This window comes from Urocitellus parryii, chromosome 13 (assembly GCF_045843805.1).
Source record: "Urocitellus parryii isolate mUroPar1 chromosome 13, mUroPar1.hap1, whole genome shotgun sequence".
NCBI lineage: Eukaryota > Metazoa > Chordata > Mammalia > Rodentia > Sciuridae > Urocitellus > Urocitellus parryii.
In genome coordinates this window covers 23,626,608-23,770,786 of record NC_135543.1, presented here as the reverse complement: position 1 = coordinate 23,770,786, position 144,179 = coordinate 23,626,608, and the positions used below count along the sequence as shown (strand labels likewise).

Below are 144,179 nucleotides of genomic sequence, written 5' to 3'. Positions count from 1 at the left end.
ATAATAACATATTTCCTGTTGGGCCAGGATGCCTTCATTTCAAGTTCTCTTACCATTATTTTCATTCCATTCACTCTCAGTACTGTGAAGTAAACCTATTTCCATTTAATACACTAGAAAAACTTAAGATGAAGTCATTTGCCCAAGGCCTCACAGCAAGGAAACAGCTTCAATGGACCAAAAATTCGGAGCCGGCACTCGCAATCCAGGGTTCTTGCTCCTAAACTACACAGTATACCGTTGACACTGTCAATTTTTAATTTTCTTTCTGTCTTAGGAAGATTGTACTATAAATGGTTAAGACAAGAAGTCAGATAAAAGTGGAAAGAAATGCACATGTTTTATTCATTCTTACGAGAATTACTGTCTACTCCTCCATCTTGTTCCAGAAGGGAAGTTGCAAAACACTGTTCCCCGCAGTGAACCTACACCTGCCTCCCTGAAGCTCTCCTTGCAGCCAGCATGCCCCACTGGGATCTACCAGGCCCCTGAAATGTCACAGAAGTCCTGGAATCTCCAGTGCTTGGCCATAGTTACAAATGCAGAAGTACCAAGTGCCTGCTACACGAGTCAGTGCTGGGCCCTCGCACGGTTCCTGCCTTCATGGAGGAGCCAAGATGATTGTGGGAGTAAAGCAATCGCCCAAGAGAAACAGCTGCACAGGCCAAAGACAGGAGCAGAGGAGTAGGAGGAGGATATGAGCCAATGCCAAGACACATAATGAATGGACGTTATTACCGTAAGCGCCTCAGTGCAGAGAGCAGCTTCCCCTGGGCTGAAGTGGTCAGGAAAGACTTAAACACTAGAATTTGACTTTGGTTTTAAAGTCAGGAGTAAATATAAGAGGGTCAGAATATTCCAGGGAGATACAGCATGGGCACAGAAAATTCAAGGTACGTTCAGAAGATGCCAACAGGGCCAACTCCGCTAGCAGTAAAGAGCGAGTTCAACGGATGACTGACAGTCTGTCAATCTGACAGTCTATCTCCTTCTGGCTGGAAGGGAGGCTTCCCACTGGCTTAGATGGGGGCATTTCTATCTCATGTGAGAAAGTCCAGCACTCTGGCAGGTTGTGGTACTAGCCATTTTGAGTCCAAGATACGTGGGTACACAGGGGTTTGAGGTCATCAGGAAGTTGAGACAGGGGTATAGGTGAACCTAGATGGGCAATCAACCATCACAGATGGCTGTTCCTCAAGCACTATTCCATATACTTCGCCCTTAAAACTTGGAAGATTTCAGGAGGAAATCCAGAAGAGCTCCCTCATGAGAGCCAGATCCAAAACTAGGAAACTCAGCGTTGGAACATCCTCCCTGTGCTGTTCGCTCAGATGTGGGTCCTTCAGGATCAGACCAGAATGGCTGCTCAGTCTGCAGACTTCACTCTAGCCACTGCTGGAGACCTGTGTTTATTAAAGCAAAGACATCCCCAAAATAGTAGAGAGGAAGCGAGTAACGACAGATGGCTCAGAAGAGAAAACATGCCAACAGACCTAGAGAACTGGAATTGCTCACATGCCCCGGACACAGCGATACCCCATCACGGGGAGCTGTCGCATGGATTTGGCCAGCCAACACTTTGATACTGAGTAGATCCTTCACTAGTACCAAAATACCTGGTAAAACTGTACAGAACTCTTCCAGCCTACTCTAAGGTCAGTCTGTAGGGTTTTATTTTGAAAATATTGATCAAGCATCTCCTACAGGCTATGTGTGTTCTAGGCACTGGAGTCTTGGCAACAACACTGCTCTTGATCTCAGAATTCAGGCGAGAAAGTAAACAGAAGCTATCTGAGTGCAGGAAGAAAAGAGGGTGATCAACAGAGTAGGTGACAGAGAAGGCTGCCCCGAGAGGGAATCTTAGCAGAAAGCTAAGTGACAAGAAGTCACCAGTGCAAAGACCTGAGAGATCTATGCAGAAGGACGGGGCAAAGACAAGAGGCCTGCAGCAGTCAGCAACCCAGGAGGTGGCTGCCATGGATGGAAGCAGAGTGCAGGGATGGTGGCACCAGCCAGGGTGGGCAGGCACCAGATTACAGAGGGTCTTAGAGGCCCCTCAGGAATTTGGATATTATTCTAAAGCAAAGGAAAGCAGCCAGATGGTTTCAAGTAGAAGAGTGGCAGGATCCAAATGCCACTTCATACAACAGATCTGGCTACTATATGGAGAACAGACTGGAAGGAGACAGGGGGAAAGGCAGGGCCCATTAGACAGTCTCCATTTAGTCAAGGAAGAGACCATGAGCGAGTGTGTTAGAGTGGAGGATCGGTTAAATCATGTGTGACTATGTAACAAAGAATCCCACTGGTGTGCATAATTATAATGCACCAATAAAAAAAATATTGAAGTGAAGATTCAACTTACATTTATACTATGTCTACAACCAGAGATGAAAAATTGTGCTCTACATATGTAATGAGAATTGTATATGCATTCTGCTGTCATAGAAAAAGATTTACATAAGAAAAGTCAATAGGACTTGCTGATAAATGGTGATGGAAGAAATAAGGGTACTACTGCCCAGGAGAGTGGATTAAGGTACTGGATCCTCATACTCATGGAAATGGTGAGAATCGGGAGGAGACATAGGAATAGTTACCAAGTCTGTATAATCACTCCGAAGCAACTTACCTTGAGGTGGCAACTTTGAAACTACTTTCAGATTTAAGTATTTGTGTTCCATAAGGGTCAGGTTGACACTATAACATTAGATGTCACACTAACTGGACCCAGGACCAGAGAGCTGGTCAATTATTTCTGGGTGTCTGAGGCCATTTCCAGAGATTAGTCTTGCCATCGGTGGACTGAAAACAAAGCCACCCTCACCAATTTGGTTCGGCATCTAAACCACCGAGGGCCCAAGTGGAACAAAAAGGAGAACAGACTCACAAGCTGCAGCTTTCATCTCTCCTGCCCAGAGACATGGGGGACTTCTCAGTGAGCTCAGTCTCAATACCAAAACCTATGTCGGGATTCTTCAGATAAACACAACTAAGATAGAAAACTTACATGTAACACATACACATCATGTGCCCACAGACAGAGATTATGAGGTCAGTATGCTAAAACCACAGTAAAGCAAGCAGTGATAGAAAGCAACTCTTTGGGGCACAAACCAGCTACTGAGCCTCCAGGAAACACAGCAGTATGCAGGAGCCCCATCAGCACGTGGTTCCTAACAGGGTCCTCCACCACCCTCCAGAATATCATGTGCTAGAACCAACTTCAGGTTCTGAAGCCAACATCCCTACCCACTTGGCAAGGTGGGTTTGGGCATACCACCTACTAGAGCAGGGCCTCAGCTCCTTTATCATCCATCCTCCAGGGACTCTTGTAGAGAAAATGACAAGTAGGAAAGCAACTTGGAAAGCACAAAATGCATATGTACGAGAAGATGTTATTAAAAACAAATTGCTGGCGTTTCCTGAAGGGGGAATGCAGAAGCCACCACAGAGTTCTTTCAAGGCTACCTGCCCTTTGGCACACAGCCAGGGTTAGGGGATTCGGGTGGAACAGCAGATATACTTAGAAATAAGTTCTCTCTTTGAATACATGTGTCAATGTCTTTCATTTAATTATACAAACCCCTCACCTCCCATGCTGCCAATTTGCCTGATGCAGACACAACTTTAGAAAGTGTCTGATCCCAGACATCAGGACCTGTTCCTAGAGCCCTGGCAGAGGGCGTGTCCTTCTAAGTCACAAGCAGAGTAGTGACTGAAAGAGTCAAAGGGCAGGCAGTCACTTGCAGGGCATGATGAGTAATGGACATCCAAAAAAGGCAAAGCAGTCCCTGGCTTGCCTTCATGAGGAACCCGAGTTAACTCCCTTCAGTAGTTCCTACAGGGATGAGCTGTATAGGGGTCCAGGGAGTGCCAGGCCCACCAGGTGCAGCACCCACACTTCCCTCCTCCACTCCCTTCCTCTCTAATCCCCCCTTCCTTCACTCCATCCTTTTTCTATCTCCTCAACTTGCAACCCACACGTGGCTTCATCCTCAAAGCTGTAGCAGTTGGTCCTTTCCTGGTGCCTTTCTACACCCCAGCACTAGTCATGGAATGGTTTTACTTTAAGAACGGGAATTACAAAGTTTTCTTTAAGTCACGTGAGTTGGAAACCTATTTCTAAGGAACAAATTTCTTTAATTCTACTTACCCATCGAAGATCTAAAGTGTTTTACTCCTTTTACCATTTACTCGAAGTACTTTAATTTTATGTTCCTTCCTAATAAGCAGTCATTTCTAGTCATCCTTCAGGTGGGCAAGTAGTTTCCAAGGTCATAGGGGTCAAGTTCCTATTCAAAGGCACGTCCCATGGCATCCTTACTGGAGACTGTAGTCAGCTCAGAAACCTGCAGAGATATCTTCATTTCCCATAAGATAGCACAGTCCACACCTGGACCAGGGTCCAAATAAACATGTGCTCCTAACCAAGGTAAGTCTCTCTCCAGAGCACATACCCATTGCTGATCATCCTCTTTAGGAGGACTGGGACAGATTTCATATTACAACATTGTGAGATTGGTTTCTAAATGCCATTTCATTTTCCCTGAAGGTGAGTATGGGGTCTCCCAGCAGTTCATCTGGTATGGTGTCCTTGTATCTACCTCTAGATGATCTCAATAAATTAAATCCCCTTAAAATAAATCATTGAGATCAAATACAATAAGTGGAATCCCATCTCACTGGAAGAGTGAGGCTCAATTCTGAGTATTATAAAGCAAAAGCCATTCCACACCACAATCACCCTTGAAAATCTCCTACAGTGAGCATCATCGTGGAATTCCCCCACTTCAAGAGGCTCTGAACTGCTTAAGAAAACAACCCCCTCCTTCCACAGCACTCTCATCCCTAGGGCACATCCTCATTAAGTAGATTGATCATTCACACAAGGAAAGTTTTGGTTTGTCTTGGATGTCTGTTCATATTCACCTCACACAGAGCTGTTTTTACAATATAAATGCATCTGCAAGCCAGATCTGCCAGAGCAGTAGTGCCACTTATTCATTAGGACAGTTTTCTTGGCGATTTCAAGCTCATCCTTCCACACCTGGTCTCAGATTCAGACCAATACTCCACAGCCAAAGATACCACTGGCCCCAAGTTCACCCAAGAAACTTTGTGCAACTTCTCTTGTATAGTCCCACTTTCTTATATTAAGTCTTTGTCTTAAAGAGGTCAGAAAAAGGTTAATAGCAATCTCATTGTAGCACATAAGATCAATAGCATGATTCTTTTCTAAAGAATAACAATTTAAGCAACTACTTTTTCCCCCATGAGACAAGTGTGCACTCTTGAGCATCATTTATCATCCTGGGTAAGGTGGGGGGGAATCATTGGCACAAGTTTCTGTTTCAAGGTTTATGGGCTTTTTTTTAAAGTCATCTAAATCACGTTAGCACTGGGACTATAGTTAACACTTCAGCTTTGGTACTGTCCCCCTAAAGAACCCCAACTAATACAGGCATCAAGGATGACACATGCTGGGTTATAAAGGACATAGCGAACAAGCTTTGAAAGAGCTTCACATCACTATTTCGACACTGTCTTGAGCAGAAGTCAAACGATATAAATCAGAATTGTCTAGTTTTATGGAAACAAGGCCACCTTATTTAATTAAAAAGTTGATGCTAAGTCAGCTTTGTTCAAAATTAAACTAGTCAAGGACTTACTGGTAAGGCTCAAGTCACAGCTCAGCATCAAGGCAGCTCTGAAGAGATCCATGCAAACAGATGCTTCTGGACTTTGGATGTAATCATTTTTATGCTCAAGGAAATTTTAAAAAGGATGCAGTCAACAAGATCATGCTACAGTTCACTTTTTACATTTTGGTTTTTAGATATGTCCATCTTTGCTTTTGCCCCTAAAAAGCCTGGTCATTTATGGGAATCACTCTTGGGCATCAACACCTAGTGCTGTCTTGAGGGGCTACGTGACTCTTCAGTTCTCTCCTGCTGCATCCAGTCAGGCTGTCTCCCCAAAGCCCAGCTCTCCTACAGATGACCTTGAGCCTGTGGAGCTAGAGAGTTTTCCAGGCCAACATAGTTGGACTCCCACTCCAGTGGGTTTTTTTTTTTTTAATGGTTCTAATGTCCAAGAGACCCCTGGAGTTGTTCATCAGCACCTCCCGCTAAACTATCGTTCTCAAGAGGAGCCCAGAACTCCTGATGTCCAGAGGCAAGAGAGGGGCCTGCCAAGGGACTGATGGGAAAGACAGGTACACTGTGGCACAAAGGAGAACATCAAGAGGCAAACCACCCTGATAGTCAAGTAACCTCAGCAACTCTTGCCAGAGGGACGCCACATCTCACCCTTGTCACTTCCAAAAGTTAAGGACACTGATAAGGCAACTCCTCCATACTACCCCTGGACAGTATTTATTACACTGTCACCATCAGTAACAAGGGCCACATCCTATTCTCTTGTTACACCCAGTGCTGTGCTTGATACCAAGAAGATTCTCAAATGCTTGCATTTATCATACAGTGGCCGACCCCCCAAGGCCAAGTGTGGAAGACAGTCATGGGGAGGAGAGGTTCTAGATTCACAATAAGCTGCAAGCACATCTCTCCAGTTTCATACTCGCCATGGGCATCACCAAGTTCACGGCACAAAGAGGAACCAAGTCGAATTCAGCGCCACTCTCCGCCTGTATAAAGTACCACTACTGGAAACTATCAGACTTCCCTGGCTCTGTGCCATGAGCTAGTTTGGCTACTGGCTGCCATTTCCCATGGTGAATTATGAGAAAAGCCGATTTCTTCGTGTGTCCACCTTCCTGTTAGTAGAGAATTCCAGAGATGAGACAAACAGCTCAGTAGGGAAATACTACCACTGGCAAGGAGCAAAAAGCCCAAGGTGAGATTTTAAATTCACATGCCAAACCAAGAGTTTACTTATTGTTGAGGTAAAGGTAGAAAATGGTCTCAATTTGGTTGGAACCTAGTTATATCACTGTATGTGAGCTACTGTTCCAGGGCTTCGGGTGTTATTTACAGCCCCAGACACATTATTCTTTGGCCAGCATTTAGGTAGTTTCTGATTTCTGAGACGGTTCACATTGCAACCTGAGCACAATGCAGACCGGTGCCCTCAGCACCTGTCCGTCCCGCTAAGAGCTCCACACATGCCTCAGCGTCATGTAGCCCAGCAGCCTGCAGAGTGGGTTTTGGTTACACACTGCCAGTCAGATCTCAGAGACATTAACAAAGTGGGTGATCCCTAGAGCCTTTATTAAGGCTGGATTACAGAAAGTGTCAAGAAAATTAGGAAGTGGAAGATACAACCACAGAAAGGAGACCTAGAACCCTCTTAGAAGGTAGAATTTGGGGGTATTTTTATGGGGGTAGTCCAAGAAAGATTAGATTCCGTCTACAAATGTTAGGACCCATTTCCCAGCATTGCTTTTAGGGGGCTATAGCAAGCTCTTTCAAACAGAAATTAGCACCAGAATCCAGAGCAGCTAGTCAGAAACTAGATCAGAAACTAAGAGGATGCAACTTCCATCAATAACCATGGCCTTGCAAGAAGTGCCACCAGGCCCAGGGCAATCTCCCAATCATGTTCTATGTGGTAAAATGTGGTGACCACAGTTTCATTAACTCTGGGTAATCCTTAAGGAAACCACAGCTCTGATGCCTGCACACGGTTCCCAGTGACTGGGCCATCTCAGGAGGTTCCTTAGAAGGGGCCAAAACTACCTGGACCAAGGGTAGGATCCTGCCCAGCGACAAATCAAGCTGCTGCCATCTGTAAAAGCTTTAGAGTTTTGTCATTTGTGACAGAGGCTGTGATCATGGAGCCAATCTAAACTGGAACCAGAGATTCAGAAAAGACTTCATCTGTGGCAGAGCCGAGAAGGAAAAGAGCCAAAGACCAGGGAAACCGAGCTCCTTGATGGCACTCGGGATACATAAAAATGCACCCCCACCACCAAGAAAATCTGGCCCTCAGAGCCACAGAGGAGTGGAGCATCTCTCTAGTCCTTACTGGGATGGCCTGTGGGCCAGGTTGTTCAGGTTAAGCCTGGGTCCCCCAAGTGCCACACCTCTCAATGCCTAAAGCATCCTTAGAACACAGGCTGTGTCTTGAAGTGCCCTGGTACCCAAAATAGCTGAGTACACCAAGTGCCAGGAGGGACAGCCAGATCTAGGCATCCACTAGTAGTATGGATGCAGCCTGCTCTTTAACAGTATAGAGGCCCATAACTGAGCTGCAGAATAGCTAGGTGTGGAGCTCCAGGGCTGAAGATCTGACAAATGGGCCTCAAAGCCAAGACTTTCCAACCCCTTTTGTTCTTTCCGAGCCTGAATGAGAAAAAGCCAATTGTGATCCCAGTGTCTCCATGGATACTGGAGCTTTGCTTGGTCAGAGAAGCCAGCCCAAGGCTGGCCACCAGCTTACAGTGAATCCGCACCCAGAGCTCCCACACCTGCCCTGTGGCTTCCCTCAGGGACAAGACCTTCTCCTGGAGATGTTATCAGCTAGGAGTTTACCCATTATCTCATCAGCAAGTCTGAGGCTTGTGTTAGTCTCACTCCCATTTTACAGCCACTTGAAACCTTGAGGTTAAGCCTAAGGCTACATAGCTGGGAAACTGGGGAACCAGTCCTCAAAACCTGGTCTGACCCACCTAAGGGCTGTGTTCCTAGCTGCCACCATTTTTTCTACCATCCTTTCCACCTTCCCCAAAGTCCAGGGAATTGTGGTAAAACCCATAAAACCAAATTCAGCATAATAGTTTTGAGTGTACAGTTCTGTGGCATGCACACTATTGTGCAACCATGGCCATATCCACATCTAAAACTTTTGTCTTGTACAACAGATTCTGAACCCACTCAACAACTCCCCACCCCCCTTCCCTGCAACACTCTCTCCCCTCTCCCTGAATGACTATTCCAGATACCTCATGGTGTAGAATCACATTTTCTTAAAATGATTATTTTACTTAGCGAATTGCTCAAGATTCATGTCATACATGTATCTCATCTCAAGGCTGAATAGTCTGTATGTAGCTATCACATTTTGTTTATCTGTTCCTCCTGGACACTTGGGTGGCTTCCATTCCCATTCTGTCATGCATAATGCTTCTCTGTACTCTTTACCTTCACATATATTCAGTACCTAACATCCTGCCTGACACAGCAGAAAGTGAGTACTTTCAAAAGCACTTTAAAAAGTTAGGTGGAATGGGCTTTCCATCCAATTTTAAGTCAGTATTAATGCTAGTATGTATGTCATAATCCTGAGGTAATTATGTTCATTTGTTAGTTTACCCGATTTAAGTGGACTGTCAATAAGATTCTATGAGTCTTTGGTTTAAAAAAGAAAGAAGAAAAAAACTAAAGTGTGCCACCTCCAAATGAGAAGTTTCCTAACAGCATCAGAAGCTCTGCATTTACTGATCACTGAGAACATTCAAAGCTCCACTCTGGAGGATAACAGTACGAGTCCACAGAACTGGCATCCATACCTGGAAATCACATACTGCCTGTAACAGCAATCAGGTCAGTAATTCCTACCATATCCAACGAGTTTAGTTTTCTAGTAGCTTTTGACTATTTCTAAAACAGTCTGCCACTAGGCATGGTGGTGTACACCTGCAATCCCAGTGGTTCAGGAGGCTGTGGCAGGAGGATCACAATTTCAAGGCCAACCTCAGCCACTCTGAGGGCCTAAACAACTTGGAGAGACCCAGTCTCCCAGGGAAAAAAAAGAAAAAAAAGTAGCTGAGATGTGGTTTATAGTGGTTAAGTGACCTTGGATGCTTCAGGAGCAGTACCGATGAGCTACACCATCCTCATCCTCTGCCCAAAGCAGCCATGCTGAAGTAGAATGCATTTGAAGGCATAGGATCTGGCACAGTGTCATAAAAAAAAAAAAAAAAAAAAAAAAAAAATCACATTTTAAAAGCACCATCATTCTTATCAAGATTATTCTACAGTCATACATGTGCACGCAGTAAACTGACAAGAGCAAGCAGCTTAATAGCAAAAAAACATTAGTTTCTGGCTGAGGATACATTTGTTTCCCTTACTTTTACAAGGGGTAACCCTCATTAGGGAGTTCAGGCAAGTTGAGAATGTGATTACATTTTATGAGATGAAGTAATACAGTTTGTCTCCTTTCAATATACTACCATCTCAATGCTTACTCCTACAACAAATGAATGATCAGATAGGAGGAACTCAAGGTCAGAAGACCTTTGAAGAGATGGGCTTTCCCTCCAGGCTCACGAGCTAGCTGTAACATCCACTCCGCAGGTGGGAGGTATTCTGTGTTACCCAAGCGATGAACATAAAAGACAATCTGAATCTCCAGATAAGGATGATCATTCAGTACCTCTCCTATGGGAGACAAAATAGACCAACTTGATCTAGTTTCATCCTGGGATTCACTGTGGTCACTTCTGAAAGCTGCCTGCTTTGCTCAATTTCACATGAGGGAAGGATGTCACACACCGCCCCCACCCCCATCATGCAAATAACCATGAGTATAAATGAGATCGGTAACCTTAGTAGGAACCCAAGGGCAGAAATACATGTAAGACCAAAATTACAGGGGCTGGGGATGTGGCTCAAGCGGTAGCGCGCTCGCCTGGCATGCGTGCAGCCCGGGTTCGATCCTCAGCACCACATACAAACAAAGATGTTGTGTCCACCAAAAACTAAAAATTAAATTTAAAAAAAAAAAGAGAACTTTTTAATAAAGACCAAAATTACAGGTAACATGAGGATGTTCACAACAGCCTGCTTTGTCAGCTCCTGCATCCACCAACGCGTGTCATTCCACGTTCACACACTGTTCTAAACTTTTGAGTAGCGTAACAATTACTTCTTGACAGGGCCACTTATTCCATAGACTTGGCAAGTCCCAGAGAAAACAGATGGGCTTTCCACTGGGTATCTAAGCCAAGAGCCTTGCCAAAATCATGGAAGATGTTACACCACAGGAGACTCCCTGGTATAGAAGGGTCATGGCCTGGAAATGGAAGTGGGGGTGCAGGCGAAATTTAAAGCTATGACATGTTGAGTGCCCATAGAACACCTATTTAGGGAACTGAGGAATGCAAGCATAAGATTCAACCATCTTGAATGAAGTCAATTTGGCAAATATGCATTAAACTCAATTACATATATAAAAAAATTGAAAATCCAAGATTACCTGTGATCAAAGGATTTTTGTTGTTCTGGTGGTATTGGGGATTGAACACATGCCGACTACCAATGAGCTACACCCCCAGTCCTTTGTGTTATTGAGGCAGAGTCTCACAAGGTCTCCAAGGCTGGCCTCAAACTTGTTAACATTCCTACCTCCCAAATAGCTGGAATTAAAGGGCATGCCACCATGCCTAGCTTCAAAGCTTTCTACTTGGTTTTGTACAGCATCCTAGTTTTAGCAGAAACTTTAAGTAACTGACATATTATACAATGTCTAATAGTCTATTAATTTGGATGGTGAGTTCACTATTAGTAGTACTGTCCCTATTCCTGCCCCCCCGCCACTCCCACCTAATTATTCTGTGATTTCCTTTTTCCCCCCATTCCCTGATTTTTTACCAGGTGCAGAGCCTTTGGTACTGTTCATTTTGCTTCACAAGTAGTATTCTGTATGTATTCTTTTCCAAAGCACCTTCAATAATGATACCCAAGTTGGGTATCACAGGAAATAACATGCTCTACCAATGTACCATGGCTGTGGGGCTGTGCTGGGGTCTGGGTAGACACTTAGGAAAAGCAGCTGAGTCAGCCTGGAGTGAATGGTCAGCGCACAAAGATAGTTATACAGTACAGTCTACTGGCCCTAGCATCTGCCCCCTCCATTCCCCTGACACCAGCATCCAGCTCACAATACACATGGAATTTTATTGCCTGGCATCCTTCCTTCCTCTCATGGAGAGTTTCTCCAAACTGGGAAGCCCCAACTTCTTAGTGATGAACACATTATCAGTCTTTTAATTTCACACAGAAGGATGCTCCTATTCCCCTCAGAGGTTCCTGTCACAGCGCATTTGAGGTAACACTGGCAAAACTCTCCAGAAAAATTAGCTTTTCAGAATGGGCCTCTTTGTTCCTCCCTAAACAAAGGTGAGGGCAGCTTCATGGCCTAGGCCATTACTAGAATCATTCAAGGGGGTCAGGGAGCCAGGCACAGAGGTGTGCATCTCCACACCCAGCTACTAGAGGCCGAGACAGGAAGATCACTCGAGTCCAGGAGTCCATCCACAACACACAGGGTGATGGAGACAAAGTTTATTCACTGGCTCAAAAATTGTAAGTATTATGAGCCATTACTCTGGAACTCGGGTGGAAAAGTTTGATCATTTTCACAGGTAAATTAGCAAGATAACAGCAAGGCTCATCCATACTTGGATCCAGATAACATGATGACTTTCCTTGTGTCCAACCTCAATGCACAATTGGAGTACATTTCTGAACTGTTAAAAAAATTAAGTTTTTAGTTGTAGATAATACATTTTTATGTGGTGCCAAGGATCAAACTCAGTGCCTCACATATGCAAGTGCTCTATCACTGAACCTGAACCCCAGGCCTCTGAACTACTTTGACAAGCTCCCAAGACTATAAAGAAACTTCTAAGGCTCTTCTCAGATGCCAAGAAAGGGCCCCATCAGCTAGCCATAGCTGGCAACTCAAGCGAGGAGTGTGTGCCCACTTCCCAAACACCTGTCCAGACAATTTGCACCATCTGCCCTTCAGCACATCCTCTCTTCCTCCAATCTTGATGGAATTTTCTCTGCTAATTGGTGGGGAGAGGAACAGTGCTAAGTATAAAGGACCCTCCAGGTTTGGGCTTCTTTCATGCACAAATAGTGTTACGCACAAATAGTGTTCTAGACATACCATCAAGTGACAGATGCCTCATGGAGAGAAGCCAGGTAGCTCTTACAGTGTATGTCTGAGGTCCCTCACTTATACATGGGAATGACAAGCGCCTGAGCTGGAAGGTTAAATGTGTTAACAGTGAGAAGAAATGATCTGGCACAAAAGCTCTTTAGAGCAGCTCTCGTAACAGCAGTTTTTCCAACTGCAGAGCTCAAAGGTATGCAAGCTCAGAATAAAGGAGAAAATACATGCCAAGCTTCCTCATTTGAATTTTTTTTTTAAATCCTGAATATTCTTTCACTATCTTTCCTATCAAAAATTATCATTAAGCGTAAAACAGCTACAAATAATGCCAGTTACTACTGATGTATGGTATTCACGCAGTTTACCTATGAAAAGGTGCTCAACATTCCATGCATAGTCAACAAAAACCTGAAAGTTGGTTCAAATAAAGTTTAAGGCACTGGGTTTGATCCTTGGCACCACATAAAAACAACAATGGCCAGGCTTAGAAGGTGAAAAAACAGACTGACAGGTTCTTTTCTGGAGGCTACAAGGCATATCATGCCAGCAATTCCACCTTTAGAAATTAATCCTGAAGTAGTAACAATGAGATAAGAATGTATAGAAACATTCAGGGGAAAAAAAAAAACCTAGATGTTCATAAAAATTAGGATGGTTGAAAACATTATGATACCATCTTTAATAGCACAATATGGCCTGTAAAGATGTAAAATTGCCTTCATATGCTACAGGGAAAAAAAGCTATAAGATTTAGAGTAAAAAAATATATATATAAAAGGGACCAAGCCATGCATTTTAAGCACACACTGTACAAGTCTAAAACAGCTTTGCCCAAATAAAATGCAAACACAAATGTGAATAACATAGGAAAGGTGGCATATCCTAATGCCCACCTCAAAAATTAGGTGAATTGAGTAAAATATTTTGGCCCAGAAGTTATAAGTGAAACAGATTTTTACATTTGTTTTGTTAGTCTTGGAAAGCTGGTGTGCGTGACTCATCCTCATTTGGACCTGCCTCATCTCAAGTGCTTGACAGCCATGTGTCATTACCGTACTTGACATAACAGGTCCAAAGAATATACAGATAGCCATTTCTGCCAATGGTACAAAGCCTTCGTCTTTCCTGCATTATATGAATTGCTTCAATAACCATTCATATTCAGAAGGAAAAGAGGAACATTGTGAAAAATGCTTTTTAATTTTCCCTTAAAGCTGTAAGGGACCAGAAAGCACAGCTTAAATTTAAAACTTCAAACTGTTCTTATTCCTTCCCCGAGTGAACGGGGTTAGGAATCTTTTCTACCACCACCACCCAGCACTGGCACTGAAGGAGGAAGCCAGACTCAGTACATGTATCAGAGGTACCTCACAAGACTAGGTCATGTAATCCTCCAAAACTATCCCATGATGCGGGTAACCTTGATTTATCTGGAAAACTGGGGTGCCAACTATCTGCTCCCAGGGCCCAGAGCCAAGAGCCTTTAGACACAACATCCAGGGCGGTCCACATCAGTATCAAAGCCACGAAGGCCAGGACTGCCCACACCACGAACACCCTCTCACCCTCATTGATATAGCAGTTGTCCTAGAGCCTTTCCTCAGGTGAATCCCAGGTATCTTATACGATCCAAGGATCACAAAATCTAGGTTTCTAAATCCAACTTTTCTCCAAGCTCCAATATCACTTAATCATTATTTCTACTTAATACAAACCGTTGTCACCCTAAATTCAAGATGTTGAAAAGAAAAATATTATCCTTGTCCCCAGCCTGACATCTTCTTTCTGTCCATAGTCAAGCCAGAAATCAAGGTCAAACTGACTCATCTCCTTCCCTGGTCCTTCAATCTAACACTTAAGTTTAGTCTCAGTAATTCTTAAATATAAAAAGCAAGGACAAGCACACCTTGCACCCAGATCTTGGTTTATAAGTTTCATTCTTCAATAAAAGAATGGACATCTCAGCCAAGGGATCAAAGTGACCCTGTCAGTAATGGGATACATCACTATGCATTGTGAAAGGCACAGTATTTCTGATATGTTCTTGCCAAGAACTCACAACCTCCATGGTTGCATGAGAAAGATAAGGCCAGGTAAAGAGTCACTCTACAAAATAAGTGACAGATACCCATAGAGTGCCAAGGTCAAAGAGAAACTGAGCAACTGCTGCCAACGGAGTCTAGGGAGTTATGAATTAAAGGCCATGTGGGATCCCAAACGGGACCCTATCCCGGGGGGGTGGGGGGGTGGGGTGGGGGGTGGAGTGGGGGGAAGAGGACCTTTTGTGAAAAACCCAGCAACATTATAGTAACATCTGTAGACTAGAAGTGAGTAGAAGTATTATACAAACATTTCCCAATTTCAATAATTGCATGCTGGTTACATGAAGTGTCAACATTAGGGAAATCTGGGAAAATATACTCAAGAGTTTGTGCTATTGGGCTGGGGATGTGGCTCAAGCGGTAGCGTGCTCGCCTGGCATGCATGCGACCCCGGTTCGATCCTCAGCACCACATACCATCAAAGATGTTGTGTCTGCCGAGAAAAAAAAAAAAAAGAGTTTGTGCTATTTTATGACATTTCTATAATCCTAAATATTGCTTCAAAGTAAAAAGTAATGCCAGCTATGTGCAGTGGTATGTGACTATAATCCCAGCTACCCAGAAACGCAATAGGATCACAAGTTCAAGGCCAGCCTGGGCAACTCAGACCCTGTCTCACAATAAAATAGGGCTGGGTATATAGTTCAGTGGTAGAGCACCCCAGGGCTCAATCCCCAGTACAAAAACACATACTATTACCTATCCCTAAACATGCCTAGATCACATTCCTAGTCCCTTGCTTGGGCAACAGGGTAGAGGAGGTGTGGCTGCATAGTCACAAATCAAGACCTCCGGAGACCAAGCTAGAAGCAGGGGATCTTATACTGGTAGCTCTGTATTTAGGTTTATAACTAAAAACTGGAGGGTCCTCAAAATGTGATAATGGCGTATGTTCTACAAGCAGCTCAAGTAGAGCTGAGACGTCACATAAAGGACCACAAAAGAAGGTCAGGACACCAAACTACTCTGGAAGCACAGGTACAGGCAGTTGGATATGCCATGCAAACTTCAGCTTCACAAAAACTTTGGAATTCTGATGATTGCCAGCAGGGCCAAAAAGGACCCACTGAGTTTTTACAGGCCAACTGAGAAAGGGGAGCAAAGGGAGAGAAGTGGAGCTATGGATGAGAAGGAGAAGGCAACACGCAAGGCCGACAGGCTGGGAGGGAAAGCAGGAGTGGGGCACCAGACCTCCATACACACTCTAGCCTCACCCGAGGCCTACAGAGGCCAAAGCCTTTACGCTTCTTAACCAATCCAAACTTCCAGGAGTTATAGGTTAATATGGTTCCCAGAATCAGATACCAAGATGATTCCTGCACAAGAGACTCAGTAGGCAGTTTCCCCGGGAAAGGAGGGGAAAGGAGGGGAGAGGAATGGGGAAGTGGGACAGGGAAAGTAGTAAGGGTGTAATATTGAGAAAGGTCCTAAGTACAGTAACTCTGGTTCAACTCTGCAGAAAAACTCTGGAGCCAGGCATGGAGGCACACACCTATAATCCGAGTAGCTGAAGAGGCTGGGGCAGGAGGATTTTAAGTTCAAAGCCAGCCTCAGCAACTTGGTCAGCCTCTCTCAAAATGGAATGGTACTCAGATTAAGTGTCCCTGGGTTCAATCACCAATACAAACAGAAAAACTCTGTAATGCCCCTATTGCTTATGGACTGTCCCCATTTGCAGGGCTGGAAATTCTCAGGCTTCCTGTGCATACATGCAAGGACAGCTTCAGGAAGCATTGACAAGGTGACATGAGTTTGTTATCAAGCGAGTAACCACCAAGGTTACATTCAGGGAATGTAATAAAGGGAAGATGAGAGGGATACTAATAGCATCCATTACCACCAAGTCCATGTCTCAACACCATCACTTTACAGAAAGCAGAGCACCCAGGAACCAACAGCATACTCCATCATTAGTCCCGCCAACCATGAGGAGGAATACAGCAAACAGGTGCTTCTTGCTGCCTTTTAGACTGATAACTTTGAGAAAACCTGATGCAGAGTTGAGGAAATAAGACACCTGCTCGGAAGCCCAGGAGTTTGATATATCATACATCGTTTTAACTAGATATTCTACTGTCAAAACGAACTTGAAAACAACCATAGGAATTCTGTTTTTCCAAAGAGCTGGTACACCAAGTCAGTGCCCTTTCTGCTCCTGGGCTCAAAGCTACCACACAAGGTGTGTCCACCAGTAACCACCTAGAAGCACACACTCATCACTTGGCTGGGTGTGGTGGTATATACCTGTAATCCCAGTGACTCTGAAGGCTGAGTGGAGGCTGAAGCAAGAGGATTGCAAGCTAGCTCAAGACCAACCTTGAGACCCCGTCTCCAAAATAAGTATATAAAAAAATAAGACTGGGCATGTAGCTCAATGGCAGAGTGCCCCTAGATTCAAACCCCAATACAAAACAAAAACAAACCAGCCTGCTTGGGTCTGGGGATGTTTCTCAGCAGGAGAATGTTGTATTTGTTGTATTCAAAGCCCTAGGTTTAATCCCAACCACAAAATACAGTAAAAATCCACTGTTCAAATACTACCTGGCAGTTAAAAGCAGGAAGATTTGAAGGAACCGATTTCAGTTTAATGACTTCCTAGACACTCTGCTGACTAGAATCAAAGTAGCCTCTTGAAATGTTAGTTGCAACAGTAGCATTTTTTCATCCAGAATAACCCCCTGTAAAGAGCAGTCATACTATCCATCCTGAGGGAGGTTATAGTTCCCGTTTTAAAGTCAGATTTTCTGCCATCATAATCAAATCACATTCACCATGCTAGCATATGCTTGCTAAGACTTCTTTTGGGACCTGTGCTCACCAAGCCCACATGTCTTTCGGCAATTCAGAAGCCAAGCACTAACACTTGCCACTTGCGACAACAGAGCCATTGTCAGCTCCACCTTTCTGTGGGAGCAAGTGAGGCTGACTCATCTTGACATCACCCCAAAAGTGTCTGGAACTGACAATAAAGAGCTTTCTCCATCCTTAATGGAAGTATCTTTGCCTTCATTAATGAAAGTATTTTTGCCAGTGACAAAAATACACCCCCCCACCCCCAGACATAGCATATGATCCTGCAGTTGTAAAGAGTAGATAAAGATCAAGAGTAAACAGGAGGATAGGGAAAAGTCTCAGGAAGGCACTATTAAGCTCTTACCTGGAATGATTTGATACTCCATATTCAAGTAACACCTTCCAACTGTCACTAAAGCAACAAGTATGATCAACATAGGGCTTTAAAGTTTCCATCTCTAGTTTTAAATGCTGTTGACATAATGGATGTGTCCATGTGTAATACATACACTAAGGTGCATGTCCAGGTCCAGTGTTCATCACATTACGAAAGCCCACTAACAGGTTTTTCATCAATACACCAAAATGAATAAGTCATCTCTAAGCAACAAAGGGAATCTGAGCAGCAGGCACAATTTCTCTGTATGATTTGATTCACACGCACACTAACAATCCAGCTTGGTGAGTGGGGGTATCACAGTAAGGAAACACTACTACTGCTTCTCACAGCAAGGCCTCAACATGTTTTAGTGCCCAAAAGGGCAGCAACTGTTCAAGACACAAACCTAGCAGCTACTGCTTGGCCACAGAAAATCTCAACTTCAGATTCAAAAACTGAAGGATAATTAGAAACCCATTAAGAGCATGGTGCGGTCCACCAGCCCTAGGGAGGAACTGCAATACTGGTTTTAATTATGTCAAATCCTTCACACCAATGAAGCTAATTTTTAAAAGTTATCTTGTGACCCTCCAAGTCATTTTATTGGTAACAGCATTTTTGTGTAACTAAGTATTCTGAAAAAACTAAGTCATTTCTTATAAGGTGCACGCAACATACTTATTTCTAAGTAAAAGTCAAGTGTTTACAACTAACTGTTCTTTAAAAGCAGTGTTCTTTAAAAGCAATCCAATATGTTTTTGAAAACTAAGGTCCCCAAAACTAATTTACTTGATGGTATATTAGCTTCATACAATGCATCAATTAAACAGCTAAGAGGACGTTATGATGTACTGCACGTGTAGTTGATCACTTGGTTTACCTAGGAACACGGGTTTATCTTCGTGCACTTTCAGGAAACAGTTTCAGCTGTGAAGTCAGTTTTTCCCTCCATTCCTCCAGGATTTCCAGCCTCCACACCCACTTCCTGACAACTGGCTTCAGGGAAACCAAACTGGAGCTTTGAGGGCTCCTTCCCAAGCCCCAAAGGGTTGGGGTGCTTTATCTAAAGCCAGAATTGCCAGCGTTCACTCCCACTTTCTCCACTCCTCTCCCAGAGGCTGCTTTCATCCATGACCCTTTCTCATCCTTTCAGGCATCAAATCTCCAAAAGCGGTATCCAAGGCAGGTGATACCCTCCGCTATCACCTCGTGAGAATCGACCCATGCTGGCTATATCCCTTTTCCATAGGGAGTTTTAAAAACTCTTGCAATAAAGGGCGGCGAGCCCTGTGTACTGAAGGGCTCCCCCAAGCGCTGGACAGCAAGCCTCAGTCGCCAGGTGAGGTTGCGGAAGTCGTTCTTCCTACCCCGCCCAGACCTGTTGGCCTGGGCCGGCGTCTCAGCCATCACATACTCACCCACACGACGCGCGTCACACCACTCGGCACCGAGGCTTGCGCACACGGCACTGTCAAACCTGTCCCGGCTACAGGAGAAGATGAACAGGAAGCCTAAGCATCTGGGGACTTTAAGCGGGCATGGGGCTGGTGCTTAAAGTCACCCCGGACACCAGGATGAAATCAGGAGCCCAAGCGACCGCTGCACGGCCCTAGGCACCTGGGAGGCGGAGGCCGATTCTCAACTTCAACCACAGCACCTGCGGCCCTAGCCAGGCGTCTCCCCCGGGGCCGCACCTGTTCCCCCTTACGAGCACCTAATCCCGCAGCCCATTCTAAACTTCAGGAATCCTGGAACTCCACACCTCGCCGCTGTTTCAACATTAATGACCTCTTCCCCGCAATAACCAAAGCCCATTCTGTACCCACCCAGAGACGCCGTCTCAAAACGCCCGTCCCCAAATTAAGAAAGGGATCCCGTTTCCTGGGATCTCTGGAGCACCCCCTCTAAGCACTGCTTACACCCCTCCTCCAGCCGCCGCGCCCGTCACACCAGGTTGGTTCCTCTCCCCTCTCAACCCCCAAGTGCAAAAATCCCCCACCGCTACGCGAAGGCAGCACCAGAGCCGCGCGGCGCTGCACAACACTTGGGAGGGGGTCCCCAAGCCAGAGGAGGGGCGGCACGCCCGGCGCCACCGCGGGGACTGACCCTAGTCCCCAGCTACCAGAGACACCTCCCCGATTCCGGAAACTCCTGTGAGCTAAACCGGCGACGAAAGTCGGGGGCTGGTGGCGTGGAAGGGGGCGACACCCCGGGCAGGAGACCGAACCGCGGAGCTACTACTAAAGCAGGCGCTGCCGGGCGGTCGGTCAACGAGGGGCGCTCTCGGAGCAGCCAAACTTTGTCCATCACCGAAGTTCGATGAGCCGAGAACGGAGACGAGGGGGGAGCTAGAAATCGCCTGTCGCCTCCCGGAGCCGCAGGAGAAGGTGGCTCAGAGGCGCGCCGCCCGGGTCCCGGGCAGCTTTTCACCTGTGCCCGCCGGGGCTGCGGCGCAGCGCCGCACTCACCTGGCTGTAGAGCTCGCTGACCGACATGTCCCCACGGGGTGGGCCGGAGCCCGAGACGCCCCAGGTCGTCTGCAGCCCTAGCTCGTGCTCAGGTGGGCAGAGGGTCCCGGCTCCTCACTGCCCCGGCAGCTCTCAGTCCGCGGCCGGCCGGCCTGGCGCCATCTTCCTGGACTAGTCGAGAGTTTCTCTCCCTTTTCTGCTCTCCCAACCTGCCCAGCCGGCTTCCTGGAGGCGCCGCGGCCGGCTCTCTCCGACGCGACCTTTACTCCCGCGGCGGCGGCGTAGCTGCAGCCGGGCAGGAGTTGAGAAGAGGCGGGGGAGGAGGCCGCGCGGAGCCGCTCCCCGCACAGGTATGGGGAGGAGGTGCCCGAGGGAGAGCCGGCCGGCCCGGGAGGCGGGAGGACCGGCGCGTCACAGCGGGCGGACCGTGCGCCGCCGCCGCCGCCGCCTTTTAAGCCCTCCCGAGCCCCAGCCGCCACGGGGTCCTCGGGGCCGGGGGCGGGGCCGACACGGAGCGGCTCCCGGGGAGCCGGCACGCGCCGCCCCCTGCTGGACACCCGGCGTAAGGTGGCACAGGTGTGCGTCTGTCCGCACCTGTCTCACATCTTCCACCCGGGCGGTGTCCCACGAGACTGGGCTAGAATGCAGTGGAACCACCCAAGGAAAAAAAAAAAAAAACGAGAGAGAGAGAGAGAGAAAAATAATTGGAGAGTTAAAAAAAAAAAAAGGAGATCTGTTTATATCTGGAAGGTTCCACACGTTTTTCTGTCAATCTTCTGTAGCTGTATTTAACGTTTTCATTATTAAAATTAAAATACGTTGTAGTTTGCTAAGGGGATTCTGATACACATTGAAAATAATCTCCGCCAACCTGCACTCCCTTCCCTGAAATCCTGATCAGAAAGATGGAGTTCGCAGGTACCAATATTTGCCAGTTTCACCCAGAGCTTCCCACTAAACTCGAGGCCACTCCCCTCAGAACATTTTTGCTTTTCTGGGAAGTCTCACATTTTTTTTTCCCTGTATCCAAACTTTCAGTCTTCCTGTCGCTCTCTCTGTCCCCCCTGTCCACGACACTTGGAAGCCTACAGCAACGTAGGGTCCTTTCCAACATCCAGCAAAAAATAGCAATTTCAGCCAGAAAAGGAAAAGACTTGTCAGGAGTACCAGAGAGGGACAGAAGGGGCTGTCAGAGACATAGCCTTTGACTTCTGAAAGTGGCATTTGTCCTTGAGCCTGGTTCTCAACTACAGGGTGCATCTACACCAGCTGAGGCCATTCTGAAGCCCCACCCCCTAGAAAGTGAGTCTGCACGCATCCCACGTGAGTCCTTCCCACTGGAATGCAAGATCCCATTGTAATTGACGTGTAGTACTTAGCATACGTGCCTTCATAATGAGAATCACAAGGGGAGCTTTGGCCAGGCCCTATCCCCAGGAGTTCTGATTTATGAGTGAAAGATGGGACCTGGATATATGAGTTTTGAAAACTCCTCTAAAAAAAATTCTAAAGAATGATATTTCCAGGGTCAACAAATAGTGGCCAAAACTCAGGCAACTCTCGTTAGATCTGGAATGGAACTATTCACATCACTGGCAAGAGCAGAAAGAACATGATTCAAATATTTTTCTTTCAAAGATCTTTCTGCATAAGTTAGCTTCCCTGGGTTTCAGTAGTTATTAAAGTGTACCCCAACACCCACACCAGCCATCAGCATAACCTAGGATCTTTGTGGAAATACAAATTAGGACTAGGGGTACAGCACAGTGGGAGTGCACTTGACTAGCTTGCAGGAGGCCCTGGGTTAAATTGCAGACCTACTGAATCGGAAACTCTGGCAGTGGGGCCATTACTCCAAGTTCTCGCTGACTTTCCAGGCTATTCTCGCCTCTAATAAGAAAGCCTCCTTTCCTTAATCCCCACTTCTTACTCAGCATCTCACTTCATCAGTAGTCCCCTCTCTCCTGGCTTTTTCTATTTTCCTGCTAAGCTTCTTGAAGTAACAGCTTCACCTACTCAGCTGCCTCCACTCACTCTCTCCCAGTCCTTCCATAATTCACGGGTTCTCAACATTTGCTTCTCATCACAATCACTTTTGCAAAACAGATGTGTGGCTTCCACTCCCAGAAATTCTGATTTAACTTGTCTGGGGTGCTGCCCTGGGTTAAAGAAGAACTCTCAGGTGATTTTAATGGGAGTTAAGGTTAAAAGTTGCTGCTTTCATCCTACCTGGGTCCCACTCAGCCCCATTCTATTGGAGCTGCCTTCTCCCTGTGAGGCCTGAGGTGGCAGTTGACTCCCCCCAGCCCCATCATGGCATCTATCATTTTCCTCCTTTCTCTGTTGTTTTCCCAGCCTCTCTCATCACCCCTTCTCAATGTCCTTTTCCAGTCCTGCTTCCACATCCTAGTTTTTGAATAAAACTTTGCTCCATGTCCCAGAACTTATCTTCTTCCTCATCCATGCTCCCCAGTTCATCCCTAGTCAGTGGTGCTGACTCTCAAATTGAATTCTAACCTTACTCTAGACCCACCTTTTTACCTGCAAGATAAAGCAATGCTAGCAATCCCACTTGGATCTCAGGCCAACCCAAAGTCCAGTTCTCCACGCCCCCATTCCAACTAGCTTCCATCACACCTGGCACAAATTAAAAGCTTGGTTCATGTTGATTGAACTGAATCACCTCCCTGAGGGGAATACAAGCCTTGGCCAGAGTTTTGTGAATTTCTAATCCTATAATCAGATGTGGTCTTTCCCTCCTTTGAATAATAATAATGGCATTTTAAAAGTTACTTTGTTCCAGGAAACATGCCAAGCACTTTACTCCTGTGATCTTGTTGGAGCCTCAGAGCAACCTTATAAAGAGGTTTGGAACATGAACCCTATTTCACAGATGAGCAAAGTAAGGCTCAAAGAGGAGGGATGAGCAATAATCTAGGTTAGAGAGCTAGTGTTCGGGGAGTCTCTAGAGCCTGGGCACTACTTTTATACTAGTGGTTCTTGAACTTTATAGTGCCCATGGAGATTAAGAAAACATTAGGGGGTGCTAATTCAGTTGTTCAGGTGTGTGGTCAGTGAGCTGCATGTTTAATAAGCATCCCAGTTGGGTAGGAACACCTGGGTATAGAAGCCTTACTCGAGCTCCGTGGTTTCTCAAAAAGAAAACATCTGTTGAGAATGCTTGGCAAGTGAGAGTTTCCATCATATGTAAATAAGGAAGAGCCCTAAACTTTCAAAGTGTTCATTTGCACCTCTCAAAGTGTTCTTTTACTGTGCCCTATGTTAGATATGTATTAATGTCCCTTTCTCCTCCTCACCACTAGGCTTGGAGGGTCTTGAAGGCAGAGACTCACCAGACCTGTGTTTATATCACACTTAGAACAACGCCTTGCACAAAGTAGATATTAAAAAATAGTGGCGAATTGAGAAAAGTCTTGAGCCAGGTCTACAGGAAGTACTGCTCATAAGTTGGTAGAAAAGAGAGGGGAAAGAATGAGGTTGCCAAACAGAAAAAATAATATAAGCCAAGAAAGAGGAAGGGGAGGAACTCAACCAAGAAGAGCCCTTCTTATTGTCTGGTATTTGCATAAACATGTTTTCTAAACTGTAAATTAGTATAATGTGATGATTAAAACAATTTTCTTATATTCTGTCCCCTATCAAACAGATTTATACCTTCTCCCTTTCCTCCTCTTTTTAAATAGCATACACGTTCGTGGAAAACTACACAAAGCACAGCTAGGATCCACTATCACTGTCCTAGTTGAGGGACAAGCAAGCACAGAGAGCAGGAGAAGGGTTGAGAGGGACACAGTTTCTAGGTCTTTGCTGCTGAGCACTGGACTGTACTTTTCTCTCCCCGTTTGTTTTTCTACAAAAAAAAGATTCTGGGACTACTTGTCACCCCCACACACCTGGGCTCCCCTATAATAATTCTGTACTGCAGATGAGATCAGATTCTCAGGCACTTTTAAGTCGGTACCTTTATCAATCATGATTGGGTTATGCTGCAGTAACAAACTAACCCAAAGTATTAGTTCCTTCCACAAAAACTATTTCTTGCTCATATTGCTCTTCTGTCATGAGTTGGAGATAGCTCTGCTCTAACTCACCTTTTCTCTGGGAACCTATCTTAAAGGTCACCAGTGTTGTGGCAGGGGGAAGAGGGATATAACAAATATTAGCTCTTAACTTTTCTGCTTGGAGATCCAATTTAGATCTCAATGGACAATACAAGTCACCAGGCTATTAATGAACCCATTGGGGAAGGGATATATGATGCTGTACAGAATAGAGTACTGACCAGAGGAGCAATTCAGGATAGGACAGCAGATATTTTGAACACTAATATAATCTGTTAGACATTTCTCTCATACTCCATATTCTGTCTCCTCCATAAAACTTGTCTTGGATTATGTCAAAATTTCTCTTGAGGTCTAGCCTTCCTTCACCAGGGGGTAAATGAATGAATCCTGGATCTGAATGAAGAGCCATGAAGTTGAAATATAAACTCTTTAAAAGTGAGGAGGGGGACAATTTCATCAGTATGGGAAGACAGAAAAGAAATGGACTTGGGCATGGATCACAGACTAAAAATTATAATTTTGAGTAGAAGTCATTTAGTTCAATGCAAGAATGTTCAGCCTGGGCTGAGGATGTAATGTAGCTCAGTGGTAGAACACTTGCCTCTTATGTCAGAGACCCTGACTTTGAGTCTCTGCACTGCAAAGAAAACAAATAAAAAACCACTCAGCCTCTCAAATGTATGACAACCTAGCCTCTTATTGGACACCACTGAGACTGGAGACTTCACTATCCTGTGAGGCAGCTGGAACTGTCATGGAACTTCTAGTGTCACTGTCACCCTAGGCCATCTCTCCTACAGATTTTGAATGTGGTGTTGAGTCTTATGGTTTGTAACCAAGAAATGGAAATTCGGTTGAAATTATATCATAAGAAACAAAAATAATAGTTGAAATTGTTTCCCATACAGGTGGTCATTAAAAATCACTCTGATAAGCTGCTTCTAAATTGGCTCCAAATACTCCTTACCTCCTAGTTTCTACCCTGATGTGATCTCTTCTCTTTGTTTATATGGACTGGACCTGGTGATTGGCCTCCAACAATAAAATACAGCAAAGTTATGAACTGTCATTTTCATGATTAGACTATAAAAGACTGACTTTTGTCTTGTTGTACCTCTGACTCCTTTCACATGCTTGCTCTGATGAAGACTCCATGCTCAGGGGACCACATGACAAGGAAGTACAGGTGACCTCAGTGCAGCAGTCCTTGAGGAGCTGATTTTTCCCAACAACTATGTGAGTGAGCTTGGAAGCAGATTTGACCCTAACTGACAGTTTGGAAAAGACCACAGCCCCAGCTGACACTTGGATTGCAGCCATGTGATACACCCTGAAGCAGAGGATCCAGCAAGCTTTGTCTAAATTTTAAAAACTATGAGATAGTATATTCATTGACCCACAGAAACTGTATGATATTAAATATGTGCTGTTTTAAACCACTAAGATGGAGGGGACCTCATTATGCCGCAATACCTGCCTAATACTATCACATACAAAAGGCGTTCTGTGATGATTGGCTCACTGGTAAGAACTTCATTTGAGCAATCTCTCTCCTCCACATCGTGGCAATTTGGTTTCCAAATGCTCCTACTTGTTAAATCAGCCATCTTCAAATGGAGGCTTGTGGTCCTCCGGTAAGGGAATCAATTTCCAGATCCTGAATCTCTGCATGCAGCATTCTTCCTAAACACTGATTTGCAAACAACAACATCCAGGCCTGCAGTTAGGAAGGATCATTTTCAGATTTTTGTTCCCACTTTTCCTTCCTTCAGTTTGCAAAAGGGGAGGCTCTGGATGCCTCTGACCTGGCGGGGTGGGGGGAGCAGTGCTTGACTTGGAGAGTCAAAGCTTCCAGGACACCAAACAAAAGAACAGTGAGCAATGTGATGCTGAGAAAGCTAGTGATTCTAAGGAAGGGGCCCTGCATTCTTTTGCAAGTCAGGTGGTTTCCAGTTCTGTGCTATCAGCAAAATTGAAGGAGGACCTAATCCAGTGGTCAGCTGACTGGGTATTAAAAATAATCTTTTGATGGATCACTATGTGATTTTTGGCAACTCAGAAAGAATTCAAAGAATTAAAGGACACTGTTCTAACAAAATTTCCCTTCCCATCTATTTATTTATGCAAACATGATTTCTCAGCACTTATGTCCATGACCAAAATAGGAATAAATTTTCGAAGTTGTGCAATGATAACATTTGTGATGCTAATTTAATTCAGAATAATTTAATAGACAACGGGAAATTTTAAAAATATATTTAGATACATATTTTTGTTATAGATAAGCTTTATAGGTGGCTACTGAATGAGTTTGTAGCACAAAAGTATAGGCTAAAATTCAGGGGGCAAGTGGAATAGAATTTTAAGCTCAAGGAGAAAAAAATGAATAATTTAAAGGACTTGATTGTGTATTTTTAAGAAGCATTGGAGGGTATGCAATTGCTATGACAGTTGGAGTCCCCTGAGTCCATTTAAAACAGTAATATTTTAAGTGCCTAATGCCAGAAATTACGTCTTTTCTAACTACTGAAAGTTGTTTTTTGAAAATCTAGGTATTAACTTAAAAATGTGTGAATATGTAGTTTTTCAAAATTCCTTTTGGAAGTATGAAAGCAAGACAGTGTGAAGGTCACTAGGTAGAGGTCGGTCACCTCCACAGCCCCAGATCAGGATCTTATTAGGAATTCAGGATTTAACATGATGTTCACAACCTTGACACTGTGGAACATTTTGAGCTTGCCAAAATGTTATTCCGCACTTGTCTCTGAGGCTGCCTTGGAGCCACGTGGACTTCTCCTTTGCCTGTTCTGGGTCCACACTCAGCTGGTAAGGGTTTGCCCTCTGACCTCTGTTACTATTTGTCTGACAGACATTCTGACCCAGTGCCCAACCTGTACTTCTTTCTGCAGGAGCATTCTTGCACAGGTTGAGGTGGGTATTGGGGAACATGAAGCCAGACTTGTGAACATGGTGGGAGGTCATTGGGGTTGTCTGATGTGGGAAAAACAAGATAGTAGACTGAGGAGTGGCGAGAGCTGGGGGTCCCCAACAAGGGGGATGGGGCATCATAACTGTTTCTAAATACTGGAAAAATCTGCAATATAAAAGTGATCAAGCTGGTTCTCCTTAATAGAGACCAGACCCAGACCATGGGAAGAAAGTCGCAGGGTGACTGTTAGTGGAAGAATGAGTACAACATGCAAATAAGAACAGTTTCTTGAGAGAAGCGACTCTCATGGAGAAGTAAGCTTGCTGTCCCAGAAGGAATTCAAGCAGAGGCTGAATTGGCACCATCGAGGATGCTATAGATCCTGCTGCTGAGTGGAAAGGCAGACGGTACCACTGCTGGGCGTCACTGGTTGTGGCCTGGTGGCTTAAGACACCAAAGAAAAGTTTAAAGCTATTGTCACAAATACTGGATTGATAACCTCAAGGGAAGAAAACTCCCACTTCCAAGCTTGCTCCCTCTGCAGGTCTGATATCAGTTCCTCACAGCTCAGGGAGACTTGAAGCCACATGCTCCCTTGGGGTGGGGACAGGGTCACATAAAGCTTGCCTCTAATCCCAAATGGAATGAGCAGCTTTCCTCCTGCCAGGCATCCTCCCTGTGCTGCAAAAGGGTCAGTTTGGATTCTTTTCTTGGGGTAAGAAAAATGGAAAAGGGTATACTTTACAGTTTCCCAGAATCTTCAGAATCTCCATTTGTAGAGGCTGTTCACAGGGATTAAGAGCAATAGTATAAATAACTGTACCGTCCCCCAAAAGTGGAAAAAGGGAAGGGAGGGGAAAAATGACGTGACTTGGATCAGAGGGAAATGTAAATGATACAGTCTGTATGCCCACAGTCTACCGTTCCCATGGAAGTCCTCCAGCAAACTATCCCTCTCCTTGTCACTTGCTGTCATGTAAGAAGAGATTGCAGGACTCCTTTCCTGAGGACCATGAATGCTATATTGTATTTCATTCCCAGTATCTTGCGCCCTCTTCTGGACACTTTTCTTAACAGCAAGTTTTATTTTTTTATTTTTGCTTTTTCTCTCGTTTTTTTTTTTTTTTTTTTTTTACTTTTTATTTTTTAAAATCGATGGGTTGATTGAGACTTGATCTTTCTAAGTTGCCCAGACTGGCCTTGAACTTGAAATCCTCCTGCCTCAGCCTCCCAAGTTGCTGGGATCATAGGCTTATGCCACCACGCCTGGCATCTCTCATTTTCAATCTTCCCTAATTCCCTGATCTTTGAAAGTCTTAACAGGAAGGACCAATTTGTTCATTTTACAGATGAGAAAACTGAGGCTCAGAGAAAAGGTGGGATTTTCCCAAACCCCTATGGCTGGTTGGTGGTGCTACAGCTCTTGGCCTGAACATTTATGGAAAGAGCTAAGCAGGTGATAGGGGCTCAAGAAGCCTGTTTGAGGAGCATAGACTTTCACTCACAATCCTTCCCTACGCACCTTACCCACAAAGTTTACCCTTCATCCCATATGACCAAATAATAAATCAAAATGGAATAATTAAACCAGATGCACAGCGCAACCATAATGCATTCATAAACTGAAAAATAATCATGCTAATAAAAAATTACCACCTGTGAACTTACTGAATTGAATCAGAGGCATGGGTGTATTAAACCCATATCAGAGAAACTAGGCCCCAGAGCTGATCAAACACTCTAGACCAATGAATAATGGAACCCCTTCTCCTGAGACACAAAGGGAGGGGCACCTAAGACATGGCACGGGGTGCACACCTGCCCATAATTTGTTTGTGTGAATTATAATTATACATAACAGTAGGCTTCATTGTGTTAAATTCATACCTCCACATGGCATAATTTGGTCTATTTCCTTCCCCCTTACCCCTCTTTCTCTCTCCTCTCCCTCTCTCCTCTCCTCCACTTACTTTCCCCATTGTCTTACCAGACCCCTTATCATGATAGTGTCGCTGGGGCTTCAGCTTAGCTCCATCTCCCTGCTTGATGTGGCCCACTTCAAAACTACCTGCTGTCTGAACCCTCCACTTGAACAGCTCTACACCCTGAACAACTCCAAGCCTTAAATTTCTCCAGCTGGGATCCTACCTCATCGGACTACCTGCAGTGACTCTAGCATCTGTACCCACCCTCTGCCTTTGCCTTCAATTCTGCCTCTTTAAACCCTGTGGCCACTGTATTTAGGGCCAAACATTTTTACTTTTTCCTCGGGCTCCTATATAGCTCAGCATAGCACTTTTGAATACTGTCTTTATTTAAAATTTTGCTTATTTCATTTATCATTGAACTTTTTTACTATTGCATTAAAATATTGTCTTAATTACTGGTTTTTTTTTTTTTTTTTTTTTTGGTGGCCTCTTAAATTCTGGGCCGGAGGTAAATGGCTCATCCGGGCAATATCAGGGGAAAAACATTTCAAGGAAGTGGCCACCAAGTTCAACAACTTTTATTTGAGCTGAGAATAAGTTCAGTATGTTCAAGGAAGGTGTTGTGAGTGAGCTTTGTCATTAACATAAACTGGACATCTTTGTGTCTTTCCATATTTCAGAATTCATTTAATAATAATAGATTCACAAGTTACATCTATTTCATCAGTTTAAATTCACTGGTTATTCATGATTCTCTTGGTGGTCATGAGCAGGATGATCACAACTTCTTTTATTCATTCAATTTTTAATTGCTTACAGGGAATTGAATCTAAGGGTACCTAACCACTAGGCTACATTCCCAGCATTTTAACTTTTATTTTGAGACTGGGTCTCACTAAATTGCTGATTCTGACTTTGAACTTGAAATCTTCCTACCTCAGCCTCCCAAACCACTGGGATTATAGGCTGGGGCCACCACGCCCAGCTTCCATTTAATTTTAATTACTAACACCTCAAGTCACACATCACATTTCACACAATGATGTGTGTGTGTGTGTGTGTGTGTGTATAATTGATTGATTGTATCAGACTGATATACATCAGATTGATATATATGTATTATAAATATAAATATTCTTATATACACACAAAAATGTGTGCCCCATACATGTTTTATGTGTCTTTTTAAAGGGTTAAATTTTTCCAGAACTTTAAACTCATCGAAAAATTTTAAAGTGGATTATTAAAACTCACATTAGGGCTCAAGCAGTAGCGCGCTCGCCTGGCATGTGTGTAGCCCGGGTTTGATCCTCAGCACCACATACAAACAAAGATGTTGTGTCTGCCGAAAACTAAAAAATAAATATTAAAAAATATTCTCTCTCTCTCTCTCTCTCTCTCTCTCTCTCTCTCTCTCTTTAAAAAAATCTTTAAAAAAAATAAAATAAAACTCACATTATTTTAACTGTAAATATTTTATTTGTATTTGTTGGAGGAGTCCCCAAGACTAACTTCAGGTTGAGGATTTGCTAGAAAGACTGAAAGAAATTAGAAAAGCTGTTATATTCATAGTTCTTGTTTATTACAGTGAAAGGATATGAATCACAGTCAGCAAAGGAAAATGGAGCTCAGGGCAGAGTCCAGGCAAGAAGGGGCACAAGATTCCATTGTCCTTCACTGATGAGGTCTCAGGGAGGGTACTCATTTCCCCCAACAATGATGTGTGACAACATATATGAAGTATTGGCAAGCAGGGAAGCTCACCCATGCCTCTAGGTTTTTTCAGTTGATGGTTCCCACTTCTCCCACACCTAGAAATGAAAATGATACAGTGTGGTCCAGGGGCCCAGGTGAACAAAAAAACAGATATACACCAAAAATCACCATGTTGGCATAAACTATCTGGACTAGCCTGAGGCCCTAGGAATTCAAAGACAATCTCATCAGGTCAGGGTTCAGGGGTTCATAGGTCATCTCCCAGAAGCCTCCAGGGCCAATCATTTCTTTGAAATGTGCAGGGTTTGAACACCTCAAGCCAGCTGAATTAACTCTTCCTCTATAACACCAAAAACTAATGTCACATAATTTTACTGGCTTTAATGAAGCAAGCTCATCAATAACATTTTCAAAATCCAACAGGCGTTGGAGCTTGGTAGCAGAGTACTCACCTAGAAGGTATAAGGTCCTGGGTTCCCCAGCCCTGCTGGGGGAATTTTTAATTTTTAATTTTATTTTTTTCAAAACCTACTTCTGGAAAAAAGTTCACCACTAAACAAATACATTCAGAGATACTGTGGAGACATAGTTTTCTTTCAGCCTCAGGGTCTAACATGGGTAGCGTATACAGCGTGGATACACTGGACAAAGGGATGCTTTGTATCCTAAGTGAGACAGAACAGGACTGCATGAGATTTCACTATGCTAATCAGAACAATGTGCAATATAAAACTTATGAATTATTTATTTCTGAAATTATCCACTTAGTGTTTTTGGACCATAGTTGACTATAGGTGACTGAATCCTCAGAGAGTAAAAACGCAGATAGGTGGGGATTATTATATTTCATTCCTCATGGATTTTTGCATTAATTTTGATTTATTAAAATATTATTAATCTTTTCAAAATTTTTTCATTTATATATGATAGCAGAATGCATTACAATTCTTATTACCCATATAGAGCACAAGTTTTCATATCTCTGGTTGTATACAAAGTATATTCACACCAATTTGTGTCTTCATACATGTACTTTGGATATTAATGATCATCACATTCCACCATCATTTCTAACCCCATGCTCCCTTCCTTCCCCTCCAACCCCTCTGCCTTATCTAGAGTTTGTCTATTCCTCCCATGATCCCTCTCCCTACCCCACTATGAATCAGCCTCCTTATATCAAAGAAAACATTTGGCATTTGGTTATTTGAGATTGACTAACTTCACTTAGCATTATCTTCTCTAACTCCATCCATTTAAAATATGATTAATCTTGATGCAGTTTTCTGGTGCCCCTTAAATTTTGCACTGGGGCTAGTGCCCCACTAACCTTATCCTAATCCTGACCTCATGGCCACCAAGGCTATTGGCTCTCATGCTTCTAGCCTAATCAAATAGCACCTGTTTGGAAAGACCTGCTCCAATCACTTTGTTACTGCATCTTCTCCATTCCTCTTTCAATATATCCCTTCACGTTCTGAAATGATTTTGCTTATTTCATCTTACTTCCTGTCTACACTTTCTATCAATTAAAACATAAGCTCTGTGAAAGCAGAAATGGTTTCTGTTCACTGTTGAACTCCCAGACCATGGAAAAGTGTCTTTCTCAAGGTTGGTGCTCCAAAAATGTTAGTTGCATGGACCCACTACCTGGAGTCAGACACTCCTACATGATCATGTACGTGAAGATCAGTCCCAGAGGACAGGTTTCTCCCCCTGTGGTTTATTACCAGTCTGCCCTCTTTGGCTGAGGGTCTGCAGGCTGAAAGAAAAAAGTCCAGAGAAAAGAAAAGAATAAAGCCTCCTCCTTTTTTTGGTTCTGCCAATTTAACAAGAGCTATTTACAGAATGCTGTCAGGTTGCACTTGTGTCAAAGTGTAGCAACTACATTGCACATTCAAACTTTGCACAATTCAAATTAGCATTTAAGTGCCCCAGCTTTGCAGAAACACCATTTATCACTGCTTGGAGCTTATGAGGAGTGACTCCATCTGTCCTGGGAAAACAATGCCTTCATTTTCAGTGGTGATTTGTATTTCCAGGTGTCCATTATTAACATATGAACACCCATAAAAGGAAAACGCATTAAGAAGTTATCAGACAAGGTATCACACATTGCCGTTTTCATTTCAATGCCTGAGATTCTCATTACAGCATCTCCTTCTTGTACTTGCCTGGTTATAAGTTGTCATTCTCTCCAGATTGAGTGTTCATCAGATGTGATCCTTGCCCTTGTCCTATAGTCTCCTGCCCTTAGCCCCAGAATGCTTCATAACTCCGAACATCTTGTTGGCCACTTCTATGGTTTGGTTATGGTTTGAGTGTGCTCCTCCAAAGGTTCATGTGCTGGAAACCTGGTCCCCTGTATGGTGGTATTGAGGTGGTCTTAAGTGGTAGGAGCTAGTAGAAGGCCTAGTTTTTTAAGGGCACTACCCTTGATTGATGCTTGCTCTGGAATTGAATTATTAAGCAAGGCCACTCTGTGTGCTTGGTCTCTTCTGCACATTGGCCAGTTCTCTTTCTGTTTCTCTGCCATGTTATAACACAACCAAGGAGGCCCTCACCAGAGCCCATGGAGATGGAGCGTCCCAATTGTGGACTTTGAGCCTCCCCACTTGTGAGTTAAATAAACCTCTCTTCTTCATAAAATACCTAGCAATAGGTATTCTGTTATAGTGACACAAAACAGATTAATACAACCAGCATGTCTTCATCCTATTCCCTAGCATTTACAAATGCTTTGAGGGCCTCTCCATTTCAAACCAAAATGGTCCTGGCTCCTCCTCTGCCTCTTTCTCTGCTCTGGCCCCCTGGTCTCCTTGCTGTCTCAATGGTGAGATGTCCTTCACTCCTCAGACATCCCAGAGTGAGTAAGGCCTTCACTACCTATCTCATTTAAAATCATTTTCCTTATGCTGTTATCACCATCTAGCATATTATATATTTGGTTGTTTTTTTCCCTTCCTTTTCAAAAATATAAGCTGTTTTATTCTCAAATTTTTAGGGACTTCTCCACTCAGGTCTAGTTCTTCCCAGGATGAGGGGTAGTGTGGGTGACATATTGGTCTGCAAGGGCTGCCATAATAAAAACCTTAAATCAGGTTGCTTAAAACCACAGAAATTTGTTCTTGCAGTTCTAGAGGCCAGAAGCCCCAACATTAAGGCATCAGTGTCAGGGCCCTGGCCCCTTGGGAACATGCAGAAGGCATCCTTTCTTGCCTCTGGCAGCTTCTGGTGTTCTGCCAGCAATGCCTAGGGGTCCTTGGCTTGAAGATGCAGCATTTCAGTGTCTGCCTGTCACCATATGTCTTGTGTCTCTTCTCTTTTATTGGATCTCTCACATTAGATCCAGGGATCTCCCTAATCATTATGGCCTCATCTAACTATTTAGATCTGCAATGATCCTATTTCCAAATTAGGTCATATTCTGAGGTACTGGGGGTTAGGACTTCAACTCTTCTTTTGGGGGAGACAGTTCAACCCACAATGGTAACAGCTGAGTGTGCTCTTGTCCAGTGGCAGTTCTGTTGAACTAAGAACAAAACATGGGGCTGGAGCTGCTATCCTGTTATGGTTTGGATCTGGAATGGCTCCCAAAGGCTCAAGTGTTGAAGGCTTAGTCCGAAGGGCAGCAATGTGCAGAGGTGTGGCTTTTGGGTAACAGTTGAATCGTGAGGATTCTAACCTCATCAGTGGACTAATCCATTGACAGATTCATAATGTCATAGCATTTGGGGGAAGTGATGGAAACATAGGAGGTGGGAATAGGTCACGGGGTTATGCCCTTGGGGACTGTATCTTGTCCCCAGATCCTTCCTTTCTGACCCACTCTCTGCCTTCTGGTTGTACTGAGGTGAGCATTTCTGCTCCACTATGTCCTCTCCACCATGATGCTCTGCCTCATCACAGGTTCATAGCAATGGAGCCAACCAACCATGGACTGAGACCTTGACACTGGGCCAAAAGAAAGCTTTCCTCCTTTTACTAGTTCTTCTTAAGTATTTTGTCACAGCAACAACAACAACAACAACAACAAAAAAGCTAACACATATCCTCTATAAGACCAAGTCTTTCTTCCTTCACTTAGTTACTCAGTAGACTTTTATAGAGCCAGGCATTTGCTCAGCCTGGAGACAAAAAGTGACAGGCAGTTCCCCCTCCCCCCACTCCAGTGCGAGAGCTGTCACAGTGAAGGACTGTTCCTTCCCTCCAGAACCACCTATAAGTAGCCACCTGCTGCTGTCTCCAATAATGTTTGCGTCCCCAGCCTTAGCAGCCTTGGAGTGTGGGGAGGCATATCATTTGGGATTTCATTTTTGTATTCTAGCTAAAAGTTTATGGTTTACTTCTATTTCAACATGTGCTACTCCATAAATTAGGCTGTAAAATTCTCACACACATAAGTTGTCTTTGGATTCAAGTGTTGGCCATTCCTGCTTAAATTGGTCTTGTTTGGGGTTTTGTTTTGCTTTGCTTTGCTTTGGTTTTGGTAATGACGATTGAACCCAGGGGCACTCTTCCACTGAGCTACAGCCTCAACCTTTTTTCTGTTTTTTAAATTTTGAGACGGAGTCTCTTCAGGTTGCCCAGGGTGGGCCACAAATTTGCAATATCCTTGCCTTGGCCTTGAGCACAGGATTACAGACATGCACTACCATACTCGGTTCAAGCTGGTCTTAACATTGACTCCACAAGTGGTCAGAGAAGTCATTGTTCAGCTCCTGGCTCCCTATTCCCCAAACCTCAGGAAACACCCACAGGCAAACCCAGCCCCAGGAGCAATCATGAGTTTTAAGACCAAAGTCAACACGTGGTTCATCTCAGCCTGGCTGCTCATCTTCCCTTGAGCTTCTCCCTAATCCCAGTCACTGGGATCCTGCTTTATTGCTTACAGCCAGGTCTGGGCCAGTCTGGTAACAGTAACAAACCTTCTCTTCCCCCAGTGCCTTCATCTCTACCCATTTCCCTAGGGCCTGTCTAGCTTCCTGGAACCAGGCTTGGCCTTCTCATCACACTCTGACTTTGGCCTGTGATCCCATCTCTAAGCCCAGGATTGGTGACTTCATCCCAGGAGTTGCAGTAGCTTCTCTGTGATGCCTGAACTTCCTTATTTCTTCCTTCAGATTCCTGATGCTGTGATTTGAGCACCTTTCAGGAGGCCTGAGAACCACTGTTGGAAACTTCCCACTTCCTGCTCTCCCCTAGGGGACCTGCTTAACTGTGGGTCAGGGGTTCTTTATCACTGTCCAGTGACCCAATAAGACAGCACTGTGAACTGTCCCTATTGTACCACAAAAACTTGACTTAAATATAAAACTTATTTGTTACCATTGAAGACACACACTTTTGGGGTTATTTTCCCGCAGTACTGGAAATGGAACGTAGGGCCTTGTGCATGCTAGGCAAGTGCTCTACCACTGAGCTACATCCCCAGCCCTAGATACAAATTTTTATGATCAGGATGCTGCTTGCTTTGACTGGGAGGTAAGAAATGGTATGATGCGTTTTCTAGAACATTCCAAGCTGGGAATGTTGATGGGGCAATCAAGCTCTCTCCATATATCCTGGAGATCAAATAAAAGAGTGTGCTAGACTAGGAACTTATTTTTTTTCAGTACTGAGGATTGAACCTAGGGGCACTCTACCACTGAGGTACACCCCTAGCCCTTTTCTTTTTTAAATATAATTTTTTAGTTGTAGGTGGACACAATACCTTTATTTTTATGTGGTGCTGAGGATCGAACCCAGTGCCTTATGCATGCTAGGTGAGTGCTCCACCACTAAGCCACAACCCCAGCCCCCTTTTCTTATCTTTTATATTTTTAATTTTTTCTTATTTTGAGACAAGGTCTCTCAAAGTTGTTCCAACTGGCCTTGAACTTGTGCTCCCCCTCCCTCATCCTCCTAGTAGCTGGGATTACAGGTGTGTACCAACTATCTCAGAAACTCCAACAGATACCTTGAGACATTAAGATTCCATAGCAACAGTCAAGCTATAATCACTACTGACACATCTGAAGATATTTTGGGTCTTTTAATCCCTTCAGATGTATCAAACAAATATTCTGACATTTAAAGTATGATTTGAAACCTACATAAATTTTTTTAAAGAAACACAACGGGGTCAAATTTTGTCTTCCCGTAACCAATCCCTTAGCCATCAATCGGCTCCTATTCTTCTGAAGTTAATTAGCAATATGGACTAGAATATTGCTGGGAGCTTGGCAATAACTGTCAGAAATTGAAATGCATTTTCTCTTTTACTCAGAAATTCTACTTTAGGAGCTTACTTTCCTGGTATGCTCATAAGTATATATAGACAAATGGTGAGCTCATTTCCAGCAGCATAATTTGAAATAACAAAAACGTGGATACCCCCTATATGTCCATCAATAGGAATCACCTGGTAGGATAAAGCCCTAGGACATTGGTCCATGGAGGTATTGGCCAAACCATCAGAGATTAATTTGACAGAACATTTTCTGGTTGGGAGGTGTTATTGTACACATGACCAAGACAGGCTAGTTTGGGGTCAGAAAAGAGAGGGAAAACTGGCTTTAGGGGAAAAAAAAGAGGGCATGAGAGATATCTGTCTAGGGGAGGGGGTTGGGAGAGAGGACACTGCCCACTGGCAGCTGAGAATGGCTTTAGGGTACCACACTGGGAAGAGAGATCAAAAAAATGTCATGAAGGTTGGGTGGATTCTGAAAGCGATCCTCCCAACATTATATCATGGGTGGCTTTGAGGACCCCTCTTGCAGAAGAGAACATTTCTCTGCAAAGTAAAGGAGAAGCCTCCCATCTCGCCAACAGCACAGATGCCTGTATTTAGCACACACTGTTGGGAAGGCCCGTCCAAGCTGACAAACTTCCTTCTTGCCTTTTTACTGCACATAAATTTCTCCAGTTCTTGGCCCCCAGACTTGAAATTTGATTTGCAGCTTTTACCATGAAATGATTTGTTGTCTCGTGTAATTGCCCTAAATCCTCATCTGGCTCTATTTTACCTCCCTGGTTTTGTTTTCTGCAAATCACACTGAGCTGCCTCAGGCCTCTCATGCCTCTTTGTCAGGTGTCAGACCCTGGCTGTTTCCACAGGCAGCAGCAAGACTGTACTTTGGCCCTTTGAGAAAAGAGGCCAGTGACCACAGTTGCTTCCAGAGAGAGAGATGCCCTGGAAACAAGGGTCCTGAAGTAGGAAGCAGAAGGTCTCCTCTTCCAAGGAGAGGTGTATGTCTGCATCCACATCAGGGCGCAATCAGCGGTGTGCTAGTTCACACAGGCGTGCACATTTTCTAACCAGTCAGCCACAGGCAGACATTGCAAGGAACCAGTGATACTTCTCCCCACCTCACTTGGACTGTAGCTGTATAGGTAAAGTTAAAGAACTGAATCCATTACCCCAGGACTTTCCTTCCTTCCTTTCTCTACCTCCTCCTCTTCCATGTGGATTAGAATCATTAAGCATTTATGGAAAGCCTTCCATGGACATGGTATTCGTTTTTAATAGCTAGCTACATTTTAACATGAGGATTCCTAATAAAATGGGATTTTTAATTTTCCCTTTTGCTTTTTTATTAAACTCTTTATTCTTTGCAAGTGATTTAAGATAAATCATGTAGTTCAAAACGCTACAGCCTAAAAATTAAAGTTTCCAAAAACATTGCCTCAAAGTATATCATAGAAAAACCACTGAATTTGTAGCCAAATGACCTACATTCAAATCCTGACCTTCTTTGCTGCCTGACATGAGGCCAGGGACTTAATCATTCTGGCCCTGGATTTCTTCCTTTGTAAATTTTGTCTAAAAATTCCTGCCTACAAGAGAATGGATAAATTGCAGTATATTCATGCCATGAAATACTATCCAGCACTAACAAAGAACTACCAGCATATGCAGCAATAAAGATGAATCATACAGACACCATGAAATCGGACACAGAAGACCAGGCTCTGTATGATTCGATTTATAAGAAGTTCAAGAGCTGGCAAACTAGTCGATGGCATTAGAAACTAGTGAATAGTGGTTATTACTGAGGGGGCAATGACTGGAAGGGCAATAGAGAAATTTCTGGGATAAGGGAATGTTCCATATCCTGATCTGGAGCAAACAAACTCCACTGAGCCATATCTGTTATACATTTTGCTCTGTATCTGCCATTCCTTAATTAAAACAATAAATTCATCCCTTTAAAGTACCCACTTCTATGGGAAAGACCAAGTAAAAATAAAAATGCTCGTAAACACCAAGCACATGTGAACTTTTACTAAGTAATAATAATGACACTAGAAAGATGTTGGATGTTCAAGCAAAAAAGCCTTTATTTATTTATTTGTTTGTTTGTTTATTTATTTGTTTGTTTGTTTGTCTATATCTATCTATTTAGAACTCACTTAACTAGGAATAGAAACTGAGCACTTCTGAGAAGTTACAATTTCCCTGGAAGGATATGACATGTCTTATGGTCTTCAAGATTCCTGAAGTTGTTAGGTACTTAGCATCTGTTCAGTGTTGACCCTGTGCTGTATCATCTAATTGAATCTCCTTACAGTCAAGGTTGGTTTCTCCCCGAGGTCCTCAGGTCTTTGATCTTTCAACTGGCCTCGGATTGACTGGGGCAGTCACCGGGACACTCAGGTTCCAACCCTCTTCGATGCTAAGGCTCCGTGGCCCCCTGTTGCCTGTGCACCATCTTTTTCCTGGAGTCTGTAGTCCACGTGGTTACGTCTGGTAGTGTACACCACAGGCAAGATTGTCCCCAGTGAGAAGGGAGATAAAGGTAATCTGGTCATGAATTGTGTCTCAGATGGGGCATGCAGCTACTGAAATTTTATAAGTTACTTTTCTTTTCACCTGACAGGGCTTAGGAGATTTTCATTTTTGTCATTTGTAAAATGGGTCTTTTCTGACCTTGAGTGTTCTAACCTCTTGCTCCCAAGACAGATTTTCCAACTGAGTCAAGTCCACTTCTTACTATGACCTGCCTGCCACAGACAACTCCGGATGTTCTCTTTCTTCTCTAAATCACCGACAGTCCCCACAACCTATAAATCTAGCTCAAGTTGCACCTTTTTCTAGAGCCTTCTTGAGGACCCCAGTCATCATAAACCCCTCCCTTTTCTAAATCGCTCAAGCAACAGCAGTGGGCTCCAAAGTGTCATTTGGATAGTACCACTGTCCTCCAAGTCTTCACAAGGTCCTCCTCCAATCACTCTAAATGAACATAAAATCTAAACAAAACGATGTTCTGCTATTCGAATGCAGCTTCAGGACACACTTTCCAACCTTCACCTCCCTTAAACCCAGGCTACCATAAATTCAGGAGCCTTTTAGCCCAGTAGTAAGTCTGTTCCATGCATTCAACTCTATTAATCATAACATTTGGTTATATATTGCTCTCAATTATTTCTTGTCTTTAGGTCTGAATCTACAGTGAGTCTGTAAATTCCTCAAGGTTTCAAATTGTGTCGTTTTCCATTTTCTATGCTCCATGGAGTCTAGCAGAAAACTCAGCACAACCAAGATAGCACTACTTACTAAAAACTCTAGAAATGCTCTGCTGAAAAAATACTATGCTTTGTAAATTTAGCAAATTAATTTTATTCATATCATTTGTTGAAGTAAGACTGATAACCATAATGAGTAATTGTTGGAATTCTTCTTATAATTGCATTTGTTATTGATTTCTCCAGCTGTTAAGAGCGATTTATAAAAAGCCAATTGGACTTCAAACTGCACCGTGGTTATTTCCCAAGGTAATATTGTACTTTTTCATTACATCTTAGAAAATTGTACTCAGCACATTTTGTAGGCTGATGAAATAAACTGCTCAAAAATAATGCTGGCATCTGTAGCATGCATATCAATAAACATGTTTTATTTCCAATCACCTCCTCCCCGGTTTAAGATTAATTTATTTCCCATTCTGTTCAAATAGCAACTGCAATTTATTTACAAACTGGAAAATTAGTGTTTCCCATGGTCTTCCTCAAGTTGACAGGTGTGGGGTTGGGATTAGCCTCCTCAATAGCACAGGTTCACAATTCTTTATACAAATTTCTTTAGGCTGGATAAGTTTTAGAATTCTGAATTTTCTGGATTTTTGAAAGGTAATATGATGCCTAAGCCATAGATCTTATAATATTGATCCCAATCAGAGCCGGGGCAGTGCCCAGTAATAAAAAATATTAGTAGTTCTATTGTAAAATCTAGTGAGGTAATTTTAAGTAGCTTTACTCCAATTCAGGTCAAGCTTTGCAGCTAAATGAGGTTTGGCTTTGAACTTTCTGGTTTTAGAGCTTTTTGGATTTGGCAGTTGTCCCCAGAGAGGCCTGTTGGTCCTGGGATTATCTTCTACACTGAACATGGAGTAGAGCTGGCTGCGGGGTCCCACTAGGATGACTCATCTGTCATTCATTTGAGAAATACCCTTCAATGCAGTATGCATTCATCGAGGTGTTCCTGTGTGCTGGGTGCTGTTCTAGGTGCCGTGACAAATTTAAAGGAGAGCACATTAGTGCTACATTAGTCAGCTCGGGCTGGCATAACAAAACACCAGAACTAGGTGACTTAAAAGACATTAATTTTCTCACAGTTCTGGAGGCCAGAAATCCACCATCAAGGTGACAGCAAGGTTGGTTTCTGGGAAGATCTCTCCTCTTGGCCCCTGTGCCTTCCTGCTGTCTTCACAGGGCCTCTTCATGCGTGCAGACAGCAAGCAAGCTCAGAGGTCACTCCCTCTTCAAGGATGCCAGCCCTACCAACCTCGTTAAGCCTCAATTACCTCCCTAAAGGCCCCATCTCCAACACAGCTACATTGAGAGTTAGGGCTTCAACATGTGAATTGCAGGAAGATAACTTAGTCCACAGCCGGCTCTTTTCACCAAATATCTCCTTGTCTAGCAGTGGACATGGGCTGACAGTAACTGGCCTAGCAGAAAAGGCAAAGAGCGAGGTGTGAGCAGGGCATCCGGGGGCACCAGGATGACTGGGGAGACTATCAGTACATGACACTTGAATTCAGCTCCTAGTAAAGGAAAGGCCAGACCTCCTCAGGGAGGCTGTGAGAGGGAGGGCGCTATAGGGATCCAGCTTGATGTGACGGTAGCCATTTTGGTGAAAGCCTTCATCTTGCCCCCCAGATGACCCTGGCATATGTTCCAGACCTAATAGGATAAATAATGCTGTTCAGATAATCAGCCCAGCATTTGCTGCACGCCACTGACACCCAGTCTGTCTCTTAATTGAGGCTTGACATGTTGTGAGCTCTTGAGAAAGGCCAGGTACATTTTATTTGCGTAAAGATCACTTTTGTCTAGCTTAGCACATAAGCCTCTTTTTCCTGTCTTGGGGTACAGGGATCCTCTGGTCTTGCTGCTGCCCAAGACATACTTCTGTCTGTGAGTCCTTAATAAATTGCACTTTGAGCAGTCCTGGATTTGGACCCTTCTTTCTTTGGTCTCATGTCACCTTCTATCTATGGTGGCTGGGACTCATTCACTAGGTTTTCCCCAAACAGGCAGCATGTCCTCAAGTAACACTGAATAAAAACCTAGCCGTTGGAAAATGAGTGCAGAGGTGAGGGACCTGTCTAGGAACCAGTCAGTGTCATCTCGGCTGGATACCATGCTCAGAGACTATATCATAAATGAACTAAAGGTGGCCTCTGTCTATTGGCCCTGAGATTGTTATTTTTTTCACTGCCAGTTGAAACCCATTAGCTCACAAACCTGCTAGCACCAAACTCAAATGTTTACACATTCAATTATTTTAAAAGCAATCCATACAGGCAAATTTTGAGCCATTAGAGACCACCTGCTTTGCATACCTATAGGGCCTCACCCAATAGCTGTTACCTGTGGTTAAACTAGGGTTTTGCAGTTATAAAGCCCCAAACTGCTGTGGTCCTTCTAATCCAGAAACTCCCCACGGCAATGCTGAGTGACATCACCTAGGCATGTAATAGCTCTCTCTAATCCCCATGTCCCCAGGAGCTCCCAGTCCCTCTCCCCTTCGCTTGTAAGCCTCTGGGTTAGCTCCTGCTGTGAGGGACTTCCCCTCTCAAGCCATCTGCCCAGAGGAAGCCCAATTGAACTTGTATGTGCTACTGCCACCTTGTGGTCATGTCTTTTTCCTTGATCAGTCCCAAGTCCTTTAACTCCTACAAAGAGGCAAAAGAGGGAACTTTTTACTCAAAGACCAGAGATGCCAAGTGGCAAACTCTCTAACCCTTCGACCCACGCTCTCCACATCAACCTCGATACCTGTTACCTTGCTTTCACCTGAAAGCCCTAGAACTGATTTCGGCATCTAGAGGTATAACGAAAGCCGACATAGTCAACAGCTTTGGGTGAACAGTAAAGATGGAAATCTTTAAAATTCCTCCTACCCCTGTATGGAAAGAGGATGTAAAGTCTTCTCACTGCCTTCAGGAGCCTTTCACCCCCTCTATCCAATGTTAGTGGCTACCAGAAACTAACAGACATTTCCTGTCCTGGGAGCTGCAGAAACTTCCAACCGTAATTGAGCATCTTCAGCAGTAATGAAATCTATGCCAGTGCTCCCTCTAGTGGTATGAAAGGATTTCAGGAAGAATGTTCTGTTTGAACTGGAAGAGAGGATTCTGTCTGGACTGGGAACATTTGTATCATGGGATCTTGAGGAGGATGGAAAAACGGATTCTCCCAACATATCAGTCTTAGACTGACATTGATTTGCCCAGTGAAATTCTTTTTGACATACAGGGCACTTCTGATTGGGGCATTTTTGAGGCCCCTTTTTAACTTTACGGTCCTTTTGAAGATGACCAGGTCTTACAATTATAACATAATTTATCAGGGGTTTTTAAAACAGTGGAAAGCAAAGCAGTTTGATGAGTTTCAGTCTATACATTCTGACATGCCTTTATCTTTATCTTACAAAATATTATCTATGATAAATAGACTTCATTACTTCTTTTCAATCTTGATTGGCATTTTCGTATATGTGAATTGTTTGGTTAGAATATTAGTGGCCCAAGTTATCAACCTCTCACTCTATTGCTTTAGTTAAGTGATCAACAAAATTTATGAAAGGCTTCCCAGAAGCTTGTCTGATTATTGCAAACGATTTAGAGGGATCTCAGGTGTCAGGAATCTGATGCCTTGCCTTACATACAAGTGTTCTAATTTGAGCAATAGCAATGGCAGGTAACTGAGGTTGTTGTTGCAGAATAGCCCATTGTCCAACTCCGAAAAGGTCATCATAATCAATGTTTACGTTTCTTTGCGTTATCTTCAGCCTGGACATGGATCAAGTCAGAGTACTCTTGTAAAAGCCCAGTATTTTGAGCAGAAGTAACCATCTTAACTAATGCTTTCCAATCACTAGGAGCCAAGGCATATCCTAATCCCAGTCCCTCATTCATATTGAGGGTAAAATTACTACTCACACCACTTTCCAAAACAGTACATTGCAATTCTTTAGATACAGCAAAAGGCAATTGTTCATGCTCTGGCTGGCCAGCGGGATTTAGCATAGTAGAACAAACAGCTAAGATATGAGTTTCTCCTTTCTCTGCTGCTTGCCATAAACATGAAGCCAACTGAGATCTAACCAGTGGTGGGGTTGGTATATAGAGCAGTGGCTGAGAAAACTCCTCTGTAGAGGACACTTACTGGAGGAGACCTTAGAAATAGCATCACAACAAAGATACCAAGCATGGAACACAAGTACGGGAGCTTGTGGCTCCTCATGAAGCTTCTTACCTATATCTTCCAATTCTTTGAATGTAAAAAAACCCCCACTTTTTCTGGGTACCAGGGGAAGCAAAAACCTCTGCCAACAAAACAGTGAGGTCAGCATTACTTATAGTATATCCAGTCTTGCAATGTAAACAGGAGAGCTCAGCCCGATGATGACATTGAGCGTCAGGGAATTTCCAATAACTTACCAATAGGGATCAGTACAAGCTGATGAGAGATGCGCATCACAATCTGCTCCGGGTGGTAAGCTACTCTCTTCCCCTGTCAACATGTTCAGAAGGGTCCCTGTTTCGGAAGACAGAAGCAAGATGCAGAGGCAAAAATGACTGCTTGTCTAAGCTGCCGTCTTTATTTATTATCATGAGGTTACATTAGGTCATTGATACCATTAGTACATTACTGTTCGTTATATCGTAAATCAGGGTACATTAGGTTATAGCATAAGATATTCTTGCTTATAATTAGATATGTGTACTGGCTAAGCTTGTATTAGTTATCTTAATAGTTCCTGGGGAAAATCGCAGAAAGTTCCAGTTGCAGAAACCAAGATGCCTATTATTCCCCAGGACTTTGTTCGCCAGAGAAAACTTATTGTCCTGTACTTTTCACAATCAGAACCCTTACATCTTAGCTTTGGGGTTGGTGGAGAATGGAAATCTGCTAAACTTAGGGATACCTTCCAAGAGCTTTACCTAATTGGACAATGTTAGGTCAGATAAAGAAGCTGAAAGTAAATGGCTATTTAAAGGACTAAGATGTTGACCTGTATTGTTCCCCCTCTCCACCATCAGATGCTCTAACCAGCAGCGTCAGTCTGTAGGATCTTTAATACAAATGCAGCTTCTGCAGAGAACTCAATTCACAAAGAGACTGGGTATTTCTTTGGGTTCTTTTACTTCATTTATAAAATAAAAAACACTGAATAAAATACTTGATAGGGTTTTAAGCTCTAAAGATCTACAATTCATTGATTTTTGCCCCTATTACTTGTCATGGAGAGATGGTAGAATAGAGTGGCTAAAACCATAGACTCTGTTCAAACTAGGTTCAAATACCAGCTCCAACAATTACGAAATTAGGTGTTTTCCAGCACCAAAAACCAATTCCATGATTCCCTGTAAACCAACTGGATGTTCAAGTATTCAACCCAATTCTAAAATTAACTACACAGAGTTAGCGGAGGCACAGGATAAGGGCTCAATCCCACAGAGCTGCTTCCCTTCAGAGGCCAGTTTCAAGTCTTCCTACTGACCAGCTCTAAATGGGAAGGTTCATGGCCTCCTCCTCAGATTCAATAGTTTGATAGAATGCTCAGAGAATTCAGGCACATGCTTATCTTACATAAATTGGTTTATTTTGAAGGTACCATACAACTCAGAAATAGACAAATGGAAGAGATGCATAGGGTGACATATGGGGTTGGGTGTGGCAACACGTACCTTCCATGCCTTCTTGGGGCACTCCTTCCTCCAGGTACCAAGCTGGAAATTCTATGAATGTTACTATTCAAGAGTTTTGTTTGTTGGTTTGTTTTCAATACTGGGGATTGAATCCATGACCCAACAAATGCTAGGCCACCACTCCTCCACTGAGCTACATCTTCAAACCTTTTTACTTTATTTTGAGACAGGGTCTTGCTAAGTTGTGGAAGCTGGCCTTGAATTGACAATCATCCTACCTCAGACTCCCAAGTAGCTGGAATTACAGGTGTAATCCTTGGTTCATTCCAGAGATTTTATAGAGCTCAGTCTCCAGTCCTCTCCCTTTCTTCCTGTCCTTGTGAGGAAGTCAGTGGGTGGAGGTAAAAGTTGCAGTCCTCTGTTCACTTGATCTCTATGCTGACCAGCACAATCCTACTTCAGATCTAAGTCCTTTATTCCAGGTACTATAGAGAGATCCTTCTTCAACCTCTTCTCGTCAGCTCACAGCAGTAGCAAAGATGGGAAAGGAAAGTTGAAATTTCTATTAAAAATGCTCAGCTTACTAGAATTAACCCACAAGAGCCTATACATTTATTGATATTTCCAACCACTTATGCTCCTACAGGGAGCATATGGCAAACATTGGGAGTTTTTAAGTGGATTTCTTTAGCCCACTCTCCTCAAAAGTCATTAACTCCTTTTCATGATTCTGTTGCTCAATTAGTGATAAAGGGAAGAACAAGAGTTTAACAGCTAGTTGGATCAGAACCTAATATTATAATCATTCCAGTTTCTGCTCGACAGAATGATTGGCTCTTTAAAACTTCTAATTTTTGGCAAGTAGCTTTTGCTAATTTTCTTGGTCAGATAGAGAATCATTATCCTCCTGATAAAATTATTCAAGTCGCATTGGTAATGCCATTCATATTTCCAAGGACTGTATGTGCACAACCAATAAATGATGCACTGACAGTATTCACTGATGCTCAAGCTCAGGTAAAGCAGGTTTTTATAGTCATGCTCATACAGTGGTGATACAAATCTCATATGCTTCTGCCCAATGAGCAGAACTATAGGCTCTCATTTGTGCTTTAAGTCATTTTGCAAATGAGCCCATTATTCTGACAGCTTATATGCAGTTGGAGTTACAAGAAATATTGAAACTTCAATTATTGGGTATACGTCATCACAAGAGTTATTCAATTTGTTTCATACCCTACAAAGGACGGAACAAATGCAAAAGCACCCATATTTTATTGGTCACATACAGGCTCACACTAATCTTCCAGGGCCTCTAACATCAGGTAATGGTAAGATTGATAAATTGGTTGCTTTTGTCAACAAATGTCTTTGTATGACTGTGCACAAGCTTCACATTCTTTATAACATCAAAATGTTTCTAGCTTACATAAAAAATTTAATATTACTAGAGAACAAGCTTGTCAAATTGAACATCACTGCCCCCAGTGTGTTATACACACTCCATCTTTACCATCTGGGGTAAATCCCCATGGATTAAAACCAAATCAATTATGGTAAATGGATGTAACTCACATTCCTCAATTTGGTAAACAATGTTATGTGCATGTAATTGTAGATACTTATTCTAGATTTATCTTTGCTACAGCTCGTACAAAAGAAAATACTCAACATGTTATTTATCATTGCTTAGCTGTCTTTGCAGTATTAGGATGTCCTTTACAGATTAAAACTGATAATGCACCAGTTTATGTAAACTCTTCAACAGTTTTGCCAAGAGTTTCATATTAACCATAAAACAGGAATTCCTTATAACCCTCAAGGTCAAGCCACTGTAGAACAAGCTCATTTATCTATCAAGCTACAATTACAAAAATTAAAAGGGGGAGATAGAACTAGGACTCCCCAAGATAACCTCAATCATGCTCTGTTCATTTTAAATTTCTTAAATTGTGACTCAGAAGGTCACACTGTTGCTGAGCGACATATATCTTCCACGGCATCAAGCCCTTTGGGCCGAGTTTGGTGGAAGGACTTACAGACCAGTCAATGGAAAGGACCAGATCCAGTGATTATGTGGGGCAGAGGTCATGCTTGTATTTTCCCAGAAGGTGCTTTTTGTCCTATTTGGGTACCTGAATGTGCCATCAGGCATGGAGGACATAGAAACAAGATTCAAACGATTGAAGATCCATCCAGAGAAGCCTTCCCTCAAAAAGAAGAAATCTCCAAGGAAGAGAAGAAGAATGATGGCCTGAGAAACCAAATGAGGAAGATACCTTCACGGAAGGGCCTGAATTGATGCTGCAGGCTGCACAAATGATTCGACAACAAGGAAAAGTTAAATCTCCAACGGTGATGCTTGCTGCAATATTAGCTCCATTGAGCTGTCAGGGAAAAGGGAGCCAGGGAGAAGCTTACTGAACATATTTTCCAGATCCACCTCTAGTACACCCAGCAGTGTGGACTGGAGAATTCATCCCAGTATTTACTAATGACTCATATATGATGGGAGGATTTACAGACACTCATATTACTCCCAACCATGAGACTGGATTTAATTATTCTGGCTATAATGCTCAATTACCTTTGTGTTGGTCCCACGATAAACATGTTGGCTGTCTAAAAGTGTCACTTGAGGAAAAGATAGCGATTGGGAGACCTAGACCAACTAATCGTACTGTTACTAAAGACTCAAAACCTTAGATCAGTTATTAAAATGGGACTTTCTCATAACAAACTAGTCATCTCAGAATACTTCCAAGGCTCTTCATAATCAAATAAATATTGATGAAAGGATTGAGACCAAGCTAAATCCCTTAGAGGCTATTGTCATAAATACTGGTAATGAACTTTTGGCTTTGAAATTCAAGGAAAGACTTAAATGTCACGTTAGCTGTAAGTATGCATGTGTTACTGCTGCCAAATACAATGCTTCCCAAAGGGATTGGGAGAAGGTTAAAAACCGTTTATTGGGTATTTGGCAAAATAATAATAATGGCTTGGATCTTGTATATATTCAAGATATACAAAAAAAGTAGAATTGATTTTTCGGATCCTACTTCTTTAGCTAATAAAATACTTAAAGAATTAAATGGCTTTGACCCTGGAAACATTCTTAAACATTCTGCATGGTATATCCTTGTATTGTTCTCTTTGCTACTAATTCTCTCTTGTATTGTAATTGTAGGATGGCGAGCCTTCAAAACAAGGATTCAGGGACTCGAAATAGTAACCCATCACCTGCTTTTTCAAAGAAAGAAGGGGGAATATGTGGAGAGCCACTCTGAATGATGCGCGTCTTCTGTCTTGGAGCGAAGAGGCTTTGACAGTCACTACATCACTATATCTCGTAGTGACTTGAACATTGCCCGGGTCCAGGAAGTTTGAGGACGCATCCTTAGATGTAGGCATCGTCCTATAGCCCTTGGGTGGAATTACACTCACATGTCCTTTGTAACTCTGCCCCTTCTTACCTTTTTTAGATGGAACTTTCTAAGAATGAGGGCCCCCCAATAAAAGCCCACTTCTGAACATGCTGGCTCTCTCTCTCGCCAGCCTCTTGTGACTATCCCTTGCTTCCCATTTGGGGTGCTTGAAGCCGAGAGGAGAGCAGAGGAGCCGTCCTGAAGCTTGTTTAAAGGTAAAGTGTGTGTCTGTGTTTTATTTGGTGTCCCTGGAAATTCACACGAGCAACCTTAAGTTCAGCTGCCCCTGCAGGCTGCATTGTCTCAAGGCAGAATGTAGACCCCCAAGCATTGTTAAAGGGTCTGGACCTGGTCTAGCCAGCCTTTCCAAATCCCCTTGCCATGTTCAATTCAGTGTCAATGTCACAGCACAGACATGGGAGGGCCACTCAGAGCATCCGCCTGGCCATATCCCTGAAGGGAGTTTAGCAGCGCCTTGGCTGAAGACATACCTGTGTAATTCCTGGGGCTAGCAGAGGTCCTATTACAGGACATGAATCATTGTCATGCTGAATGAAGTCACCATGGAACTGTAGGTTAGGACTCACTTTAACTCCGTAGCACAATGCCACGGAGCTACAAATAGTTTCACAATCATTCACACACGCACTTAAGAGTTTAAAACATTGCCCCCCCCCTTTAGGAGTCCCTGATATGGGAATCCCTAATACTGATATGGGAATCCCTAATACTGATGGTCCCCTGTGGGTAGCTGTGGGAGGTGATCAAGCTCCCCTTCTGTTCTACAGACAGGCCAGACTAAGGTCTTGGGTCCCAGGACCTTACCTTCATCCTGATGACTGGGGAGGAGTTGGTCTGACTCTCCAGGGAGTCTGAGCGATGGTTGCTACTGTGGAGGCCCTTGTCCCCTCGCCCCTCCACCCATCCCACCTCCCCAGGTGAAGGAGATCCCAGAACTATCTAGTGATGCAGTTTCACCACACACTTCAGCTTAGGCGGCCTGCCATATTGGTAGATCAAAGGGCCAGCATGGTTGTCACTTGCCAGTCACGGAACCAAAAGGTAGTGGGAAGCAGACCAGTTGGGAAGCACCAAACAACACTTGGAGAGTGGAAGAACTTAGGTTTATTACGAGGTGAGCTCAGAGGAGTCTCTCTGCTCTGAAGTCTGAGCCCCCACCCACAGTTTCTTACATTTATAGGCTGTGTGGATTCATTGTAGACCTGCCCTGTCCCTGGGAGTTTAAAAGAATTTCTTCTCATCTAAGTGAAGAAGATCGGTTAAATTTCTAGCCTTCGGTGCCTGAAAGCCCTGCATAGAGGGGTTTACATTTCAAAAAGATGACCTCGGAGCTCTTAGAGAAAGTTATTTACATTCCAAAAGGTTAGAGTAAGGATTCTTGTTTAATGAGGTTTCCCAAAGAAAGGCTCCTAGCAGGAGGGGAAGTGAACTTCTCCCAGGCAGTTGTCTCTCAAGATGAGGTTTTGTAATTTCCTTCTACAACCAGGTCTACTTCTGCCATCTCACAAGAAGATCACAGAGAAATCTACCTCCTCAAGGATCGGGTTTAGAGTATAAAAAAGAAGGTTGGTCTAAGGTGTGGGGGAAAGGAAATTGGAAGTAAGGAAAACCGAAGGAATCAGTGACTGCCACCTGCATATTCAAACCTCATGGCTCTTCATAGGAAGCACGTTTAGAAAATGGCAGGGTAGCAGGCTCTGAGGGGGAAGTTTGGGGCCTTCTGACATCGAAAGATTGTTGGAGGTGTGTGCAGGCCTGAGTAAAAGGTCAGTGGTTCCAGCCAGTGTGAGCTGGATGAAAGTGACCAACTAAAAGCAAGTGAAGTGAGCTTAATCTAGAAGATTTTTTTTTTCAGGTTCTTCCTTTGTTTCACTCTGCCTCAGTTTCCTCAGCTATAAAATGGGTTTGATAATAATAGTCCTCCCCTCAAAAGGTGTCACAAGGATTAAATGAGTAAACACATGTACAGTAGCATTGTGGCTAGTACTTGGTAAGCCCTATCCTGTAGTTCCTATTATCCACGGGGGATATATTCTTAGGCACCCAGAGTATGCCTGAAATCACAAATATTACTGAACCCTCTATATATTATGTTCTTTAACTTACAAATTAGGCACAAAATAACTAATTAACTCATAATAAAAATAGAATGACTATAACAATATTCTGTAAGAAGAGTTATGTGAATATGGTCTTTATAAGTATCTTATTGTACTTTCACTTTTTCTTACTTAAAAGAAGCACTTCGGATGCTGAGGATACAGCTCAGTTGGTAGAGTGCTTGCCTCACATACGCAAGGCCCTGGGTTCAATCAGCACCACACACACACACACCAAAAAAAAAAAAAAAAAAAAAAAAAAGCACTTTGGCTGATATAAAGTAATGACTCTACTTTAATGGAAATAAGATAATAGTTTATTTTGAACCAAATATGAATGAACAAGGCCCAGAAACACAGTTACAAGTTGCCCCCAAAAAAATCTTCCAAAGAAAAAAAAGTGTAATGATCTAAAGGTAGAGAACAAGAGAACCAAGGAAATCATAGATCAATAGATTAGTGAGGGTGTTACATTGGTGGGTTCAACTCAAGTGGGGAAATTCTGACCTTTGGACTGAAATGGCATTTTACTGCATTCTTAGCAAGAAGATTGATCAAGTCAGGGGTCTGTTCTTTGACAAGCTATGGATGGTTAACCAAGTCTAATGTATATCCCAGAAAGTTTACCTAGTAGTCATGAGAATGATAGGTCAGAAACAAAAGGTCAGAAGTAATGGCGTGTGTTCTAAAAGCCCAAAGTAGCCTTTATTTCACCAGCTTTTTAGGGCCTCCTTTGGAGAAGAAGTTATCTATTTGATGCTTATTAACTCCATTATAATATAGTTTCTTTGGGAATAGTAGATTTTATAATTCTTTGACATATTCAAGTTGCAGTATCACTACTGCTACATTTTGGGGTCATTACTACATAAAATAAAATTACTTGAACACATGCACTGTGATACCATGACAGTATGAAAACCAAGACAGCTACGCAGTGACGAATAGGTAGGTAGCACATATAGTATGGATATACTAGCCAATGGGACGATTCATGTCCCAGTCAGGAAGGTGCGGGATGATGTGACCTTTCATCAAGCCACTCAGAACGGTGCACAACTTAAAACTTAAAAATTGTGTATTTCTGGTATCTGGGTAATGAAAGTATTCTAAAACTGGATTGTGGAAATGATTACAAAGCTCTCTAAATTTACCAAAAATCACTTAAAAATCACTTGGTAAATTTTATGCTATGGAATTGCCCCAATTTAATTTTTACAACTAAGTCTAAAAGAATAAATTTGTCTAAAATTTTCACATACGACATTGGTCAGTTTTACGAACAACATTGGCCAATAGTAAAAATGAAGTATTGCTTTATTTAGAAAGGAATATCCTGCTGAAAACCCTGAATTCCCTATGGGAATGATGAAATAAATCATGTGAACATGCAAGAGAAAGCTGAGCGTTTCCAAAATGGTGTTGCCTCCTAACAGATATAATCAAGTAAGTGTGGGTAGCACGGATTAAACAAAGATACCTGGGTTCTATTCTGTCGGGGCAGTGGGATAGGTTGCTGAGACACCAAAGAAAATACCCAGCAGTGGCATGTAAGACATAAGAGTTTCCAAAACTGCTTATAGGAAGGTCTGGTGGCAATGGGCTTAACAAGTAGCACCACTGTCCCCATATGGTGCTTTGCCAGAAAGTTCAAGGGTGGATGGTTTAATGAGCAATCATATCCAGTTGCCACAGAGAGAAGGGTTTTCTAGTTTAGGCTACAAGAGAAGTGACATCATTAGCTTGCTTTGTTCTGTGGTATGACCAGCACCAGGGAATGTGGTGTACATGCAGGAAACCAGCTTTCTACAGATAACTAACTTGCTCTAGTTTTCAGTGTTTATGAGATAGATTTAGTGACCTTCGAGATAATACTTCTCTGAACAGTCAGTCTGGACTCTTTCCCATTGTTCCTTTGACTTGGCTATATTCTTGCGGGGAAAGGGGACATTTCAGGGACATGGTTCTTTACTGTCCTCTGGTTTTTTGTTTTGTTTTCTTTTGATACCAGGGATTGAATGCAGAGGCACTCAACCATGAAGTCACATCCCTAGCCCTATTTTGTATTTTATTTAGAGACAGAGTCTCTCTGAGTTGCTTAGCACCTCGATGTTGGTTAGGCTGACTTTGAAATTGTGTTCCTCCTATCTCACCCTCCTGAGCTGTTGTGATTACAGGCATGAGCCATGTGCCTGGCTGTCCTCCATTTTTTGTCAAGGATGATGCACATTCTTTGAGGCCTTCCCCAGAGTCTTCTAATATTTCAGTGTTTCTCATGCCTTTCCAGGAAAGGGATGTGTTCTGTATTCTTTCCTAATCTGTTTTTCACAAAAACTGGTGTATCACAAAGCACACTTTGACAAATAAGAAATGCTTTGCAGAGTAGGGGTAGAATCCTACATAGAATACTGATCAAAATTACCCAGTGACTTCCTAATTTCTTTGAATTCATTTTGTTAAGGCGAGATTGCAATAAATCACTGAGTTGATCTTGAAGCAGGAGACAGAAACTATTCACCAGTTGGCGTGGATCCACCAGCCAGCCAAAGGGAGATTGCAAGTCTATACCCTTCAACCCCCTCCCAGAGTTTGAGTATACCTATTAGGGTCCAAAACCATATTAAAGCATAAGTGGTTGTTGCTATGATTCAAAACCAAAAACAAACGTCATGAGATCTAAAATCATAAGCAGAAAAGGGAGTGGGACAAAATGTCCCTAGTTGTATACAAGTTAAAGAATGGTTACTAACATCTAGATAATCAATCTCTGACAGAGTACATTGTCTAAGAAAAATGGGAACCAAAGAGAGAACACTTTTACATTGTATAAGAATTACCATTTTGTGTTGCCAAACACACTATGCTAAGCAACTGTTAATGGGTACAGAGGCCGGGCTTTCCATGGGAGAAGCATTTCTTACATGACATGGAGTCTCAGGGCAAAATGGAGTCTGTTTGGTCATTGCCCAAACAGCCTGGCCCATAACAGTTTATCTGAGAATACCTCTTTCACAGCTTGAAAGACATGTAAACTCTTTCCTACAAGGATGGTTTATTTGTTACTTACTCAGACCAAAACTATGTGGTCATATTTGACTTTCTTTCAACTCCTACATTCATGTACATTCAACATGTACATTCATCAGCAAATCTACATGGCTCTAACTTCAAAATATAGCCAGAGCCTGACTCCTCTCATAATGCCCCAGATAACTCCCTGTATTAATTAATTATCTATTTCTGCCTAACAAAACACCCCAAAACTTAGTGGTTTAGAACCACAACAAATGTGTGTTCTCTCTCCCCGTTTCTATGGGTGAGAAATCAGGAGCAGCTTGAATGAGGGGTTTTAGTTCAGAATTTCTCATGAAATTGCAGTCAGGGTGTCAGCTAGGAATGCCTGCCTGGTGCTGGACCCAAAGGATCTTCTTCTAATATCACTCATGCATGTGGCTGTAAGACTTCTAGTGGGTGGCCACAGTGTCTCCTAGTGATCCTCTCTGGAGGGCTTCTTGAGCATCCTAAGCTTACCAGCATAAGTGGTTGGCTGACTTCCCTCAAAAAGAATAATCCACAAGACTAAGACAGAAGCTGCTGCATCTTTTATGACATAGACTTGGAAGTTACATCCTGTCACTTGTGTGATATTCTGTTGTGGGAAGCCATTCTTGCACGTGATTGGACACCTCCCGGATTGGGTTTGAGGCGCTCTGGCTAAACTGTGTCAGAGCTTTCCCCACCCTCTCCTGGTGCGGTAGCCTGTCCATGTGGGGGTGTGACTGACCACTGACCCTGAGGCCAATCACTGACCCTGACCTTGGAGTGCTGCCCTCCTCGACCTTCATTGGATGGAATTTTCCCCTGAATTTCTTGTTTCCCAATAAAAGGCCACTCCCTGGCATGCTCTCTCTCTCTCTCTCTCTCCTGCTAGCCCCGAGTAAGCCTTGCTGCCCTACCGGGTGGTTTGAGGTATGAGCCAGAGAGGTGAGAGGTATCTCGGACCTGGTCACAGAAAAAGGTAATTGAGTCTGTGTGTTTTATTTTGATCTCACTAGTTAACTTTTATGCCATGAACCTCTTTAATGAAACCAGTGCGCTGGTCGCATGGTGGAATTTCTGTAGCATTCACTGGCCAGCCATGACCTAGTACAGTAGGACATGAATACTGAGTCATACATTCAAGTTATTGCCATCACTTCTTAACTGAGATCACTGTTTATTTTCCCTGGTGTTATTCTCAACACAGTAACCTGTTTCATAATGTCATGTGGTTCCTTTGCTGAAAGCCCTCCAACAGCTTTCTAGAACCAGGGAAAAGCCAGCCTTCATGATGGCTCCAGATGATGGAAGCATCACTCTACTCTAGCACAAATAGTATGCCTCAAATGCACTAAGCAGGCTTCAGCCTCAGGACCCTGGTACTGGCTCTTTCCTCTTTCTCCTTTGCCTGAGATGTTTTTCCATGGCTGGTTCATTCACATCTCTTTTTAAAAGTCAGCTGCCAAGATGGGCCTTTTCTGGCCAACACATAAAATAAAGCAGCATGCTAGTCATTTCCTGCTTTATACTACTTAATGCTTATTTCCTGTTTTCTTCCATTAGTCTTCCAGAGTCTTAGGCAAGAAGGTCAACTCTGGGTTGGGGTTCCCAACAAATTAAATCCAGCCACTTGCCCCAAAAACCAAATGGAAAAAGTAACATTGAAAAGCAGGAAAGGAACTTTATAATCAATATGGCCATATTGGGAAGGTGAGTAAGATCAAGCATTTCAGCCCTGTCTTTAGAGATAATGACATGAGCTTTAGATTTTTACATAGAGGAAAAATTGAAGCTGGAGGGTAAGAGGTATGCATAATTAAGCAGCCTTCTCAATCTTTCATCTGGTTGATCATTATCTCAGTTCTGGATATGCAAGGTGGCACCAGAAAAGTACTTATTGCTTGAAGAGGCAATCTTCATTTGCTTCACAGGATATTTACCTATCATACCTGATCCTGAAACAGGGGCAATTCAGTTCCTATGATAAAAGTGCTCCTGCTTAAGGGTAGATGTTCTGCCTGCAAGATTCCACTGTTCCTGGAAAGTGTGGGGTAATGACTGAAAACTTCCAGGTGCTATTCCAGGGTTCTGGAACAGAACATTGTAAAAGTTGAAAGTTGAATGTCCCTAAAAATCTTGAAAGCATCTTACTCTTACCTTGGAATTTTCAACATTGAAGATGGTATATTACCAACTTTGGGTGAATACTCCTTAAATGACTAAAATGTTTACCTGCAAAGTTGAACAGGAATATGACCTGAGGTTTAAGGTTATAAAGGTGACAGATACAAAATGAAGACACAGATATCAAGCATTTTTCCTGCTTCAGTTACCCATTGGGTATCTGTAGGCCCAAGTGAAGAGTCAGTGTTTTTTAGCAAACACCACCTCTCTAATTTCCTATTATAATAGAATATAAGTTCCATAAGAGTGAAGAACTGTTATTGTTGAAGCCTCAATATCTAGAATAGTGCCTGACACATAAAGACACTCAGTAAATATTTGTTGAATGACTGAATATGTGGGTTAATGAAAGTGGTTATTAGGCCAAGTTCTGCCAGCAAAAAATGCCCTGTTGACACTGAATTATGTATATGAAAGAGAAGAGAGAAAAAAGGAAATGGGCATATTGATAGGTAGATGTCAGAAAATGTAACTATTAATAAGTGAATAAGGAAGGATTAAAAGAAAAAAGAGATGATACCAAAAGTTTGGTCATTGTTCCTAGTTCTGAGGCAAAAAGCAAGGACAAAGTTTCTAAGAAAAAGGGAAAGGAAATTTTATTGATTTGCTAACAAATAAGAAGAGCAACAGGCTAAGGTCTCAGAGATGGTTGTCCTGCTCATGAGGGGAAACAAAAGGCTTTTTGAAGGGAAATTCAGGGACTAGGCTCCAGTGTAATTATCAGTAGACATGATGAATGTCCAGATGGTGGCCTTGGGGGAGCCACTGCTCGACTTGTTGGCACCAGTTCCCAGGTCTGACTCCTTCATTTTTGTGGTCCATGAGTTGAAGGACATGATAACTCGGCCTACTACAGGAAGAATATCAAACTTATTCCCTAGCAGTTAGAGAAGAAGGGAAAGAAGAAAAAGAAAACAAATGCTGGGTTCCTGTTCACGTGACTAGAAGGTTCAGGGGTCACTCCAATTAAACTAGGCTAACTGGGCTGAGCAAAATAACTACACAAGAGACACAAATACCTTTTTCTTTGGAGTCGCTGTGATGGCTCCTCTGACCTTAAGCGTCCCCAGAAAGAGAGAGCCAGAGCACGCGCTGACCCCTTTTATTGAGGAGAAGTTATTTAAATGAGGCAAGGGGTCAGGTTTCAGGGGGCTGAATCTATCTTCATGATGTCCACTGTCAGCAGGTTGACTGACACCTGGGTAGGCCACACCCAAGGGCACAGTAAGAGAAGGGGACACACACAAGGCACTTCCATGGAAGATCCTATCCTAAACAAGGCAAGGGGTTATATTACATGGGGTTGCAGTAAGACACTCCCACACATGAGACACTGACCCTCAAACCCAAGAAGGGTGGGGAAAGCTCTGCCACATTTCTGTGACTGAGCGCCTCAGCACCCAGCCAGGGAGTGTGACTCAGTCACGTCATATATCAGTTTTTAAATAAGCCGTCAGTGGTCAAGCAGCAAGATTCAGACTCAAAGTATGAAATGGACCCCTGTTACAGGGAAGCATGGGGGGCAAGTCAGGAGAAAAACTGTGATATGAAGTAGGCCATTCAGATTTGTAAGTCCATAAACTCCAAAAAAGAAATAAATTTATTTGAAGGAATAAAATTGTGTAAAATACATTATACAAATTCAGAGAATAACATTAAAATATTGAGAAAAGATGCACTGATGTTTAAAAGCTATGATGGAAGCTTATCAGGGCATGCCCTCCTCCAGGGATGAATGTTTCGGGGCAACACTTGATGGTTGGTCAGGAGCTCCTGGATCTTGTCCAGGAAAATCTTGTTTTCTGCCATTCCTGTTTCAAACTCTCGCCGTTGTTCTTCCTTCTCTGCTTCACGGGCTTGCTGCTGGTAGGCTATTTGCATCTCAAGTTGCTTCCTATACTCCTGGGCTACCGCATAGCGTCTAAAGGATTAGAAATGCCAAAGTACAAAGTTATAAAAGTCATAAGCATTTGGATTTAGAGCACTTTAATAAAATTTGATCTGTGAAGTCAAATCATGATTCCCATTAAAATCAGGAAAGTTTTAGGACTGGGTTGTGGCTCATCAGTAGAGTGCTAGCCTAGAACATGCAAGGCCCTGGGTTTGACCCTCAGCACCACATACGAATACATAAATAAAATAAAGGTATTGTGTCTAACTACAACTAAAAAATAAATGTTTTTATAAAAAATCAGGAAAGCTTCCTTTGTAGCTGAAATTTTTCACAATAAAATGTATGGGAAAAAATCAGGGTAAGTGGGAAAGAAATGGATCACATAAGAAACAATGGGTTTATTACACATAATCCTTATGACCTTATGACAATCAAACCCATTTCTGTATATCAGTGACAAATCTTCTGAAAGGGAAATATGGAAAACTACCCCATTTACAATAGCCTCAAAAAAAAAAAAACTTGGGAATCAACAAAAAAGGTGAAAGACCTATACAATGAAAAGTACAGAACCCTAAAGAAAGAAATCAAAGAAGACCTTAGAAGATGGAAGATCTACCTTGTTCTTGGATAGGCAGAATTAATATTGTCAAATGATCATACTACAAAAAGCACTATACAGATTTAATGCAATTCCAATCAAAATCCCAATTCTATGGCATTCCTCATAGAAATAGAAAAAGCAGTCATGAAATTCATCTGGAAAAATAAAAGACCCAGAAGAGTTAAAGCAATCCTTAGCAAAAGAGTAAAGCAGGTGGCATCAGTATACCAGACCTTAAACTATATTACAGAGCAATATAAAAAAACAGCCTGGTATTGGCACCAAAAGAGACTGGTAGACCAATGGAACAGAATAGAGGACATAGAGACTAACCCACCAAATTACAAAGATAAAGGCACCAAAAACATACACTGGAGAAAAGATAGCATCTTCAACAAATGGTGGTAGGAAAAGTAGAAATCCATATGCAACAAAATGAAATTAAAACCCTCTCACCATGCACAAAACTCAACTCAAAGTGGATCAAGGACCTAGGAATTATACCAGAAACCCTATGTCTAATGGAAGAAAAAGTAGGCCCTAATCTCCATTATATTGGATTAGGCCCCAACTTCCTTAATAAGACTCCTGTAACATAAGAATTAAAATCAAGAATCAATAAATGGGATGGATTCAAACTAAAAGTTTCTTTTCAGAAAAAGAAACGATCAGTGAGGTGAAGAGAGAGCCTACAGAATGGGAGAATTTTTTTATCCCTCACACATCAAATAGAGCACTAATCTCTAGGGTATATAAAGAACTCAAAAAGCTAAACACCAAAAAAACAAATAACCCAGTCAATTAATGGACCAAAGACCTGAACAGACCCTTCTCAGAAGGTGATATACAATCAATCATATATGAAAAAAATGGTCATCATCTCTAGTAATTAAAGAAATGCAAATCAAAACTACTTTAAGATTTCATCTCACTCCAGTCAGAATGGCAGCTTATTCAGAATACAAACAACAAGGATGTGGGAGAAAAGGCACACTCATACACTGCTGATGGGACTGCAAGTTGGTACAGCCAATATGGAAAGCAGTATGGAGATTTCTTGGAAAACTGGGAATGTAACCACCATTTGACCCAGCTATCCCTCTCCTTGGTCTATACCCAAGGACTTAAAAATAGCATACTACAGGGACACAGCCACATCAATGTTTATGGCAACACAATTCACAATAGCTAAATTGTGGAACCAACCTAGATGTCCTTCAGTAGATGAATGGAATAAAAAATGTGATATATATATATAGAATACTACTTAGCAATAAAAGAGAATAGAATCATGAAATTTGCAGGTAAATAGATGGAGTTGGAGGAGATAATGCTAAATGAAGTTAGCCAATCCCAAAAAATCAAATGCCGAATGTTTCCTCTGCTATAGGGAAGCTGATTTATAGTCTGGTAGGGAGGGGGAGCATGGGAGGAATAGACAAACTCTAAGATAGGTCAAAGGGAAGAGAGAGGATGGGAGAGAACATGGAGTTAGAAATGATGGTGGAATGAGATGGACATCATTATCCAAAGTATATACATGAAAACAAATATAATTTGGTATTCAACCAGATATAAAAAATTTGTGCTCAATATGTGTAATATAGTGCATTCTTCTATCATATTAGAATAAAAAATTAAAAAATAATCTTATGACAAATATGATTTTAGAGAAGGAATTCTTCTACACTTCTCAAAATATTTACTGCTGAGTGGAGGGAGTCCTTAGTCTCAATTCCATCCCTCACTCTTCTCCAAGGAAAAAGTAACTTATCTATCAGTAAAATGGGAGAGAAAATGGCATGCCACTTGAGCTTTTCCCTTGTCCTCTTGGAAACTGGCCTGCTTGTTTTCTGTTTTGCTCCAGATCCATGCAGGGGAGGCCTGCAGTGGTCTGGCATTGCTGAGGACTGGATGGATAAGTTAGCCTCATTCTACCATTCTGTTTAGCATTAATAAGATAATTTCTTGCATATATAAATCTCATTTTGAACATATAAGACACTTTTAAAAAATGCAGAATGTGTTTTTTCTTGTATTAAAAACTGCAACAGGGCTGGAGTTGTGGCTCAGTGGTAGAGTGCTTGTCTTGCATACGTGGGGCACTGGGTTCGATCCTCAGCACCACATAAATAAATAAAATAAAAGTATGGTGCCATTCTACAACTTAAAAAAATGCAACAAAATTTGCCATCCTAACCATTTTTAAGTGTACAGTTCATAAGTTAAGAATAGTCACATTGTTATGAAAGAGAACTCCAGAATTTTTCCATTTGAATAAACAATTCCCCTTCTTTACTACCTCCCTTCTGCCCCAAGTAACTACAATTCTGCTTTATTTCCATGAAAAAAAAATGTTTTTAACACAGAGGAACTCACTTAGTTACATCTCCAGCCCTTTTTAACTTTTGTTTTGAGACAGGATCTCTCTAAGTTGCCCCAGCTGGCCTCTAATTTATGGATCCTCCTGCCTTAGCCTCCCAAATAGCTAGGATTATAGGCACTCATCACATTGCCTATTTTAAAAAATCTATTTCAAATGTATTTTATATTTTAAGATGTTAATATAGCTTTATAACCAATGTGTATAATATAATATAAGAATATAAATAATGATCTTATATTTATAATAATATAAATAATGACAATGGAATTTTATTTCACCAAGACAGTTGGTGCCTATTTTAACATAAAATTTTGTTAATAGTTTTGAGCTTCTAGAAGGAAAAAGGTAACGCTAACATAAGATAATATGAATAATGTATGAATTATGGCAAATTTTCTCTCTCTGTTAAAAATTTAGGAAACAAATGATAATAAAAAACACAAAACTATACCTCGAAAAATTCTGCTTCTCTTCACAGTTAAGTTCTTTAAGACCTTCGTTTATGCGTTCCTGTTCCATAGCATTTTCTTCCTCTTCTTTGGCTTTTCGTTGTACTGAGAAAGGCAAATGACTTTTTTAGACAAAATCTGCTGTTATTTTTCTTGGCACCAAAGTCATACTGTCTTTAGAACTTAGAATCACTGGGCTTGATCTTGGATCAAGAAGGAAGAAGTAGTTCTCTCCAGAGTAAATAAGCCTAGGCTCTTAAGTACTATGATCTACACAGATTTCCTCTTAACCATTTTTCATGAAAATTTATAAGTAACCTTTTTAATACCAGATGTTAAATTAACATTAGCAATGTTAAAACGTGCCTCACTTTACTCCTCTTGAGGACAAGGAGAGTTTTATGCCATTTATGTTAATAAGAGAGCTTATTATAAAATAAATATTTTTAAAAGTATATAAAACCCTTATAAATCATTTTTAGAAACTTAAGCATCACAATGGAAAAAAAGACAAAAGAAGCAAAGAGAGTTTACAAATGACTAAATACAATCAGTCACATGATCCAGATTTTTGAGAAAAAACTCTCTCTATATAGTAAAAATACTAGAAGGAAATACTCAAAATTTGTGAACAGTGATGAATTCCTAGGTAGTGAAATTATGGTAGATTTTGTTTTCTTCTTCATAAAAATGGCCTCAAATATTTAAATTTTCCATGTGTTCTCAATAATTTCACCATTTATGACTGATAAATATAAAAACATCTTCAGTTTATAAGCTTTGTTATCATTTTCTTTACTTTTATTTTTGGTAGTGTGGGGATCAAACCCAGGGCCTCATGCATGCTAGGCAAGTACCCTTCCCTAAGCTACATACACAACCCTTTCTTTTCATTTTCTCAAAATTTCATCTAATATTGAGTTAACGTTTATTATAATTGTTGGAGTGAGAATTATTCAGCGGAACTGGGATGAACTTTCTCTTGCAAAGATCTCTTGTGTGAAATATAATGGTACCCTAATGGTAAATATGTTCCTATATTGCTTCTCTGGCAAATAGCAGAAATCTGAAGGTGTCAGTTTACCCTCTCTACAAACATTACCCTGTGTCCAAGCATTGTTTAAAGCTCAGGGAATATAATGGTGTTGTGTAGTGTTCTATAAGAGATACAAGTGGCTATAAGATTAATGGTAGCCATAAGTCCATTTAAGCATCTCACAGGGTTGATACTATGTGCAGGGACAAGATCAACTACATACAAATAAAACTTTCAAAGCTTACCTTCAAAGAATAACTTAATCTTCCTTTATGAAAGAGAAACCCAGTTATTGATGTGAACTGAATGCAGGTATAAAGAAGGGGAAGGATTCCCCAAACGTATAGTATCTAGACAGACACCATCTTGGCCAGTGGGTCATCTGAGATGTGAACAAGCCACAGTGAAAGTCCTAAGAAGACGATTCATTTCTCTGAAACAAGAAAGTCTCTCAAGGAATGAGACATTTGAGCTGGCCTTGAAGGGTTTCTAGGAATTTTCAAGATCAAGAGCATCATAGGCAGAAAAAAACTACTTAAACAAAGCTATGGAGGTATGGAAACACCTTCAGAAAGAAAAGAGGGACAAATAAAAGGGAAGAGGAGGAACTGTGTCTGTGTTCCCCACCCTTCTGTCCTTTGCAATTATCAAGGCACATGGTATTCAAATAACATGCTGCTTCTTTAACCCTGAGGACAACTCTCCTGGGACTACTCATCAACTGCTGGGATATGAAATTCTTCGTGTTTATGTCTCATGTATTGAAGTAGGTAAGATTAACAAAAGCAGGAACCTACTGCAATGTGCTCGGCTCATGGTGTTTCACACACATCGACTTAAATATTTTGGTTGTTACTTAAACTGAAGTAAGGGTACAATATAAAAAAATTGTAATTTAGTTCCTTACACTTTTCTTGAACTTGGAGTTTTCTTGTACACATAACCTCATTCAGGAGTTGTTTCCTCGCCTCCTTTTCAAGCCTCAGCTGCTTGTCCTTCTCAGCCATCTTCTTTTCCTTCTCTTCTTCTAATATCCTGTCCAATTCTTTCTCCTGAGCTTTTTCTTCCTCACGTCGTTGTAGCAAATATTTATAATATATCTTCTGTTCTCTTGCCATATCTCCCTACATAACATAAAAATTAATTCATTTATTAGAATTTTAGACCTGGTAAAGATATTAATGATAAGTTTAAAAGCAATCTTTTGAATCTATAATCCCAACCTTTCAGCTACATACTGAAACATTCACAGAAGAACTACTGTGTCTTGGGTTTAATTCAAAATACTCAGGAATGCTGGTGAGTATAGACGAAATAAGAACAGTCATGAGTTGATGGTTGTTGAAGCTGGGTATAGACACAAGGGGGTTCATTGTATTGTTCTTTGCATTTGTTTGAAATGCTTGGTAGTGCATTTTGAATACATTAATTCAGATACTTTCTTAAAGTATTTAAAGTATTTCTCAAAGAATTCGCTGAATCATTTTCAATGATATAGCTTTATTTTCATTTATTACAATTAGGTTGATGAAATCTTAACCAGGTAAATTAAGTCACTTATAATGCCGTCTTGATGACTCGTAATGACAAAACTTTGTAATACCAATTATGAATTTTGGCTACAGTTTGGAATCACCTGGAGAAACAAAAGAATATTGAGGAGAGGTTAGGGCTGTAGCACAATGGTACAGTGCTTGCCTACCATACACAAAGCCCAGGTTCTATTATTAGCACTGGCAAAATAAATAAATAATAAAGTATTGAGGGATGAATTTCAACCCTAGAAATTCCTGTTTAAGGGATAGCTTTTAACTTCCCCAGGTGATCATAATGTGCAGCTAAGGTTGAAAACTATTTCTTTTCATGAAGACATTTTTAGTTAGCTACTGCCAGATAACAGTGATAACCCAATAGCAATGAGTTCATCTAATAACTAGGTTGTAGTTGTTATTAAATTTACAGTTTCTCACTAAAATGGGGGAAATGACTGATTCTAGGACTGGGCAGAAATTGAACAACATGAACCTAGATATTTTATTGTGTCATAAAGCAGGAAAACTATCACGGACTACTGGGTAATATCAAGAGCATGGCAGCCAACTTAAAGGGACTCCTAACCTATGAAGAGGTAATCTGAACATCAAAACAGAAGAATGACCTAAGTGATCCATTAAAATAGTTTAAAACTAATAAATTTAGCAATGCTATAAGATATAAGATCTATATATAAAAGTCCAATGTGTTTCTATTCTGTAGCAATAAACAATCTGAAAATGAAATTAAGAATTTCATTTACAATAAGAATTTTATGCTTAGGAATAAATTTAACAAAAGAATTATGAAATGTATGTTCTTTTTAAGTTTTCAATCAAGCTTTTAATGAAAAGATGAAATGTATATTTTTAAAACTAAGAAATATTATTGAAAAAAATTAGTTAAATAAAGTGAAATACATCCCAAGTTCATGGATCAGAAGATAATACCTTTTAAATGCCAATACTCCCCAAATTGATTTAAAGATTCAATCCAATCCTTATCAAAATTCCATTGGCTTCTTTGCAGAAGTTGACAAGCTGGACAGCCCAAACAATTAGAAAAAGAACAAAATTGGAACTTCATATTTCCTGATGTCCAACTTACTACAAAGCTACAGTAATCAAGACATAATAGATATGTGAGACTGGCATAAGGACAGACACATAGAATGACAGAATAGAACTGAGAGTTCATCCAGAAATAAACCTTTACTGTCACTGATTTTTGACCCAGGATGCTGAGGCAATTCAACAGGGGAAAAACAGTCTCTTCAACAAATGGTGCTAGGCTAGGATAACTGGATAGCCCATGAAGAATAATTAAGTTGGAACCTTATTTCACACAATATACAACATTTTGCAGGGAGCCACCCGTAAATTACTTGAGAGTTTTTACTCGGTATGGAGCCATGGAAATTTAGGTTTTTCCTTGGGAACTATCCTGGCTCCCCCGAGTGCATTATGTTGCCCAAGGCACATGACCTCTATCTCTGCTCTACTAGGAAGACCCCACTTGTACCTCTGGGAACTGGCCAGCCCACCTCCTACCTTATTTGGCAAAGAACATTCCATGGAAAACCTTTGATGTTCCCCAATATAAACAAAGCAAGCACGGGCTCCATTTTGCTCTTTTTATTGTGGCAGCTTCATCCCTAAGATCGGCTAGCCCGTCCCACACCCACTTTTAAAATTACTTTCTGGTCCTATGGTTTCTTCACCACTTAACGTTTCTTAGCTTTTATTCCGCAGACAGCTCATTCCACCAAGAGGAACTCCATTCCCACCCACCAACACCCCCCATGTCCCTGCGCGGGGAAATGGGCAGGACATTTAATTCAAAATAGATCAAAGGCCTAAATGTAAAAGCTAATACTACAAAACCCTAAGAAGAAAACAAAGGAGCATATCTGCATGACCCTTAAGAGGTAACAGGGTTGTAGACCCCATACCAAAATCACAAGCAGCAAAACACATCAGAAATAAATTGTACTTCATCAAATTCAAAACTTTTGTGATTCAAAGGACACTAAGATGATCCCACTCCTCGATTTATACCCAAAGGACTTCAATTCAGCATACTACAGTGACACAGCCATGTCAATGTTTATAGCAACTCAAATCACAGTAGCTAAACTATGGAATCGACCGAGATGCCTTTCAACAGATAAATGGATAAAGAAAATATACATATACAATGGAATATTCCTCAGCCTTAAAAAATAAAATCTTGGCATTTGCAGGTAAATGGATGGAACTAGACAATATCAAGCTGAGTGAAATAAGCCAATCCCCCCAAAAAAAAGCCGAATGTTTTCTCTGATAAGCAGATGCTGATCCATAGTGAGGCGAGGAGATAGGAAAGAATGAAGGAAATTTGGTTGTGTAAAGTGGGGTTGTAGGGATGGGAAGGACATTAGAAAGAGACATTATTACCCTATATACATGTATGATTACTGGAGTGACTCTGAACCATGTACAGCCAAAGGAATGAGAAATTGTGCTCCATTTTTGTACTATATGTCAAAATGCATTCTACTAGAAAATAAATAAATTAATTAATTTTAAAAAGGATGCTAAGAAAGTAAAAAAACAACTCACAGAATAAGAGAAAAATATCTGTAAATCATTTATTTTTAAGGGACTTATATGTACAATATATAAAAATTCTTCATAATGAAAAGAAAACATGGCTTTAAAAAAAGGCAAATGGCTTCCACTGACTTCAAATAGTTGTCTCCAAAGAAGATACACAAATGACCAATAAGCACAGGAAAAGAGGCTCAGTGTCATTCATCATTAGAAAAAGGTAAGCCAAAGCCATAATGAGATATCACTTCAGATACACTAAGGATGACCAAAATAAAAATAAAAAAGAAATCAGAATCCTCAGTACACTACTGGTAGGAAGGCAAAATGGGATAGTTGGCAGTTATCAAGAATCTTCAACATGGACTTACTTACAACTCCATACTACTACTCCTAGATACATGCCCCAAAGAAATAAAAACATCCATCCACATAAAAATTAGTACACGGACTTCACGGTAGCATTATTCACAATAGTCAAAAATGTCCATTGACTGACACGTGGATAAACACAATGTGGTGTATCTATACAGAAGAATCTTTTTCAGCCATATAAAGGGATATAGTGATAAATGCTATATAATATGGATAAATCTTGAAGACATCATGCTTGGTAAAAAAGTCAGTCAAAAGGTCATATATGATTCCATTCATGTGACAGTCCAGGCCAGGGAAATATGGAGCCAGAAAGTGGATCAGTAGTTGCTTAGGACTAGGGCTTGAGGGTAAGGAAGAGGGGAAAGTTGGATAATGAAAATGTTTTAAAATATAGGTATGTGGCAATGGTTGTAGCTACCTATAAATATGCTAAAAACCACTTAACTATACATTTCTAATGGGTGAACTATATATAATATGTGAATTATATCTCAATAAAGCTGTTAAAAATAAAATAATTCAACTGAAAAAAAATTCAAAAAAGCAAGTCAATTAGAAAATGGGCAAAAGGCATGAAGAGACATTTCATTGAAGAGAATATACAGATGGCAAATAAGCAAATAAAAAGTAGCTCAATATAATTAGCCATTAGGAAAATGCTATCCTATCCTTGACATTGTATATTTTTGTAAGATATTACCTTTGAGAGAAACTGAGCAGATAGTACAAATGAATCTCTCTGTATTCTTGTTTGTTTCCTTTTCCTTTCTCCTTTCTTTCTTTTTCTTTTGCAGTACTTGGGGTCAAACCTAGGGTCTAGGCAAGTACTCTACCATTAAGCTGCAGCCCCAGCCCATTTTTAAAATTTTATTTTAAGATAGGGTCTTTTTCTTTTAATATTTTATTTTTTAGTTGTGGTTGGACACGATGCCTTTATTTAATTAATTAATTTATTTTTATGTGGTGCTGAGGATTGAACCCAGGGCCTCGCATAGTGCTAGGCGAGCGCTCTACCGCTGAGCCATAACCCCAGCCCAAGATAAGGTCTTGCTAAATTGCCTAGGCTAGCCTTGAGCTAGAAATCCTCCTGCCTTGGCTCTCTTTCTCTCTCTCATGCAATTTCTTAAAATTGCATATGAGGGGCCTGGGTTGTGGCTCAGTGGTAGATAGCTTGCCTAGCATGTGTGAGGCACTAGATTCAATCCCCAGCACCACATAAAAATAAACAAATAAAATAAAGATATTGTGTCCATCTATACCTAAAAACAAATATTTTAAAAAGTTGCATGTGAATCTATAATGACCTAAAAATAAAAACTTCAATTAAAAACTAGGAGCTGGTGGCATGGTGGCACATGTCTGTAATCTTAGCAACTTGGGAAGCTGAAGCAGGAAGATTATAAATTCAAGGCCAGCCTCAGCAATTTAGAAAAGCCCTAAACAAAGTAGTGAGATCCTGTCTCAAAATAAAAACTAAGGAAAGAACTGGGAATATATTTCTGTGGTAAAGTGCCCCTGAGTTCAATCCCCACCACCCAAAACAAAACAAAACAAACAAACAAAAAAGGGTTAAACTGAATACAACGGTTCATATCTGTAATCCCAGCTACTTAGAAGGCTGATGCAGGAGGATTACAAGTTGGAGGCCAGCCTGTGCAACTTAGTGAGACTGTCTCAAAGTAAAAATTTTAAAAGGGCCAGCAAAGTAGCACAGTAGTAGAATACTTGCCTAGTTTGCTTGAGGCCCTGGGTTCAATCCCCACTACTGCTACAAAACAAAACAAAAACAGGGGCTAAGGGTGGAGCTCTGAAACATGCAGAACATGCTTCAGCACACTCAAGGTCCTGGATCCATTCCCCAGAACTACCCAAAACACAAAGCAAAGCAAAATCCCTCAAAACAAAGCAGCTGTAGGAAAAGCACAAACCCCTTAAAAGTTCAGTACAAATTCCAAAGGTACAAGCAGCAAAATAAACACAGAATGCCTTTCCCTAATCTCTTTGTCTGACACTAAGACTTTACATATCCTTTAAAGTTCAACTCAAAGGCCACTTTCTCAGAGATGTCCTCCTCAAATTCCAGCTTTCAAACTTTGGCAGCCATCAGGATTCACCTTGTCCCTGCCAAGATTCTGATGCTGTAGATGCTGTGACTTTCTGTTTCTAAGCTTTTCTATGACATGCTGACCCTGCCCTTACAGCTGCCACTGGTGGTCCATGGACCACACTCAGAGCAGCACCATCATACTTATGGTCATTTTCCACAAGACTGAGAATGCAACAGGAAATCCTGTCCAGCACTTAGTGGGCACTAAATAAATATCTTACTCTTTTCTGTTTCTTTTTATCTGCTTCTTCCTGTAAGTCTTGAAGGGCCTTTTGTGAGAGTTTCATGTTCAGGTCCTGTTCTTCTCTGTACTCCTGCTGAATATGCTCCATCTTCTCCTGTAAGGCTTTCTGCAGACCAGTCCTCATTCCCTGCTTTGCCTTCTGTTTCTTTAGTTTATCTTGTTCCTTCTCAAGTTTAATCTGTGCATTGTCCCTTTCCTAAGGTAGAGCAATAATAAAGTTAATGCTTCAATCAGTAGAGCCAAATAAAACAAAGAAGTTAATACATTTGCTTTAAGAGACGAGACTAAGAGGTTTCTGGGAATAAGCCCCTGTGCCTGCATGCACATGTACATACATACACCAACACAACTGAATTCAGGGGGGGTTTAAGAATAAAAGTTGCCTTTTTGTGGATGACTTAGCTATAAAGCTTTATGAAAACTGCTGTGTATACGTTACTATAAAGTAACAAGTAGTTAGTTGTGAAGCTTGCAAATGCAGAAAAGTAAAGAGAAGTCACTTTAATTCCAGTACCCATCACCCACCACTAATCTCAACATTTTGATATATTGGCCTTTCAGCCTTCAGCTTCTGAGCACATCTGCATATCTAGACTTGGATACATTATTAATCAGCAGTCAGAGTCCAAGAATGGAAATGTGCCCTGGGAACCAACCAGCCAGGCCTCCCTCAAGGAAACAGTTCAGGAACAGACCAGCCTGCAGACTGTGGGAGCTGCAGAGCCAGAACTGCAGCCTGTTGCCGACCTTCAGGAAGGCTCACCAGGAGGCGCGCCTCCTCCTCCTTCAGCAGCTGTTCGGCCTGCTTCTGGGCCAGGATGCTGGTGATCTGTGCGTTCAGCCCCAAGCGTGTGTTCTCCACCAGTTCTTTCCGTCTCCTCTCCTCCTGGGCTTCTCGCTTCTCCTTGGCTAATCGGTCTTCCTCCCAGAGCCTGGAAAACATCTGCTCTTCCACTAATTTTTGCCTCTTCTGCTCCTCATTAAATGCTACCTGTGCTTTCCGCTCCTCACACACCTTCTTCTCGTGGATATTGAACAATTTAGTACGAAGCTCTTCACAGCCTTCCCTGAAAGGGGAATTTAAAAAGAAGAAAAAAAAAAGTCAAAACCCAGCCTTTTTTGAGGCACTGCTATTCAACCACATATCTTCACAGTCATAAAAGAGAGAGGTGAAAGACCTGGATGTAGACCATGTGCACTGAGGAAATACATGAGGGTCAGTAGGGAGGCCAGCCAGGAAGCCACTGCTCCAACACAGGTGCCCAAGTCAGACAAAGAAGGCTCATAAACCTAGTTTTACAGTTTGCTGTTGTAAGTTCCTTGCTTAGCATCTGGATCGCCATCTTAAATGACAGCTGCCATTTTAAGAAAAATTTCGCTTTCCCAGCCAAGGGCCTTTCTGAGAAAAGCTCACCACTCCCTCATACCAATCCTTCACCCCTGCATTCTTTCTGGCCCAAGGGCTTATCATCACTCCCTCCTTAACTATCAGCATTAGGACCCCCCCACCTTGAATCTAATCCCTGAATCTGTCCCATAAAAGACCCGAACCCCAACCCTGTTTTGCCTCTCTCCCTCTATGGAGACATGGCCTTTATTCGTCAGCTCTGATAAATAAGCTCTCATGTGTATCTCTACCTGGTCTCCATCTTTCATTTCTTTCTCGTCATCTCTCAGTTCATCGCTTTCCTTTCACCTATATGACGCTGGATCAAAAACTCAACTTATTTGAGCCTGTTTCCTCATCTAACTGCCTTTCAAAAGTTCTAATGAGGATGATGGATAATGGATGTAAATACCTGCCAGATAACAGAGGCTCAATAAATGGTAACCATAATTATTCTTTTAGAGGAAACACAGGAGCAGTGGTTCCTGCAATATTGTAAATGGATTAATGACTGGATGGAAGAGACCCTGCATGCACTTCCAAGGAAAGCGGTAAAGGCGGGGTCAGCATGCCATCGTAAAGCTTCACTGCTTTTGCCGTCCTGGCAGGGCCCATACCCACTGAAGGGGTTTGGCCCAAGAAGAGAAAACAGCCCCATTGTTGGGGCCCCAGTGCCTTTTCACACCAAGGCTGATGTACTATTCAAGAAGAAATGCTCAACCAGGTGTGGTGGCACACACCTGTGATGCCCATTGACTAGGGGGACTGAGACAGGAGGATCCCAAGTTCAAAGCCGGCCTCAGTGATTTGGTGAGACCCTAAGCAACTTAGTGAGGCCCTGTCTTAAATTAAAACGTTTAAAGGGACTGGGAATGTTCCTCAGTGGTAAAGTGCCTAGGTTCAATCCTCAGTAAAAGAGAAGGAGAAGGAGGAAGAGGAAAAAAGGAGGAGGAAGGAGAAGAGGAAAAAAAAGAGAGGAGGAGAAGGAGGAGGAGGTGATGATCTTCACTTAGTGTCACATCTTATCCTTTCTTTCAGTTATAGTAATTCAAAATTTTTTTTTCAAAATTTCTTCATCAAGCCTGCTACGGTTTGGATATGCTGTATTCCAAAAGGCTCCTGTATTGGAAGTGTAGTCTCCAGTGTGGTGGTGTTGGGAGGTGGTAGAACCTTTAAGAGAAGGGGCCTTTGGAGGTAATTAGGCCACGGGGCCACCATCCTCAAGAATGGGTTAGTGCTGTCTTCTGGGTACTATAAAAGATTGATGCCGGCCTCTTCCCAGACTCTTACTTCCTTGCTTGCGTATGTGTCCCTTCTGTACATAGCCTGTTCTCTTTTCACTTCTCTACCATATTGTAGCACAGCCTGGAGGCTCTTGCCAGGATGTTGGCATCATGTTGTTTGGACCTTCCAGCCACTGAAATTGTGAGACAAACAAACCTCTTTACTTTATAAGTGTCCCAGCCTCCAGTACTCTGTAATAGCAACACAAAACAGATTAAGAGCCCATTTTTAAATTTAAAGACTGTGATTCTCAATCCTGTCTGTACATTAGAATTACTTAGGTATATTTTCAAAATCCTAATCTTTCCTTTTCTCATGCTGGATGAGTAAAATTAGACATACAGGGGTGGGACCCAGGCATCTATGTTTTTTTTTTTTTTTTGGTTGTTCACAGCATTACAAAGCTCTTGACATATCATATTTCATACATTAGATTGAAGTGGGTTATGAACTCCCAATTTTACCCCAAATGCAGACTGCAGAATCACGTCGGTTACACATCCACAATTTTACATAATACCCTATTAGTAATTGTTGTATTCTGCTACCTTTCCTATCAGCATCTATGTTTTTAGAGCACCCTAGGAGGTTCTGGCATACAGCCCAGTTTAAGAACCTCTGATTGAAGTCAGTGCTGATAAAATATAAGATCCTCCTTATTGGCATCAGATCAAATTGGCATCAGATTCACCATTTTAGGTCAGGAGCCATTTTACCTAGAGGCTCCAAAGTTTGGATTCTGAGGCAGTGCTGCTTAACTTCCCGAAGAACATGTGTTTGCTAAACGATCAGCCCCACCTCAGCTCATGAAGCAACTTATGAAATTCCTCTTGTGAGCTATAAAGTTACTCTGTGAGTGCCGACACGCTGCTGCTCTCCTGGGAGGGACAGCCTTGTCAGTTTGCCTTGTGTTACTACCAATAAATCTCTTGCGTGAGATTCCAGTGTGTGGTCTTTGGATTTTGCGTGGACTCTGTGAGTGTCCTTTCACTCTTGGTTTCTAAATCAAATGTAGCACCAGGAGGCTGAAAGTTGGATAATAAGTTCAATAAAGAAATTTTGAAGATATCATAGTTGCTAAGAAAGGATCAGGTCTAAAAAGTCATTATAAAGGTGGCAATACCACCCAAATCAAATATTGTTGTGTATTTTTTCATTATTTAATGAAAATCAGACTCATTTCCCTAACTGAACTGGAATCATTTTTAAGGACTGGGACTCAGGAGTGTACTTCTTCAATATGTCCCTTACTATTTACTCAGTGCTCAATGAATAATCATTGGTTTAACTGATACATAATCATATTAGTAACATAAATGGAAATCAGTAGTTATCTCATATTCTGTGGAAGACCCAACAGGACAATAAGAGCTGAAATTACTAGGGTATTAAAAAAAAAACCAAAAGGCAAAAACAAAACAAAAATGACACTTAATACTTAAAAATGAATTCATTAGTCTCAAATTTTATCAGTTAAATTCTATCAGAATTAGGCAAGAAAATTTATTAAATTCCTTCCCAATCCTATGACTCTGACTCTATAAAAAATGTTATTTAGTGAATGAAAATCTAAGTCCTAATCATAACAAGAAGTATGAGTTGCAGCATTTTTTTCTTTTTTTAATTTTCTAATTATAAAACTAATAGGTATTCATTATTTAAAAAAAAAAAAAAGCTGGAAAATGCTGGGTAGTACACACTTGTAATCCCACCCACTTGGGAGGCTGAAGCAGGAAGATGACAAGTTTGAGGCCAACCTAGGCAACACAGCAAGACTCTGATTAATAAAAGACTCTGATAAAATAAAAAGTCCTATAGATGAGATTCAGTGGGAGCCATGCGTGAGGTTGTGGGTTCACTCCCTGGTGCCCAATGAAACACAACAAAACAAAAACAGAATGCTGTAAAATACAAAAAAGTATGAAGACACCAAAAATATAAACATTGCCAGGCATGGTGACACATGCCTGTAATCCCAGCAATTTGGGAAGGTGAGGCAAGAGATCAAAAGTTCAAGACCAGCCTCAGCAACTTAGCAAAACTCTGTCCCAAAATAAAAAATAATTTTAAAAAAGACTGGGAATATAGCTCAGTGACCCTCAGTTCAATCTCCAGTACGAAAAACTAATTAATTCATTCATTAAAACACAAAACTTAATCCCAGTATATTTTCTTCCAGTCTTGTGAGTGTGTGCATGCAGTTTTTACTAGACTGGAGGTCATTCTGTGTGTGTGTGTATTTGCATCTTGACTTTTTTAACTGAACATTTTATTGGAAACAATTCCTCATCAAATATTCTCAAAATTCTCAAAATATAATTGATTACTTCAAATCTTTATTGTAGTTTAAGAAAGTATGTAATAAAGGCATAGACTGTAAATATACCATGGTTTACTTTAAAATATCCCTATTTGATAAATATACTGGTTACTTTTGTCTTCTATTATTATATTCCAGTCAACATTTTAATATGTGCCTCTTTCTGCTTATCTCTGATGGTTTCCTTAAGATAATTTCCTTCCTTAATATATAATCAGAGTGTACAAACATTGCTAAGACAGTTGAGACCATCTGCTGCCAAAAAAAAAAAAGGCTGAATTAATAAGCACAGGAAGGTACCCACATCAAATAAATGTGTCTTAGATCAGCAGGGGCTTCGAACTTTTTTTTCCCAGTACTGAGGTTTTAACCCAGGGGTGCTTTATCATTGAGCTACAAGTAAGCTCATAATGAGATATCACTACACACTAGTAGAACAGTGAAAATAAAAAATAGTGACAATAACAAAACCTAACAATGTGGAAAAACCGCCTCTTTTATACATTTCTGGTGAGAATAAAAAAATGGTAAAACCACTCTGGAAGTCTGGCAGTTTCTTAAAAAAATTAAATATACACATATGACCCAGAAATAATATATGGCAATTATCCTTAAAGAAATGAAAACTTTAATGTTTTGAACGACCAACAATAAAAAAAAAAGAAAAAAGAAATGAAAACTTAACATTTACACAAAAACCTGCCACCAATGTTCCTATTACATTCACTTGTTAAAGAGCCCCAAACTAGAAACAACCAAAATGTCCTTCAATAAGTGAGTGGTTTAAACAAACTAAGATGATTCAATACAATGGAATACCACTCAACAATTAAAAAAAAAAAAAAAGACAAACTAGTGACACATACAACAACTTGGATAGACCTCAAAGGCTTACACTGAAACTAAAAGATCACATATTATGTGATTTCAATTATAAAACATTCTGAAAATTATGAAACTACAGAAACGGAGACGTGATTAGTGGGTGACAGGGCTTGGGAATGATGTGGGTGAGAGGGGAGAGTGTGACTTGTAAAAGGGTAGCACCAGATCTTTGTGGTGCTGTGGATTCAAGTTGTGGATCATGAATGTGGTAGTGCTCACAGAAGTGCACATACACATTGTACTACTGACGCTTTTCTTCTCATATTGTACTATGAGTACAAAAGATATAAACAGTGGAGGAAATTGAGTGAAAGGTACATGGAACACGTACATTTTTTTGTGAATAAACATTTAAAAGTTAAAAAAGAAATCATTGGCTATCCTTTCTTCTCATTATTACTGAAAATAATTTTGTTGTATAGAAGACTAGAATCACTGAAAATAATTCACTCCAGGTATCAAATATTTTAAGAATGTCACTGATTATACTAAGAAATAAATGCATAAATAAATAATGTGTCTACCAAAAGACAAGAATATTCACTGTAGCTTTATTCCTAAAAGTCCCCAACTAGAAATAACCCAAAATGTCTATCACCTGGAGAACAGATAAATAAATTGTAGTGTATTCATACAATTCATACAAAATACAGTATATTTTCTTCCAGTCTTGTGAGTGTGTGTATGCAGTGTATTTTATTTTATTTTATTTGTAGTTGGACACAATACCTTTATTTTAGTTTTATGTGATGCTGAGGACTGAACCCAGGGCCTTGCACATGCTAGACGAGTGCTCTACCGCTGAGCCAAACTTCAGCAAAGAGAGGAGATTTCAGATGTTTTTTGGTGTTTGCAGTTTCTACTAGACTGGAGGTCATTCTGTGTGTGTGTGTGTGTGTGTGTGTGTGTGTGTGCGTGCGTGCGCGGTGTATACATATTTGCATCTTGTAAATATACCATACAGAAGCAAATAGAAGGAAAAGAAGAAATTTTTCATTTTTCTTTATGTATGTATTAAAGCCTTAATTATATTATCAGTAATGAGACCTAATACAGCAGCCTTACTCGTTTACTGCTCTACATTGAAGAGTTGACCATGTTGCATCAAAACTCTGAAAACAACTGGTTTTTTAGATTGATGAAATTATTATAAGATGGATTTGTTTCTTTAAAAATTCTAACGATTCCTCCAACTAGCAAAATTGTTACACAAAATGAAATTTGTAAAATGTCACTGAATTCATAGATATTTTAAGAGCACAAATCACTTATGAACAATTCATTTTTCTTAATATGCCAAGAAGCATTCACTAGGGAATAGGAAGTATATGAATGAGCCTTTGAGAGACATTTTGCAAGTATCCCGTCTGCCTCCATAGCATCTTCCCCCTCACAGCAAGTAGAGAGGCTGTCCAAGCCGCACTGAAGACAAGGTATGAGGATATTCTTTGCAGATGCTGCAAATCTAAGTTGAATCCTGTTCTGGTTACTTACAAGCTTGAGACCTAGGAAAACTCCTATCTGTGGAACTTGGTTTCCTAATGGCAGAATAGGTGAGTGACAAGTCCCTCTGGCCCTATGTATCACTACTCTGGTCTTCTTCAGGGCCCTCCTTCAGCAGCTTCCCAAGCTCTGGAACTTCCATCCTTTCCAGTTACAGCAGTCTGAATTTACTCTTCCCCTATGTATCTGCCACTGTGCACACTATTCACCACAATAGCTTACTTCTGTGGATTAGGATAGCCTATATTGTTAATAGCAACTTTATGGGGTTGTTATTAACAACAAAGAGAGGAGATTTCAGATGTTTTTCTTTGAAGCATGTCTTGCTCCCTCTATATGCTAGAATTTGCTGCTTTCTCATATCTGCTGACCTTTGGGTTTCTGACCTACTTACATTTTGAGTGCTGTCAAAAATGAACTTTAGTATTCTCTCAGTATTCTACCAGATTTGAGCTTAGGATTTATGTTATTCTTGGACCACCCATTTTTGATTCCAGCTTAATATATATGCACTCTTTTCCCACTCACACTCAGTGACCTGATGACCTAAGTGAAATTAATTTTCCTTAAGTCAATCAATTGATTATTCTACTACAGAGCTTGGCACAAAGCAGGGGCTTGTTATGGTTTAGATATAAACCATCCCCTGAAAGCTTATGTGTGAGACAATGCAAGAATGCTTTGAGGCAAAATGATTACACTATGAGAGTTGTAACCTAATCAGTGGATTGATCCACCCAAATGGATTAACCAGGTGGTAACTGTAGGCAAGTAGTAGGGTATAGCTGTAGGCAAGTAGTAGGATGTAACTGGAGATAAATGGTCACTGGGGGTTTCCCTGGCACCTTGCTCGCTCGCTCTGCTTTCTGACTGTCATGAACTGAATAGTTTTCTTCCACCACACTCTTGTGTCATGATGTTCTGCCTGACCTGGCACCCACAACAATAAATGGCTGACCATGAACTGAATCTGAAACCGTGATCAAAATAAACTTTTCCTCCTCCAAATTGTTTTTATTGGGTATTTTGGTCATAGCAATGAAAATCTGACTAATACAGGTCTCAAACATACATACTGAATGAATTCATAACTTCCAATGGCTATATTTTAAATACTTTCAGATAATATTTGAACTATAAAAATCTTAACCAGTTATTCTAAAATTAAAAAGAAATAAAGTGGATGATTTGGAACATTCCATAAGTCACATCATGTGATCATCACTGCACTGAAAGACATGAATGAAAAAACAGGGCAAAATGAACAAACCAACCTGAGAAATACAATAGCAATTCTTTTTTTTTTTTTAAAGAGAAAGAGAGAGAATTTTTTAATATTTATTTTTTAGCTTTCGGTGGACACAACATCTTTATTTCATTTTTTATGTGGTGTTGAGGATCGAACCCAGCACCTTGCGCATGCCAAGCGAGCACGCTACTGCTTGAGCCATATCCCCAGCCCCGAATGGCAATTCTTAATGTTCACCCTCTTTAGAAGTACAAGAAGCACTGAAAATATAACTGAGGAACTATAATATAATTTATAAATTATAAATATGCCCTTGCTCTAAGAACTGTAGCTCTAAGAAAAAATATAGGACACTGAGAATTTTCAGAATATTTTTCTTTAGATGTAAGAAATCTCTTAGTTTCTGAAGTTAAAAACATCTGCCAAACTCTTGATGATGTGGTACTATAGGTCATCTTAGAGGATGGGCACTATAAACCTATAAACCTTCCCACTATTAAGTGCATGGCACTGAACGGAAATCAGGTTATAGAATCAGAGTATCCTAAAATGAAAGCCCAAGTTGAAAAGGGATCTGTGAAGTCAAACCACAGAATCAGATTGAGTACAGTAAAATGCAAGGATCTGAAAACAGAAGGTTACCATGGGTCTGTGTCAGGAAATGGATTGGAAATCCGGATGATCAGACTCCACGGATCAGGATATCAGGCAAGAAAACAGACAGGAAAGAGCAGGGAACCTGGCATACACTTGGTACAGGTGGAAACTACAGCACTAAGGAGGAGAGCCAGACTTTACCAAAGATTCCCTGGGACAGGGCTTTAAAAGAACCTCCTGCCAACAGTAAGGCTAAGGTTAACAGCTAATATTCAATAACAAAATCTCACTAGGTATTACCATTCTAACTGGGAAGCAAGCACAGAACACTAGAGCAGAGTTTTCAGTCAAATTCAGTACTTGTATTTTTCAGGGCTAAGATTTAAAAGTAGGAATACTGTGTTACATCCTCCTGATGCTATAGTAACTGTAAATTAGCATTCTTAAATCTTTTCTAATATGCCCAATTCAGATTCTATGTGTTTTTCCAATTCCATTACCTGAATTGCTGGTCTAACTTTTCCGCCACAAAATTTTGTCTCTCTTTTTCTTTCTCCTCTTTTAATAATTTGCTTTTCTCTCTCATTCTATCTTTTTTCTCCTCAATGGTTTCTTTTTTCTGTTGCATTTCAGCAAAATACTCATTTTCTTCTGATGCCAAAAATTCACGTAGCCTGAAACAAACACATATATACACACACAAATTAAAACTCTCATTTAATGTGTACCATTTTACTGATTTTTGTTATATTCAATTTCAGAATGACATATCTAATCATAAATTTTACAATATAATTTTGTTTCCATCTAAATGTAGGTTATCACAAGTAAGAATATTAACAAGCAATAGGTATTAATTTAAATATAAATAACTCAGCCATGACCTTTACTATACTTGATAATTTGACTGACTAATATTAAATTGTGGTTTGGAGAATGTTTCATAGTCTCGCCTGCCAGGTGTATAAACCTTACCTGTTTCGTCTTTCTTCAATGTTGATGATATACCCTTGCATAGCGTCCTTGACTCTTGCTTGCACAAGGTTGTGCAAAAACTTGTGGTCATTGCGACGGTCCCACTCAATTTTGAGACGATCCCGCTCTCTAGCCTTAATGGAGGCCAAAGTAGCATGGTACTTCTGGTGGCTGCGTTGGAATCTTTCCAGATGTTGCTGTTCAGACCATTGGACTTTGGGAGGTTTGGCTCTCTGAAAACAAACAAACAAAGAACAACAACAAAAAAAAAAACACTATCACTTACAATAAATAAAAAATAAACAGCATATTTTCAATTAACTATGACTTCCACCAATAGTTATACTAAATACAATTGGGTATTAAAAAACTAATACATCCTGTTACAACTGAAAATACCATAAACACATAAGGAATAGATTGTTTGATTCTCTGAGTTTATACTTAAGATGTCATCAAATTAGTTTCAAATACAGATGTTCCTTGACTTATGGTGGGGGTTACATCATAATAAATTTTGTCATTAAAAATGCTTATGGGCTGGGGTTGTGGCTCAGTGGCAGAGTACTTGCCTCACACATGTGAGGCACTGGGTTCAATCCTCAGCATCACATAAAAATAAATAAATAAATAAAAATATTGTGCCCATATATAAATAAAATATTTTTAAAAAGTGCTTGTAATCCACCTAACCTACTAAACTTCACAGCTTAGCAACACAGTACACCACAGAGTATCTTTATTCACCCTCATGACATTGTGACTGACTGGGACCTGTGGCTCAATGCTCTGCTCAGCATCTCGAGAGTATCATACTATATATTGCTAGCCTGAGAAAAGACCCCAATTCAAAATTGAAAGTACAGTTTCTACTGAGTGCATGTTGCTTTTGTACCATTATAAAATCAAAGAATTGTAAGTCGAATCATCAAAGGTTAAGGATCACTGTATGTCTAAAGTGTTATTTGAGTAAAAGTAAATGAAAATATAAAGTTAAGATTTGTACAGGACTCTATAGATTATTTATTCAAACTCAGTTGCTTAAGTGATGTGCCCAAGGTATGAATAGTTAGGGTAGACCTGAACAGAACAAGAATTAGAGGTCTTTTAATTCCTGACCTTGATCTTGCCACCCACTGCTCCACATCCTTTCTCAGGGGTAAATACCATAGTAACTACCATCAAAATACTTTGAGAAGGAGCTATTATATAAGTGTAGGATGTGGGCTGGGGATGTGGCTCAAGTGGTAGCGTGCTTGCCTGGCATGCGTGCGGCCCGGGTTCGATCCTCAGCACCACATACAAACAAAGATGTTGTGTCTGCAGAGAACTAAAAAATAAATATTAAAAAAAAAATAAGTGTAGGATGTGTGTGTGTGAGTATAGTGTGTGTATATATATAAATGTGTGTGTATATATATATATATATATACACACACACTTAGTATATAGCTCTACATCATATATATTAGTATATATTACTACATATGCTATATTATATAGCAATACAATATATAGTATATATTATAGACTTATGTAATATATTGTATATATACAACAGATGCTATATGTAACAGTATACAGGAAAATATATAGTATATAAGAACTATATGTATTGTATAGATCTCCATATTATATAATATATAGTATATACCATTATATATAATGTAGCAAATATAACATAGTATATTACATACTGCATATAATATATAATAGATATATAGACATTATATTTGTGTCAATGAAAAACCCTAAGGAAGAAATGAAGTGAGAAGGGAGAGGAAGGAAAAGAAAAATTCAAAAAAGCTGGCGGTAGAACTTTATTTCTATTTCTATGATTTCCAGAGGTTAGAATGCAACGGCTGTGCTACTGATATTCTGGGGTAGCTTTGATTTTTGTAAAAGAGCATAATAATCTCTACCATAGTTAGTTTCTCAATACAAATGAATGAATTGATCAATCAATCAATCAACATTTCTGTGTCGACTCGATGCAATTTCTGTGCCTCCTGGACCCACCATGAAATCGATTGTCTTATGCTTTGTTTTTTCAGTAACAATTTTATCTAGTCATCCTTAGGTGAGTTGTGAGACTCTGGGGTGTTGATTCTCAGTAACAAAACTTTAACTCATGAGGCAGAAAGTCAATTTGATAAATTATATTTAGGACATCAGTGGAAGGGTTACCAGAATACTTGGTGTTTTCTAAGAATATTTCCAGGGGAAAGAATACCAACAGGGCTGGGGATGTGGCTCAAGCGGTAGCGCGCTCACCTGGCATGTGCGGGGTGCTGGGTTCGATCCTCAGCACCACATAAAAAAATAAAGATGTTGTGTCCACCAAAAACTAAAAAATAAATATTAAAAAATTCTCTCTCTCTCTCTCTCTCTCTCTTAAAAAAAAAAGAATACCAACATATGAAGATAGTTTGATGAAAAAGATTCAGGGCTTTGGGGGTTGGGGTTGTGGCTCAGTGGAAGAGTGCTCACCTAGCAGGCATGAGGCACTGGGTTTGATCCTCAGCACCACATAAAAATAAAATACTGTGCCCACTAAAACTAAAAAATGAACATTGAAAAAAATAAAAATAGAGATTCAGGGCTTGAAAAAATATATAGGCACTTAGATGTAACTAAACAAGATAAAGTAGGACTGAGGTGAGGAGGAAGCAGATGTCATTGAGGGTTAGATCATGAAAAGTAACTAGTAATCCATATCAGAGTTACTTGGAGCCTTACATCCAACTATAGAGAAAGTATTATTCTCTAATATTTTGGTATTTCACAATGCAGATTCTGTGACAATAAAGCTGAGCAGGAGCAGGGCCATGGCACCTTGGGCAAAATACACAGCAGGAACTTGGGCTCCTGGTAGACACAAAGGATGAGAACAGGAACCATGCATTATTATCTAGAAACAATTATCTTCAATGGCCAGGACAGGAACAAGCCTGAGGGGTACATTTTGTCTAAAGAGAGGAATGAGGGTGAGGGGTGGTAAGAAACAACATGATTAGCAGCTTCGGGGCCAGGAAGCCTTATAAGGCTCAGGGTATCCTGTGCAGGACTCCAGTCTTGAAAGAACCCACTCCCTGGATAAACAAAGTAAAACCTATAGTTCTCTACCAAGGTGATGCCAATCTAGGCAGTCTTTGGCATTGCTCAAAATCCATATTGTTCAATAGAAATATAATGCAAACCAAATATGAAACCTTTGTAGTAGCTTTATTTTTAAAAGTAAAAAGAAGCAGGGGAAGTTAATTTTGATAATTATTTTATTAGACCAATATATCCAAATATTATTTCAGCATGTGACTCTACATTTCAAGTGGTCTAAAGCCATAGGTGGCTTGTGGCTATCATATCATACACCAAAGCATTGGACCACACTAAAGGCAAGATAACAAGATCTACTAATGGGCTTGTATTTTCAAAGTTACTGAGGGCTTGTTACTGTAACATCTCCAGTTATAATTTTGAGGAATACAGTTTACAGTTTACTACCTTAAAGAACAATGCCTTCATCCTAGGTTTAGTTCTGGCCTCTACCCATTAATTGTGTTAAGCAAATTGCTTAATCTCTTTGAGTCTTACTTTTCTAATCAGTCAGAAGAGCAAAATAAATGCCCTTCCAGTAGATAACCACATTCTATTTTTTTATTGCTTTCTTATGGGGAATTGTCTAGTGTTCAGGTCTCATCTCTTGATGACTTTAATTATTTCCTTAATACAACTCTGTCATTTCTTAGCACACTCACAGGCCTGAGAAAGAGTAGATGCAACCACTCTGATCTCTTTTTTCCTCCAAATTCTTCTGTAAGCACAAAGTATTCAGTAGACCTGCTTCTTTGATTTGGTGGTACGTGGGAGACCAACCTTACTCGTGACTGAGTCACACTCCCCGGCTGGGTGCTGAGGCGCTCAGTCACAGAAATGTGGCAGAGCTTTCCCCACCCTTCTCGGTTCTGAGGGTCGGTGTCTCCTGCATGGGTGTGTCTTGTTACAGCCCCATGGGTGAAGCTTTGCTCATCTATTCCTTTGTAATATAACCCCTTGCCCTGTTTAGGATAGAATCTTCCATGGAAGTGCCTTGTGTGTGTCCCCTTCTCTTACTGTGCTCTTGGGTGTGGCCTACCCAGGTGTCAGTCAACCTGCTGACAGTGAACATCATGAAGATAGACTCAGCCCCCTGAAACCTGACCCCTTGCCTCATTTAAATAACTTCTCCTCAATAAAAGGGGTCAGCTCGTGCTCTAGCTGTGTCTTCCTGCAGACCCTTAAGGTCAGAGGAGCCGTCACAGCGACCCCAAAGAAAAAGGTATTGTGTCTCTTGTGTAGTTATTTCGTGCAGCCCAGTTAGCCCAGTTTAACTGGAGTGACCCCTGAGCCTTTTAGTCGCGAGAATAGAAACCCAGTAGTGGTATATTCTTTTCCTGTTCCTTATTAGTTTTCAATATAAATTGTAATAGCACCAGATTACAGATGGCCCAGGCCCTGAGTGCTGACTCAAAATAGATTAGATGCTGTCCCTCAAGAAATCTGACTAGGATTATCATTGAGCCCTACTCCATAGAACCTTCCAGTTTACTGCTTTTCACCTCCAGATTCTATAGTCCTTGGACCTAAAGAAAAGGGAGCAGGTCCATAGGTTGACTGAAATTTTCTGTGGAGCAAAATACAATTGTCCTTGATTATCACTGATATTTCTTTCACAAATTGCTAATACAGAGAATGTATATTATTATCCACTGTGTTAACATTTAGTGGTTTATATGTATGAGCAAGTTGTTTCTGCAACTAGATTATAAGCTTCTTGAATGCACGGATCAGGCTTCTAATGAAGATTAAACCTCCTCCCAAAGTCACTATATCTTCTACAGTGCTGTGCTGGAGATGTTACAGGAGGGGCTCAGGCAAAAATCATAATTGCCTAATGACACATGGTGGTGCTTTCTGATCTATATAAACTAGTTGGTAGGAACAAATGAATACAGGTGCCTGAACCATTAGTGTCTGGGCTTCTCAGCAAGACTCATCAAATTCTGCAATGTCTTCCTCTGGCATACTCCCAGCCTTGGAGGCAACCACCTGGCGTATTTCCAGGTCTGCAGAGATACTTTGGTCCATTTCTGGTTACTGCTTGAGTTGGCACAGGTAAGGTTCTATAGCCACACACACTCCCACACAATCCAATTCCTCTTCCATAGACAATTTTCCTAGGGGTACATGAAGGATCACCCATAATCATACTGCTGAATCACAGCCAGTACAAATCCCAGATCTGCTTCCCACCCTGTTTCCCTTTTTTCCATGATACACATTACTCATTGCAAGGGGACAGACCTCCTTCGGGTGTCTTGAAGAAAAAAAACAAAAAAACAAGATCCCAAGTGGTTATTCTCCAAATACAGATCGAATTATTTTAACTATAAGTCAGGAGGTAAAGAGGATAGTGGAGGATAAGTGGGTGAGGGCAGAAATAGATAGTGACTATCCTGCTTTCAAAATTCAAGCTGCCACATCAGATATTCACGCCACTAAAGAAAAGTCCCTGCAGGGGGCAGGTTAGGTTTGACTAGGCCAGGAGTGCCGGGAGATGGAGAAACCTGCAGGGTCTCACCACAGTTCCTGCACTTACCACCATCAACACTTTAGGGGTTGGGCCCTTAATTTCCCGCGGGAGGCTGCCGAACTGCTGGCTGTACATTTTCCCCTCCGTTGGTAGGCGGTGGGCAACCACCGTAACCTTCCAGACCGGCTTCCGCAACGCAGAGATCTGGTTGCTATGGTGCACCTCGAGGGGTGCGGGGTGGATCCGGCGGAAGTCAGTTTGGTAGCCATGGGGGCCACAGACGCTGACACACAGGACTTCCTCTAACAGCCCAGGATCCGCGGAAGTCAGTCTGGTAGCCATGGGGGCCACAGACGCTGGCACACAGGACTTCCTCTAACAGCCCAGGATCCCAGTCAGCAAGTCGTCATCCCGCCCAGGCCAGACCTCCCAACAGGCTCTTTCCCACGTCTAGGCTCAGCGGAAATGGCAGGGGGTGGGGATAGCTCTCTAACTCAAGGGAAGTCGAAGGTCTAATTACAATTCCAGTTGCTGTTCGTAGACTAACAGGCCTAAAAGGATGGGAAAGGTTAGTGGACATTCTATGGGAAGGTTAAATTTTGAATCGTCTACAGGTTATTTTTGGTAATGGCGATATTAATCATCACAGGACCATCTTATATTTGTGTAGTTTTTTGTTTTTTTTACAATTTGCAAGGTATTTTTACAGATACAACCTTGGAGCTTGACAAATATCTTACAGAGTTGACAGAACAGCAGATATTATCCTCATTTAGAGCGTAGTGGATTAAGGCTCAGGGAGCCAAAGTGCTTTATCAAACTACCCAATCAGTAATAATAATCTGTTAATAAAATTTTCCTACTGCACTGGGCAGAAACCAGGGTTTAGACTTAGGATTTTCTTAGGAAGGGGGGCAGATCAAATGAGCTGGTGGGGCAGTGGCATTACCTGGCTGGGCAAAATAAAGACCAAAAAGAGTCTGAATCAAGGAATCACAGTGGACCTGGGTCAGGATGCAAATTCAGAAGTCCAGGTGATCATTTCCTGAGAATCAGGATCCCTGGCAGAACTGCAACACAGATCAGGGAACTGGATCTGGCAGAGACCTCAGCACAGGTAGAAGCCACATTTGTATTTCCCCTCAAGAGCATGAAGGTAGTTAATACATAAAAGCCAATTAAGAATGACTCTTTGGCATTCCCATTCTAATGTGAGGTTGAGCATAGAACACCAGAGCAAGTAGGGAAAAACCAGTAACTACGCCAGTTATGAAGGTATACCAGTAACCAAAGTACAAACTGTGTATACCTTCTTAAGGCCGCAGTATACTGTAAATTAGCATTCCTTAATCATTTGTAGTTCACCCACTTCGGTTTTCTATGTGGTACATTTCTAGATTTGGATTCCATATCCTGAATTGCTGGTTCAGCTTTTCAGCCACAAAATAATGTCTTTCTTCTCTTTTAATAATCTTTTAATAATTCATTTTTCTCCTATAATGCTTCTTCTTTCAATTGCAGTTCCGTAAAATACTCATTTTCATTTACTGCTAAGAGTTTACGTAGCCTGAAACAAACAAAAAAGAAAGAAATTAGGAAGTCTACTGGATTCACTGGAAGACGTCCTGGGGGGCGGATCCTTGATCTTTAAGTCTCCCAGGCACTGACTGGCCTGTAGGGGTGGGTCTGAGGGGAACCTCCCCAGCCCATATACCCTCAGAGAAGTGAGGCAATGAAAATGCTGTGCCCTCCATCCTCTCGGGGTTTGGGAAAGGCCACTGAGATTGGGCTGCCAGTTGGGTGCCCTCGAGGTTGTGCAGCCCAGAGGGTCCCGATGAGTTCTTGGAGGCGACAGACAGGGAAGCCAATTGATGCTGACAGGCGGCTGCCCTCAGATGTCTCAGCGCTGGTTCCTGAGTTGATCGTGCAGCACCCTCACCCTGATGAGCCTGGTTATTTAACTCCAGTTCGATTTTAGTCCTTTACCTCTTTGAAAGGGGTAGTTGCTTCCCTCCAGGCCCTGTCCAGGGGGAGGCATTTGTGGTAAGTCTCACCCTAAGGCGGGACTGACTGCTGGCAGGCTCCCTCGCCCTGAGGAGATTGGAGGGCTGGGCCCATGTGAGTATCAGCAGCAAAAGCGCCTCAGCCTTTAGCCACCAACCACCCTGTGAGGCCTAGAAAATGATGCATCTTGGGGGTCCTTGGATAGAACTGACTTTGATCCTGCCATCCACTATCCCAGTTTCTTTGAGGCAATCACTGCTATCACCATCAAGTCACTCCCCAAAGAAACACTAAGCATATAAATCTATAAGGAGGACAATAAAAATCTCCTTAAAAATAATTCAAAAATAGAACAGTTAGAGAACAGTTACTTAATTGTTTCCAATTTCTACGGTGCCCAACAATCTTCACCCAAAGGTTGGCCTCCCCTTAGTTTCTTAAATTTTACATTTTCAGCATTAAATTCCATGATAAATTTGGAAATCCATTCACCACTTGCAATATATATTGATGCATTTAATAAAACTGCATGGACCATATCTTTTCTCATTTCTGTATCCCAGTATTAAATACAGTGCCTACTTTGGGCCAGGTTCTTAATACCTGAATGAATGACAAAAATAGCTGAAGACCAGCAAGTTTGTTCTGGCTTGATAGAATTTGTCTTGAGTTTTGTGTTTTCAGCAATGTAGTTTTATCAAGTTATCCTCAGTTGAGTAGTGAGACCCTTGGGAGCTGATTCACAGCAGGTTAGCTTTGCAACGCATCATCTTGGCTGCTTCCCAGAACTCCCTTCCCCATACGCTTCTGGTTAGGATGGCCACATGAGGCATTCTGGCTGATAACTGGAGGGCAGAAGTGAAGCAGTAACATAGTTTACAGCTGGAAGGCTGGTGTAGGGGCACCAAAGTGCTGTTGCTGTTCACACATGCTGTCAATTATCTGCAGGCTCACCTCCTTGGTGTGGGGCAGCCCTGAGGCTTGCAGCCAGGTCTGCAGCTGCTACACCTTCCCTGAGATCTTCCTTCAGCTTCTCTAATCCTGAGCCAGGTGCACATTTAACTCTGTGAGGAAGGGCACCAACTTCTTCTGCAGGACACCCACATCACTGAAGCAGGAGGTGATGAGAGACTGACATAGGTTCCAGGCAATCCGTGTGGGTCCCAGCTTGTGCTCATAGGCTCCAATGTGTCCTCCGTCTCCCACACTTTACATCCATCTTCCCTTCCCGACTGCCTGCCCTGCAGACTTTAAGCTCCAGCATTAGATGCAAAGAAAACAGCCTTACAGAGACTGCTTAACCAGCTCCCACAATTATGTGAAGTCCAATCCCTCTAATAAATCCCTTAAAATATACATTATACATCATCTATTTCTTGGTGGTCATGGTAATCACACTCTTCACTTATGAGTCAGAATGCCAATTAAATAAATTTCCCTTAGAACATCACTTGTCAGAATTATAGACTTACTAGGGTTCCCTAGTGGGAACAAAGCAGTATTAGATTATCTATTCTTGGCTATAGCTGAACTAGGTAGAGCAGGGCAAAGAATAGGAGAGTTGAATCTTGTGAATTCGAAATGGGAAATGACCAATCTAAACCAGAATTACCTAAAGTTGCAGGGCTAGAACTAGAGTAGGCAAGGGAGGCACTCCCTGAGTCCTGGCCATGTAAAACTAAGTAACAAATTATATATCAAATCTTTTTGGCATTCATGAATGAAGCATTAGAGTGAGGTAAGGCTGAGCCAGGCTGACCCTTGGGCAGAATTCAAAGCAGGAATTCAGCCTCCTGGAAGACATTTGGGACAAGGACAGGAACCAAGCACAAAGGTAATCAGAGGGCAGATGTACACTGTCAGGAAAGATGAGCCAGGCTGGCAGCTTTAGTTCCAAAGAATGCTCTGACTGAGGAGGGGCAGTTAGGGTAATAACTAAATAGACAGTAGCCAATGGGAAGGGACACCCTTTAGGGTTTGAAGAATCCTATGCAGCATCCAGGGCCTATGTATAACCCAGATTCTGGATGAACAGGTGCTCTGAAAAGGTCACCCTGTCCACATAATAGAGCCTTAGAACTCCCTAAACCATGCTAAAGGCAGGAGTGTAAAGGATTTATTATAGTATTAATAGCAATCCACTATATCTTCATTGTCACTGGAAACTATTACTGCAGTATTACACATTATTGCACAAAGGATTGCAGTTAACAGTTTAGTGGCTTGAAGAACAAAGTTTTACAGCCTGGGTATAATTCTAGGTTCTAGCAACACTAGATTTTGACAATGGGTAAGTTCATATCTTTTGAATCTCAATTTTCTCATTGGCAGAAGTGCACAAAATCGATGTCTTCTTAGACTGTTTTGAGGATTAAATAAATGGGTCCATAGGAGGAGTTCACCAAACAGCGGTTCCTTTCCTTTTTTCATTTATTCACATTGCATTTTCAATTGCTGTCTCCCTGAGAACATGTTTAGAGACACTGCTATGTCTCATCCAGAAGCCACTTAAAATTGTTTATGAAGATGACTTGTTTAGGTTCTTTGTGGTGGCTTTAATTACATTCCCTTCCTCACCCCAGCTCCCCCACCCCTAACACCCAACTTCTCATCACCCTCAGACCCGGGAGCAGATGCACCAACTTTCTCCCCTGACTTTCTCCTCCTTTTGGGCTTGTTTCCTCTAAGCTCCAAGTAGGAAGTAGGCCTGCTCCTTGGGTTTGCTGGTAGGTTTTCCTCCTACAGTTGATTCACATACAAGCCCTGCAACCAGTCTAGCCCCTTCCAGCCCCTGGTAGATCAGGGTTGTCTCTCACAAAGCCGGTCTGCATGTATCACCTTGAGTCCTACAGTCTGCAGAAGCCTCCAGTCTACTGCTTTCTAGCTCCAGGTTTTTTAAGGTCCTTGGACCTAGAGAAGAGGGAGCAGTTCTGTATGTTGAATGAGGTTTTCTATGTGCAAAATGGAGCATCACAAAACCATTTCCTACCATTCTGCGTCCTCCACCCACATACCCTTAATCATCCTATACCTCTTTCTTTCTTCTAAAAACCACCAGTACTGACAGCCCAACACCTACCCTGTAGCATGTAATGATTTCATCATGCACAGGGAATGATAAGCTCACTGCAGGTAGGGATCCTGTCTCTTCTGAAGGGCAAGCCTTACAGGGCTCAGTGTAATTAGAGTAGGACCTCTACACTACTATACACCCAGCAGGGGCTCAGTTAGTACCTCTCTCCCAGGTACAGATGGATCTGGTTTATAGGAACAGGGGAATCCAGTGCTTGAACTGGATTCTGTTGCTTGTGTCTGGGGGTTCTGTGCAGGGCCTGTCAACCTTCTGTAGGAGGCAGCATGCCATGGTCCTCCTTCAGCCACCCCAGTTCTTATAGGAACCTACCCTTCATCCTATTGCCAGGTCTAAAGGGAATTTTGTTCAGCAGCTGAAACAGTAATCTCAACAAGAAAGGCTCAAGGGAGGTAGCCTGAGCCCTTCTATAGAGGCTACTCCAGGAGGCACAAGACAAGCCAGAGGTCACACAAGTGAGTGTGAACCCAGCTCACAGACCCAGATCAGGACCCAGAGCCTCTACCAACCTCACTGCCCAGGCTAGCCCAATGTCATTTCTGTGATATATGCTCTTCTCATATTTAGGAGACAGCCTACCAAGGGGTCTCTGGGAGATTCCAAAGGCTGTTTTTCTGAATAAGAGTTTATATATCAAGTCTGACCCCTACAGAATTTTCTTAAAGAGGTAGGCACCAGACTCTCCTAATCATTCTTTTTCTTTCAATCTCATCACATGGCATCAGGTCTTCTCCCCCTCCCACCAAAGTAGACCCTGACTTGGAACACTACTGGGCTGAGACTCTGGAAAAAGTTCTAGGGTATTGCTCAAACCCTGTCACCTGACCAGTAGTGAACAGTTTAGTGAGTGTGGGTCTTCATCTCCTTCTGTACCCAAATTGCTGGCTGTACTTTCAAAACTCAGGGTCCACATCTGGCAGGCACCCTCCCCATCCCCACCCCTCACTGTGTGGGGCACACCTTGGCAACCAGACTGCTGTGTCCCGGAAGCGGGTTCCACCCAGGCTGAAAATCTCCGTGATCTAGGGAAGAATTAACATCATGGGTCAACATGGCTGGAGGGGCTAAGACAAGGTCAGGGCAAGATAGGGCATCCCCCAGCACTGACCACGGGCGTGCCGGGCCCTCCTGCCACCTCCTCCTCTGGGGCCGATTCGGAGACACAGCCATCCTTGTTCTCCTCCTTTCCCTCCTCAGGGTCAGGTGGCTCTTGCTTCACAGGTGGCAGGCACAGGTCTATTGCCTGAGAGAAGCAGGGGAAGGGCAGTGGTTAGAAGGATAGGGTTGGCCTAAGGAAAGTCTGTCAGCCAAATGGTCACTTGTTGACAGATCCCACTTCCATCATAGTTCAGCACAGAAATGCCACCTTTCTGCCTACAAATCTTTCCCATTCTTCACTAGCTTTCATTTTCCTGTTAATTGAACTGAAAGTGGGTATCTAGTTGCACCTACCCTGCTCACAGTGCCACCATCATGGCTCACCACTACTCTGCTTATAGACCATCCCACTATGGCACCAAAAGAACACCCATCACTGTTCCCACCTTGCTAGGGCAGCCAGGTTGCAATGTGGGAGAAGTCAGGACAGCTATATCCGATGTCCACTCTTCCTGGGTATCTGCTTTCTCTTGCTTTACCTGAGGTAAGGCCACAACCCAACTCAGGCCAGAGCACTGGGCTTCCTGCATGAGGGAGGATGATGGCAGACTTGGTCTTAGCACCCTGATATCAGGCTGAGTGGGATAGTAAAGGGAGGATAAGATGGGACTCTCACCTGCAATGGGGCTTCTGTGGAAGCTGTAGCAGGGCCAGGCACCTGCACAGGACTGCTGGCACCCTCCCGTAAAAACACAAGGTCAGTGCCAGGAGGGGGTAGTACAAAGCTAGCACCTGCTTCCTGTTTCATTGGAGGCTGAGCACGGCCTGGTCGGGCTGTGCGAGTAGCCAAAGGGGGCTTCAGGGTGGGGGCCAGGTGGGGCCGTTGAACAGAACCTGGTCTCTTTCGACGAGGGTGAAGTAGAGGTGATCCTGCCCCCTCCTCGGACTCTGACCCAATACTGGGCAGCAGCCGCTTCTGTAAGGAAAGATGGGAGTACTATGGCCACCTGCTGCCTTGACTGGCCCCACCCACCCTGCACTGTTCAATGTGTATACTAACCTCCCATTAGTCCCAGCACAGAAATCTACTTACATGAGCCCTTATCACTGAGCCTACCAGTTTCCATTAGCAATGTCAGTGCCACCTAGACTCCTACCCCAGCACAAGGTCTGCTAATTCTTTGCCAGAGCCACTGTACCACCCAACCACCTACCAGGCCTGCCCACCACTCTCAGACACTGGGGTGCCTGGCCCAACCTATCCCCTCCACCTAACCCTTCCTCTGCCCCACCCACCATGGCAAACTGCAGGCATTGGCGCCAACGACACTTCTGGCGCTTCTGGTTGCTGCCCCCGAATTTGGGCTTGTCGCAGCAGAAGTCGCAGCGGCCACAGTCCATCCGCCGTAGGCAGGCTGCACAGGCCCCGCACTTGCGGTTCTGCCGGCGGTTCGTGTAGGGCTGCTGGTGGGGGGGAATGGTGGTGCTGTCACTAGGACTAGGAGAGGCCATCCTCAACACCCATTCCACTACTATTTCTGGTGTTCTTTTAGCTCTATCAAGGGAACCAGCTGCATACTAATCTCAACCTGCTGACTTCCCATTTGCCATAAATCAGTGTCTGCAAGTCTGATAACATTAGAACTATGGATGCTCCATCACAGTGCAGCTAGCAACGCTGTCTTTGATTCCTCACTTCCAGCAGGATTCTGCTGACCCCACTGGCTTCAATCACCATGTCAGCTATGTCTGCTCATCCTACATGAACTCCAGTCACTATGCTACCTGCTCCTCTATCAGCCCTATCATGGGTGTCCTGGTCCTGCATTAACCACCAAGTGTTGGTTCATCTGACATTAGGCACTCTCACTGCATCTGCTGACCCCATGTCATTCCTCCCCTCCATTATTGCTCATCCCATCCTGGTACCCATCTCCTTCCTTGGGTTAACCAAGCATCTTGAGAGTCTAGGCTTATCCAGGTAGGGTAGGGCCACTCACTAGCTCGTCCTCGTCTACACAGTAATAGATGAACTCAGCAGGAGATGAGGGCACCGGGGAGTTGTTGTGCTGCAGAGGCAAATGGGGCGAGGTCAGGAGAGGTACTGGGAAAAGGTGAAGGTTGTGCTTTCCTCTGCCCACTGAAATCTTACCAGCTCCATGGGCTCTGGGGGTTCTGGAGGCTGCAGTGTGGGAAGAATAGGCACTGGCTGAGCTCGAGAGTGTCGTCGGGCAGCCATCTTGGAGTCACGGCCTCCCCTGTGGCATCTACGTTTACCCTGGGAGACAGCCAAAAGAGTTGATTAGGGTTTCATGGCACCAGGCGAACACAGAACCCTTAAATTGCAGAAAGCATGCATGGGACAGGTAGAAAGTGTGTGCTGTGGGGCACTCACAGCATGGGGAGTCACCGCTAGGGGGGGTGTTACTGACGTCGCCAATGATGGCGAAGGTGGCAGTGAGCAAGGTGCTGGCATATAAAGACAGGTAGGTGAGGTCAGGGAGGTGAATGTGGGGTGGGAGGGAAAAGAAAGATATGAGTTAGGCAAGGCCAGGTTGGGAGGAAGCAGCAGCAGCAGTGGCAACTTTTAATAACAGAACGAGCTCTGGCCCGGCCAGGCCAGTGCTGGTCCCTCCAGCCTGACTCACCCGAAGGCAGCGCCGCTGCACACACCTCCACTGGCGCCTGAGACCAGGGCGGGGAGGGCGAAGGCAGACTCGGCAATGGCCACAGTCCTCTTGGGTCTGACAGCCCCGGCACACTCCACACCCTCGGCTCTGTGGGGGGGGGGGGGGCCGGAGGTGTGATGCATGGGGTCAGGGCTATGAGGGCCAGGGGCTGGGGTGAGCCTTGGGCCCACCCCACCTGCCCAACTCACCCTCTGCACAATCCGGAGGCAGCGTCTCCTCTCACACTTGCAGAACAGCCCTGAGGCCACATCATGGGGTAGCTGCAGGAGGCAGGTGGAGCAGGCCCCACAGTCTTCAGTTACCCGACAGGCTGTACAGTCTCCACAGCCCACACGCTGCCAGAAATGGTGAGGTGAGGTTACAGGCCTAAGTAGGGTGGCTCCAAGCCCCCTGCTCTCCCATGTCTGCTGATCTGACACTAGCTCCCATCACTATCATTAACCTCATCACTATTATCTAATAAATACAGATTAGCTGCCCATACTGAAACCACTACTATGTCTACTGGTTCCCTGTTGACTTCATCATAATATCTATTGACAGATACCCCAATTGATTCCCATCACTGAGTTGGTAACCAATCCATGGAGAGTTCCCTATAAAAGGATTCCTGCACTCTATGGCTCTATGACTGACGACCCATCACACCCTCCACCAGCTTCATCACATCTTGGTCCTACTGCGGGGTTGTGAAAAGGAAGCACATATACTTACCTTAAACATTCTCTGCTCGCGGTTGAAGGCAATTCTCTGTGCTGGGGGATAGGGAGAGAGAGAAATGGGAAGGGAGCAACTGACACCTGGCCTTACCCACCACCTCAGCCCTGACTTCCATATTCAACTTGTACCCATGCTTCATACTTTCAACATCCAACCTCCACCCATGCCAGTAGTCTCCTCAACTTCCAGCCTAGCCTGACACTGGGCCTGTCCTGGCTCATGTTTTTTATGTCCCATCCTAGGGGGCCACTCACCTCGGCAGTCTTTGCACAATGTCTTGAGCCGCTGCCTTCCAGAACCATCCCCTGAGAAGCTGATTCCACAGTTCTCACAGCACCTGCGATGGAAAAGACAGATATGGGGCCTTAACAGTACCATCACAAATCTCTCCCATCTGGTTCACTTTAGGCCAATACTCACCCAGGTGCAGGGAATGAAGCTGGGATTGTGTCAGTATCACCCTTGGTCTCATCCTCTTGGGTCTCTTTCCTCTCCTTTTTCTCCTTCCTGACCTCAGTCCTCTGGGGTGCAACCTGACGTTTCCGAGTTTTGGCCGATCTTGCAGGCTTTTTCCGCTTTTTGCTGGGGACAGCCACAGATTGGACCTGAAGATGAGTGAGGGGCACGAGGAATGTGGATCAGTGCATGGGTGTCAGGTGGCACAGTTACCCTTGCCTGGATTCATTGTGAAGTACCTTGGGAGTTGGATAGCACAAGATGCCTTGTTTGAAGTCGAAGAGGGTGAGGTCACATGCAGGGCCCAGGTATCGAGTCAGCTCAACTTTGCTTCGGATCCTGTCTCCTGTGGGGCTGAGGATGGGCCAGGATGAGTTGGCACCAAGGTGAAGCCAATGTAGTTCCACCCAGCTCACCCTCCTACAGGGCTAGTGGGATTCAAGAGAAACCCTGGAATTGGCCTGTGAGCCCCATCCAGATCCCACCCCAACCAACTGTGAGTAAAAGGAACAGATGAATAAAAATATCAGCATGTTTACAAACATTAATAATTACTACAGTCATGAGCTATATAATGACGTTTCAGTCCACAGCAGATCGTACATTGTAAGGTGGTCCAATAAAGATTATAATAGAGCTGAAAAATCTATTGCCTAGTGACATCATGGCCATTGTAATGTCAAGCAAAACACATTACTCATTTTTATGGTGATGCTGATGTAAACAAACCTACAGCACTGCCAGTTGTATAGCCCATATAATTACATACAGTATGTACTACTTAATATACTTAATAAATGACTACTCCTGGTTTATGTACTTGCTATTTTTGTGTGTGGTAGTGGGATTGAACCCAGGATTTTACTTGCTAGGAAAGCACTCTACCATTGAGCTATATCCCCAGCCCCTTTGCTGCACATTTTATCATTATTTTAGAGTGCATTCCTACTTTTTTTAGTTTGCTTTAAAACAGTACACCATGTGGGGACAGCAGCAGCCTCATCTCTCACATTTGCTGCATTTCTCAATTTCATCATTTTCTCTTGTGTTTGATTTGATCTCATTTTATCATAGCCTTAGGAGCAACAGGATTCAGCATACATAGTTATGCACTGCACAAGGATCAACTGCAAACAGCATATATAAATATCATCCCGTAGACTATATTGCATGGTGAGGCACAGTGGTGCATTCCTACATAATCCCAGTTACTCAGGAGGCTGGGTCAGGAGGATCTCAAGTCCAAGGCCAGTCTCGGCAACTTAGCAAGACCCTGTTTCAAAATAAAATAAAAAAGGTTGGTAATGCAGCTCTTTAGTAGAGTACTTGTGCTGGCATGTGTGAGCCTCTGGGTTCAATCCCCAGTCCTCTTCCCTGTGGGAAGGTTTGAGGGGGGATAACCTAGTTTGTAGAAGTACATTCCATAAGGTTCACATGATGAAATCCTCTAATATCACATTTCTCAGAACACACTCCTCAGCCTAGGCATGTAGAGGTTATACAATCTAAATTTGTGAAAACTGTACTCCATGAGGTTTGTGTAATAAAATCACCTAATGATGCATCTCTCCTAATGTATTGCCATCACTAACACGACTGTATAAAACATAGACACATGGCACTAATGGTATTGAAAATACTTTTTATGAGTAAAAATTAACACAAATAAGAACACAAATACATAACATGTAAATATTTAAGTATTATATGCCAAATGCATAATCAAGCAAAGAAAATTCTAACAGAAATGTTTAAAAAGCACATGAAGGACTGGGGCTGGGGCTCAACGGTAGTGCACTTGCCTGTGTGAAGCACTGGGTTTAATTCTCAGCACCACATATAAATAAATAAAATAAAGGTCTATCAACAACTAAAAAAAATATTTTTAAAAAAGCACATAAAAATATTAACTACATCCAGGTGCAGTGACACACGTCTGCAATCCCAGCGAATCAGAATTTTGAAAAAGGAGGATTCTAAGTTCGAGGCCAGCCTTAGGAACTTAACAAGTTCCTAAGCAAACCAGCAAGACCCTGTCTCAAAATTTAAAAAGTTTAAAAGGCTTGGGACGTAGCTTAGTAGTAAAGCACCCCTGGGTTCAATCCCCAGTACCAAAAAAAAAAAAAAAACTATACATAAAATATAAAGTGCCAAGTAGTTGATGCTGAGATACTGAAAGGTTACTCCGTGAGTCTCCATTTCTGCATGTGTCATAAGAGGCATAAGTTGTCCTTTGTAATAAACTATTTTTTCAAGGATGTTTCTAAGACAGACCTTGGAAGATAAGACAGGGTCTCCTTCCGGAGGAAGAGGAAAGCATACTGTCTTAATATTATAAGCTCAGGGTTTCTTTTCTATAATACAACCCACTGACATGCAGTGCATACGCTATTTAGCCCTCTTCATTCACTGTGGGAATTGGGATTCAGGGAACTGGCACTGGATCCTGTTGCTGATGTAATAAATTCTTTCATTTCTGACCCAGGAGTCTCATATTTCCTATCAGCATTCATTCACTTGTTATCTTATCCAAAGTAGGGTGAAATCTTGGATCTCTTATAATTCCTGACAATTAAATTTTAAGTTTTGAGAGGTTAATACGAGTATGTAAATATGTGAAAAAATCAGAACTAAACATAAAAGGATAGCAATCATATTTGCAGTTTTACTATTTTCCTCTAAGGAAATGTAAACTTTAATACAAAAAGAAAATTAGAGTAAAAAGCTTAGTTAACTGTATTGTTAATAATTCTAAAACATATGTAAAAGATTTATAAACATCTGTATATGTAATTACAGTCAATTCTCATTATTCCTGGTAGTTATGTTCTATAAAACTGCCAAGAACCCAGAATTAGTAAGAAAACACTGGTCCGTGGGACAAATACAGGGTTAGGGTCCAGCAAGTCTTTGGCCTCATTTTTATTCAATGATCAAAATATAATCCTTTTTAATGTGTTTCTGTTTAAAGACACCTTATTTTTCTTACAAATTATTGCTTAGGTTTTGAATGTCTCAAAGCCAGGGGATTTGGAGGCTGTTTTCATCACACAGATTGGCTTACCACTGTTCCATCAAAACAAATCAGTCTCACTGGCATTAAAAACCTTCTTCTATATAAACCTTTTCTCATATAACACTTTGTAAGTATTTTCCAGATTTCCCCCCCCCACCGACTCCTCATCTGTAGCTCTTGTACTGCATGCAATTTAAACAATTTTCATACCATATCAATCTTTTAAAATGTGCAAGCCAACCAGCACTAGCCGAGATGAGTTTACATTTTCCCAATGCTGGATAACGTACCTTTCTGGTGTTTCTCATAACAGTGCTGTTCACTATGCTTTATTGCTCATCATTTCATGGATTCACAGATTTAGCTGCTTTCCTAAATCTTTTCCACAGCTTCATTAGGTACCACAAATGTTACTTTTTTTACTTCCCAGTGTGTCCTCACATACAAGTTTCCTCTTCTTTTTCTGGATGTACGGTATATGTTTATACAGTATTTCGGGTCCATAACATTGAAGTCACAGATAACAACATTTTTAATTCATGCCTGAAGGAAGCTTATCTGACACGTATTTTCTGGGCAAAGCACATCACAGCCTTCTTGCACTCAACACTAGACGGTACTTCAGCACTATATATTCAGGCTTTATTTTAAACAGTTAAACCACCAACAAAATAGCATGAAAATGGGAAAAAATATGGCACTAAATAGACCACGAAAAGGAATGCTTGTTTACAATATGGAAGCTGAAACAAAAAGGCCTTGTTCAACCTTGGCTGGGAACATGTGCATTGGGTGACTCAAATTTTTCACTGCTCTGTGAATGTCTGTGAATAACCACGAAAGCACCGTATTGACTTTGGTCAAATAAATTTTATTAAATAGGTGAATTTGCAAATATGAAAACTTTGAATAATAAGGACTGACTATATGTATAATCTAAACTCCACCCACAAAGTTAACCACACCCTTTTACCCTGCCCCTAACCAGGCCTAACCCCACCCAATTCTGACCACAACCCATCTATTACCTCTGGTAATAGGTGTCTGAACGTCCACAGGTGACCCCTGACTTGCGATAGACCTCACGACGTTTCCAGCCAGGGCCCAGGGCTGGGCAGTCCAGCCAGTCTTCAGCCATGGAGGCTTCCAAACGTAGTAGCAGCCTGTAAGGTGTGGGAAGAGGAGGGTATAGGAGAAACCAAGGCTTCAGGAAGGGCAAACTGCCCCAGGTCACACAAATAACTGATATCCTGTAATGCATGCCTGAAACCTAGGACCTGCCACAGCAGATAGCTGCACACACACATGAGAGAGAAAATCCTCCATTCTCACCCTTCTTCCCTGTCCTGGGCCCAAGAGCTCCTCATTCCTCCTATTCCTTGACTTGCTAGCCTCCACTGCTCTCAATCTTCAGTTTACTGATTCCCTACTTCTCTTCATCTTCAAACTGAAAGCCCATCATTTCATTCACTGCCTATAAGGTCCCTGCTTAGCATCAAGACAGCCATCTTAAGTGACAGCCTCCATTTTAAGGAAAAAGTTTCGCTTTCTTGTCCAAGGGTGTTTCTGAGAAAGGCTCACAACTCCCCCATAACAACCAAGCCCTAACCACCCACATTAGGAACCGCCCAGCTCTGATTTCTGAGCCTGCCCCATAAAAGTCCCGGAAATCAAGCCTGTTTTGCCTCTCTCCACTATAGAGAGATGGCCTTTATTCGTCAGCTCTGACAAACTCTTGTGTGTATCTCTGCCTGGTCTCTGTCTTTCATTTCTTGCTTACCTGTCTCTCGTTCCTCAATTTCCCTTCACTTTGGTGCCAAAACCTGGAATTGGTTCCCCGGTGTGCCCACTCCCCTCTTTGAGGGTCAATGAGCAGTCCCAGGCCCCAATATGAATTCTATTGTGGGACCAAACCCTCCATTCTGCTGAATTGTTCTCCGCACCCACCACCGGATATTCCAGTTAAGACTTCTGTTTCTGGGACCTAAACAATCTATGGGTCCCGGGAAATGACCACTGAACATGACGTATTTCCAAAGTTACCGTGTGGTGGGGGGCACCCCTAGCCACACCTTTCACAGCTGCAGCTGATCCCTACTGTCTAACAAGTCTATAGGTGGTCTTTTATTTGGGTTCTGGGTTTTGAGAAAAAAAACCACCGAAGGCGACTGGGAGTCGTTCTTGGTGAGACTACCTCTCAACCTTGGGTTAATCTCTACGGGCTTCTGCCCCTACTATGTAGTCCTAGTGGGGTGACCAAGTGCCTCTACAGGCTCCTACCCCAACATTTACCCAGTAATGGCAACAACACCCTGAGCATAACTGTCCTCTTGACAAGGTGATACTAGAGACTGGGGGATGCTCCTCCTCTAAACTCACCTCCTGCGTCTCACCATGGGCAGCTCCTCCTCATCCATTCCCTCCCATAGTCCCCTAGGCTGCTACTTGGTTAACCTAAGGTATCTCACTCTTTCTCCCTCTCTCTCTCCCTGCCCAGACCTAATGTCCCCCCAAATTATCTGTTTGTGTACAAATAGATCTGGCCTCATTATCCACTGGATAATGACTCTAAATGGCTGCTTAACAGCACTCCAGATCCCAATATTATAAGAGATCTTTTTTTTTTTAATATTTATTTTTTAGTTCTCGGTGGACACAACATCTTTGTTGGTATGTGGTGCCGAGGATCGAACCTGGGCCGCACGCATGCCAGGCGAGCGTGCTACTGCTTGAGCCACATCCCAGCCCTATAAGAGATCTTTTTAACTATTGAGAGCGTTCAGGAAAATTCAAAGAAATAACATATATTCAGGCCTTCTCTTCTCTACATTCTAAGCCCTGTCTCTGCAATACTTGCTCTTTTGCACAAGTCCCCTTAGCTCTCACCTCCTCTACTCCTGCTTCCAAAGGGACAGAAAATCCTACCCAGGACTCCTCCTTCTTCAACCCAGTGGATGTGTCCCCACCATACCACAATTCTCTTTCTGATGAAGCTGCCACAGCAAATATCCCCTTGGCCCCTCCACCCTTCACTCCTCCTGCTACATAGGCTGCCACTGCCCAACCTGCATCTCTGTGTCCTGTCCACAAGAGGGCTGGGGAAGACGGTGTAATCTGGATTCATGTGCCTTTCTCTCCGTCAGATCTTTCACAGATAGAAAAGTGGCTTGGGTCCTTTGCTTCAAGCCCCACCACATATATCAAAGAGTTCCATATCTGACTCAATCATTTGATTTGACCTTCAATGATGTCCATATGATCTTTTCTAACATCCTCTTGCACGAGGAGTGCAGGCAAGTTTGGGAACAAGCTAGAAATTATGTTGATGAGGTACATCAGACCTTCCTTGCCCACCAGACTGGCACTGAAGCGGTCCCTGATTGGAACCCCAACTGGGATTATGGAGGAGTAACTAATAGAAACCAACTCATTACTTGCCTCATGGCAGGACTTAGAAAGGCAGCCCATAAGGACATCAATTATAAAAACCTCCAGGAAGTCATCCAAGATAAGAATGAAAACCTTCAGCATTTTTAAATCACCTGACTAGGGCTATATTACAATATACTAATCTGGACCCTGAGACTCCAGATGGGAGACAACTACTAATGACCTACTTTTCTCCCAGAGTTCCCCCAATATTAAGGCCAAACTAAGGTACCTCAAAAGGGGGCCCCTAACTTCCCAAGCTGAGGTTCCAGAAGTGGCCTTTAAGGTATATAATGACAGAGACGAGAAGGCCCAGAAGCAGAAATATCAGATGCTCGCTCAAGCCATCAGTCCGGCCTCAGTATCTGTTCCTGGTTCCACTTGCTCACAGAAGGGTCCCTTGGGACTGCTTGGACTGTTTTAAATGTGATCAGATGGGTCACTGTACTCATATATGTCCCAAGCCTTGCAAGCCTCCAGGCCCTTGTCCTAAATGTCATTAAGAGGGACACTTGGCCATTGACTATCCCTGACTCCTTGGCAGCCCCTGGCCATCGAGCCCTTCTGGTTCCTCTTTCCAACTCTTAGGACTGGCTACAGAAGACTGACGAGTCCCGTGTACCCATCACCCGACCATTACCATCACTCCAATGGAAACCAGGGTAATTCTGCATATTTCAGGTAGGCCTGTCTCCTTCCTCCTATACACCAGGGCTACATATTCAGTCCTCAAGGAGTTCTGGGGGCCTACTATCAACCCTTACAGACACCTAGCCTTGTTTGCACTTTTGGCTAATTTTTACCCACTCCTTTTTGGTCATCCCACAGTGCCCTGTTCCCCTTTTGGGAAGGGACATCCTCACAAAGTTGGGGACTATGCTTTCCTTCTCCCCTCATATATGCTTCCATCCAGACTTGCCAGCTGCTCCCCTGATCCTCACCCTTACCTTAGGACCATCCCCTATTCTGTCTGCCAGTGCTTTCCCATTACCCGCTTCCAAGGTGGACCATACTGTCTGGATATTTCAAGTCCAATTGCTTCCTATTACGAGCCCATTCACATAAGGGCTTACATTCCTTACACCCTGTTGCCTTTTATCTCTACAGGTTTCTCTGATGAAAGATCCCATCTTATTTGGAAGGAGAGTGGATTCCTTACCACCAAAGGAACCTCAATTACTAATGCCCCCTTTATCTCTGATCTCCTTCAGGCCTCAAAGCTTCCCACTGCCATCAGCATCTCACATTGTAAAACTCATAAGACAGACACCTCCTTTGTGAAACTAGACAACAACAATGCAGACTCTGCCCTCCAACAGCGAACTCCACCTACAGTCCTCTGCCTTGCTAGTTCCCTAGTGGATTCTTCCCCACCTGACACTCAACAGATACTTACCTTCCTTCAAAACCTCTTCACCCTAACACCACATCTTTAAAACAATTTCCCACTTCCCACCTTAAACTCTCTCGAGAAGACCTACAATTTCTTTCTACCCTCTCTGCCTCATGTGAAATCTGCCAAAAAGACAATCCCACCTCCAATCTCTGCCCACCTGCCTTCCCTTTAAACCAGACAAGAGGACAGCTCCCTTGCTCTGATTGGCAAGTGGATTTCTCCCATATGCCCCCGTCAAGCGGTACTAATTTCTCTTGGTACTCATCAACACCTTCTCGGGATGGGTTGAGACTTTTCCTACCACAGTGTGTTCCCACAGTGGCCAGCATCCTCATTGAACACATTCTTCCTCGATTTGGCCTCAACCTCCTTGCTCCAGTCTGATAATCATCCTGAATTTACTTCCCATATTTCAAGGTCTGAGCTAAAGCACTCAACATCTCCTGGCATTTTCATATCTCTTATCATCCTCAGTCCTCTGGAAAGGTGAAACGTACCAACTGAACCTTGAAGAACGTTTTCACTAAATTATCCCTTGAATTACATTTAGATTGGACTAAACTCCTTCCCTTGGCTCTTCTTAGGTTAGGACCCTCCCAAAGAAGCACTCAACTTCTCCCCTTTTGAGCTTCTATATAGACTGCCTATCTCCCTACTCAGCTCATCAAAATTGGGCAGCCAAGGGCAGCATTCCACCACCACTCAACTTCCATCATCATTTCAATGACATCCTAAGCCCCTATTGACAACTCAAATGCTGCCCCTTCCCAGCAGGAAGCAGTTACAGAAGATTGACATATGTTCCCATTCCCTAAGGGGCCCAATAAACAATAAAAAGGGGGGGAATATATAAGGTCCTTGCTTAGCATCTAGGCAGCCATTTTAAGGAAAAAGTTTTGCTTTCCTGCCCAAAGGCGTTTCTGAGAAAGGCTCACCACTCCCGCATACCAACCCAACCCCTAACCACCCTGAACCCAAGCCTGTTTTGCCTCTCTCCACTATAGAGAGATGGCCTTTATTTGTCAGCTCTGACAAATAAACTCTCATATGTATCTCTGCCTGGTCCCATTTTTCATTTCCCTTACCTATCTCTCGTTTTCCTCGGTTTCCCTTCACTGTCAACCCAAGAAACTTATCCCCCACCTGGTCATCTCTACCTGTCCTTCCTACAGAAGACACTAGCTGTCTTTCACCTAATAGTCCTTATTCTTCCTCTTATCACCCTAAGACCTGCCCCTAATACTTGCAAAGTTCAGTACAAGAGGCCCCATTTTGCTTGGTTTTAGTCGACTATTTTAGTGTTCTGAACTCCCATTCCCTGCTTCTTTAACCCACAATTTTCCAATTTCTCTTTCACTGTTTTAACTATTCCATTTCTTCCCCACATGTGATACTTCTTAGCCTACTATTTCAGAGTTATAACCTTCACCACAGACCTTCCCTGAGACAGACCCCAACGCCACCATATTCTTTCCATTCCTCAGCCTGGAAGGCCCCATGTCTCCCCTTCTTCAGCACAAGAGCTCGGCAAGCGTTATTTCTTTCCTCTCTCAGGGTTCTGACCCATAGTTCCTCCCCAAACACAAAGCAAAAACCTATGTCTCTCCTCTACAGCCAAAAAGTCATCCCTCTTCCCCTTCAACTTTCTCAACCTTCATTCTTCTCTTATTAGCCTTTGAAATTCTGATTTCTCCCAACACACACATATTCCGCACCTTTGTGTCCAGGATCATGACATCCCTGGTCAGCCTCTGACACCGCCCCCCCCTTCTTTCTAGTCCTGCACGGAAGTTCTCCTCCTTCCTTTCAGTATTCCAACCCTAACATTTCTTCTTGTCATCAGGCCGAAGGCCCCTTATTTCTTCTTTTCAACGTTCTGAACCCCCATCTCTCTCTCCTTGAGAAGCCCGATATCTCCCCTTAGGCGTTCTGATCTTCCTCATTCTTCTCTGTCTTCTTTCCCAGGATCCCGACACTCCTGTCAGCATTCTGAGCCATATTTCTTCCCGTCCTCCACCTAAATCCTTGCAGACCTCCCTTTCAATACTCCGGCGCCGCCATTCCTCCACCTCCTCAGCCTGAGGACCTTTCATTCCTCCCCGGCAGGGTTCCGAGCCTCAATTCCTTCCCATTCTCCGCCTGAGCGCTCTCCATTTCCACTCCCACGGCTATCTCACCAGCTTGGCACCAGGCCGGTAGCTTCCGCCGCCCTAGGCCTGAGGACCCATGGTGAGGGTCCCGTCTGCGCGTCCCGCCTGCCCTAATTCCTCTTCCTCCTCCGAAGTACTCTTCTCGTAAGCAGTAGCTGTCGTCTCCGCGGCCGTTCGCTGCTCCCGGAACCGGAAATCCGCCGCCTGCCCCTCGGGCTCCACCCACGACGTGACACCTGCGCGCTGCCCTGACGGCGCGTGCCCTTAGAGGGGAGACTCCCGCGCCTGCGCACTGAGGCTCCACAGCGGCGCGCGCCTTGTCGAGGATCTGCTGCGCCTGCGTACTGTCTCCAACTGCGTCAAGCACCCGGGTCAGAGGCTAGAGGGGCCTCCTGTGGAGCCTGCGGTCCTCGCTTCCCCTGCAGGCGCATCTTACCCACGCTGCCCATCCAGGTGGCGCCTGCGCACTCCAGTTCTACCCTACGCGGGGCAGTGAACCGCTTGATTTGTGCCTGTGATCTCTTCCACAAGTAGTCCGCTGGGGAGGCGAAGCATCGGTTTGGGTTTGCGCGCTTCCTTATCCTAGGTGACACTTTATTCACCACTCTCCCCTCGAACCTCTCCCCAGGGCTAGAGAGTTCTGCTTCCTCTGCCCCCGCCGACCAGCAGCTCCCTCCGCGGGATCCTGGGAAGGGGGCGGTGGCGCGCTGGGAGGGGTGCGTCTCCCTCCCAAGAGCCACAGTGGGGAGAGCACTGTTTGGGGTCCTGGCACAAGCACAAACAGTGGGTTTCTGATGTAAACAGGTCCCCCAGGAGGGGCTTGGGGGGAGATGGCCTCTGTGCGAGGCTAAACGTGCCTTTGGTCTGCTGAATGTTACTTCCACAGAGGGACGGCCAGTCAGTACTTGGCCACAGGGGATGGCTGCTGACTGGATACTACTGACCCAAGACTACAGGCTGACTGAGCAGGTCTTTGGGCTCAACCCTGGCAGGGCATATTCTCACAGCCCAAGGGAGCATAAAGTGTATGCCAACTGTATACTCACAGCCTACACATGTGCTGCAGCCCAGCCTGAGTCCAGACATACCACCGCCCATCTTATCTAGGGGTTGGGAATGCAGTTGTAACTGGAACACACATGGAGACCATCAGGAGTTATCTGCTTGGTTCTTCAAAATTTTATTAACAAAACCAGGGGAGAAGGGAAGCAAGGGTGAGTAGACTCCACAGTCCCACCCAGGCACAGAAAATGGAGAGAGGGAAATTCTGAAACCCTTTAGGCAGTCAAAGGTGGATAGGCACAGGGAGAAAACTCAGGGACAATGGAAGAAACAAATAATGGAGAAATGGACAAAGGGGGATTCGGGGCCACTCCCCCAAATGGAATGCAGGGTGAGGGCTCTGAATCCGTAGGCTCAGCGGTCAGCACTGGAGCGCAGGTCGGTAGTGAGTGGGTCATGCTGGATGGTTTGGTGCAGCATCAGGGCCAGTAATCCTGCCCGGTTTGTCATGGCTGTGCGTACATTGCGCTCTTGTTCAAACAGCTCGTCCAACTTGTACCACTGCCAAGTGGGTGGAAGGTGCCATGAGAAGAGGAATCCCAAAGCCCCGCTTGACCCTAGTCACATCCATCATTGAAACCTACCACCCGTACACGCTCCAAGTCCACTTCAGCACGTCGCAGCTTCTCCCAGCAGTAATGGCGATTGCATTGGCGCTTCGGCAAGCGGCAGAAATCACCTGTGAGCTCAAAGACATCACGTACAAGGGGGCAACCGCATACCTCATCAGCTGGCACCTGCAGGAACACCAGAGTACAGATGAATAAGGATGGTGAGGAAGAAGGGAGAGTGAAAAGAGAAAGGGGCAGCGATAAGACACGGAAAGAGAAGGGAATGGAAGTTGTCATAGAAAGGAAGAAGGGCAGCTGATGAATGAAAATATGGAAGTGAGACATTGAGGTAGAAAGGGGCAGAATGGAGGAAACTGAGGAAAAATCTTACTTTGGGATCCCGAGAGTGCTCAGGACATAGCACCTGGAGCCGCTTACAGTATGTTTTGCTCTGAGGATTATAGACATCACAGAAGAGTCTTGTGGCCCTGGTGGTTTATAGTAGAGAGAAGGTAATGGAGAGAGAGAGAAGAAAAGAGGCCCACCTATCCTTGCCCCTGCCCATTTCCTGCCCTGGCTCCACATGTTGTATTTCTGAGCCCACCCTTAATCCGGCCCCAACTCTTCATGGTACCTCACTCACCCTTCAATGCGTGTGGGGTACATGGACCCAAAGGACGTCTGGCTCTCATACTGGAAGGATGAGCACAAATGGAAGGAACTGTGGGTGTGCGCTGCATGCCCTCCCAAGTCACCATCCAAACAACAAATCCATCCCCCATGGGCCCACTCATGTTCCCAAACCATTCCATCCCCTCAGGTTGACACCCCAACCTTAGCATAGCAGCGCTCCATGTGGCGCAAGGCAACACGTGGGTTGATGGGGTGCCCACAGGAGACACAGAAGATCTGCAGGTCTGTGTCATCACTGTCATTCTCATTGCTCTGCGGGATGTGAAAGGAATGATGAGACCAGGTGGGACTAGGTACTAAGCCATGTCCTACTGTATACCCCCTGCATCCTTACCTCTTCATCCTCGCGCACAGCCTGCTGCTTGGCACGAAGAATGATGGCCTCGAGCTCATGGAATCTGCGTTCCATTTCCTGAAGACGGGTGCGGGCACTCTGCTGCTCCCGGCGAATACGTTCAAGCAGCTTTTTGCCATGTTCTTCAGCAATGCAGGGGCTCTGCTGCCACTGCTGAATGCGCTGGGGAAGGATCTCATAGATGCGGCTGCAGGAGGGCAGTGGGTGGGGTATAGGCAGGGAAGATGGCAAACAGGTGGTCAAAGGATAGTAAATGGATGGGTGATAAAATGGTGAAAGGGGAAATAAACAGGTGAATGGCTAATGCTACATGGATGGGCAGAAAGATAGGTTAATGGATGGGCAAATGGGTATATGGATAGGTGTGTGACTGACTGACCAAATGGTAAAAAGGTACTGGTAGATACACTGAAAATTCTAGTGATGTTCTATTCTGTACTTCTTACCTCCCTCCTCCCACCCCTCCATGCCAGGAAAGACTCACTTGGCAGCCAGTTTCATGCCACAGTCATCTGAGCAATACTTGGAGCCAGGCTGGGCAGCACGCACACAGCCAGGCCCCAGGCACTGCGGTAGTGATGCTGGGTCCTTAGCATCAGCTCTCTCTGGGTGTTTCCATTTGTCCTTGTGTTTCTGCTTTTGCCGATGTCTCTTGTATCTCTCCTCCTTCTGAGGTTAAGACAGATCGGGGGGGGGGGGGGGGGAATCTAAGTCAGCTTCAGGTCCTGTCTCCCCCTCCATTCTAGTCTTTTCTGGCTCTTATCCCACTTATCCCCTTATCTAATATTTCTGCCTCCCCACCCTACCCTCTACCTTCCCACAACCATTTTACCCTCTCCATCACCTTCTTCTCAGACTTCTTCTCCCGACGCTTCACATGCTTCACTTTCACTGCTCTTTTCCGTAGGGCAGGGTCGAGGAATGGGGACTCTTCTGTGTCACTCATCCAGGGCTGCAAGCAGGGCATGCACTGACCCTCTTGCCTCACTCCTGACAGCCCTATCACCTGCTTATTTCCCAATAACCTTATATGCCCTCCACCTCCACTCTCCCCTTGGGAATCTCTCTGTCTCTAGAACTGCCATCCTCCCACCAAGGGAGGCTCCTGCTGCTCACTAGGCCATGGTCATCAAAGGCCCCTGCACAGAAGTCCTGGTACAGGTCAGGGTCCAGTGGTAGGTCTTCATCAGAAAGTGGCTCAGGTGTGGCTGTAGCCTCAGGTGGCTCCTTAACTGCTGATGATGCCACTGCCCCCTCATCTTCACGGATGCGCCCCAGCTTCTGTGATGGCTGTGGCGGCTGTTGAGTGGGTGGCGGCCGGCGGGGCCTTGGCAGGGACTCTGAAGGCGTCACCGGCGAGAGCTGCAGGGCAGAATCTCAGGACTGGCCCTGACCGCCCTGCCCGCATGCCCTGCCCCGCCCTGGGGGGCTGGACTCACCGAGGAAGGGAAGTACTTGTACGATTCCTGTGCCGGCAGGAGGAAGGCCCAGGTCAGCCCCAGGTAGACAGAGGGTGGCCCTGCCCTAACCCTCCCCCCCTAGCCTTGCTTTGCCTCCCCAGACATATCTGCCACCATTTCTCTCACCACCAGAACAGGCTTAGCCCTGCCTATTGTACTCTGACATGCCTGACCACCTGCCAACACTTGGCCCCCCCTACCCACCAAAATCTGGTGGGGTTCACTTGCAGCCCAGCATACCTGTTCATGCAGCATTCATGTGGACATGCTAGGCCCTTTCCCACATGTCTGGATACAATCGGCCTCCATCCCATCTGGTCCCCAATTCCTAGCCTCAAACAGCCCTGCCTGTACCTCCCAGTCATGCACCCCCACTTGACCCTATCCAGCTCTGTCCATGCTCACCCGGGCCCGCAGCTGGCACTGGCGCAGCCGGCACTTCTGCCGGATTTTGTTGGGCCCCCCAAACTTTTTCATGTCTCGGCAGAAGTCACAGTGGCCACAGTCCTCAGTGCGCCGGCATGCTTCACACTCCCCGCACATTCGAGCTGACCTTTTGATCTGCTGCTGCTGCTGGTGATGCTAGGAGACAGTGCCCAGAATAGAAATCAGGAACCTAGAAACAGCCATGATGGAACCACTGTGCCCATCCTAACCACTGCAGCCACTCACCTGGCTGGGTGTGGCCACCAAGGGCTGTGGAGAAGATTTATGGGGCGAAGCAGAGCCCCGAGCAAGCATGGCCCCAACCCCTGTCCCGGACCCTGCCCGGCGCTGCAGGTCTGGATCTGGGACAGGTCTCTTGCGCCCTCCACCCTCATCCCGGGGCTCACTGCCGTCCCGTTCATTGCCATCCCGCTCTCGAGACTTTTTGTGCCGATAGCGAATCTCCAGCTTAGGGTCCTTCTCTGTGGGACAGAAGGTTGGGCCAAGATGGATTAACAAGGAGTTAATCCTCTTTCTAGAACCATCCAATGTACCTGCTCTGCCCTCCTGCTTGAGGGCAGAGCTGCCCCTTCCTGTGGAATCCTCTATTACTGCTCTCAATGAAGCCTGCATCCCAGCTCAGCACAGACCAAGAGTCACTAAGCCACAGCCATATACCACGACTACCCAGGAGCCTCCAGTCATGGTTCTTCCTCCTCCCTCAATGCCCAGCCTGCTTTCCCTGTCCATCCCGCCCTCCTCACCTCGGCACTCCCGACAGTACCACTCCCGGATGGCCTTGGCCATCTTCTCAGTGATCCGGATGCAGTCCCCATGGAACCACTCATTGCAGTTGTCACACCCGCTACAAGGATGGGCAGAGATGTGAGGGGCCTGCCCTGACAGCCGCCCCTACTTCGCCAGGGCTCTGCCCCACCCCCCTCTCCCTGGCTCACATCATGAAGCAGTTGATGTCCGGTTTGCGGCAGATACAGTAGATGGGCGCGTTTTCCCCATTCTCCGACTTGCTGTCTTCTCCTGCGTCTGGAGGCTCTGGGTCGGAACCATCTCCCTCCTGTGGGGCACCCCCATTGTGGCAACTCCCAGCCCAGGGCCATGGCTCATCCCCCATGACAGCCCCCTCCCGGCTCACCTCAGATCCCCACTCCGCCTAGGCTTCCTCCTCAGAGCTCTCCGCGGGGTTCCACAGACCCCCGTCACTCAGCCCGGGACCTCCCCTCAGTCACCCGCATTTCCCTAACAGCTCCTCACAAACACCCTCTCACTCGCCAACACACTGCCCCCAGCAAGGGTCTTCGCAGACTCCGCAAGAGCTCAGCGGCGGGCTTGGCATCGCCGTCCCCACGACGCGGTCCCAGCCCCGCTCACAGTTTCCACGTACTCCTGACAGACCGTCCCACCGGCTCACCACAAGCTCCTGCCCCTCTGCCCAAGGAGCCCCGCCTCACGGCTTCCCACGGAACTGCCATCTGGAGTCCCCACTAAACTTCCACTACGGACCCCCGTGATGCCTCATCACAGAACTCCCAGGTGATTCACCCCGCACCCCACCATTCTTCCCACAGACCCCCACCTTTCGGCCCACAGTCTCGCGGTTACTGCTGGCCACAGAACCCCCATGCGTCTACCAGGGGCCACCAGTTACCAGCACCACCGACCTGGACCGCCGCACCCCTCCCTCGACCCAGTACTCACCATGTTTCCGCTGCCGGCGCAGCCCCTCGTGACTCCAGCTAGCGACCAGCGAACCTGTACAAAACCGGCGGCGGCGTCCGCGGCGGTTGCAAAGGCGCCCACCGCTACTTCCGCTACGGTCGCGCCTCCCGGGCACCGTACTCTTATTGCGCACGACCAGTGCGACGGCTCAGTAGCAAACGAGTAAGTCGCCCTCCCAGAGCTCCCGAAACTCCCTCAAGCGCCGCCATCTTGGCTATCGAGTCCGTACGTTCGCGGGAAACATGGCCGCGCCTATGTGAGGCTTTCCGGAGGGCGTCGCCACCTTCTCCGTCGAGTCCGTACGGCGGACTCTTGGAATTACTCGACGTTATAGGCAATATGGCCACGTCTACTTTGTGATTTCCATTCAGACGCCGACTTCTTGGAATCTGACTCCGTAAGGGGGCCGACTCCGTACGTTCCCAGAGGATATATGCCGGCGTCCAGGTCGTAGTTTCGCGGAGGGGCATGCCGTCGTGGCTGTCGATTCCGAACATCGACCGACTCTCCTGCCCGTCTGTTTACAGATACACACAGCTGCCTCCTGCAAACTACTGCTTGGATCTAGTCACGTTCAGTTCCCCTTCTACGTATGGCCGTGGGGCGCCGGCAGACTCTGTGCCTGGCCTGGGCGAAGCAAACCGGGATCCCCAGGTGTCTGCGACTTCACCTGCCTTCACCCGGCTCTCACGCCTGGCTGTTCACCAGGTTTGTCTCACACGGCTCCACATTTATTTATAAATAATTCTTAAACTAATTTCAAATTTCGTTTTAGTTGTGTAAGCGGCACAATAGCCTACTAGTATAGCACACCCTACGCAGCCATTTCTTGGTTTTGAACATTCAGAACTGAAGACATAACTAAAAGGGGTCTCTGAAGACTGCTGTCAGCCCTGGAGAACATGGGTTCCCACAGCATCGGGTCCTCCGGGATTCCAGCCTCAAGATCTAGTTAATTTAAACTTTTAACCGTTTCACCTTAGGCGCTGACACCATTGGAGTAATAAATTACTTGGAAATGAACTTTCATCGTATCACCGCTTCTTTCAATGAAAGTTTAATATAAATTAACAACAACCAAGTTGCTGCAACCTCCTTCGTGTACTTTTAAAAAAAATAAATCGGGCTGGTGTTGTGGCTCAGCGGTAGAGCACTTGCCTAGCAGGGCGGGGCCTGGGTTCCATCCTCAGCACCACAAAAAAATAAAGGCATTGTGTTGTGTCCATCTACACCTACAAAATAAATGTTAAAAAAAAATCTATAAAACCAGATCTCTTTTCGCCATTCATGAGTCCCTTATTCTGGGCAACTAGAATCCTTGTCTCCTGGATAGCTATCCTCATTCTCAAATAAACTCCTTTTCTTACACACTCTTGTGAAATTCTGTTTTAGGTGACAAAACATTTCCAAATATTATTGTAAATAAAATTGCAATGAAGATTTGTGTGTGCACACACGTGCGCACACGCACTGTGTTAGCACTATGTGAGAGTGACACAACACACGCACACGCTCTGGGATTGAACCCAGGAGCTTTAGAGTTACATCCCCAGCCCTTTTTATTTTATTTTTATTTTGACACAGGATCTTGCTAAGTTACCCAGGCAGCCCTCCAACTTACGATCCTCTTGCCCCAGACTCCTGAGTTTCTGGGATAACAGGCCTGTGCCACTGTGCGCTGTGCCAGGAACGTTCTTCAGCACTTATGATCATGTTTATTCTGATTATTTCCTTAAAGATTATGAAAATAAATGGAAAAATTATCATGAAAGTAAAACCAAGGGAAAATCTGAATAAAAACTCTCTAGCTTTGTTTATAGTTACTTGCTAAACACCAATTATCATAAACACCAATTTTAGAAGTGACTTAAACAATATGTTCTCATTAACATTTCTATAGATAAACCCTCTGATATTTTGGTCAGGTAGTAATGGTTATTTAAGTTGTTTTCAGAAACTTGGAGGCCACTGTTTTCTAAAACTGGTTGAAACCACTGACCCTTTACTTGGGCCTGCACAAGTGTCCACTGGGTAACATTTTGCAGAATGACATATGCATGTCTCAAGCTGCTGCCTGGAATGTGAACTTTGGTTACCTCTGATATTGTACATGGACGCACTGCATGATGAAATTAGAACCGATACTACAGCACTAGAATCCACAAAAAGAGCTCAATTATAGGTTGGCCGACCAGGAGACACAAGGCACACACTCAAATCTACACCCCCATCAGCCAGTGAAGAGGATTTTTAAGGGTTTGGGGAATTAAGGGGGTGACTAATGCCTTGGGTCTAGATTGAGCACAGTGTCTTTTTCTTGGGTTTTACTAGTTTAGTTCTAGGTTGTGATTTTATGGTCAGAGCCGCTTGCTATTGATTTTGGTTCATGTAGCTCCCAGTTTTGAATCTAAGTTTCCATTGGTTTGGGCTCTTAGTCCTGTCTAGCTCAGGAGATATCCTTAAGTCAGACTTGAAGATGACTCTTAGGATACCATGTTCTGAAAAAACACAACAGTTAGGAATCAGGAAGTTACCATTAAAGTATGGAGCAGGAAGTTGTGGCCTACCAACCAAGGGCTGTGATAAAGGCCAGCAAATGCTCAAAAATTAGACTGAGATCTTCATAAACAAATTCTTATTGTTTCTCAAATGCACTGGCAGACAGGTTATTCAACAATGTTTTCAGTGGCCTGATAAATCTGTTTATGGTTATTATGCCTGGTTCCAAAATTCTGGTATTAAACACCTGGCAGATGACAGTAACAGTCTACTGAATAACTGTCATGGTTGCATGTGGGTTATCATGCATAGAAGCGTAGTGGATAGAAACATCTGATGTCTGGGAATGACCAATGGACATTTTCTCTGGTCAATTGCCTAGGGACAGTGTGAATTTCTATCCTGCTCTGCCATGGCCCACACAGCACCTGAGATGGGTGTGACCTGCCAAGATGGCAATCAAGCTGCTGACTGCAAGACAGCAGGAAGCAAAACTCTGCCCTTGAAACCTTATCCCTGATTTTGAGGTACCCCCTTAAGTAAACCACTGGAACCATCTTTTCTTTGTCTAGTTCTAGTACTCACGTGGAGTAGATTTATCAGGGGCTCTGATTTATGTAAATATATTTCTGATTATTTGTATTTTGTTCATCACTAATTAATTTAGTTTCCAGGTGGCTCACACCCTCCTTGGCAGGAAGAAGATATCCCCCATACTCCTACCCCCACCCCCTGTGAGCTGGCCTTTCCTCCTTTCACGATGACACCCTAAACATGAAGCTGGCCCAGGAGGAGATTCAAATTAAGTAGATTCTCCGGTAAATGGGGCCTGATCACCCCCAGACACAGAATATAGAAATTAAGGTAAGCTATACCCACCTCAAAGTAATAGATGATGCACCGCAATCTAGAAAGAGAATAGAGAGGTGGGAAAGTTCATTTTGATACCCTGATATAAAACCGGAGCAAAACTTTTCCAGAAAAAAAGGGCTATCCACTTAAAATCCTTTTAAAATAGAATTTAGGAGGAAATAATCCATTTTCTACTGTTTGGGGAGTGCTTGAACAATTTCAACTGAGCAGACAAATTCTCCTCTGCAGTCCCTCCCACTGCATCCTTACAGAACTCTACATAGAGCAATCTAACTTAAAGGCATAACCCAGCTGAATTCTAATCATTCTGAGGCTGGCTTTGAACTTGCAATCTTCCTACCTCAGCCTCCTGAGCCACTGGGATTACAAGTGTGGGCCACTGCGTCAGGAACCTGTTAGGTTTTTAAGATCATAAAAAATGTGGTTTTGACCAAATAACATATAAATCAAATAGAGATAAATGTGTGTGGACCAAATCTGCAGGGAAGCCCATTGAATACTAAATGTGGCAATCTTGCTGGTAAGATCACCCAGACACCTATGAGTCCTATTCAGCTCTGCCAGGTCCCACACAGCACTGGACATGAGGTGAATGCTGCAGCCACAGAGCCTCTCAGAGATGGGTATAGCCTTCCAAGACGCCACTCAACCTGTTAACCACAAGACATTATGAAGCAAGACTTTACCCCTGAAACCTTATCCCTGCCTTTGATGTACCTCCTTAAATAAGCCACAGGAGCCATTTTCTAATTGTTCAGCTCCATCTCCTATGTGGGCTGGATCTATAAGGCGCTCTGCTTTTGAAACCTATTCTTTGACTCTGCCTCTTACTTCTTCATTAACTATTACAGATTGTATTTTCTGAGGTGGCTTATCCCCTCCTGCACAGGAAAAATTACCCTGGTGAGGCACTGGTTGCCTTGTGATAGATAAATGTTTGTAAATGTACACAGTGACAAAAATAATTATTTTTATACTGTTTAAAGGTTTCTCTAATCTGTTCAGTAACTAAACTTATAAGACAAATATCCATAATCTAATGGATATTAATTAAATATCTAGATCATTTCCAAATAAGATGAAATATTAGTGTATTAGTTAATAAACATAGGTTCAAGCATTTTTTACTTTTGGCTTCATAAAGTTTGTAGGGAAAATATGAGTATGTTAATAATTATGTATCTCTCCACGAGGAACACATTTCTAGAAACTAAGTAATGGTATTAAATCTGTAGAGTGGTGTTTCACAATTGTTAACCGTCATAATTCTAACATAAGGTAACTAAAACTAGAAATTAGAAGGGAAATGATTCTGAATGCAAGGAAAGTAAGGCATCTTTGAGGAAGAAGTTTATGAAATATGAGGATATGTTTTTGTTGAGGGAAAAAGAATGTGCTTTTATCCTAAAAATTGGTTGTTCCAATGTTAGTGAGAACAAAAATGTCCAAAGACTATAAAGATTATGATTTTTCTAAAAATTGAGTAAAAATGACATAAAATAGTACAGAGACATAATTCCCTGTGTTCAAATGTAGACTTGGAGATTGATTAGTTCTTTTTAAAAAATATTTTAGTTGTAGATGGACCCAATAACTTTATTTATTTTTTAATGTGGTGCTGAGAAGCAAACCCAGTACCTCACATATATTAGGCAAGTACTCTACCATTGGGCTACAACCTCAAACCTTGATTTGTTCCTTTTTTTTTTTTTTTTTTTTTTTTTTTTTTTTTTTTTGGTACAAGGGATTGAACTATTCAGGGGCACTCAACCACTAAGCTACAACCCCAGCCCTATTTTGTATTTTATTTAGAGACAGGTTCTCACTGAGTGCTTAGCACCTCACTGTTACTGAGGCTGGCTTCGAACTCACGATCCTTCTGCCTCAGCATCCCGAGCTACTGGGATCATAGGCATGCACCACCCCACCTGGCTCTGAATTGCAATTCCTAAGACCTCAAATATCTTCTTAGTTTGACAATTTCTGGGATTGAAGTGTTTGACAAGATAAAACTCTAGAAGTAGAATTATTTTATAGTTGAGAATACATTTCTTAAGACAGTTCATACAAATATATTTCTAACAGTATTGCATGAAGGTTTTCAGGTCAGTTTCCTGACTAGTTTCTTAGATTAGTGCAAACTCTTGAAATCATGCACCCCTTCCAGTAAAAGAGTGATGGCATCCACAGCCACTTATAAATAGTATACACTTATTACCGTACTAATATAGTGCAAAAATCAGAAACCACATAAAAAAGAAATATTTAACAGGATGATATTATGGTTTAGATCTTAAATGTACCTCAAAAGTCCCACATGCTAAAGGCTTGATTGCCTCTTGGGAAGTGGTAGACCTTTAGGAGATTCGGCCTAGGGAGGGAGTAATTTATTAGGGGTGTGCCCTTGAAAGGGACATTGGGACCCCAGCCCCTTCCTCCTTCTCTCTCTCTCACTTCTCTCTCTCTCTCTCTCTCTTCCTCTCACTCTCTTCTTCCCAGCCTCCATGAAATGAGAAAATTTTCTTTACTACATGCTCCCCATATAGATGAGCTAAAAATAATATAAGCCAGGTGTGGTGGCTGAAATTATTATTATTATTATTATTATTATTATTATTATTAATCCTGTATTATTATTACAGAATTATACCTGTAATCCCGGTAATTTGGGAGGCTAAGGCAGGAGGATCACAAATTCAAGGTTAATCTGGGCAATTTAAGGAAACCCTGTCTGAAAATATAAAATAATGGCAGTGGCAGAGCTGTCCAGTACTGCCCAAACACACAAACTAAAACAAAACAAAACAAAAAAACTATCTCTAACATTTCCTTAAAATCCAGGTACCATCTTAGCTAGTACTCTTAGGGAGCTCCTGATTTCCACTAACGGTGCTCACTTTCATCTGAGTGCAGACATCAGGAGGAAAACAAAGAACAGTAAATGTTTTGTCAAAAAATAGACAACTTGGGGGCTGGGGATGTGGCTCAAGCGGTAGCGCCCTCGCCTGGCATGCGTGAGGGCCTCGGTTGGATCCTCAGCACCACATACAAACAACGATGTTGTGTCCGCCGAGAAATGGAAAATAAATATTAAAAAATTCTCTCTCTCTCTCTCACTCTCTCTTAAAAAAAAAAAAAAATAGACACTTGGGCTGGGGATGTGGCTCAAGCGGCAGCGCGCTCGCCTGGCATGCGTGCGGCCCGGGTTCGATCCTCAGCACCACATACAAAGATGTTGTGTCCGCCGATAACTAAAAAATAAATATTAAAAAGAAAATTCTCAATAAATAATGCTGCAGTAAACATCTTTTTTTTAAAAAAATAGACACTTATGACTGTAAATCTAGCTTAAGATAACAGTAGTAATCATAATTTTAAAGCCTTATATTTGCCTAGTTCTTTAAAGTTTACAAGATACTTTCAAACATAGCACCTTATTTGATTCTAAGTAGTTTATAAGGTAAATGGAGCAGCAGAATTGCTATTCTTACTCTACAGTGAAAGCAGGTGAGGCTCAAGCAGCCCAAATCCCTTGCCAGAGCATGCAGTTAAGTAATAATGAACCAAATAAATTTTAATAGTTAAGCCTTCATACTGTGAGTATTGGGCTGTGGACTGCAATCCACACATGGACTCTGAGAATCCCGAATGGGAGATGCTTGGTAAAAAGGCTAATGGAGCAGTCACGGAATGGAATAGGTTCTGAAAGCTGAGGGTCACAGTAAACCTGAGTAAGGAAATGGATTTGAAGTCCAGGTGGTCAGAGATCAGGATCAGAATCTTAAGCAGGGAAACAAGTAACACAAAATTAGAAACTATGTACAAAGCCTCAGAAGAAGTAGGGACCATAGCAACAGGAAAGGTAAGCCCAACTCTACCAAAAACTCCTCAGGAGGGAGATGGAAAACTTCCAGGTACTTATCGCAAACAACAAGGCTTAGATAAATACCTAAAATTCAATTACAGAATCAAGTTTAATGCTTCAATTCTAATTGTCCAGCAAGTACGACAAAATCAGAACTAGAGTCATTCACTGATGCATGTATTAACAAAATTTACCCCATCCTGCTAAAAGTACAACTGATGAACTGATATGTGTATTATTAAGAGTGAATTTGGGGCTGGGGATGTGGCTCAAGCGGTCGCACGCTCATGTGTGCGACCCGGGTTCGATCCTCAGCACCACATACCAACAAAGATGTTGTGTCCGCCAAGAACTAAAAAATAAATATTAAAAATTCTCTCTCTCTCTCCTCTCTCACTCTCTCTTTAAAAAAAAAAAAAGGATAAACTTAATGCAATAAACTTTAAAAAAAAAAAGAATGAATTTGGACTGGGGTTGTAGCTCAGTAGTAGAGTACTTGCCTAGCATAAGGGAGGCACTGGGTTTGATATTCAGTACCACATAAAAATAAAATATTGTATCCATCTAAACTAAAAACAAATTTAAAGAGTGAATCTACTGCATATTAATGTTTCCAAAACCCTTTTAGTCTAATCACTTGGATTCTGTATATATTTTTGTTAGATTTCGATTTTTGCTTGTTGACAAAACCCTGTGTTTCATATCTTCTAACATTTAATTTTGTTTTTCCAATGATATTAGGGCTGGAATTAGGGACTGTCACATGCTAGGCAAGTGCTCTACTACAGAGTTACTTCCCCAATCCCCAGTCCTTTTTCTTTTTTCTTTTGAAATAGGGTCTCACTGAGTTGCCCAGGCTGGCCTCGAACTTGTGATTCTCCTGCCTCAGACTTCCAAGTAATTAGGACTACAGGGCTGTGCCACCAGGCAACATTTAATATTTTGATTTTTAAATCTGTTTCCTTCTTTAAATTCCTTTCATGTAAAGTAATAATTTTAGTATATTGACAGTACATGGAGCCCGAGAAAAAAACAAATAAATTAAACTGTTGCCTGGTTTTCAGGAGAGTCAAAATGGTTTTTTTCATCCCTTAGGAAGAAATGAGAGCAGGGAATTCACATTCTCTTTTGGTAGTTTTTTAGTTCTGGGATACATCCAGAGGGGAGCAGCCTGGACTCCCGACAGCAAGAGACAGAGAATCTTTGATTCTTGACAACAGATTGTTGACTGAGGCTAGTGACAGATGGGTTTGAGAAGAGGGCAGAGCCTTGAAGGGAAGGTGGAGCTTGAAGAGGGGACTGGGCCTGTGGCAGTGAAGGAAAGGCCCCAGTTGCCCGGTCAGATTTGACTTTGAGCTGTGAACTACCTACCTGAGCTGGCTGGTGCCCGAGTGACATAAATTTTATGGCCCTGCTACCTTCCCTTTTTATAGGACAGCCCCCACGAGACCCTCAGTCCCTGGCTCTGAAGACACGGGGATATTTGGGGATGCCTCTGTGTTCTCTTTCCTCCCGTCCCAGCCTGGTTTCAGAAGGGCCTTTCAAAATTGATATAAAGAACAAGAGACAGAAAAGATGAAAAGCCACCAGTAGGGACTCCAAAATAGTATTTAGAGAGACTGGATTCAAGAAATCATAAAATCGTGAAATAGAACACAGTGCTAACTCCAAAGGACAGTTCCAGGGATACTCCTGATTTGAGGAGATTTCTATTTATTAACTATGACCCGCATGCATATTCATCACAAAATCTGCAGCCTGTCTGCTGAAAAAGAAGAAAGAAAGCCCCCCTGATGAAGCCGCTACTTCCAGAGTAAACAAAGAGACAAATTACTGGATAAAATCGGGGAGAGGGGATGGATCTGGAGTTAACAGGTCAACGGTCTTTTTCGTTTGAGATGTAACAGGAGAAAGGAAATGGAATGGACATCTCCAGACCACAAAAGGTATTTCAGAGACCTAATTTACATACTAAAGCTAGACACTGGAGGCTGTAACTAGGAGGTAGTGTGGGAACGGGCAATTCTTAAACTCATGTAATCTTGTGTCAAATATCCTTATGCCAGAGCATGCGCCTCTCTGAGAGGGAGCTCGGACGAGGGTCGAGTTTGCCGGGCGGGGGACGGGGGGCAGAGGGAAGCCAGAGAACTCTCAGGGTCTGGCACACTGTCCGACGCCCACGCCGACCGTGGTTACCACCTTGGGAGTGGGGCTTGTCACCTTCCACCGCATGACGTCCAACGGCCGTTTGTAGCTTTCGGAGTGGCGATTGTAACTAAGAAAGGAAAAGCGGATGCCAGAGACCGGAAGCGGGCTCTGTCACCATGGGAACCAAAGAAGCTAGTTTCGCAATTTCCTTCCGGGGCTGAGTTGCTGAGGGTGCCTGGTCTTCGTCTCACCGCTAGTCAAGCCCTCCTTGTCCTAGGCTTAAACCAGGAAAAGTGGAGACTTCAGGAAATAAATGGTGGTGACTGCTACACCCTTTCTCACGACAAACTGAACACGCTCTTGGAGAGAGTATGTGAAATAAAACGATTCCAGTAATTTAAAACGAACTACCAATGACAGAGGATGGCAAATGTCAAACAACAACAACAAAAAACTGACCCAGTCTTGAAAGGATCGTGGGAGATTGTCCTCCAAGGGAATTATTGAGCTAAATTCTGATATCTGATTGAAATTATTCACAACATAAAAGGGATCTGTAGGCTGAAGGACATTAAAAGTGTCACATAGCATGTGCTATTGGCAGTGTGGGAAAGGCGGGCCATGAATATGATGGGTATGACACGGCTACTCTGTGGGATAAACGGCTTGGCGAGAGCACTCCGAGTGGGGATGGGGAGGTAGGCAGGGGCCTGGACAATGGTGCTTTTCCTAGGCATTCCTAAAAAGTGACAGGGAGTCTGCTTTTGTCAATGAAACATTGGGTCCTACCACAATCACCACGCTCCCCCATGTCCTCCATTCCACATCTAGGCCATTTCTTACCTGGTTCCCCTGGGCTCTCTCTCGTGTGTGCCCCCTTCTTTCTCCTGGGAATTGAAACTCAGGGGTGCTTTATCACTGAGCCATATTCCCCAGTCCTTTATTTATTTATTTATTTATTTATTTATTTATTTATTTTTTTTTTATTGTTGGTCGTTCAAAACATTACATAGTTCTTAATACATCGTATTTCACAGTTTGATTCAAGTGTGTTATGAACTCCCAATTTTACCCCGTATACAGATTGCTGTATCACATCAGTTACCCTTCAATTTACTGACATAATGCCTTTCTAGTGTCTGATGTATTCTGCTGTCTGTCCTATTCTCTACTATCCCCCCTCCCCTCCCCTCCCCTCCCCTCCCCTTTTCTCTCTCTACCCCTTCTACTGTAAATCATTTCTTCCATTTGTATTGTCTTGTCTTACCCCTCCTTTCCTCTTATATGTCATTTTGTATAACCCTGAGGATCGCCTTCCATTTCCATGCGATTTCCCTTCTCACTTCCTTTCCCTCCCACCTCTCAACCCTGTTAATGTAAATCTTCTTCTCAAGCTCTTTGTCCCTACCCTGTCCTTGTTTCCTCCCCTTATATCAAAGGAGTCATTTGGTATTTGTTTTTTAAAGATTGACTAGCTTCACTTAGCATAATCTGCTCTAATGCCATCCATTTCCCTCCAAATTCTATGATTTTGTCATTTTTTAGTGCAGAGTAATACTCCATTGTGTATACATGCCACATTTTTTAATCCATTCATCTATTGAAGGGCATCTAGGCTGATTCCACAATCTTGCTATCGTGAATTGTGCTGCTATGAACATCGATGTAGCAGTGTCCCTGTAGCATGCTCTTATTAGGTCTTTAGGGAATAGACCGAGAAGGGGGATAGCTGGGTCAAATGGTGGTTCCATTCCCAGCTTTCCAAGAAATCTCCATACTGCTTTCCAAATTGGCTGCACCAGTTTGCAGTCCCACCAGCAATGAACAAGAGTGCCCTTTTCCCCGCATCCTCTCCAGCACTTATTGTTGTTTGACTTCCTAATGGCTGCCAATCTTACTGGAGTGAGATGGTATCTTAGGGTGGTTTTGATTTGCATTTCTCTGACTGCTAGCGATGGTGAGCATTTTTTCATGTACTTGTTGATTGATTGTATGTCCTCCTCTGAGAAGTGTCTGTTCAGGTCCTTTGCCCATTTATTGATTGGGTTATTAGTTATCTTATTGTCTAATTTTTTGAGTTCTTTATATATTCTGGTTATTAGGGCTCTATCTGAAGTGTGTGGAGTAAAGATTTGTTCCCAGGATGTAGGCTCCCTATTTATCTCTCTTATTGTTTCTTTTGCTGAGAAAAAACTTTTTAGTTTGAGTAAGTCCCATTTGTTGATTCTAGTTGTTAACTCTTGCGCTATGGGTGTCCTATTGAGGAATTTGGAGCCTGATCCCACAGTATGTAGATCATAACCAACTTTTTCTTCTATCAGATGCCATGTCTCTGATTTAATATCAAGCTCCTTGATCCATTTTGAGTTAACTTTTGTGCATGGCGAGAGATAGGGATTCAGATTCATTTTGATGCAAATGGATTTCCAGTTTTCCCAGCACCATTTGTTAAAGATGCTATCCTTCCTCCATTGCATATTTTTAGCCCCTTTATCAAATATAAGATAGTTGTAGTTTTGTGGATTGGTTACTGTGTCCTCTATTCTGTACCATTGGTCCACCCACCTGTTTTGGTACCAGTACCATGTTGTTTTTGTTACTATTGCTCTGTAGTATAGTTTGAAGTCTGGTATCGCTATACCGCCTGATTCACACTTCCTGCTTAGTATTGTTTTTGCTATTCTGGGTCTTTTATTATTCCATATGAATTTCATGATTCTTTTATCTATTTCGACAAGAAATGCTGTTGGGATTTTGATTGGCATTGCATTGAACTTATAGAGAACTTTTGGTAATATCGCCATTTTGATGATGTTAGTTCTGCCTATCCATGAGCAGGGTATATTTTTCCATCTTCTAAGGTCTTCTTCTATATCTTTCTTTAGGTTCTGTAATTTTCATTGTATAAATCTTTCACCTCTTTTGTTAGGTTGATTCCCAAGTATTTTATTTTTTGGGGGGATATTGTGAATGGAGTAGTTGTCCTCATTTCCGTTTCAGAGGGTTTCTCGCTGATATACAGGAATGCCTTTGATTTATGCGTGTTGATCTTATATCCTGCCACTTTGCTGAATTCATTTATTAGCTCTAATAGCTTCTTTGTAGACCCTTTTGGGTCTGCTAGGTATAGAATCATATCATCTGCAAATAGTGATAATTTAAGTTCTTCTTTTCCTATTTTTATGCCTTTAATTTCTTTTGTCTGTCTAATTGCTCTGGCCAGTGTTTCGAAGACTATGTTGAACAGAAGTGGTGAGAGAGGGCATCCCTGTCTTGTTCCAGATCTTAGAGGGAATGCCTTCAATTTTTCTCCATTCAGAATGATGCTGGCCTGTGGCTTATCATAGATTGCTTTTACAATGTTGAGGTATGATCCTGTTATCCCTAATTTTTCTAGAGTTTTGAACATAAAGGGATGCTGTACTTTGTTGAATGCTTTTTCTGCATCTATCGAGATGATCATATGGTTCTTATTTTTAAGTCTATTGATGTGGTGAATAACATTTATTGATTTCTGTATATTGAACCAGCCTTGCATCCCATGGATGAATCCTACTTGATCATGGTGTATAATTTTTTTGATATGTATTTGAATCCGATTCGCCAGAGTTTTATTGAGGATTTTTGCATCAGGGTTCATTAGAGATATTGGTCTGTAGTTTTCTTTCTTTGAAGTGTCTTTGTCTGGTTTCGGTATCAGGGTGATGTTGGCCTCGTAGAATGAATTTGGAAGTTCTCCTTCTTTTTCTATTTCCTGAAATAGCTTGAAAAGTATTGGTGTTAGTTCCTCATTAAAGGTTTTGTAAAACTCTGCTGTGTACCCATCCGGTCCTGGGCTTTTCTTAGTTGGTAATCTTTTGATGGTTTCTTCTATTTCCTCAATTGTTATTGGTCTGTTTAGGTTGTCTATATCCTCCTGACTCAATCTGGGCAGATCATAAGACTTAAGGAATTTATCTATGCCTTCACTATCTTCTATTTTATTGGAGTATAAGGTTTCAAAATAATTTCTGATTATCTTCTGTATTTCTGAAGTGTCTGTTGTGATATTGCCTTTTTCATCTCGTATGCTAGTAATTTAGGTTCTCTCTCTTCTTCTGTTCGTTAGCATGGCTAAGGGTCTGTCAATTTTACTTATTTTTTCAAAGAACCAACTTTTAGTTTTGTCAATTTTTTCAATTGTTTCTTTTGTTTCAATTTCATTAATTTCAGCTCTGATTTTAATTATTTCTTGCCTTCTACTTCTTTTGCTGTTGTTTTGCTCTTCTTTTTCTAGGAATTTGAGATGAAGTATGAGATCATTTATTTGTTGGTCTTTTCTTTTTTTGAGGAATGAACTCCAAGCAATGAATTTTCCTCTTAGAACTGCTTTCAATGTGTCCCATAGATTCCGATATGTTGTGTCTGTGTTTTCATTTAACTCTAGGAAGTTTTTAATTTCCTCCTTGATGTCTTCTAAAACCCATTAATCATTCAGCAACCTATTGTTCATTCTCCAAGTGATGCTTGATTTTTCCTTCCTTCTTTTATCATTGATTTTCAGTTTCATTCCATTATGATCAGATAAGATGCATGGTATTATCTCTACCCCTTTATATTGTCTAAGAGTTGCCCTGTGACATAATATATGGTCTATTTTTGAGAAGGTTCCATGTGCTGCTGAGAAAAAAGTGTAACTACTTGATGTTGGGTGGTATAGTCTATATATGTCAATTAAGTCTAGGTTGTTAATTGTGTTATTGAGTTCTATAGTTTCCTTATTTAACTTTTGTTTGGTAGATCTGTCCAGTGGTGAGAGAGGTGTGTTGAAGTCTCCCATGATTATTGTTTGGTGGTCTATTAGACTCTTGAACTTGAGAAGAGTTTGCTTGATGAACACAGCTGCACCATTATTTGGGGCATATATATTTATGATTGTTATGTCTTGTTGGTGTATGGTTCCCTTGAGCAGTATGAAGTGTCCTTCTTTATCCCTTTTGATTAACTTTGGCTTGAAATCTATTTTATTAGATATGAGTATGGACACTCCTGCTTGTTTCCGCAGTCCATATGAGTGATATGATTTTTCCCAACCTTTCACCTTCAGTCTATGAATATCTTTTCCTATCAGATGTGTCTCCTGTAGGCAGCATTTTGTTGGGTCTTGTTTTGTGATCCATTCTACTAGCCTGTGTCTCTTAATTGGTGAGTTTAAGCCATTAACATTTAGGGTTATTATTGAGATATGGTTTGTTCTTCTAGCCATATTTGTTTATTGATGTTACTAAACCTGATTTGTTATCCTCTTTGACTACTTTCCCCTCTTTACTGTCCTACCTCCCATTGTTGGTTTTCAATGTTATTTTCCATTTCCTCTTCCTGTAATGTTTTGCCAAGGATTTTTTGAAGAGATGGTTTTCTAGCTTCGAATTCTTTTAACTTTTGTTTATCGTGGAAGGTTTTAATTTCATCTTCTATCCTGAAACTTAATTTCACCGGATACACGATTCTTGGTTGGAACCCATTTTCTTTCAGTGTTTGAAATATGTTATTCCAGGATCTTCTAGCTTTCAGAGTCTGTGTTGAGAGATCAGCTGTTATCCTGATTGGTTTACCCCTAAATGTAATCTGCTTTCTTTCTCTTGTAGCTTTTAAAATTCTCTCCTTATTCTGTATGTTGGACATCTTCATTAAAATGTGTCTAGGTGTGGATCTCTTATGATTTTGCATATTCGGCGTCCTGTAGGCTTCTAGGATTTGGGATTCTGTCTCATTCTTCAATCTGGGAAGTTTTCTCGTATTATTTCACTGAATAGACTGTTTATTCCTTTGGTATGGAGTTCTGTGCCTTCCTGTATCCCAATGACTCTTAAATTTGGTCTTTTGATGTTTTCCCATAATTCTTGGATGTTCTGCTCATGGTTTCTTAGCAGACTTGCTGAGCTGTCTATGTTCTTTTCCAGTTGAAATACTTTATCTTCATTGTCTGATGTTCTCTCTTCTAGGTGATCTACTCTGCTGGTAGTATTCTCAATTGAGTTTTTAAGTTGGTTTATTGTTTCCTGCATTTCTAGTATTTCTATTTGTTTGTTTTTTATTACCTCTATCTCCCTGTGAAATTGATCTTTTACTTCCTGAATTTGTTTGTCAATGTGATCTTTCATTGTCTGATTTTGCTGTCTCATGTCTTCCTTGAGACTCCAGATCATCTGAAGCATGTATATCCTAACCTCTCTATCTGACATTCCATCTGTTGCACCTATTACCTCTTCTAAAGTTGAGTTGACCTGCATTGCCTGTGGTCCTTTCTTTCCTTGTCTTTTCATACTGCTGGCGTTTCTTTCTGCTTGGTGAAACTGTTGTGTTTTTGAAATTTTCCCTCTATTTATTTATATTGCTCTTGTATAGTTGAAAAATCACCCTTGCAGGGCAGGAAGTGGCTGTGATCCTCCTCCAATTGGTGTGATCCGTCTACCACGCTGGCAGGCCCTAGGTCTGCTCTGCTGGTCGGTCAAAGGTCCGCCTACCCAGCAGGCGCGAGGGGCACCTCTGTCACTCCGCAGGTTGCTGGGCCTAACCTCCCAATGGGTGGCAGGTTCGCCTAGCTTGCAGGCACTGGGGGAGGGGCCGGTTCCGCCCCTCAGCAGACCGCTCGGCCCGATCTGCCGGTGGTCGCAGTCCCTCCTACCTTGCAGACACTGGGGGAGGGGACAGGCCTGTCCCTCAGCGGGCCGCCAGCCCTGTCCTACTGGTGGGTCCTGCCCGCGTTCCCTGCAGGCGCCTGTAGCTGTTCTGTGACTCCGCTGGTTGCTGGCTTATTTATTTATTTTTAAATTTTGATTCAGGGTCTACTAAATTGCTGAGGTTGGCCTCGAACTTTTGATCCTCTTGCTTCAGCTGGGATTAAGGGTATGCGACAGCTCACCAGGTTCTAACCCTACTTCCCTAAGCAGTAAATCTGAACATGGTAGTTCATAAGAGGATGTTGTCCATTCCAAATCTCTCATGAACATCTGTGAGGCAGGCCAGGTGGAAGAGAAGGATGAGCTAAATAAAGCCAGGACAGTACAACAGATGGCAGCCCAGGTAGTCCAGTCAGACCATTCTGGGGAATACATAACTTGGCAATGGAATGTGCAGGTATAATAGATTCACTACACATAGTGAACCCCAGTCCTACCTCAGGACTGCAGGGTGTATTTCTCCAGCTGCAGATGGTGTTGCTAGCAGAAGTTTTTCATTGTTAGCCTTATTCTGAGTTGCCTAGACTAAAGAAAGGTCACACCTTTCTTGGACAGCTCACATCCAGTGACTCATTAATGATACAGGGCATTAAGCTTTCCTGACCTGATTGTCCTAACTCCAGACAATTCTGACAGGTTATCCCAGCAGCTGGGGTTCCCTGTGTACTGGCTGGGGACATCAAGGCAGTTTTAAGCTCAATGCACCAAATTTTGCTTTCTTCCACTGCTGTGATTTCATGAACAAAAATAATTTTTTCATCATGAAATGGCTATTTGTATTTTTACTCATATTTTCTTTACAAAGGAACAGCCATCCATTTGTGGTTGGCTTTAAGTCCTCATTTTTTTTTAAACTGTCTCTGGTTTCTAATGAAAAACCTGCTTTTCAATCATTGCTCCCAAAGTGCACTGTTTTCCTCTAGCTGCTTTCAATATTATTTTAGTTTAATTACAATATTTTGGGCCATTATTTTCTTTGGGTTTATCTTTGAAACTTATTTGGGGTTTATTGACCTTCTAGAATATATAAGCCTATATCTTTTCACTAAGTTTGAGAAGTTCTAGTCATTTTGCTTCAAATATTTTTATCTGCACCAATCTCATTCTCTTCTGAAATCTCAATGACATGAGAGTTGAACTTCTTATATAGCCTCCAAAGATTTCCAAGTCCCTTTTCATTGTTTTTCAATCTTTATTCCTCCCCTTTCCAGACTGTATGGTTTCTGTTTATCTATTTTTAAGTCCCTTAACTCCCTCCCCTGTCATCTCCTTTTTGCTACTGAATTAAACCAGTGGCTCAGTTTTGTCTTCATTCAATTTTCATATTTTTCAATTCTGACATTTCCATATGGGTTTTTGTGGGGAGCCATTCTCACATGTGACTGGGCAACTCCCGTTTGGGTGTGAGGCGCTCTGGCTAAACTGTGTCGGAGCTTTCCCCACCCTCTCCTGGTGCAAGAGCCTGTCCGTGTGGGGGTGTGACTGACCACTGAACCCGGGGGCCAATCACTGACCCTGACCTTGGAGTGCGGCCCCCCTCAACCTTCATTGGATGGAATTCTCCCCTGAATTTCTTGTTCCCCAATAAAAGGCTACTCCCTGGCGTGCTCCCTCTCTCTCTCTCTCCTGCTAGCCCTGAGTAATCCTTGCTGCCCTACCGGGTGGTTCGAGGTGGGAGTTCAGAGGGAGAGCCGTCTCGGACCTGGTCATAGAAAAAGGTAACTGAGTCTGTGTGTTTATTTCGATCTCACTAGTTAACTTTTATGCCAAGAACCTCTTTAATGAAACCAGTGCACTGGTCGCATGGTGGAAAATTTTTCCCATGGTTTCAGTTTCTTTGTGGAGAGTTTGTGTTTTTTCATTTATTTTATTTTATTTTATTTCTCCTCCAGTACTGGGGATTAAACCAGGTATGCTCTACCATGGAACTACATCCTCAGCCTCTTAATTTCTTATTTTGAGACAGAGTCTTACTAAGTTTCCAAGTCTGGCCTTGAATTTGCAATTGATCCTCCTGCCTCAGACTCCTGAATAACTAGGATTACAGAGAGCCCAACTTTCCATTCATTTTAAGAGCTTTCACCTTGATGTTATAGAAAATGGTTGTATGAAAGCTTTAAGATCTTGTATGATAATTCAGTATTTAAATTTTTATGGCCAATGTAAAGAAAGATTAGCGAAAAAACTTTGCAGAAAAGTCACATTTTTTTTGTGGCTATCTGCAGTAGAGGTTTTTGTTTGTTTGTTTGTTTTTGGTACTGGGGATTGAACTCAGGGGCATTTGACCACTGAGCCACATCTCAGCCCTATTTTGTATTTTATTTAGAGACAAGGTCTCACTGAGTTGCTTAGTATCTTGCTTTTGCTGTGGCTGCTTTTGAACTCGTAACCTTCCCGTCTCAGCCTCCTGATCTGCTGGGATTACAGGCATGCACCACCACACCCAGCTTGTAGTAGAGTTTAATGATGATAATAATAATTACATGAGAAGCACACAATTCTGCAATACTTCATGTTTTATAAGTACTTACACATAAATATAATAATAATAATCATTGTTATAATTTTGGTACTGCAGATTGAACACAGGGTTGTCTTACCACAGAACTACATCCCCAGTCCTTTTTTAATTTTAAATTTTTTAATTGCTGAGGGTTTTGCTAAGTTGTTGAGACTGGCCTTGAAATAGTAATCCTCCTACCTCAGCCTCCTCAGTCACTGGGATTACAGGCATTTGCCATCAGATGTGCAGTTTACACATAAACATTCTTATTGGATCTATTAGGTAGACAGAAGAAAGGTAATATTCATTTGCAGTTAAAGCAGTTGAGATTCAAGGAGCCTAAGTGGTTTGCCAAGCTACAAAGTCAGAAATAATATTGGATATTAGTAAAAAACAAACAAACAAACAAAAACTTCCTACTATGACATTCTGATCCTAAAATTAGGCTAAAATTAGGGAATTGGCCCAGGGAACTTCAAGATGGGAGAAATTCGATGAAAAGGTGATGGAGAAGCCATAGCACTGAGCTGGGCATGATGAAGAAAAGGGTTCCAAAGGCTAAGGGTCTCAGTGGGCCTGGGTCAAGACACATTAAATATGCAATTAATCATGTTCTAAAGTTTAGTATTGCAGGCTGGGAATAAGGAAAACAGAGCTAGGAACTCAGAATGGCACCTCAGGACAAGTGGGAACCACAGCAGCAAGAGAGAATACAAATCTACCAAAGATTTCTAGACAAAGACTCTCAAGATACTCCATGCCAACAGTAAGACCAAAGCTAATATCTAAAATTCATTTACTAAATCATACTTTGGTTCTTCCATTCTACCTTGGAGTTGAACACAGAATGCTAGAGAACAGACAAAATTCATATTTGTGTATGTTCAGTGATTCACTAGGGACATAAAAGACTCACCATATAGTCATATCATGGCAAAGATATGTTATAATGAAAATATACAAGGCAAAACCAGAAATGGTAAAAGGAGCATGGGTCAGTCTGCAAGATACCAGACATATATTTCTAAAAGTCCTCTCTCAGTGGAGTTGCACAGGACAGACTTTATCCTCCAGCACCTATGTAACAACTAGTGTGAAGGGTTTATCCACCTCATTAGAAACTCATTCTCCAAGGCTTTTATGTACCAAAATTCTAGAAAACCATACATAAGGCAGATGTTCAGCATAAACCATATTGTTTGCCTAGCAAACCACCCTTAATCCTTCAGAGGAAGTTTTACGTCAGTATAGGGACCTGTTTACCACCCAAGTTCCTACATATGGGCCAAAAGTCAACTTTGCAGGCAGGCCTTCCTAAAGATAGCAGTCTCCTAACTTTCTCCCCTGACTTTCTCTTCCTTTGGGGCTTGTTTCCTCTAAGCTCCAAGTAGGAAGTAGGCCTGCTCCTTGGGTTTGCTGGTAGGTTTTCCTCCTACAGTTGATCCACATAAGAAGCCCTGCAACCAGTCTAGCCCCTTCCAGCCCCTGGTAGATCAGGGTTGTTGAGTCCTACAGTCTGCAGAAGCCTTCAGTCTACTGCTTTCTAGCTCCATATATATATATATATATATATATATATATATATATATATATATATTTGTTGTTTTGTTTTTGTTTGTTTGTTTATGTGGTGCTGAGGATCGAACCCAGGGCCTCACACATGCAAGGCAGGCACTCTACCACTGAGCCACAACCCCAGCCCTAGCTCCAGGTTTTTAAGGTCCTTGGAGCTAGAGAAGAGGGAGCAGTTCTGTATGTCGGTTGAGGTTTGCTATGCGTAGAATGGAGCATCACAAAACCATTCTCCTACTATTTTGTATCCTTCACCCACTTCCCCTTAATCATCCTGTATCTCTTTTTTTTTTTCTAAAAACCAACAATACAGACAGCCCAGCACTCTGTAACATGTAATGATTTCATGCACAGGAAATGATAAGCTCATTGCAGGTAGGAATCCTGTATCTTCTGAAGGGTAAGCCTTAACAGGGGCTCAGTGTAATTAGAGTAGGGTCTCCCCAGACGTCTATGCACCTAGCAGGGGGTCAGTACCTCCTGACCAAGTATAGCTGGAGGGTTTTCTAGCCTGCTGGAAGTGGTTTATAGAACAAGGGAATTCATTACTTGAGCCAATTTTCTGTTGCCTGTGTCTGGGGATTCTGTGCAGGGCCTGTCAACCTTCTGTAGGAAGAAGTATACTGCCGGGTTTCTGTTCTCACTACTAAAAGGCTCAGAGGTCACTCCAGTTGAACTGGGATAATGGGACTGCGGGGGGGGGGGGGGGGGGAACACCACAAGAGACACAAATACCTTTTTCTTTGGGGTCGCTGTGACGGCTCCTCTGACCTTAAGGGTCCACAGGAAGAAAGAGAGCGAGAGCCCGTGCTGACCCCTTTAATTGAGGAGAAGCTATTCAAATGAGGCAAGGGGTCAGGTTTCAGGGGGCTGAGTCTGTCTTCATGACGTTCACTGTCAGCAGGTTGACTGACACCTGGGTAGGCCACACCCAAGGGCACAGTAAGAGAAGGGGACACACACAAGGCACTTCCATGGAAGTGCACATTTGCCATAGGATCAAAGGACACAGGAACTGGTGATTTTCCTAGCCAGGAGGAGCTGGGTGGCTGAGGTCTTCTTCGGTTCTGGCTCCTCCCCTGGGCTTCAGCGGAGAGGGGGAAAAGCCTCCTTAACCCCAACGATAAAAATCCAGGTTCCATTGGCAACCTCACCCTCTGTTTTCACCTACGGTAACTGTACAGCCAGCTTTAGGTAGGTCGCATCTACTTTAAAAGTACACAGAGCGCGTTGGTGCATGCCTGCAACCCCAGCGGCTCCAGCGGCTGAGGCAGGAGGATGGTGAGTTCAAAGCCAGCCTTGGCCATTTAGTGAGGCCCTAAGCAACTGGTGAGACCCTGTCTCTAAATAAAGTACAAAAAAGGGCTGGGGATGTGGGTCAGTGGTTAGCTGCTCCTGGGTTCAATCCCCGGTACAAAAAAATAAAGGTACACAGTCCGGGTTTTCATAGCACATGGGGAAGAGTTTTGTTACTGTGCTCTTTGGGCAGGAGGAGTGATGACCACTGTGGTCCCCAGGTCCTGCAGCAGCCGCACCACTCGATCCCTCCAGGATCCCTCAGAATCCCCCTGGAATCTAATCCAGGCCGGGGGTGCCAAGAAGGCAGGTCCCGCCTAGGCTGGTCCGCTTGGAGTGCAACCAACCCTACCCCGCCCCTGGACAGCGAACGCCTCCGTCCCCGGCCGGCCAGCGCGCTCCGGAGTTCGAGGGGCCTGGGCTCCGCGACAGGAAACCCGTCTATCGCCCAAGCCAGCACTGCCCCCAGACGCTGCCCACATCCGGGTGGCTCTCAGCAGAGTCCTGGGGCTCTTCACCTCCGGGGAAGTGGCAGAAGGAGTCTGATGATTTTAAAGCAAAGAGAGGGAAGGGAGGAGGTAGAGGCCAGGGAAAGTGTTTTGTTCATGAGACTAAACTTTAATCCAATTTGACAACAAGGGATTTAAGCATAAATAGGTTCAATGCAAGTTATTTTCATTAACAAGGAAGTAGAAACAACCCAGTGGCGTTCCCGAAGGAAATACCACCACCGTGGTTGTATTTATGTTTCTATTATTAACAACATTACAGTGCCATTTGAGAGGATGTTTACATAATTTGACAGAAGTTCATATTATTCAAGTAGCTTGATAGTAGCTAATAAAAAATGAGGGTTTGGGGGCAAAATGAAATCCATTTGTGGAGAGATTTCAATTTTTACAGTCAAGTAAAATAAACTTGGAGATACATTTTGAATTTAATTTTATAGAAGAATAAATTGCATAGTTCATTCAATAAAAAGTTGGTTATGAATACACCAGCCATACAGAATTTCTTTATCCTGCAGTTATCTAACATACAGGTTCAGTATGCATAGTTGAACAGTACGTGGGAATACTCATTATACAGAGTTGGCTATTCCAAGAGTACATAACATGGTTTCAGACTTTTTGCTGGTACTAACTGGAATTTCCTTAAGGAAAACACAAGGAAAGCAAGGAACACATTTCCCCTTAAGAGGTTATCATGTCTTCTTGAAAATTCCCCCAGCTACTCATCTGTGGCACACTCCATACACCTATTCTCACTGAGTTCTTGCAAATTTTGCCCTTCTGGCTTAGATGCAGTAATGACTCCCTGGCTACAAACCCTAGGGAACTTAACTTACTTATTGCTTTCCCCCACGTTTTCTACATATATTTGGTAGGGATCCTGAATGAGACAGAATACCCTTTTTACTTTGGATGAATTAATCCTTGCTTTCAAAGTACTATTAACAAAATTGCTAATAAAAATGAGAAATTTCCTACTACAAAACACCTACATTGATTAATGTTCTATAACTTTTGTTAGAAACCAAAGCGCTCTCTCTCTCTCTCTCTCTCTCTCTCTCTCTCTCTCTCTCTCTCTCTCATTTCCAGTCACCTCTGAGCCTCTTGCTCAGTCCACATTACAGACTGTCAGAATTTAAGAGGTAATTTGGTTTATTGTCAATGTTTAGGTTAGAAATTTTATCTTCCCATTAGTGGAAGAATTCCAATAAAATACTTAAAGTTTCATGGTGTCTGTATGTATCCCAAGCTCAAATAGTTCAGAAAAAAATTAAATTACCAAAAATCAAAACAAGTTAAAGCCATATCTAGGTGGAGATAAATGAAGACAATAGTATTCATTAATAAATCTAGGTGACTATTATATGTCGTATCATTTCTTCCATTTTTCCATTTCATTTGTAGGAAAAATATTCATCCCATATTGCAGATAAGGAAACCAAGTCTCACATAACTTTTTTTTGAAGATTTTCCAGTAAAATGTTAAGGGAAAATATTGCTGTGAAGAAATTTTGGGCTTGCCTGGTGTTAGCCCTGCAAGGGCTACAGCAGCTATGAGCTTTCATGGTGCTAATACACGTGGCTGAAACCCAAAGTGATGCAAGTGAGCTGTACTCATGGCCTTCAGATGTTGCTATTCTAGTAGACAGAAAGAAGTGACCTAATCCATGTGTCAGTGCAAAGAGGACAGCTTGGATTATGGCCGTATAAACCAAGGAGAGGTCTGCAGCGTGACCAGAGCAGGAACTTCATAAAAGAAGGTTGGATGCATAGAAATTTACTAGTGAGTTTTAAAATTAAAGAGACAGACTCTCATTACCTTTAATTCCCAGCTCTGGAGATGGCTTCTCCTAGCTCCCGCCTCCAGCCACCTAATGCAGTGGCGAGGTTTATAGAAGAGGCTAGCAAGAGAGAGAGCGAGAGAGCGAGAGAGCGAGAGAGAGAGAGAGAGAGAGAGAGAGAGAGAGAGCACGCCAAGGAGTGAGCTTTTATTGGGGAACAAAAAATTCAAGGGAAAAATCTCATCCAGTGAAGGTTGAAGGGGACAGCATCCCAAGGTCAGGGCCAGCTATTGGGTCTTCGGGTCAGTGGCCAGGCATGCCTCCACAAGGACAAGCCCTCGTACCTGGGACAGGGTGGGGAAGGCTCTGACACAGTTGTGTCTAAGCGCCTCTCACCCAGCCAGGGAGGTAACTCAAATCACTTGCGAGGATGGCCTCCCACAGAGAGGAATATGTAACTCCTTTGCTCTGATGTGTTCATACTAAACTCACAGGCAACACTACACTCCATTCTGATCAAAAGACCACCAACAACAAAAGTTATCAATGGTAAGTAGTGCTAATATGGCAACGAGACAAGATGAACCCACACCATCTTATTTGGTAATGAGCAAAACCAGTAAATTATAGGATTTATGCTAAGGAAAAGAAAAAGTATACATGTATTTGATAAAAACAGAAGGCCTTGGCCAATAAATTTCTGTGTACAAATAAGAAAAGATGCATGCACCCTCTTTACAATATAACAGTCCAGATAAGGCTTCTGATTTCCTCCTGGATTCTGGATTTCCTCCTGCTAATTTTGTCATTGAAAATGAGCAACAGATAAGAATTCTGAAGAAGGCTCTTTAAGCAGGTTCTTCAACAACCTGATGATGATCCTTACTGGCCTTCCTCAGATCAGAGATTTGTATTTTGATATTTTGAATCTCCCCCTAATCAATATGAATGAGCTAATGAGTTAGCCATCCTGAACAAATATAGATGAAAAATATAGTATCATTATAAAATAACAACCTCGTTTGAGAATAATACTTTTTAAAAAAATATATTTACTTATGTATGTATCTTTTTAGTTTTTGGTGAATACATTAGTTTGTTTTTATGTGGTACCAAGGATCGAACCCAGTGCCTCATGCATGCTAGGCGAGCACTCTACCACTGAGCCACCATCTTAGTTCTCGGCAGACACAACATCTCCATTTGTATGTGGTGCTGAGGATCGAACCCAGGCCGCACGCACAGTAGGCAAGCGTGCTACCGCTTGAGCCACATCCCCAGCCCCAAGGGATAATACTTTTAATAGTTGAAAAAGCAGTGATGGCTGAAATCCTTTTTAAATCAATCAAATTCCTGTGCTTTTCTTATCCTGAGCTGTCATCCCCTAATTTTTATTTTAAAACCTTTCCTTAAGTCTTTAGGAATTCCAGAAACTAAAAGAGGCATTTGGTAACTGGAAAAATAAAAGATGATGTTGATGTATGAGAGTAAACATGATTGGCTAATTGACCATGGTTGATGGACTTCAAATTTGAGAAAGTGATGTGGGAATTTGGACTAGGAAAAGAACAAGATACAGTATGTCCTGGAATTCTGAGTGTTTCAGGGAGTTCCATATGAAATTTGTGTAAAAATTTCTGGAGGTTAGTAGAAAAAGAAAATCACTCATACAAAGATAATTCTCAGGGGGTGTTTTCATTTGAAGCTTATTTAGGCTTCTATTGAAATGTATGCTTCTGCTCATTTAAACCAATAGAGTAGAGGGTATGGAAGGCTGGGGATATAGGCCAGTTGGTAAAGTGCTTGCCTCACATGCACAAGGCCCTGGGTTCAACCGCCAGCATCACAAAAAAATAAACAAAAAGAATAAAGGGTACAGAAACATCTGGAAAATCTACTATCTTCTTTTTCAAAATGACCCCTGTGAAAGTTATGGGAAGCTGTGAGTTTGGCATAATTGTTTATTTGTACTAAAGCCATTTACAAAAATCAAATAGCATTCAGAGTTTGGATGGGTGACTTTGATTATGCCTTATGTAATCTACATGAATCAATGCTGACAGAACGGCATTGAAGAAAGAAAAGGAAAGACCTCTTGAAAGGAAAAAATGACCAATCATTGTTGCAAGAAGGAAAGAATCTCAAACTAGCAGTGGGTCAATAAAAAAAAAATGTATATGTAGGCTGGGCGGTTTAGCTCAGAGGTAGGTCACTTGCTTAGCATGTGTGAGGGCCGGATTTAGTCCCTACTATGACCCCTCCCCACACAAGAAACACTGTGATGAAAAGAAGACAATTGTAATGAAGTTGGAATAACACAACTTGGATCATATTTGGAATTACTCTTAGAACAGTAAATATGACAACTGACCTATTGAGGTCTCTCTCCATTTTTTTTTTCCATTCTCTTTTATTTTGCTTTCATTTGGTGCCGAAACTCAGGATGGAGTTTGGGGCTCTTTACCCCTCCTGAGCCTAATGAACCTCTATCACTTTTCATATTTCCCTCTCGTATTGGTGTTGGAGGCATCCTCCTTCTAATCCTCTCCTCTCCAATTCCTCCCTTCTCTTACACACTTAGACTTTTGGATCAGAGGTGGCTTTTTGCCATTTTGTTCCCACTTGCAACGCCAGCTCTCTCGTTCTTTGGGGAGGTAGGATCCCTTCTGGTCTCTTGTAGAGGTGCTCTGCCCCAGATCCCTGACTTTTGGCTTGTCTGGACCCTGAGGGTCCTCCACTATTGGAATTGCAGAAAAGGACGTAATTGGGGTCGACCAGCACCCCACCAGGGCAGTTTTCTGTTCAGGAGGGGATAAGCCACCTGAGAAAATAGAAGTCTGAAATAATGAAGAATTAAGAGAGCTAGAAAATAGGGTTTAAGGGAGCGTCGCTATGGCTATACGTAGTTGCACATACCAACCTCAAGACTCTGGGGTCACTAGACCCAATACATGATTACTTGCCTCCTTGAGGGCAAGACAACAAATTCTCATACCCAGGTTAATTATGACAAGATCAGAGAAATCACCCAAGTCCCTGATAAAAATCCTGCCCTCTTTTTTGGCTTAACTTACTGAGGCTACCAGATATACCACCCTGGACCCCAATACTCCCATCAGTACTCTCTTTCTCCATGTCTAATTTATGGGCAGTTCTGCACCTCATATCCCTAAAAAAACTTAGTTTGAAAAGGGTCCCGAGACTCCCTCAGCAGCAACTTCTATATGTTGCTTTCAAAGTCTTTAACAAATCAGGAAGACAAGGCCAAAAAGGAGAATGAAAACATCCCAAAGCTAAATATCAACTACTGGCCTCAGCCATCCATAACCCTAAAAAAGCACCTGCTCATGGCCCCACCAAACCCTCTAATACACCTCCCAGAGCCTATTTCTGATGTGGGCAGACAGAACATTGGGCAAAAACTTGCCTGTGGGGAGCCATTCTCACACGTGATCGGGTGCCTTCCGTTAAGGGTCTGAGGCACTTTGGCAAATGTCGAAGTTTTTCCCGTCCCTCTCCTGATGAGAGAGCCCATCCGTGTGGGGGTGTGCCTGACCACTGACCCCGGGGACCCAATCGCTGACCCTGACCTTGGAGTACAGCCCCCCCTCAACCTTCATTGGATGGAATTCTCCCCTGAATCTCTTGTTCCCTAATAAAAGGCTAGTCCCCGGCGTGCTCGCTCTCTCTCTCCTGCTAGCCCTGAGTAATCCTTGCTGCCCTGCTGGGCGGCTAGAGGAGCGAACCAGAGAGGGGAGCCGTCTCGGACCTAGCAATAGAATTAAGGTAATTGAGTCTTGTGTTTTTATTTCGATCTCGTCTAACTAACTTTATGCCTAGAACCTCATTAATGAAACCACTGCGCAGGCCGCGTGGTAGACTTGCCCTTACCTGAGGCCCCCACTAACCCCTGTCCCAACTGTGGACAATGGGGACACTAGAGGATGGGCTGTCCCCGGGGAAGGACACCCGTCCCCTTGGTACAACCTGCTTCCCAAGTCCCATAGACTGAATTACCAAATGAGGGGCCCCAGACTCCACTACCCCTATCACCTAAGGTGATACATCCAAGGAATCCCCAGTTACAGAGATGGTGAACGGCCAGGTAATTTCTTTTTTGGTTGACATTGGGACAAGTCTTTCCCTTCTGACAAAATGGCATGGACCTACTTCCAAAGCAAATATCCCTATTACTGGAGTCTCTGGAGTCACTGTATAGCCACTGCAGTCACCTCCCCTCTTCTGCATGTTGGGATCCCTCACACTATCCCAGTCTTTTTTTTGTCATGACACATTGTCCCATCCCCCTATTGGGCTGAGATCTCCTCCATAAATTAAAAGCTTCCATCATCATTCCTCCTTTAAGGTCTACTGCCATTTTAAAAAATACATTCCAGCCTGGACCTGATCTCTCTGCCCCTTAAGCCTCCTGATTATTCCTTACTCACTGTTGTGGGGCAGGTCACTCAGAAAACATACCAAGTCCCAGTTTTGTCCAAATTGAAGAGTCTTTATTTAGCCGGCCACCTGGCGACTGCTCCCCACAGGACCTATAACTGTCTCTGCAAGGAACAGCCCCAAGCCTGAGCATTTTAGGATATTTAAAGAAAAAACCACACCTGGGTTGACGTAGCTGCAAGCAAGCAGGTGCAGAAGTTGAATTGGGCAGTTAGCGAGACAATGCAATGGGTACATTGGTATTTCCCACGGGACTTTCCAGGTTGTCACAGCACCAAGCAAGCAGAGGGGAAGAGGGTCAAAATGACTCTAGTTCAGTACACATTAAAGAAAGGTTACTAACATTTAGACAATTGATCTCTGATAAGGTACATTGCCCAAGAAAAATGGAAAGCAAAGAGAACAATTTTACATTGTATAAGAATTGCTATTTTGTGTTGCCAAGTATGTTATGCTAGGTAATTATTAATGGGTACAGAGATGGGGCTTTCCCACGGGAGAAGCATTTCTTACATGATATAGAGGCTCAGGGTAAAATGGAGTCTGTTTGGTCATTGCCCATATAGCCTGGCCCATAACACTCAGTAGGATTGACTCCACAGTCCGGCACACCTCTCAACCCAACATTGCTAAACCCCATCCTCCTATTCAAATCCAACTAAAAGACCCCACTTCTTGACCATGTCCTGCACAGACGAGATAAACTGGGTTTAAATGGGCTGGCTGCAACATAAAGCTAAGAAGGGGGTGGTGAAAAAAATCACATAACACAGAAAATAGTATCCAAAAAAAATGGGGCAAGGACGGCTCTCCTTCGACCTTATACAAGCTTCCATGCTGGAGAGAAAGAGAGAGAGAGAGAGAGAGAGAGAGAGAGAGAGAGAGAGAGAGAGAGAGAGCGAGCTTGAGCAACATTTCCTTTATTTATACAAAAAGGACATCCTTTTATATTTTATTTATTTATTTTTAAATATTTATTTTTAAGCTTTAGGTGGATACAATATCTTTATTTTACATTTATGTGGTGCTGAGGATTGAACCTGGTGCCTTATGCATGCTAGGCGAGCATTCCACCACTGAGCCACAACCCCAGCCCTATTTTTTATTTTTTGACAAGGTCTCAGTACGTTGCTTAGGGCCTCACGGAGTTACTGAGGCTGGCCTCAAACTTTCAATCCTGCTTCAGCCTCCTGAGTAGCTTGTGTCATCTTGCCCAGTTCCAGCTAGATACAATAGGCAAAATAACACCAACATCATGAGTAATAATACAATGTAGCATAATAATGAAAAAGGATGCATTTTGGGTATTACCTTTGGATCTTTTTAACATGTGTATTTAACTATATCTGACATGCCATAACATTCACCCACTTAAAATATAAAACTCAATATTTGCCTCGCATGGTGGTGGATAGCTGTAACCCCAGCTACTTGGGAGGGTGAGGCAGGAGGATTATGAGTTTGTAAAATAAAATAGCTGGGTTGTAGTTCTGTGGAAGAGCACTTGTCTAACATGCACCAGATCCTGGGTCCCAACCCCAATACTGTAAAAAACAAAACCAAAAATCTTGAATGGTTACAGTATGTTCATAGTTGTTCAATCATCACCACCTCAATTTTAAAATATTGGCATCATCTCAGAAAGCAATCCTACACTGTTAAATGTAGCAGTTGCTCCCCTCTTCCCTCTAAGTGCCTATGGGGAGCCACTCTGAATGACCATGCCTTCCAGTCCTGATGCATTCATTGTGGCTTGGGCATTGACCCGCTTGGATAGCAAGATAGTCTTCTTTGTGGGCTTACCACCTGTTCCCTTGAAATTCTACCCCTTCTGCCTTCTATGGGTAGAACTTTCTAAGAACAGTGTCCAGTGTCCCCCCAATAGAAGCTGACTTCCAAACGTGCTCTCTCTCTCATCAGCCTCTCGTGACTTTCTCTTGCTCTCCCTTTTGGGGAGCCTGAGGCCAAGAGCCAGGGAATCCATCCTGAAGCTTGTGTAAAGGTAAACTGTGTCTGTGTTTTATTTGCATTCCTACAAATTCACCTTAGTGACCTTAGTTCAGCTGCTTGCGCTGGTTGAGGGTGGCAAGTGCCCTCCTCCTCAGCTCTAGGCAACCACAGATCACTTTTGTTGTGATTCACAGATTTACCCTTTATGGACTTTTCACAGAAATGGCATCATAGAACGTGGTCTATTGCAACTTGATTTCTGCATTTTGTTTCATAGTTTACCCATGTTGTAGCATGTATCTAGTCTTCCTGGTTTTGTTGTCTTCTCACCCTTGTTGAAAATCATAATGTCAGGGATTATTTCTGGATATTCAGTTTTATTCTGTTGATCAATAAATCTATCCTTATGCAGTACCATACAGTATTGATCACTACATTACTTCATGCCTTCATAAGAAGGCAATAATGCCAAACAATATTCTGTTGCATAGACATACCCTATTTTACTTATCCAAACATTAGCAGATGGACATCGGAGTGTGTTCTATTTTTGGCTATTATGAATAATGCCGTGGACATTCATGTAGAAGTTTCATGTGAATATATGTTTTAATTTCCTTGGCTATAGAACACTTGGAATGGAAATTGCTGGGTCATATGCTAACTCTATGTTTTATTTCTTTAGGAACTGCCAGAGTTTTCCAAAGTGACCATACCATTTTATAATCTACCAGCAATAAATGAGGTTCCAGTTTGTCCATATCCTCACCAACACTTGTTACACAGTTTTTAAGAAGTACACTCATCTTAGTATGAGTTTATCAGGATGAACCCAACTACTATGTATAATCATAAAGGTCTAATAAAAATTAATTAATTAATTAATTAAAAATATATTCATTATAGTGGGATTGAAGTAGTATCTCATGATGGTTTTGATTTGTGTTTCCCTGGTTAATGATATTGAGCAACTTTTCAAATGCTTACCAACCATGCTAATTCTTTCTTTCTTTCTTTCTTTTAAATTTTGTTGTTGTTGTTTATACCTTTATTTTATTTGTTTATTTTTATGTGGTGCCAGGGATCAAACCCAGTGCTATCTTCTTTGTCTTTGGCTGTATATTACTAAAATGAAAAATTATAAGAAAGAGCGATGTACAGGAGCTGACTCATTGAATTAAATCTTCAGGAATTATATGTTATTATTACATTATTAAAAAGTAAGTTATGTGGACATGTAATTCAAAAATTATATATTGAGGCAAAAGTTATACATGGACACAATATCTTTATTTTGTTTTTATTTTTATGTGGTGCTGAGGATTAAACCCAATGCTTCACATATGTGAGGCAAGCATTCTGCCACTGAGTCACAACTCCAGCCCTGATGCTTTCTTTAGAGAAAAGTCTACTTAATTAAATCCCTTGTATTTTAAAACATCCTCTCCTCCCACACCTGTACCCTCCCCTCCCTCTCCTCCTGCTACCACCAGT

At 42.8% G+C, this 144,179-nt stretch overlaps 3 protein-coding genes across 17 annotated transcripts; all 3 read right to left on the bottom strand.

Annotated features, from left to right (window-relative positions):
- Positions 1-58,834: 58,834 nt before the first annotated feature.
- On the bottom strand, positions 58,835-86,423 carry Cfap53 (cilia and flagella associated protein 53). The gene is made up of 8 exons (XM_026393778.2): positions 86,239-86,423; positions 80,601-80,833; positions 80,126-80,299; positions 71,164-71,467; positions 70,378-70,596; positions 64,458-64,674; positions 62,517-62,619; positions 58,835-59,102 (listed from the first exon to the last, which is right to left on the bottom strand). The coding sequence occupies exons 1-8, from the start codon at positions 86,305-86,307 to the stop codon at positions 58,874-58,876; spliced, it is 1,548 nt and encodes a 515-aa protein (XP_026249563.2). The 5' UTR covers positions 86,308-86,423; the 3' UTR covers positions 58,835-58,873.
- A 464-nt stretch (positions 86,424-86,887) lies between these two features.
- On the bottom strand, positions 86,888-106,410 carry LOC113186342 (methyl-CpG-binding domain protein 1). 14 transcript variants are annotated; one of them, XM_026393760.2, is made up of 17 exons: positions 106,250-106,410; positions 100,276-100,410; positions 96,471-96,585; positions 96,196-96,380; positions 96,030-96,112; positions 95,770-95,810; positions 95,244-95,390; positions 95,014-95,142; positions 94,518-94,643; positions 94,366-94,434; positions 93,662-93,829; positions 93,042-93,341; positions 92,812-92,949; positions 92,376-92,510; positions 92,228-92,289; positions 91,015-91,086; positions 87,652-87,739 (listed from the first exon to the last, which is right to left on the bottom strand). In XM_026393760.2, the coding sequence occupies exons 2-16, from the start codon at positions 100,383-100,385 to the stop codon at positions 91,047-91,049; spliced, it is 1,848 nt and encodes a 615-aa protein (XP_026249545.2). In that variant the 5' UTR covers positions 100,386-100,410; positions 106,250-106,410; the 3' UTR covers positions 87,652-87,739; positions 91,015-91,046. The 14 variants fall into 14 exon arrangements, 12 of the variants coding, with proteins under 12 accessions (XP_026249544.2, XP_077648462.1, XP_026249549.2 ...); XM_077792337.1 differs by having other exon boundaries at positions 93,662-93,826; XR_003301269.2 differs by lacking the exon at positions 91,015-91,086 and adding an exon at positions 88,780-89,424 and having other exon boundaries at positions 87,664-87,739.
- A 981-nt stretch (positions 106,411-107,391) lies between these two features.
- LOC113186352 (CXXC-type zinc finger protein 1) lies at positions 107,392-112,724 on the bottom strand. Of its 2 annotated transcripts, none has more exons than XM_026393780.2 (15): positions 112,486-112,724; positions 111,726-111,844; positions 111,534-111,634; positions 111,016-111,251; positions 110,749-110,925; positions 110,323-110,349; positions 110,000-110,245; positions 109,716-109,835; positions 109,368-109,552; positions 108,863-109,070; positions 108,670-108,780; positions 108,479-108,528; positions 108,227-108,323; positions 107,869-108,021; positions 107,392-107,785 (listed from the first exon to the last, which is right to left on the bottom strand). In XM_026393780.2, the coding sequence occupies exons 1-15, from the start codon at positions 112,486-112,488 to the stop codon at positions 107,639-107,641; spliced, it is 1,980 nt and encodes a 659-aa protein (XP_026249565.1). In that variant the 5' UTR covers positions 112,489-112,724; the 3' UTR covers positions 107,392-107,638. The 2 variants fall into 2 exon arrangements, with proteins under 2 accessions (XP_026249565.1, XP_026249566.1); XM_026393781.2 differs by having other exon boundaries at positions 109,728-109,835; positions 112,486-112,722.
- Positions 112,725-144,179: the final 31,455 nt, after the last annotated feature.

What these genes read in the sequence shown, in the direction of transcription:
- Cfap53 (XM_026393778.2), bottom strand. Translation starts at nt 86,307, where the DNA reads ATGTACAGCCAGCAGTTCGGCAGCCTCCCGCGGGAAATTAAGGGCCCA. An exon ending in CCCCTAAAGTGTTGATGGTG is followed by an intron (nt 80,834 to 86,238) that starts GTAAGTGCAGGA and finishes GTTTGTTTTCAG; the next exon opens with AGAGCCAAACCTCCCAAAGT. An exon ending in GAGAAGCAGAATTTTTCGAG is followed by an intron (nt 59,103 to 62,516) that starts GTATAGTTTTGT and finishes CTAATCCTTTAG; the next exon opens with ACGCTATGCGGTAGCCCAGG.
- LOC113186342 (XM_026393757.2), bottom strand. Translation starts at nt 100,385, where the DNA reads ATGGCTGAAGACTGGCTGGACTGCCCAGCCCTGGGCCCTGGCTGGAAA. An exon ending in TGTGCTATCCAACTCCCAAG is followed by an intron (nt 96,381 to 96,470) that starts GTACTTCACAAT and finishes ACTCATCTTCAG; the next exon opens with GTCCAATCTGTGGCTGTCCC. An exon ending in GCTTCATTCCCTGCACCTGG is followed by an intron (nt 96,113 to 96,195) that starts GTGAGTATTGGC and finishes TTTCCATCGCAG; the next exon opens with GTGCTGTGAGAACTGTGGAA.
- LOC113186352 (XM_026393780.2), bottom strand. An exon ending in GACATCAACTGCTTCATGAT is followed by an intron (nt 111,635 to 111,725) that starts GTGAGCCAGGGA and finishes CCATCCTTGTAG; the next exon opens with CGGGTGTGACAACTGCAATG. An exon ending in CTGTGCGCGAGGATGAAGAG is followed by an intron (nt 108,781 to 108,862) that starts GTAAGGATGCAG and finishes CACATCCCGCAG; the next exon opens with AGCAATGAGAATGACAGTGA.